Source organism: Thalassophryne amazonica, chromosome 18 (assembly GCF_902500255.1).
Source record: "Thalassophryne amazonica chromosome 18, fThaAma1.1, whole genome shotgun sequence".
Lineage (NCBI taxonomy): Eukaryota > Metazoa > Chordata > Actinopteri > Batrachoidiformes > Batrachoididae > Thalassophryne > Thalassophryne amazonica.
This window is the reverse complement of record NC_047120.1, coordinates 10,440,064-10,569,330: the sequence shown is the minus strand read 5'-3', so window position 1 is coordinate 10,569,330 and position 129,267 is coordinate 10,440,064. Positions and strand designations below refer to the sequence as shown.

General features: G+C 42.6%; 1 protein-coding gene, 1 long non-coding RNA gene and 1 pseudogene across 2 annotated transcripts; 2 read left to right on the top strand and 1 right to left on the bottom strand.

Annotated features, from left to right (window-relative positions):
- Positions 1-11,830: 11,830 nt before the first annotated feature.
- Positions 11,831-99,490, bottom strand: LOC117531127 (NACHT, LRR and PYD domains-containing protein 3-like). Its single transcript, XM_034194165.1, has 16 exons — positions 99,325-99,490; positions 97,324-97,514; positions 64,717-64,762; positions 64,527-64,619; positions 64,299-64,409; positions 61,769-61,847; positions 61,153-61,354; positions 59,201-61,004; positions 56,892-57,065; positions 55,090-55,263; positions 36,587-36,760; positions 35,426-35,599; positions 20,176-20,349; positions 19,818-19,973; positions 18,515-18,561; positions 11,831-12,787 (listed from the first exon to the last, which is right to left on the bottom strand). The coding sequence occupies exons 2-16, from the start codon at positions 97,400-97,402 to the stop codon at positions 12,258-12,260; spliced, it is 4,017 nt and encodes a 1,338-aa protein (XP_034050056.1). The 5' UTR covers positions 97,403-97,514; positions 99,325-99,490; the 3' UTR covers positions 11,831-12,257.
- Positions 24,712-42,977, top strand: LOC117531131. Its single transcript, XR_004566535.1, has 4 exons — positions 24,712-24,743; positions 30,846-30,851; positions 30,919-30,921; positions 42,820-42,977. It is a non-coding gene; the product is annotated as an uncharacterized LOC117531131 (long non-coding RNA).
- LOC117531128 lies at positions 97,941-98,768 on the top strand (annotated as a pseudogene).
- Positions 99,491-129,267: the final 29,777 nt, after the last annotated feature.

The window sequence follows — 129,267 nt, the reverse complement described above, 5'->3', positions numbered from 1 at the left end:
TGTGTGTGTGTGTGTGTGTGTGTGTGTGTGTGTGTGTGTGTGTGTGTGTGCGTGCGCTTGTGTTGGCATCCTCAAATTTCTTTTCCATCACAACATTGTTTTCCAGAGGTAAACACCCAAAGGGTTTCATTTTCTGTGTTCAGAAATGCCTGAACTTTTTTCAGGAGCAGAGCAGAAACGTGTTTTCTCAACAAACACAGTGAGTGAGTGTGTGTGTGTGTGTGTGTGTGTGTGTGTGTGTGTGTGTGTGTGTGTGTGTGTGTGTGTGTGTGTGTGTGTGTGTGTGTGTGTGTGTGTGTGTGTGTGTGTGTGTGTGTGTGTGTGTGTGTATGTTGAAAATTTGGAAATGTTGGACAGGTTGGATCAAGGAGACAGGAGAGATGGAGTCACACGGAAGGAGAAGTAATCACACAACTACTTATCAATCACACAGGTTTAAATCAAACTCTCAACATCATTGGAAACCATGAAACTGGTAGGTGTTTGAGATGCAGCAGAAGAGACAGCTGAGCATGTTTTACTGGAATGACAAGAATATAACAGACGAAGAATTCTATTAGACAACAGGGCCGTATACAGGAATGTGAAAGGGGAGGATTAAATTCTTGAGTTGGGGGTCGAGTGGGCCGCAGGGCCCCTGGTGGGGTCGAGGGGCAACACCCTCGTGGGGGGTTCAGGGGGGCAAAGCCCCCCGAAGCAGAAGCTTTTTGAGGATTTCGAGGGGTAAAAAGCTACATAAATTTCATTTGAAACCCAAAATGTATCATTTTAGGAAATACATTTTTATATAAAAATAGTCCTTGCTTGGGATTGGATCAGTTGCCATAAGAACCACCCAGGAAGAACCAAGATAACATTAATGCAAACTTTATACCTGCCTGTTGGTTGCGAATGACGCAACCGACAGGCGTGAAAAAACTCACGCATGCGCACGAAGGTTCAAGCTTGGCTGATGCAAGCGCACATGATTCAAATCCATATAGTTTTTGCAAAAAATAAAAAGGTCGGATATTTTTCTAACAGACCTCGTATTTACCGGTATTAATATACGCGTTTACATTATGAATATGTACGTATATGTACGTTATGTATTAAAATAGTGGTATTTAATTTGGCGACCTTGTTTAACTCGAGAAATTTGCATAATAAATCCCACATGAATATTTGCACCTTTACAGTATTTGCAACAGGAAGGAGAAGCTCCCTTTATTTCTCAGCTTATACATACAAACATGTTTTTACAAACCAGACAAGTGTAATTGTGTGTCTACATGGGTATTTACAAGCCTACTAATCTGTTTGATATCAGAGGAGGATAGGGACCACAGAGCAAAAATTCTCAAACCCCATGGGAAAAGTTTATCTAGCAGTTTCCCCTTTCATCACTTAAGGGATTACTCTGGTAAAGGAAATTGAAACTTCAGGGTGTGTGATAATAGCTGTGTAACAGTTAGTGCTTGTTGCTTATTATCAATGAAAAGAAAATACATAACGTTGAGATCCAGATAAGAAAAAAAATCAGCAGAATTCTCGGGGTGGGGGGGGTTCGGTTGAACCCCCTGAACCCCCTCTATATACGGGCATTGTCCATGCCCGTATATAGAGGACAGAACACCAGGACAGAACAGTTTAACACTCAAGGGATTACTTTCTTTTTCTCCACCTATACCACCAGCTTGGAGGCATGTATTATCGTATTTAAAGTGAGCATCGGGGTGGGTTCAAGTTGTTGTACCATGGTGAGGATAGGAAGAGAAATGGTGTTGGGGTCATCTTGCTCACAGGGGGTCGTTTTGACCGTTGGGGTTTTTCTGTAATTATTGTATGGGTTTTGCCTTACAATATAAAGTGCCTTGGGGCAACTGTTTGTTGTGATTTGGCGCTATATAAATAAAATTGATTTGATTTGATTTGATCTTAAAGGAAGAGTATGTTAAAAGTGTGTTGGAGGTTAAGCGAGTGTCTGACAGGGTGATGAGTGTGAAATTGGAAATTGAAGGGGTGATGATGAATATCATCAGTACATATGCCCCACAGGTAGGTTGTGAGATGAAGGAGAAAGAAGATTTCTGGAGTGAGTTAGATGAGGTGTTGGAGAGCGTGCCCAAGCATGAAAGAGTGGTAATAGGTGCAGACCTTAATGGGCATGTTGGTGAAGGGAACAGAGGTGATGAGAAGTAATGGGTAGATATGGTATCAAGGATAGGAATGTGGAAGGACAGATGGTCATTGATTTTGCAAAAAGTATGCAAATGGCTGTGGTAAATACCTACTTTAAGAAAAGGGAGGAGCACAGGGCAACATATAAGAGTGTAGGAAGGTACACACAGGTAAACTACATTCTTTATAGGAGATGCCACCTAAAAGAAATCAGGGACTGTAAGGTGGTGGCAGGAGAGAGTGCTGTTAGACAGCATAGGATGGTTGTTTGTAGGATGACTTTAGCAAGCAGGTGAGAGAAGCACTGGATGGAGGGGAAGCAATCTTGGACAACTGGAAAAGTACTGCAGATGTGGTGAGGGAGACAGCTAGGACAGTACTGGGTGTGACATCTGGACAGTGGAAGGAAGACCTGGAGACTTGGTGGTGGAATGAAGATGTCCAGGAAAGCATAAGGAGAAAGAGGCTGTCGAAAAAGTTTTGGGATAGTCAGAGAGATGAAGAAAGTAGACAGGAGTACAAGGAGATGCGGCGTAAGGCAAAAAAGAGAAGTGGTAAAAGCAAAGGAAAAGGCATGTTGCGAGCTGTACTAGAAGCTGAATAGTAAGGAAGGAGAAAATGACTTGTACCGATTGCCCAGACAAAGGGACAGAGCTGGAAAGGATGTGCAGCAGGTTAGGGTGGTTAAAGATGCACATTTTAATGTGCTGACAAGTGAGGAGTGTGTGTTGAGAAGGTGGAGGGAATATTTAGAGGAGCTGATGAATGAAGAAAATGAGCGAGAGAAAAGGCTGGATAATGTGGTGAGAGTAAGTCATTAAGTACAAGAAATTAGTAAGGAAGAAGTGAGGGCTGCTATGAAGAGAATGAAGAGTAGAAAGGCAGTTGGTCCAGATGACATTCCAGTGGAGGCATGGAAATGTCTAGGAAAGATGGCAGTGGCGTTTCTAACCAGATTGTTTAATAAGATCTTGGAAAGTGAAAGGATGCCTGAGGAGTTGAGACGGAGTGTGCTGGTTCCTATTTTCAAGAACAAGGGTGATGTGCAGAGCTGCAGTAACTACAGAGGCATAAAGTTGATCAGCCACAGCAAGAAGTTATGGGAAAGAGTCGTAGAAGCTAGGCTTAGAAAACAGGTGAAGATCTGTGAGCAGCAATATGGTTTCATGCTGAGAAAGAGTACTGCAGATGCAGTGTTTGCTCTGAGAATACTGTTGGAGAAGTACAGAGAAGGCCAGAAAGAGTTACATTGTGTGTTTGTTGACTTAGAAAAGGCTTATGATAGGGTGCCAAGAGAAGAGCTGTGGTATTGTATGAGGAAGTCTGGAGTGGCAGAGAAGTATGTTAGGGTAGTGCAGGACATGTACAAGAATAGTGTGACAGCGGTGAGATGTGCAGTAGGAATGACAGACTCATTCAAGGTGGAGGTGGGATTACACCAAGGATCAGCTATGAGTCCTTTCTTGTTTGCAGTGGTGATGGACAGGTTGACGGATGAGATCAGACAGGAGTCCCCATGGACTATGATCTTTGCAGATGACATTGTGATCTGTAGTGAGAGTAGAGAGCAAGTTGAGTCTAGCCTGGAGAGGTGGCGATACAGTAGTGTTCAGAATAATAGTAGTGCTATGTGACTAAAAAGATTAATCCAGGTTTTGAGTATATTTCTTGTTACATGGGAAACAAGGTACCAGTAGATTCAGTAGATTCTCACAAATCCAACAAGACCAAGCATTCATGATATGCACACTCTTAAGGCTACGAAATTGGGCTATTAGTTAAAAAAAAAAAGTAGAAAAGGGGGTGTTCACAATAATAGTAGTGTGGCATTCAGTCAGTGAGTTTGTCAATTTTGTGGAACAAACAGGTGTGAATCAGGTGTCCCCTATTTAAGGATGAAGCCAGCACCTGTTGAACATGCATTTCTCTTTGAAAGCCTGAGGAAAATGGGACATTCAAGACATTGTTCAGAAGAACAGCGTAGTTTGATTAAAAAGTTGATTGGAGAGGGGAACATTTATACGCAGGTGCAAAACATTATAGGCTGTTCATCTACAATGATCACCAGTGCTTTAAAATGGACAAAAAAACCCAGAGACGCGTGGAAGAAAATGGAAAACAACCATCAAAATGGATAGAGGAATAACCAGAATGGCAAAGGCTCACCCACTGATCAGCTCCAGGATGATCAAAGACAGTCTGGAGTTACCTGTAAGTGCTGTGACAGTTACAAGACACCTGTGTGAAGCTAATTTATTTGCAAGAATCCCCCACAAAGTCCCTCTGTTAAATAAAAGACATGTGCAGAAGAGGTTACAATTTGCCAAAGAACACATCAACTGGCCAAAAGAGAAATGGAGGAATATTTTGTGGACTGATGAGAGTAAAATTGTTCTTTTTGGGTCCAAGGGCCACAGACAGTTTGTGAGACTACCCACAAACTCTGAATTCAACCCACAGTTCACAGTGAAGACAGTGAAGCATGGTGGTGCAAGCATCATGATATGGGCATGTTTCTACTACTATGGTGTTGGGGCTATATATCGCATACCAGGTATCATGGATCAGTTTGGATATGTCAAAATACTTGAAGAGGTCATGTTACCTTATGCTGAAGAGGACATGCCCTTGAAATGGGTGTTTCAACAAGACAATGACCCCAAGCACACTAGTAAACGAGCAAAATCTTGGTTCCAAACCAACAACATTAATGCCTTGCAGATGTGAAGAAATCATGAAAAACTGTGGTTATACAACTAAATACTAGTTTAGTGATTCACAGGATTGCTAAAAAAGCAGTTTGAACATAATAGTTTTGAGTTTGTAGCGTCAACAGCAGATGCTACTATTATTGTGAACACCCCCTTTTCTACTTTTTTTTACTAATAGCCCAATTTCATAGCCTTAAGAGTGCATATCATGAATGCTTGGTCTTGTTGGATTTGTGAGAATCTACTGAATCTACTAGTATCTTGTTTCCCATGTAACAATAAGAAATATACTCAAAACCTGGATTAATCTTTTTAGTCACATAGCACTACTATTATTCTGAACACTACTGTATACTCTGGAGAGCAGGGGAATGAAAGTCAGTAGGAGCAAGACTGAGTACATGTGTGTGAATGGGAGGGAGCCCATTGGAATAGTGCAGTTACAAGGAGTAGAAGCGGTGAAAGTAAATGAGTTTAAAAACTTGGGATCAACTGTTCAAAGTAATGGAGAGTGTGGTTGAGAGGTGAAGAAGAGAGTGCAGGCAGGGTGGAGTGGATGGAGAAAGGTGGCAGGAGTGATTTGTGACCAAAGAATATAAGCAAGAGTGAAGGGCAAAATTTACAAGACAGTAGTGAGACCAGCTATGTTATACGGCTGAGAGACGGTGGTACTAACAAAAAGACAGGAGGCAGAGCTGGAGGTGGCAGAGCTAAGATGTTGACATTCTCTTAGGAGTGATGAGAATGGACAAGATTAGGAATGAACATATCAGAGGGACAGCTCAGGTGGGACGGTTTGTAGACAAAGTCAGAGAGGCGAGATTGAGATGGTTTGGACATGTGCAAAGGAGGGACCCAGGGTATATAGGGAGAAGAATGCTGAGGATGGAGCCACCAGGCAGCAGGAGAAGAGGGAGGCCAAAGAGGAGGTTTATGGATGTGCTGAGGGAGGACATGCAGGTGGTTGGTGTGACAGAGGAAGATACAGAGGACAGGGTGAGATGGAAATGATTGATCTGCTGTGGCGACCCCTAACGGGAACAGCTGAAAGAAAAAGAAGTCTCCTTCATTCACACTCTCTCACTATGTAACCTCCTCCAGTTACTGTGTAACATCTTTAAATTTCTTAAAGATAAATTTAACTAAACTTCAAAAACTTGAAAATGCTTTTTTTTTCTTTCTTTTTTTTTTAGCATTGTGTATATTTCACCAGCTCATGACTGATTTTAGCAGAGTTACGGAACAGTTTTTCTAAAAACTCTGGGTACTTGAGTACTTGAATATCAGTTTTATAAATTATAAATCAGGCACATGTCACGACATCACCATGCGGCTTGTGTGTGATCATCAGGTGGCTTCAAGTTTGGAGCCAAAACAAAACAAAGTCTCTCCTGTCAGAGAGGGGACGACTCTCCGTCTGTCTGCCGCAGAATGTGTGGGTGTGTCTTAAATAGTGCAGACAGCCTCAGTGGACGAGTACCATCTCTCCAACTGTGCTACCTGAGAGAAATGATTCTTTCTGATCTCTGGGGCTTTTTTCTCCCCTGTACCTGTGAAGGTCTTCATATTTTTGTATTTCAATTAACCATATCTCCATCATGTCCACTGAGATTTTATCTCTACACACATTCATCTTCTAAAATTTAACTTCACCATGTGTCTTTCAGCCCTGTGACAGACCGGCATCCTGTCCAGAGTGTCCCCGCCTCACGACCTATGAACACTGGGAAAGGCTCCAGCACTCTGTGACCCTTAATTGGAGTGAGCGGGTATAGAAAATGGGTGGATGTTGCTTTTATTTCCATTGTGAGAAGATTTGATCATTTCAGTTCACATATCTGTCATTTCCTTTGAGATTTCACCTCTTCAGGTCTTCATAATTTTGTATTTCAATTCACCATATCTCAGTCATTCCCATGAACATTTGATCTCTTCATATATTAATTTGTTACAATTTCATTTCACCACATTTCTTTCATTTCCATTGTGGGATTTCATCACTTCAAATGTTCATGTCTTTAAAATTTCAATTCACTGTATCTCTGTTATTTCCATTTTGATTCCATTTCAAAATATTTTGATATGATCTGAATAATATTTAACTTTATTCTACTTTGGCAACACTTAATCTGCAACTGAGTCATTTAATTGTGATTTAAATAGAAACATTTAAATATAAAATATTGATTTAAGTATTAATTTCTGATCTGAGGTTCTGTGAGAAAATCTATTCCTTAAACCTGTTGGACTGCCTTTAATTCTTTGTATTTTCCTTTTTTAAACATTATTCTAGAATGCTGCTCTAACACCAGTGATTTTCTTTTATCTTTTTGGACACAGACAAACACCAAAAATCTTCCCTCTGTCTTCAACACACTCTCCATCCTCACTATTCAAATGACCAAGGGCACTCTATGACATCATAGAAGAAGCCTTTATGAAGTGGGTTGTTATTTCTGACAGTGTTGTATGTGTAGAAGTGGAATATTTTTGTGTGTGGTCATGTTTCTGCCCCCGTGGTCCTGTGATGAGATCACAGTCTTTTAACTAACCTGTACTAGTAACTAATCCAGTTCTACATGTGACAGTGACCCTGGCTGGGGTTGGTGCCATGTGCAGTGTAGTTTCTGCAGCATGATTAACACTCTTCACCAAAAGTCCCTCTGATTTTAAACTAAAAATCTAATGAAATCACCTTTCATCTGATGTCATGAAGAAACAGCACAAAATAATCACCAAATTATTCAGGAATCTCAAAATACAGTTTTAGAAGAATCTAATGTTGATTTCAGTGAGGAAGGTCCAAAGTCTAACCCGTCCCCTCAAGGGATCATTTTGAACAAGAATTTAGGCTCCACTAACTTTCTGACCTTTGCTGGAATTATGTTTGTAAAATAGGTCTGTAAAATATTAAATATATATATTGGAGTTTTTCATTCTACTTATTTACTCATTTAACTGAAAAAAATAATTTATTCTTGTATTGTGGCAAACTAATATGAATATTTTATGAGTTCATTTATTGTTAATTATCTTGTTTTTATTTATAGATTGTTGTATATAATCAATAGCATATTTAGGAAGAACAGTGAGTGCTTTAATTACTGACACTTACATTTGATTGTTTGATTGACATTGGGAAAGGGAATTCTGGCGTCCCCTGCTGGAGCTGTTGCTCCAGTGACCCAATTCTGGATAAGTGGTTGAAGATGAGTGAGTGAGTGACATTGTACAGTCTTTGATAACTTCAAAGGGCTTAAATATTTTTTAAACAACTTCATGAAATTTAATTTGTTGGTGTTTTGCCTAAAATGTTCCCAATATTTATTTTTTTTATTTCAGTTTCATGTTGCTCTGTTACCTGTTTTCTTCACATTATTTACTTCCCTGAAATAACAATAATGATAATAATAATTATAATAACAGTGTAAAAGTGTGTCAGTAAAATAATTCAGCTCTGGATCCTGATTCTGATCCTGGTTGTTCATGTATATTTGTTTTAAATCAAGCCATTTGTGGATTTTGTGTCACACACAAAAAGCTGGCACTGCTACATCAATATTCACACCTCATCCAAAACTCAGGATCGATATCTTGTCGATATTTCAGGGACGAGAAGCGACAGTCCAAATGACCAACACAGCGCCCTCTGCTGGACACCGGAGTAACACATTAGAAAACTAAGAGCCCCGTCACGCAAAGTATGAAAGAGCACAAGCGAAGCTGACTCAGGCAGAATGTCAAAAAAACAAGATTGGTGTCACATCTGGGAGGGAATAAGAACTGCGGAGGACAGCTGCCTGAACACCCAGACTGCACTTTGGCGCCCCCTGACTGATTCGTGCATGTACTGTGCGCATCAGCTTCTCAACGCAGTACAAATGTACATGGAATACAGTAAGAGTACTTGGACAGCTGTGGTGCTGAAGGGCTCCAGCCAGTTCTTCTTGAAGAATTTGTGGTGTTGAAGGGCTCCAGCCGGTTCTTCTGGTCCAAATGATCTACTGTATTTTTGAGTCAATCTGATTTGATAAGTCAGCACCATGGAGCGGCTCTTTGGGAGCTTCGTCTCGTGACTCCAGGCCAGGGCCGGATCTAGATTCAGGTTGGGGGGGTGGTTCTGCAACCCCCTAAACTCCCCTCTAGATCCACCACTGCAGGTGGGTCTGGTGCCAGTCAGGAACAGAATTCTGGATTGTGTCTCTCTCACGTGGCGGAACTGGATCAAAATTCACCACATATTCAGGGCTCAGTCTGATGTGATTATAATTGTGATCAACAGTTTACACTCGTTTGGATTCTGGAAGAACATTTTCTGTTCTAGCAATTTATTTATTTTATTTTGGTGAAATGTTCAAAGGCAGCAGATTTTATAAATGATGTTTGTGTAAAATGAACCACAAATTTTTTTGTTTGTTTGCTTGTTTTAATTGGATTTATACAATTTTAACTGGTCCAGAATGGACCTAATCCCCGATGCTGAAACAAAGTTCATTGTGTCCAGGTGGAAGATCTCAAATTGGGCTTCTTGAGTATTTCAAAGGGTGTCCCTCAGGGCTCACTTTTAGACCTATTCTTGTTACAGTTTGTATAAACAGACTTGCTGTAGGAGCACCACATGTAAATCACACCTTTTATGCAGATAACACTGTAATTTAACACTCACAAAGATTTAACATGATTCAAAGTCATTTAAACATGATTAGTTTTCAAACTCTTAAAATTCCAGGAAGATTTCCGGCTGAGAGCCGAGAGTCTTTTTCATTATTTCCGACAATAAAGCTGCTGTTTGTCTTCTTTGCCACTGGGTGTCACTAGAACTTTGCAGAAGACCAGTTTGTCTTCACTGCTGTCCATCATTAATTTGATCTCAGTTACATGTTTGTGTTGTGTGGGCCGCTGAAGAGGAGGTACTGCTGGCCCACCACCACCAGAGGGAGCCCTGCCTGGAGTGCGGGCTCCAGGCACCAGAGGGCGCCGCCGCCCCACAGGAGCAGCCTCGGTAACAGCTGTCACCCATCACCTGAGACAGCTGACGGCAATCATCAGTGGGGTATATCAGCAGGACGGCATCTCCACCTCATCGCCGAGATATCGTTTCTACCGGAGAGGTAACATATCGAAGCAAACAGCGTACATAGTGTTCTGACTGAGCTAGTTTATTGGATTACTGTACCAACGAGAGGTGGAGGTACCTTTCCTGCCGTTCGGAGTTCTGGGTGCAAACGCGCCCCCATCTAACTGTTCTTTTTTCCTCGCCAGCAGTACCAGGTCCGACACGCGGAGGCAGTGGCCACCTGGGAGTTCGGGACTTGGCGGCTCCAGTATTCCCGGGGACCTGTGGCGGAGGAAGCCGTGTGGTTCCGGTCTTACCTTGGAGAGGCGTCTCCTATCTTCGAGCCTGCCCACACGACACTTTTGTGAATTGACTGTTGTCCATTTCTGTAATTGGTTGTATTCGTTGTGCACATTCACAACAGTAAAGCGTTGTTATTTTGACTTACTCCATTGTCCGTTCATTTGCGCCCCCTGTTGTGGGTCCGTGTTCCTACACTTTCCCAACAGTTTGATTCATTTATTTCCTAAAAACAAAACAAGGCCTGATGTTTCTGCTGTGAGTCAAATGTTGGTGGTATTTAAAATTCATATGAAGAAAAGATCAACAGATATGAACAAATGGAAAACCGATGACATGGAAAAATCACATGACGGTAGTTTGAAGCTGAAAATATGACTTTGTTTTTGGAGGTTTCACTTTCACACTTTCCTTGAAACATCAACAAACCTGTGGACAAAAGACAACGGTCTTCAGAGGCTTGATGTTAGGAAAGACATTGGCTGGCTGTCAGAGGACAGACAAGTGGACTGAGGACACTGTGGACTGAGGCCACTGCAGAGACATGTGTCTCCGTGGAGGGTGACGTCTGCACTCAACTCTGATCTGCAGGACACTATATCCATCCTCAACAATCACCAGCTAGGACAAAGACGGCATCAGGGTGGACAGTCTCATGTCTGCTGAGGACGTCCTGCAGTGTCCCCAGTGCAGTCACGAGATCCAACCACAGACAGCAGACACATGGTGGTGATTTGTCTTGGTAGGTCAAACAGTGAGCACATCAATATCAACAGTTTGATATTAGAACAGCGTTTTTCGACGACCTGAATGTCCAAAACACAGACAGCTCCATGCATGTCCATGCAGACACCTCCTCCTCTGTTTGTCCCTGAAGTGGGCTTGCGGTTGCTGCAGTGCACTGAGTGTGTACAAGTGCAGAGCCGACAGCCACAGTCTTTTCACACAACTTGAATTGTGCTACCAGCCTGTAATAAAACAAAAACATACATTGTGGTTCAGAAAACTACACTGTAAAAGAAGTGACAATTCAAAGAACTCAAAAATAATAATGATTCTCAGTATCAATTCAAATGGAACAATGGGAGTATTTATCGCACATTAATATGTACATCAACTTGTTCAACCTTCACTCACTTCTGAGTTTTCGTAGTTTTGGCAGGAGCTTTCAAATTCTTGGCCACCTTAAAATCCTTACAAATTTGTTAATTCAACATTAATTTCTGATTACTGTACATTTTGAATTTAAAAAAACTTTTCTTACATTAGAAAACTATTTTTAGACAAATAAAATAGCATGAGAAGTAATGTTTAATGTAGTAATGTAAGATTCATTCATTCAGCAAATTATGTTGCTGATGTGGATCAAGAAATATATATATATGGTTTAAAAACTTTAAATATAAAAAAAATCTACGTGATTTAAAGTTGAGACTTTTCTTGTAGTTACGGCATTAACAATAAAAACTGTAAAACAGAAAAATAGGTCAAACACTCAGCTCGACAGTGATTGATTTTGCAGCTAAAAGCTAATTATTTAGCTTTAGCCGAGGAGTGGACATCAGCTGGTAAGAAACTAGGCAGCTCTGGTAGCTCAAGCATTTAGCTCACCTCTCTTCTCTCTCCTCGTCTTCAGACGTTCCGTGAATAGCTCCGTCGCTCACGTGTATCCAGAGCTGCCGTCTCTTGTTGACTGGAATTAACTCAGTTCAGTTGTTTGAAGAAGTCCAAGTCCAGCAAGCTGGGTTTTGGCACCGTGTGGGCTCTGCCGATGTCCAGATGTCGGTCTGGACTGTGCTGTAACACTGCACAGGCTAGTTGTACGTTTTAAAGGCACAATGTCGCTGACACAGAACCAAAAACACACCAGTGTCTGGAATCCAGACTCTGGATCATACGTCACCCAGAAGGGGGCGCCAAAAATCATGTTAGTTTACAACCACTGAGACATCAAAGACAAACCAGCTGGACATTTACTGTCCAAACATTCATGATCGAGTGTTTCTGTCCACAGGAGGAGACTCTCCGTCCTACAGTCCACACAGAGACACTGAGGAACCAGAACCAGACCAGAACCCAGCACACAGAGGTTCAGTTAATGTGCAGCAGAAGGTGTAGATGTGTATCAGAGAGTCAGAGGAGACTTCATAGAAGGACAGAGTGCCAGCAGGACAGTCCACAAACACTGAGACTCTGTGAGAGGATGAAGGGGAGCGAGGAAGAAACGTTACTCTGTTATTGTGAAGGACAGAGTAACGATCATCAGAGCAGATTAGAGTCCAGGACTGAACATTAGCTCCAAACTCACAGTCCACACTGTCTCCTTTCCTTCTGATTCTTCTGTAAGTCACTGATATTTCAACGCGTTGTCTCCACTCGACCTCCCAGTAACAGCGACCAGTCAGACCAGTTGAAGACAGGACCTGAGGCCAAAGGTCAAATCTGTCTGGATGATGAGGATATGATTGAACCTCATCCACATATTCCACCTTTGTGTTGTTTTTGGACAGTTTGAGTTTTCTGTTTGCTGAGTTTGGATCCAGAGAGAGTTCAGAGAAATCTGATGGAATAAAACACAACACGGCTATCAATCAATCAGTTCATCAATCAACACCACAGCACAGTTATCAATCGATCAGTTCATCAATCAACACCACAACACAGTTATCAATCGATCAGTTCACAGAAATCTGACGGAACAAAACACGACAGTTATCAATCCATCAGTTCATGAATCAACACCACAGCACAGTTATCAATCGATCAGTTCATCAATCAACACCACAGCACAGTTATCAATCCATCAGTTCATGAATCAACACCACAGCACAGTTATCAATCGATCAGTTCATCAATCAACACCACAGCACAGTTATCAATCCATCAGTTCATGAATCAACACCACAGCACAGTTATCAATCGATCAGTTCATCAATCAACACCACAGCACAGTTATCAATCCATCAGTTCATCAATCAACACCACAACACAGTTATCAATCGATCAGTTCATCAATCAACACCACAACACAGTTATCAATCGATCAGTTCACAGAAATCTGATGGAACAAAACATGACAGTTATCAATCCATCAGTTCATGAATCAACACGACAGTTATAAATCGATCAGTTCACCAATCAACACCACAACAGAGTTATCAATTGATCAGATCATCAATCAACTCCAGCTATATCCAAAAATTACTAGGCCTTCAAGAATAACTTCACATTCAGCTGCTCTTATTGATAATATATTTAGAAATGATATCAATACCAAAATGCTAAGTGGCTTATTAATTAATGATATTAGTGACCATTTACCATTTTTTATAGTAACTGATTTGAAATTTAATAAAAAATGTACTGTGAAAATACAATATTGCAAGCTCCTGCAATCTGAAGAAGCTATCACTACCTTAAAAATGATTTACTTTTACAGGATTGGAATCCCATTTACAAAAAGCAAGATGCGAATTTAGCATATTCCAAATTTGAAAATATAATTCTCAATATACAACAAAAATTGTGCAATTATACATATAATAAAAATAATAACTATAAAGCTAACCCATGGATAACAACCCTTACCAAAAAGTAGTACATGCAAGTATGTTTCAAGTATACTTCCAGTTTACTTTTTATATACTTATCAGTACTATTTTTTTGGTAAGGGAAAAGGTCTTCAAAAGGCTTGTAAAAAGAAAAATATGCTATACAGAGAATTCATTAAAAGTAAATCAATTGAGGCAGAGGTTAAATATAAGGACTATACAAATAACAACTATTATGCGGAACTGTAAAAAAAAAAAAAAAAAAAATCATACTTTGGAAAAATACTAAATGATAATAAAAACAATATAAAGGAAACATAGAAAATACTGAATAGTATTACAGCAAATGAACCCAAATCAAATAACTATCCAACATACTTTACTTATGACAACAAAGATGAATATACGAGGTCTGTGAGAAAAGTATCCGACCTTTTTATTATATGCAAAAAATATATGGATTTGATTCATATGTTTTTACGTCAGCCAAGCTTGAACCTTCGTGTGCATGCGTGAGTTTTTTCACGCCTGTCAGTTGCGTCATTCACCTGTGGGCAGGCTTTGAGTGAGCACTGGTCCACCCCTCTCGTCGTTTTTTCATTGAGAGGAAATGGCAGAATGATTTGGGCTTTGTTCCATCAGAATTTTTTCAGAAACTGTTAGAGACAGGGAGGTGGAAACCATTCGAAAAATTTATCTGGCTTTCGGTGAAAATTTTATGGGCTTCACAGAGAATAAGGACTGTTACTACAGCTTTAAGGACGGCCCACAATGACGCACGGCGCACCGCGCTCCGAGCCACCATCGAGAGGCAGAAACCACCACATCATTTCTAAACGGATGGCTGTGTGGAGCCGGGACCGTCATGTGCAATTTCTCTGGTTATCACAAGAGCTGGACATCAGCCATTTTCCGGCAGATTTCACTTTTAACAAGAGATTTTGTCATGGAAAGCCGCGTGGAGGCTTCGCGCGTCACAATGGATTCGCTGATGGAGTGAGACAAAGAACACCTCCGTTTTGGAGTGTTAGAGGACAAGTTGGGACATGACTATCTCGGCTTTCAGTGGCTTACCAGTCGAGTGAGTATAAGAGAAATTGTGGAGAGCTGGGCACTCCAAAACGGAGGTGTTCTTTGTTTCGCTCCATCAGCGAATCCATCGTGACGCGCGAAGCCTCCGCGCAACTTTCCATGACAAAATCTCTCTCTCTCGTAAAAACATATGAATCAAATCCATATATTTTTTGCATAAAATAAAAAGGTCGGATACTTTTCTCACAGACCTCGTAACATGAGCCAAGTAGTGAATAGTTTCAATAAATTTTTTGCTAATGTTGGGCCAGATCTGGCAGCTGAAATCCCACACAGTCCATGGGAAAATCAGCAACTGATTGCCAGAAATCCGCACACAATGTTACTCAGCCCAGTAGATGAAAGGGAAATTATTAACATAGTTAGTACATGTAAAAGTAAAAAGTCAACGGATAATAATGAGGTACATATGTCCTTAGTAAAGCGAATAATTGCTGAAATTGCAAAACCATTATCATATCACAATTTTCAAAGATACTAGAAAAACTTTACAACAGCAGACTGGATAAATTTATAGAACGATATAACTTGCTTGATGAATGTCAATATGGTTTCAAAGCGAAAAGGTCCACTACATTGGCATTGCTCAATTCCATAGAAGAGATCAATAAACATGTGGACCAAAGGGTAATAGTAGCAGGTTTATTTACTGACCTAAGAAAGGCTTTTGACACAATTGATCACAATATATTATTTCAAAGTTGTAACGGTATGGGATCAGAGGGGTTGCTCTGAGTTGGACTACTTACAAAACCAGAAGCAGTTTGTTAAACTCCGCAAATAAGGTTCTTCATGTCTGGACATCATTTGTGGGTTTCCACAGGGTTCTGTGTTGGGCCCAAAATTATTTATTTTATACATTAATGATTTATTTAAGTTTCAGATCTGGTTAAAGCTGTTCTCTTTGCAGATGACATAAACCTGTTTTGCTCAGGGGAAAATCTGCAACAATTATTACCTGATTCTAGAATTGAAATGATAAAGTTAAAGAGATGGTTTGATATTAACAAAGTATCATTAAATTTGTCTAAAACTAAATTTATGTTATTTGGAAATTATAAAAAAGACATGCAAATTCAGTTAAATATACATGGGATAAACATAGAACATGTCAAAGAGAATACGTTTTTACGTTTCATTATTGATGAAAGAATTAATTGGAAACCTCACATTCAGCATATTCAAATTAAGGTATCAAAGAGTACTGCAGTATTAAATAAAGCAAAGCATGTTCTTGATAGCAGAGTACTACATACTTTGTGTTGTTCATTGGTTGCACCCTACCTGACTTACTGTGCTGAGGATTGGGGCAACGATTATAAAACTACATTGCAAACGTTATTCATTCTTCAAAAAAGAGCATTAAGGACAATTGATAATGCAGGTTATCGAGACCGCACCAACCCATTGTTCATTAAATCTCAAATATTAAAACTACATAATATGATTTTGTTCAAGACTTCAATTCATGTACAAAGTGAAAAATAAACATGTGCCATTTAAAATTCAAGAATATTTGACTGAGAGGGAAAATATAATTTACGGGGCTTGTATCATTTTAAAATTGCTGGCGCTCGGACAACCAGGAAAGGTTTCTGTGTCTCCATGTGTGGCCCTAGAATATGGAATAACCTGACGGATGAACTCAAACGATGTCCAAATATCAATCAGTTTAAAAATCAATATAAAGAAATGATGTTTTCAAGATATGTATCTGCTGAAGAAGGATGAGTTTTGTGGGTAGCCAGCTGGAACTGTAAATTTGTTTGGTAACACTCGGATTGTGTCCTTTAAGTTGAAGTGAATGAAAAGGTTGAAAATGGAAGTGGGAATAGTTGTTGTTTTTTCTTTTTTTTTCTTTGCACTCCTTTCTGATGACTCGATGTTACTTTTGGTTAAAGGGGTAGGCATTAATAAGCTTTGCTTCTGCCTACACCCTGTCAGGCACACGGATGCATTGTCAATCCATTTTCTTTTCATTGTCAATCCGTTTTCTTTTTCAGTGTCAATCCATCTTCTTTCATTATAAGTTTTGTTTGTTGTTCTCTGTGTGTGTGTGTGTGTGTGTGTGTGTGTGTGTGTGTGTGTGTGTGTGTGTGTGTGTGTGTGTGTGTGTGTGTGTGTGTGTGTGTGTGTGTGTGTGTGTGTGTGTGTGCTGAATAAATTCATTCATTCATTCAACTCCATGACAGGTATTAATCGATCAGTTCATCGATCAACACAACACAGTCATCAATCGATCAGTTCACAGAAATCTGAGGGAACAAAACACGACAATTAGCAATCCATCAGTTCATCAATCAACACAACATAGTTATCAATCGATCAGTTCATCAGTCAACATCACAACACAGTCGTCAATCAATCAGTTCACAGAAATTTGATGGAAAAAACACGACAGTTATCAATTGATCAGTTCATCGATCAACTCCATGACACAGATATCAATCGATCAGTTCATTGATCAACACAACACAGTTATCAATCGATCAGTTCACAGAAATCTGACGGAACAGAACACAACACAGTTTGCAATCAATCAGTTCATCAATCAACACCACACATTTATCAATCGATCAGTTTACAGAAATCTGATGGAACAGGAAAAAAACACAGTTATCAGTCGATCAGTTCATCAAACAACACGACAGTTATCAATCAATCAGTTCATCGATCAACATGACACAGTTATCAATTGATCAGTTCATCAGTCAACACCACAACAGAGTAATTAATCGATCAGTTCACAGAAATCTGACGGAACAGAACACGACACAGTTATCAATCGACCAGTTCATCAATCAACACCACACAGTTATCAATCGATCGTTTCACAGAAATTTGACGGAACAGGACAACAGTTATCAATCAATCAATTCATCAATCAACACAATTCAGTTATCAATCGATCAGTTCACAGAAATCTGACGGAACAGAACACAACACAGTTATCAATATACCAGTTCATCAATCAACACAACACAGTTATCAATTGATCATTTCACAGAAATCTGACAGAACAGAACAGTTATCAATCAATCAGTTCATCAATCAACACAACTCAGTTATCAATCGATCAGTTCATCGATCAACACCACACAGTTATCAATCGATCATTTCACAGAAATCTGATGGAAGAGAACACGACACAGTTATCAATCAATCAGTTCATCAATCAACACAAATCAGTTATCAATCGATTAGTTCATCGATCAGCACAACACAGTTATCAATCGATCAGTTCACAGAAATCTGACGGAACAGAACACCACACAGGTATCAATCGATCAGTTCACTGATCAACACAACATAGTAATTAATTCATCAGTTCACAGAAATCTGATGGAACAAAACACGACAGTTATCAATCGATCCGTTCATTAATCAACACAACACAGTTATCAATTGATCAGTACATCGATCAACAAAGTTATCAATCGATCAGTTCACCGATCGACACCACGACACAATTATCAATTGATCAGTTTATTGATCAACATGACGACACAGCCGGATTCATCAACTGATCATTTGTAGCAGCCTTCATGGTGAACTCTACTTCAGTGTCAGTAGGACTTGAATGAGTGATGTCACAGAGGGTGGTTTCTATGGAAACAGATGGATCAAAGTACAAAGACACTTACACTTCCTCAGACCTGGTCTCAGCCATCGGACTCCACCAAGATCCACCCTGAAAGGAGGAGGGGCGGAGCAACACATGGCCTTTAATCATGGAAACATCAACATGACATTGATCTCATCCACACACTTTAGTTCTCATCAAACACACTCATCCCTCCACATTGATCACTGATTAGTGATCACCTCTAAATTTAAGTTTTATGTTTGAAAAATGTATTTCCTGCAGTTTTTATTTAAAAAAAAATCCTGTTTTAAATTTGGCGCTTTTCCGTTCCAGTTGGTGCAGAATGACATCCACATTAATTTGGACCACTCAGCATACAGTATTAGTGAGTCATCTCTTCGTAAGATGGCGGTGTCCACGAGTCCACAGACGGACCAGATCAGATTTTCTGTCTCTGAAAAATGTTTCACTCTGCACAGTTTCACCAATCACAGCCACAGAAGCCTATAAGTCCTTCAGAGCTGTCTGGGTGTCTTGGTGGCTTCCCTCACTCTCAGTCACTCAGGTTTTGAGAGCTGCCTGCTGCACAAAGATTTACTCCACAGTATCAGACTGTTGGGATTTCTGAAGGATTGAAGGAAAATGAAGTCCAAGAAAGTGTTCACGTGTTCATTTCAAAAGAAAACTGGCTGTGAAACTAATGATTTACTGCAGAACCACTGATTAGATGTTCTAGATGATTTCCTATCATCTAAAACAAGTGAACTTTAATGGTCCAGAAGCTGAAAAACTGCAGGAATTTGGAGACACAAACCTCAAACTTTGCATTCTTCAACCTAAAAACTAAAAGTTTTGTTGGAGCTCAGAGATGTTCCATGAAGAAGCTTTTCTGAAGCGCTTTCATGTGATGCCTGTGAGGAAACACCAGACTGGACTCATCAGCTGTGGCTGCAGCAGGTCCACAAGGAGAACATGCAGGCAGCAGGTGATCTCCAGGAGCAGGTTGGTGACTCCTGCTTCAGAGAAATGAAGCTTTTTATCTCCGTTCCTCTTTGAATGACTCTGAACAGACTGACACTGAAAATAATCGATGACTGTTTTTGTTTGTCTTTGCATCAGAATGTGTGAACGACTAACAAATGATTTCCTAAAACACGTGAGCAGAACATACACACACGTATGTTAGAGGTCAGCTGACCATCAGCTGGATCTCTGTCACGTGTTCATGTCAAACAGGAACAATGAGTCGGCACAGAGAGTTTGCTGAGTTGCTGTTTGTCAGTGTGAGATGTTTGAGGTCAGCTCGGTGTGTCAGGTCCACAGGAACCACACAGAGCTCCTCCACCAGACCCAGTCCATACCTGAGAGAGTCCAGAGTCTGGAGTGGATCCAGCAGCTTGACTGAGTCTCCTGGATGGTTGTAGCTCAGGTCCAGCTCTCTGAGATGGGAGGCGCTGAAGGTCAGAGCTGAGGCCAGAGAAGCACAGCCTTCATGCGTGATCAGACAGCCTGACAGCCTGCAGACACACAAACCAGCAGACACAATGTCAGGACAGTGTCAGGACGTCCCCACTTTGCAGCAGCACGGACACACTGATGTCTGCTGCAGGATGAGCTCGTGGTTCAAACACTGAGATCCATCAACACACACACAACATGACAGGGAGCAAAGCTACAGCTTCACTCTGATTTATGGAGCTGCTGCACATGAGTCCTGACCTGAGAGTCTCCAGGTGACAGTGTGGACTCTCCAGTCCAGCAGACAGCAGCTTCACTCCTGAATCCTGCAGATCATTGTTACTCAGGTCCAGTTCTCTCAGACTGGAGGACTGACAGCTGAGAACTGAGCTCAGAACTTCACAGCTTCTGTCTGTCAGATCACACAAACTCAGCCTGAAGACAAAATCAACAAGAAACAGATTTGTGTCGTCATGCAAAGGTTCAGATTGTTCTGCACCTCAGCCAGGATCCAGAAACCAGCTTTGGACACAAACTGTTTTTATTCAGTCCAACATGATTCTTCATTGGATTTAGATGTTTACAGTCATGTGCTGTGAAATTGATCTTCAAATGCCAATCATCTGTTTTATAAATGCTGGTTGTGGGGTTGGAATTCAGCTGCTGGCCACCGTTAAACTTTTCACCTACCTGATGGAAACCTGTTTCTACTTTTAGAAGACTGTGATAAATGTAACACACCACAGGACATGAAGCACCAAGCAACAAGGTCTGGCTGCATGTGGATAGTCTGGACTTCAGAATCGAAAAACACAAGGGCCCTAAAGCCACTAATTTACTAGCAAAGAAATTACGGAAAACCAAATTTTGTAGTCTATTTATAAAATTGAACACCCTCATACAAAAGAAGTACGTAACAGCTTGGACGAAATAGACGAAGCCTTTCAAATATACTACAAAGACCTATATTCCCAGCCACAGTTAGAAAATAAGAAGAACATAAAAGCCTTTTTAGACTCTCTAGATTTACCTTCAATTGGAGCACATCAACATAAATGTATAAATTCCTCAATTACAAAAGAGGAATTAGAGAACGCACTACAAAAATCGAAAAATAATAAGAGACCTGGAAGTGACGGTCTACCTGCTGAGTGGTACAAAGTTTTCAGAGAAGATTTAACTCCTGTACTTTTAAGGACTTTTAATTTGTCTCTCAAAAAGATGTCCACTCCACCATCATGGAAAGAAGCCATCATTACCGTTATTCCTAAAGAAGGCAAAAACAAAATGCTATGTAGCTCATATAGACCAATTTCAATTTTAAATCAAGACTATAAACTGTATGCGTTTATAATGTCCAAAAGGTTAGACTCTTTTATTCCTGATCTAATTGAATGTGATCAGACTGGTTTTGTTCAGGGTCGTTAAACACACAACAACATAAGACGCTCTCTCCATATAATTCATCATATTAAGAAGACTAATACAAAGGCGGTCCTAGTCAGTCTAGATGCTGAAAAAGCATTTGACTGTGTTAGTTGGGAGTATCTATTTTTTGTTTTGGAACGATTCAGATTTGACGAAAATTTAATTAACTGTATTAAAACATTATATTCGGCCCCTACAGCAAGAATTAAGATAAATGGTTGTTTATCAGACCGTTTTAATTTGGAAAGATCCACTCGTCAAGGATGCCCTCTTTCGTCAACCCTTTTCGCACTATACATAGAACCCTTAGCCCAAGCAGTAAGAGAAAACAATCATATACGGGAGATCTCACTCAAGGACCATGAACATAAAATTGCCTTACATGCCGATGATGTTCTTTTATATATCCAGACGCCTGTCTCCCTGTCCTTTTTCACCTTCTTGATGAATTCGGCTCTTATTCCAGTTACAAACTGAACATACAAAAAACACAAATACTGAGATTTAATTATAGCCCTTGTTCCAAATTGAAAAGAGATTTTCCTATTTACTGGTCTCAGAAAGCAATTAAGTATCTGGGAGTCTGGCTGACGCACAATCTTGATAATTTATACAAGGAAAACTTTGGAACAGTGAATCAAAAAATTAAAGAAGACCTGAACAGTTGGTCAATGTGCCTGATCAGTCTTAGCACAAGGGTGGACACCATTAAAATGTCCATCTTACCTAAACTGCTATACTTATTTTTAGCCCTGCCAATTAAAGTTCCAAGCAGTCAATTTCAGGAATGGGACAAACAAATCTCAAGATTCGTATGCAGAGGAAGAAAACCAAGAGTTAAATATAGCACAATGACTATTAGTAAGGAGGATGGCGGCATGGCTCTTCCAAACATTAAAGATTATTATTACTCTGCCCAAATTAGAACAGTTGTTAATTGGTGTGACAGTAATTACAAAGCAAAATGGAAAGAAATAGAACGAGAATCTAATGGAATCCCGATACAAGCAATGATAGGAGATAATAAATTAATAACAATCGCGGGAGAGCAGTTGCGTTCCATAGTCTCCTTTATATTACACACTTGGTTTGAAGTGATTAGGAAATTTGATTTATGGTCTCAACTGAAGATACTACGATGGGTGGCACATGATACTGACTACAAACCTAACAGGATGGATTCTAGATTTAAGTACTGGGCAAAAAATGGAATCACTGCTTACTGTGTTATTTTAGAGAAGCAAATGTTGGAAAGTTTTCAAACACTAAAACAAAAATACAACTTGGCAAAACAGGATCAGTTCCGATACTCTCAAGTATGAGATTATTATTTAAGGGAAATTGAGAGGAAAAAGGCAAATACAGAACTTAATGAAATTATACAACTACTGATACAAACATACTCTAGAGTTCCCAAATCAATAGTTTCAAAACTTTATAAAGGAATCGCAAAGACTAGGGGGTATACTACTCACTATATTAAGGAGCGATGGGAAAAGGAGCTGGGTGAGACAATAAACATCCAGCAATGGAAGAACATATGTGAAACCGTGTTTACCACTTCATGCTCTATGTACTGGCGTGAATATTCTTGGAAGAACCTGGTCCATTTTTTTTATTGTTCCCAAGATGAAAGTGTATTTATCATTATCACACCAAAGGTGTTGGCGTAACTGTGGGGATGATGAGGCAAACCATTATCATATTTTTGGGACTGCCCTCTGATAAAGCCCTTTTGGGGAAATGTTTGGACAATTTTACAACATATTCTGAGATTCTGGATCCCACCAACGTGTGTATCACTCTATTTGGGAAACATACCAGAGGAATTGTCAGGGAATGACAAATACCTTTTGAAAATCTTGACTGTAGCAGCAAAGAAGGCAATCACCAGGAATTGGTTGAAACCTGACCCGCCTACAATAGACAATTGGTTCAATATTATTAAGGAAATCCATGAGAGGGAAAGACTTACTTTCCTTCTTAGATTTGAAAAGGACCTTTATATGGCAAGGTGGTGGAAATGGATTGTTTTTCTTCAGGAAAGGAGGGATCGACGCGGTGGTAGTTCTCCCCATCTTAATTGAAGGGGGGACCTCCCCCTCCTCCTCGGCTCTTTTATTGCATTCTTTATACCCTGTACATATGTTGGCAGCGATAGAGATACACAAGCTGTGTTATCATTTACATCCCCCTCTTCTAATTTTGGAATCAATCAATCAATCAACTTTTTTCTTATATAGCGCCAAATCACAACAAACAGTTGCCCCAAGGCGCTCAATGCTCTCTGTAGTTCAAGTTCTATTTTGTAGAGAAGTCTTTTATGGATTTGGTACCTATGTTCATGCACTGTGTTGTTGATTGTTAAAATATCAATAAAAATTAAGTATAAAAAAAAGAATTGAAAAAAAAAAAACCACACAGAAGAACTGCTTATATCTTCATAGTACATCAGCACGTTAAAGACTCTGCTAAAAGCAGACTCATTCTGTTGTTTCATAAAAGTGCCAAGAATCATCCACATCAGTGATTGTTGTGGATCATGGCTGATCACCTAAAATCTCACCACTATTTCCATTTGAACGTGCGCTGTGCAGCATTGTGTTGGAGCGTACGAGAGAGAGAAAACTGACCCACCTTTCGTCAAAAAAGTGACAGCTGCCAATCAAAATCGACTACGTCACTAAGCCCCGCCCCCTCTATGACGTCATAGCCAATCAGAATCGATGACGTGACTATGTCCCGCCCCTAAGCCCCTCCCCTAGTCCCGCCTCCGAGCCCCGCCCCTTATGACATCACAGCCAATCATAATCGATGACGTCACTATGCCCCGCCCCTAAGCCCCGCCCCTGATCCCGCCTCCGAGCCCCCGCCCCTTATGACGTCACATCCAATCAGAGTCGATGACGTCAGTATGTCCCGCCCCTAAGCCCCACCCTCGGCTCCTCCCCTAGTTCCGCCCCTGGCTCCTCCCCTAGCCCCACCCCCAAGCTCCTCCCCTAACCCCGGCCAAGCACCGCCTCCAAGCCATACCTCCCCTCCCACCCAGGGTCTAATATTTTAATGTCATTTTATTTCATGAATTAAAGAATGATTAAAAATACCTAGATCTTTTTAATGTATTAAAGAATTAACTAATTCTGAAATAATTAAACATAAATCAGTGTCTATTATTTAATGCCCCTTTAATATTTTTAATTCTTAAATTATTACGTTTCCTTTTCTGTTTTTTAATTCGTAAATTAAAGAAGGGGTACAAATAGCCGTCTCTCGGCTGTAAGTCTTTGCAGCAAGACGGTCAAATACCCACGCATAGAGCCGCTCGCGGAAACATGACCCCACGGCTGTAAAACCTGTTGCAGACGCTGTGTCTGTGTGTGTGCGTGTGTGTGTGTGCGTGCGTGTGTGTGTGTGTGTGCGTGTGTGTGTGTGTGTGCGTGTGTGTGTGTGCGTGCGTGTGTGTGTGTGTGTGTGCGTGTGCGTGTGTGTGTGTGTGTGTGTGTGGCGGGACACCCGCTGAGCGGAGATGCTGCCCCGAGGTGATGAACCCGAAGAACAATAAACAAAGCTCCTTATCACTCACGCCAAATGGTGTTTCTTTTAAGATATTACCCGATCATCATGGTGCGCGGGACACCCGCTGATCGGAGATGCCGCCCAGAGGTGATGAAGGCGGAAAAAAACAAAGTTTCTTCTCCGTCACTCCCGGCAGGGTGGCTGGGTGTCAGGCCAGATGGTATTTTTAGAGCAAAAGGTACCAGTAAGTGTTTTTCACAAAAAACCTCGTTTGAAAAACAATTTACCCTTTTCAACAATATTATAGGAAAGAACACAGGCTGTATAAGGTTTAGAATATGTGCTTTATTACATTCATTAAAGTCACACACAGAGAAAAAAGCAATTGTTCATGTTTATTAAACACAGCATACGTGAAGGAAAACATTAAGAAAAAAGTATTTGGTCCACTTACATGAAGAAAAAAAGTATACGTTCATGTTTATTAAACACAGCATACGTGAAGGAAAACATTAAGAAAAAAGTATTTGGTCCACTTACATGAAGAAAAAAGCATACGTCCATGTTTATTAAAGGGTAACCATCAGGCTGTCGCTGTAAATTAGCTGATAGATGATTATTGTGTCTCCAGCTGCGTATAATAAACTCAAGTCTGCTCAAAGCCACTTTTCTAAGGCAACAAGTTCGCATATTTTTTTTTGTAAAGTCAACTTATTATATTTTACACATTTTGGGATTCAAACATCAAATCCTTATCTCAACACTTCACGGTAACGTTCACATGCCAGCAGCTTGGATGTTAAGTCCTAAATCTAAACATTTTCTTTGCTCACTTGTATCACTGCAAGTTCCTGCTTTACCACCTCATTCTGACCAAGAAACATCTGAAGTGGGTCAAAAAAATAACTGAAACTGTTCTTGAAAGCAGCTTTCTCCTGGTTAGTTTTTAATACACCCTGAAGACATCAAGATTCTCTGATCAGATTTCTTGGGAGACTTTCCAAAAGGGAGACATCTATTGTTTTAATATGAAAATCAGCCGTCAGCATTTTATGTCAAGTGTTCCCTGAAAATCACAGATAACTGAATGACGGAGAACTGAAGCAACAACTTTGAAGTTTCAAATAAAACAGGGTTCATCAGCATTTTTTGGTTTATCAGAATCTGAATCAGAACAGCTTTTAATGGCCAAGTATCCACAGAATACATGGAATTTGACTTTGGTTTGAGCCGCACTCTCTCTGTACACTGTAAATGCATGCAAACATACAAACGAATTAAGTTAACCGGACTCAGTTTTCAAGCTGTAGCTTCAAGAAAATTAAGTTGACCTGAATATGATGAATGAACAAAACTATTTTGAGAATTAAGCCGTCACTTGCTGGATGCTCACAGTAAATACATTACTGTAATTTATTTTTTTCAGTACAGCAAAATAAACAAGTTACTGTAATCTAGATTTGAAGTGTATTTGAGTACTGCACACTCGCAATAATTAAGGTAATCAAATCTGCTTCAAGACAACATAAATTACTTTGTAAGGCAGCAAGTTTGCATTTTTTGATTATTTTCATTTTTAGTAAAGTCAACTTATTATTTTTTACAGTGTATGGCATGTAGAAATACCCTAAACAGCGAATAATCCGCAGTAAAAATTGTACAACGTGTTTTTAAAAAACCGCTTGTAATTATGAACAAACTAGTTTAGCTAACAACTGCTACAGAAAGGTGAACATTTATTAAAATGAATCTGAAATACACGAGTTGACCAACATCAGGAGGGTAAGAGTTCTAATGTTAAAACTCACTGTTGTTACTCCGCTGTTTTATGATTTGTAAAAAGCTGCACCAGGCACTTGAAAGTTGCACATTTCCGACCAATTCTGTCAAAAACATTAACAGTCTGTGAGCCGACACACTGCTGTCAGTGTGACAAGAGGAAAGTGTGTCATGTAGAATCTGTGCATTTGTTCAGAGCGTATAATTATAAATCTCAAGTCGTTTTAACATGGATAAAGATTTAAATGCGGTTGTTTTGCAGAAGTTCCACTGAAAACACACAGAAGCTGTAATTTTTACAATTCACACGCCGTATCTTTGATAGAAACAGTCGGTGGTCATTTATTGAGAAATCTAACTGGCGGAGGGTTTTACGCTTTAAACGCTTATTTGGTTGTGAAAAGCTCCACAAAAACTTCTACTTTTCGAGCTGATGCTGACTGTTTGCATAAATTTTGGCTGAGTGGGGAAACGTCTGACATTATATAGCCAATATGTTTTTTCTTACTTTATGGCCCTTTAAAAACTTTAGTCATATTACTAAATCATTGTTTTTCTTTTTTCTTACCTCATGAAGGCGACTCTCTCTCTCTCCGGCTCCCCGTGTCGTCTAATAACCCTCTGGGCTTCATTTGTCTTCTTCTTCTCGTTAAACCAGAATAAACTTTTTATGCATCGCAATTATTCTCTCTCAAAAACATTCATTAATACCAGTCCAAAATATCCTCGAACCTCCGGGCATCTTGCAGGAGCGACGGTCACGTCTCGCCACAAACTGAAAGAAAAGATGTGACTTATTAAATATTTAGCCTACACTTTAAAAAAAAAAACGTCATGATGTGATTTTTTCTTCTTACCGTGTAACACGAGTCCGTCCCCGCGGCGCCCTGTTGACGGTTCGACAGACCTCCGTCGGTTAGAACACACCAGCTCCGCGTTATTAACCTGTATTTTTAATATAAATGAGATTTCAGAGGGTTTACTATCTCTGCTGCTGTGTCTGGGGAAAAAACTTGATTAAACAGCGTTAAATAAACTCCTAACAGAATATCCACAAACTGTAACACAGACCATACTTATTAATGAAATATTTACACTTTAAAAAGTTATGAGCTGATTTTCTTACGTCATAAAGGAGAGTCTGTCCCTGGCCTGTCGTGTCTCTAAATGATCCTCGGGGGTTAATTTGTCAGGCCGAATTCTTCTGCTCCATCAGAATAAACTTTTCTCACCGTGGGGCTCTATATCTAACAAAAAAACATCATTTAAAAATGTTTTTACCGCCGAGGATCTTTTTTTTTTAAAAAAAAAAAACAGAAGCATTTCTATCAAAAGATTACTTAATTCACTTGCCGTGAAAGACTTTCGCACTCTGAAGAAAAAGAAAACTTCATTCCGAGAGAATGAACGTCTGCTCCGGTCAGCGGCTGGAATGAAGGAAAAACACTGCAGCAGGAGGCGGGACAGAAAACTGGACCAGCCTCCAAAACAAGCTCATTACCCACAGGTATCAGGTTTTATGGTGGACCCAAAAAACACACGTAATCATCGATCAGGGGATTTAGCCTGACACCTCGGACCGAGGGACACAGCAGGACCTCAGAAAAATATTGCTTCAAACGGGATCTGTGACGCTGGCCCGGTTTGTCAAAACAGGTGCGACCTTTTGCGCTAAACACCCCAAATACACACACACAGGCACACACTTTTAAGAGCAAATATCCCCAGACCCGCGCGTGTAGTGGTCCCATACTATGAACAAAAGTGGATGGATAGCAAAGTCATGACGGATAATACAGAAATAGTGAACCTTTTAATAGTTGCACTAAAAGAATAAAACGCTACTCACAGGAGAATTAGTTTTCCCGGCTTCAGCCTGTCTTATTCCAGACATGTCAGAAACCACATGAACAAAACATCTACATATCTTTAACACCAAAGAGATTTAAATATATCCGTACATACATATGTACATACTCATATTTTTCCCGTTTCTATTCCCATGTTTCCTTTTTGTGAATATTTACAAATAAAATAAAGGTCACTGCGTGTATTAAATATATATCAGCGCCACCGGGGCGTCGTACCAAGATGTGCTGTCTTTATACACCGAAAATACTATCGCAAACCATGATCTGGTTTCTGATTTTGTGAAAAGATATCGTAATTGCCTTAAGAAAAGGGGTAATACCTCCTGTATCCAGCTACAAGGACCTTCGCACACTTTTAAATGCTGTGACAGCTTGTGTTAACCTTTGATCCTAATTTTTTTTAATGTTTTTTCACGTGAAAATGTAACCCCTGTCTTGGGACAACCTCCCGATCATACCTTTTAAAGTTTTATCGCGTTTGCACGCTTTAAAACATTGTTATTAAGTACAGAAAGAAGTGTTAATCTTTGATCCTAAATTTTTTAAATGTTTTTTTTCACCTGAAAATGGGTTGGATGTGTGAGAGCGGCCTTCCGATCATACCTTTAAAGTTTTACCGCGTTTGGATAATTTAAAACGTCGTTATTAAGCGCAGAAAGAAGCGTTGACCTTTGACCTTGAATTTTTTATGCGCGTTTTTTTTGTGAAAAAATGCTTCTGGTGTGTTGAGAACGCTCTCCCGATCATACCTTTAAAGTTTTACCGCGTTTGGACGTGTTTAAAAATTGTCACGGCTCGTGTTAATCTTTGATCCTAAAATTTTTTAATGTTTTTTTTGCCTGAAAACGGACCGGATGTGTTGAGAGCGGCCTCCCGATCATACCTTTAAAGTTTTATCGCGTATGCACGCGTTTAAATATTGTCCCTCACATAAAACATGTTCAAGCTAAAATATCTAAAAATATTTCTAGTACCCTCAACAAAGCAAAAATATTTATTGAATTACAAAGCTCTACATATTTTATATCATTCACTTGTTTCGCCATATCTGAATTACTGCGTGGACGTTTGAGGCAACATTTACAAATCCTCACTTCGACCATTACCTTTATGATACCTTGTCAGTATTCATGACAGCCAATTAAGCAGTGTCTTACTATAACCTTGATTAGCAATTTTAATGCGTATTCTTTATTCTATACAACATATAGCCTATTGAAATGATGTAAACTAAGGTGCAGCAATACAATTTATATGGGAAAAAAAGAGACTTACATGATTAATTATAACATTTATTAAAATAAGGGCTTATTTTCATCAATCAGCAACTCCGTCACTAATGCATAAAAAGTTTATTCTGGTTTAACGAGAAGAAGAAGACAAATGAAGCCCAGAGGGTTATTAGACGACACGGGGAGCCGGAGAGAGAGTCGCCTTCATGAGGTAAGAAAAAAAGAAAAACAATGATTTAGTAATATGACTAAAGTTTTTAAAGGGCCATAAAGTAAGAAAAAAACATATTGGCTATATAATGTCAGACGTTTCCCCACTCAGCCAAACATTTATGCAAACAGTCAGCATCAGCTCGAAAAGTAGAAGTTTTTGTGGAGCTTTTCACAACCAAATAAGCGTTTAAAGCGTAAAACCCTCCGCCAGTTAGATTTCTCAATAAATGACCACCGACTGTTTCTATCAAAGATACGGCGTGTGAATTGTAAAAATTACAGCTTCTGTGTGTTTTCAGTGGAACTTCTGCAAAACAACCGCATTTAAATCTTTATCCACGTTAAAACGACTTGAGATTTATAATTATACGCTCTGAACAAATGCACAGATTCTACATGACACACTTTCCTCTTGTCACACTGACAGCAGTGTGTCGGCTCACAGGCTGTTAATGTTTTTGACAGAATTGGTCGGAAATGTGCAACTTCAAGTGCCTGGTGCAGCTTTTTACAAATCATAAAACAGCGGAGTAACAACAGTGAGTTTTAACATTAGAACTCTTACCCTCCTGATGTTGGTCAACTCGTGTATTTCAGATTCATTTTAATAAATGTTCACCTTTCTGTAGCAGTTGTTAGCTAAACTAGTTTGTTCATAATTACAAGCGGTTTTTAAAAACACGTTGTACAATTTTTACTGCGGATTATTCGCTGTTTAGGGTATTTCTACATGCCATACACTGTAAAAAATAATAAGTTGACTTTACTAAAAATGAAAATAATCAAAAAATGCAAACTTGCTGCCTTACAAAGTAATTTATGTTGTCTTGAAGCAGATTTGATTACCTTAATTATTGCGAGTGTGCAGTACTCAAATACACTTAAAATCTAGATTACAGTAACTTGTTTATTTTGCTGTACTGAAAAAAATAAATTACAGTAATGTATTTACTGTGAGCATCCAGCAAGTGACGGCTTAATTCTCAAAATAGTTTTGTTCATTCATCATATTCAGGTCAACTTAATTTTCTTGAAGCTACAGCTTGAAAACTGAGTCTGGTTAACTTAATTCGTTTGTATGTTTGCATGCATTTACAGTGTACAGAGAGAGTGCGGCTCAAACCAAAGTCAAATTCCATGTATTCTGTGGATACTTGGCCATTAAAAGCTGTTCTGATTCAGATTCTGATAAACCAGAAAATGCTGATGAACCCTGTTTTATTTGAAACTTCAAAGTTGTTGCTTCAGTTCTCCGTCATTCAGTTATCTGTGATTTTCAGGGAACACTTGACATAAAATGCTGACGGCTGATTTTCATATTAAAACAATAGATGTCTCCCTTTTGGAAAGTCTCCCAAGAAATCTGATCAGAGAATCTTGATGTCTTCAGGGTGTATTAAAAACTAACCAGGAGAAAGCTGCTTTCAAGAACAGTTTCAGTTATTTTTTGACCCACTTCAGATGTTTCTTGGTCAGAATGAGGTGGTAAAGCAGGAACTTGCAGTGATACAAGTGAGCAAAGAAAATGTTTAGATTTAGGACTTAACATCCAAGCTGCTGGCATGTGAACGTTACCGTGAAGTGTTGAGATAAGGATTTGATGTTTGAATCCCAAAATGTGTAAAATATAATAAGTTGACTTTACAAAAAAAAATATGCGAACTTGTTGCCTTAAAAAAGTGGCTTTGAGCAGACTTGAGTTTATTATACGCAGCTGGAGACACAATAATCATCTATCAGCTAATTTACAGCGACAGCCTGATGGTTACCCTTTAATAAACATGGACGTATGCTTTTTTCTTCATGTAAGTGGACCAAATTTGTGTTTAATAACCATGAAAATATGCTTTTTTCTTCATGTAAGTGGACCAAATACTTTTTTCTTAATGTTTTCCTTCACGTATGCTGTGTTTAATAAACATGAACAATTGCTTTTTTCTCTGTGTGTGACTTTAATGAATGTAATAAAGCACATATTCTAAACCTTATACAGCCTGTGTTCTTTCCTATAATATTGTTGAAAAGGGTAAATTGTTTTTCAAACGAGGTTTTTTGTGAAAAACACTTACTGGTACCTTTTGCTCTAAAAATACCATCTGGCCTGACACCCAGCCACCCTGCCGGGAGTGACGGAGAAGAAACTTTGTTTTTTTTCCGCCTTCATCACCTCTGGGCGGCATCTCCGATCAGCGGGTGTCCCGCGCACCATGATGATCGGGTAATATCTTAAAAGAAACACCATTTGGCGTGAGTGATAAGGAGCTTTGTTTATTGTTCTTCGGGTTCATCACCTCGGGGCAGCATCTCCGCTCAGCGGGTGTCCCGCCACACACACACACACACACACACACACACACACACGCACACGCACACACACGCACACACACACGCACACACACACACGCACACACACAGACACAGCGTCTGCAACAGGTTTTACAGCCGTGGGGTCATGTTTCCGCGAGCGGCTCTATGCGTGGGTATTTGACCGTCTTGCTGCAAAGACTTACAGCCGAGAGACGGCTATTTGTACCCCTTCTTTAATTTACGAATTAAAAAACAGAAAAGGAAACGTAATAATTTAAGAATTAAAAATATTAAAGGGGCATTAAATAATAGACACTGATTTATGTTTAATTATTTCAGAATTAGTTAATTCTTTAATACATTAAAAAGATCTAGGTATTTTTAATCATTCTTTAATTCATGAAATAAAATGACATTAAAATATTAGACCCTGGGTGGGAGGGGAGGTATGGCTTGGAGGCGGTGCTTGGCCGGGGTTAGGGGAGGAGCTTGGGGGTGGGGCTAGGGGAGGAGCCAGGGGCGGAACTAGGGGAGGAGCCGGGGGCGGGGCTTAGGGGCGGGACATACTGACGTCATCGACTCTGATTGGATGTGACGTCACAAGGGGCGGGGGCTCGGGGGCGGGATCAGGGGCGGGGCTTAGGGGCGGGGCATAGTGACGTCATCGATTATGATTGGCTGTGATGTCATAAGGGGCGGGGCTCGGAGGCGGGACTAGGGGAGGGGCTTAGGGGCGGGACATAGTCACGTCATCGATTCTGATTGGCTATGACGTCATAGAGGGGGGCGGGGCTTAGTGACGTAGTCGATTTTGATTGGCAGCTGTCACTTTTTTGACGAAAGGTGGGTCAGTTTTCTCTCGTACGAGCACTAAAAGTGCAGTGAAAAGAAAACAAGAATACAACCCCTGGCAAAAATTATGGAATCACCGGCCTCGGAGGATGTTCATTCAGTTGTTTAATTTTGTGGAAAAAAAAGCAGATCACAGACATGACACAAAACTAAAGTCATTTCAAATGGCAACTTTCTGGCTTTAAGAAACACTATAAGAAATCAGGAAAAAAAAATTGTGGCAGTCAGTAACGGTTACTTTTTTAGACCAAGCAGAGGGAAAAAAATATGGAATCATGAAAAACAAAAGAACGCTCCAACACATCACTAGTATTTTGTTGCACCACCTCTGGCTTTTATAACAGTTTGCAGTCTCTGAGGCATGGATTTAATGAGTGACAAACAGTACTCTTTATCAGTCTGGCTCCAACTTTCTCTGATTGCTGTTGCCAGATCAGCTTTGCAGGTTGAAGCCTTGTCATGGACCATTTTTTTCAACTTCCACCAAAGATTTTCAATTGGATTAAGATCCGGACTATTTGCATTGACCCTATGTGTCTTTTTGCAAGGAATGTTTTCACAGTTGTTGCTCTATGGCAAGATGCATTATCATCTTGAAAAATTATTTCATCATCCCCAAACATCCTTTCAATTGTCCAAAATATCAACATAAACTTGTGCATTTATTGATGATGTAATGACAGCCATCTCCCCAGTGCCTTTACCTGACATGCAGCCCCATATCATCAATGACTGTGGAAATTTACATGTTCTCTTCAGGCAGTCATCTTTATAAATCTCATTGGAAAGGCACCAAACAAAAGTTCCAGCATCATCACCTTGCCCAATGCAGATTTGAGATTCATCACTGAATATGACTTTCATCCAGTCATCCACAGTCCACGATTGCTTTTCCTTAGCCCATTGTAACCTTGTTTTTTTCTGTTTAGGTGTTAATGATGGCTTTCGTTTAGCTTTTCTGTATGTAAATCCCATTTCCTTTAGGCGGTTTCTTACAGTTCGGTCACAGACGTTGACTCCAGTTTCCTCCCATTCGTTCCTCATTTGTTTTGTTGTGCATTTTCGATTTTTGAGACATATTGCTTTAAGTTTTCTGTCTTGACGCTTTGATGTCTTCCTTGGTCTACCAGTATGTTTGCCTTCCCATGTTGTTTGTATTTGGTCCAGAGTTTAGACACAGCTGACTGTGAACAACCAACATCTTTTGCAACATTGCGTGATGATTTACCTTCTTTTAAGAGTTTGATAATCCTCTCCTTTGTTTCAATTGACATCTCTCGTGTTGGAGCCATGATTCATGTTAGTCCACTTGGTGCAACAGCTCTCCAACGTGTGATCACTCCTTTTTAGATGCAGACTAACGAGCAGATGTGATTTGATGCAGGTGTTAGTTTTGGGGATGAAAATTTACAGGGTGATTCCATAATTTATTCCTCAGAATTGAGTGAGTCCATATTTTTTTCCGGTTGTAGAACAGAGACCTGGTGTCACCATTTCTGCAGCAAATCAGCTGTGAAACTAAGGTTGGTTGGTATTATTTTATTCTGAAACAAATCACAAGTGGATGAGCACAGCACAGCCAGCGTGCACGTGCATCACAACAAGGTGCACATACAGACGGAAAGCTGCAGATGTGAGTGTGACCTTTTGTTGCTGGAGTAGCAGTATTCCAAACATGAGTCAGTCTGAAGCCACACAGGCAGTTTTCACAGGGGAACTAAACCCCAGGACCCCCCGGTTTTAGGATTTAGAACTCCTGAATGACAGACACACAGGGGCCAATATTCCTGAGCTGTTACTGGGGATCAATTCACTGTGGAGCCGTACAAAACTCTGCTTGGAAAAGTACCAAGCAGCCAGACAGTAAGAAAAAAGATCAATCAAAATGTATTGATAACTGATTGATATTTGAACCACGGCCCTCTGGATGGTAACTGAATGGAATCATGAGGTACCTGAAGATTCCAACTCCTCATGTGCTGAGAAATAAGATCAGATCATCTTAAATTAGTCCTTAGCAGCTTGGACCACATGGTTTAAATGAAATAAATTATCTCTGAATGACACGGAGACAACATGGAAACTCCACACAGACTGGACCTGGACTTTGGTGGGAATTGAACCTAAGACCTTCTTGCTGTGAGACAAGTGATACCAGCTGCATCACCCTGCCGTGTTTCCAGCAGAGACTGAAATCCTTTAGTTCTGGTTCAGACGACATATCTGAGCGTTGATGTGAAAATGAATATGGTGAAACAGTTTAGAATTCAGTGAGATTCTTTGAAACGTTTGAAGCAGAAACTAAATCCTGACCTGAGAGTCTCCAGGTGATAGTGTGGACTCTCCAGTCCAGCAGACAGCAGCTTCACTCCTGAATCCTGCAGCCAGTTCTGACTCAGGTCCAGTTCTGTCAGACTGGAGGACTGAGAGCTGAGAACTGAAGACAGAACTTCACAGCTTCTCTCTGACAGATTACAGCCAGATAACCTGCAGAGACGATTCAAAACAAGAAAGATTTTCACTTTAAAATCAGAGAAATTAAGTCTCTGTTTAAATTAGTGATGGAACAGATCACGGATGCCCCCCCCCCCCCCCCCCCCCCAGCTCTCATATGAACTGTGATTTAACTCTAAAGTTTCCATCACAGTGTGAAATACAGATTTATTGTCACTGTAAGTTTTTACAGGAATAACTGAGTAAATCTCGATGCAGAGTTTCAGTGAAATCAAAGTGTGAGCAGAAAAAGCTTTTGTGCGTTTACATGCACGGAGTTCAAAGCAGATAGAGTCTGCCCCCTTGTGGTCGGCAGCAGACAGACTTAAGCTCCAAACGTGACAAAAACACTGAAACATCAGGAAGATGAGGATGGAATTGTTGCACACTTTCTGCACTTTCTGTAAATCCTATAAACTTCATTTCACTTCTCAGATATCACTGTTTGTCTGCTATATGATATATTTAACTGAAACTTCTGATTCAGACAACCAACGACTTATAAAGGAAAATCATGAAAATTATCAGGAGTGCTCAAACTTTTGCATACAACTGTAACTCATACCACAATGACAACATATTCAAGACAAGAAGCCAAAAAAGACAGACAAAGAACAAAAAATCCAACACTAATACACATAGAAAAAGTGTATGGTTACAGAGAATAGCAGCTGTAAGGTTCAGCAGTGCAAAAAGTGCAGAGAGAGGTAGACCATGGTTATGAGGTAAACCATAAAGCCGTAAACCAAAAAACTCCACATAGACTGGACCTGGACTTTAGTGGGAATTGAACCTAAGACCTTCATCCTTTGAGATAAGCGATACCCGCTGCACCACCCTGCTGTGTTTCCAGCAGAGACTGAAATCCTTTAGTTCTGGTTCAGACGACATATCTGAATGTTGATGTGAAACTGAATCTGATGAAACAGTTTAGAATTCAGAGACGTTTTGAACCGTTTGAAGCAGAAACTAAATCCTGACCTGAAAGTCTCCAGGTGATAGTGTGGACTCTCCAGTCCAGCAGACAGCAGCTTCTCTCCTGAATCCTGCAGCCGGTTGTGACTCAGGTCCAGTTCTGTCAGACTGGAGGACTGAGAGCTGAGAACTGAAGAAAGAACTTCATAGCTTCTCTCTGACAGATTACAGCCAGATAACCTGCAGAGACAATTCAAAACAAGAAAGATTTTCACTTTAAAATCACAGAAATTAAGTCTCTGTTCAAATTCCAGCCATCATTTTCATCAGTGTGAAATACAGATTTTTGTCCCTGTATGTTGTTTTTAAAGGAATAACTGAGTAAATCTTGATCTCGATGCAGAGTTTCAGTGAAATTAAAGTGTGAGCAGAAAACGTTTTTGTGCGGTCACGTGCACAGAGCGAGTTCAAACCAGACAGAGCCTGCCCCCTTGTGGTCAGCAGCAGACAGACCGAAGCTCCAAATGTGACAAAAACACAGAAACATCAGGAAGATGAGGATGGAATGTGAGCGCTGATCTCACTGAGATGGTTCAGATCAGTGAGTGTGAGCCGTGACGTCATCAGCAAAAAAAAAAAAAAAAAAACTGTTCCCGACTGTTGCTGAGTGGTGTTTATCTTGAAAGAGCAACAGAAATAAAATTATCAGTCTGATTTTTACCTTCTAACCAGATGATGGAGACGTCCTCATATTGAAAAAGAAGAAGTGAGAAACTCTGGTCAGTTTTTTTATAATGTTGTCAAAGGTGATTTTTATTCACCATCACTGTTTATGTTGTAGTTTAACAGTTTCAAATTCTTCTTTACAAACTCTACGAGGTCTGTTAGAAAAGTATCCGACCTTATTATTTTTTTCAAAAACCATATGGATTTGAATCATGTGTGATTGCGTCAGCCAAGCTTGAACCCTTGTGTGCATGTGTGAGTTTTTTCATGCCTGTCGGTTGCTTCATTCGCCTGTGAGCAGGCTTTGAGTGAGATGGACAGGCTGACACCCCGCACAAACAACCAGATCATTTCCAACGTGAAAGCTTTGTTGATCCGGGACCTCGTCTGACTTTCACAAAAAGGCAGAAGATGTGGACATCAGCACTTTTTCCGGCACATTCGACCGTTACAGGAGTTTTTTTTTCATGGAAAAAGAAGCCGAGGGACGCGCCACGGAGCCGTTCATTACGCAGGACAAAACCACCTCGGTGTTGGTCTCACAGGACGGCTGAAAGGTGGATTTCAGATGGATTCCGGTTGCTTTCCAGTTGTGTGAATATCCAATTGTGATTGTGCATGAGCTGGACATGCCAGAACATGTCCTGTGAGGCTTCATCACGGCGTTTCTTTTCGCCATGCAGCTCCGCCGCGACGCGCGGAATTCCTCCGCCTTTGTTCCTCTTTCCATGACAAAAACTCCTGTAACAGTGAAATGTGCCGTTCATTTCTAAACTGGATGCTGTCTTGATCCGGTATGTCCTCTGACTAGCACAGGAATTGTGAAAAGATGTGGACATCAGCACTTTTTCCGGCACATTAAGACAGACGTGCGGAGGAGTTCGGCGCGTCGTGATGCAGCCGCTCGGCGCAAAGAAACGCCGTGATGAAGCCTCACAGGACATGTTGGGGCTTGTCCAGCTCAAGCTCAATTTCTCGGATATTCACACGACAGAAAAGCAAGCCGTCCTGAGAGACCAACACCGAGGTGGTTTTGTGCCGCGTCAAGAGCTGCACGTGGAGCGTCCCTCGGCTTCTTTTTCCATGAAAAAAAAACTCCTGTAACGGTGGAATGTGCCAGAAAAAGTGCTGATGTCCACATCTTCTGCCTTTTTGTGAAAGTCAGACGAGGTCCCGGATCAACAAAGCTTTCACGTTGGAAATGATCTGGTTGTTTGTGCGGGGTGTCAGCCTGTCCATTGGCGCTGGGAGCGTGCTGCGCTCTCAGCAGTTGTGGGCCGTCCTTAAAGGGGCAGCAACACCCCGTAATCTGTTTAATCCCCATAAAATCGTCCCTGAAAGCCATATCAATTTTTCGAACGGTATCCACCTGGAGGTCTCTTACAGTTTCTGGAAAAAAACTGATGCAGCAAAGATCCAAATCATTCAGACATTTATTCGCAATAAAAAATAGACGAGAGGGGTGGACCACACCTCACTCAAAGCCTGCTCACAAGCGAATGAAGCAACCGACAGGCATGAAAAAATTCACGCATGCGCATGAGGGTTCAAGCTTGGCTGACGCAATCACGTGATTCAAATCCATATGGTTTTTGAAAAAAAAAAAATAAGGTTGAATACTTTTCTAACAGACCTCGTACGTCTTGTTTTCATTGTTCTTTCAGTTACAACTCAGTTATTTTTGTCTCCCCATAATTTTTTTTTTTTTTGTGGTATGAAAATGATCGGAACCGTGACTTTAAGTCTTGATCTGATCTGTGAGTTCTGTGATCTGTTACACCCAGAGATCAAATGTCAAAGTGTCTCTGTACTTACAAAACTTTCATAGATTCTTTGATCACTGGCAGCAGAAGAGCCTCATGTGAAGGTTAATATTTTTTCAAGTCAAACATGTCCAGATGTTGATCTGATGACAGGAAGATGAAGGCCAGAGCTGATAAATAAGAACCAGACAGATTGCGTTCAGAGAGACGTCCAGAGTTCAGCAGCTGTTGGATCCGATTCAGTAGAGTTCATTCAGACAGTGGATCAGATTGATGTTTCTCTCTGCAGACAGATTCTCATTGAGCTTCTTCTTGATGTACTCAACTGTTTCCTGATTGGTCTCTGAGATTCTGTCTGTCATCAGGCCTCGTAGGAAAAGAAAACCTGAGAATCAACTCCTGTAGTTACCAGAAGACGACTGAGGGAGAGACACAACCAAACATCCTCAGTTCTTCCAGTCTGTAGGTATGACACTTGTCTTCCAGATAGGGAAAAAAAAGACAGTAATGGAAGGAGAACAGCAACTTCAGCCACCTGGAGACGCTCAGCTCCAGGACCACAGGTACCCAGATCCTCCCCTGCTCTCAGCTGTTTCATGGACTTCGTGAACTCAGCAAGATTGAGTGGTTCACAACTGACTGGACAATCAGCTTTATGAACTCTGGTGCCACAACTGCCTAACATTCCAGGAAGAGGATCAGCCTCAGACAACTACTTAAAGTAGCCGGTCCAACGTTACAGGACAGCAGAGGTATATGGAGGTTGGGGTGGTGGGGGCTGGGGGGTTGTCTTCCCGCTCCTCCTCATAAACTTCCAGGGTCTGGTAACCAGCTGTGTCCATGTCTGCAAGTCCTCCAGCCAAACAGTCTCATCTTCAGATTCTTGTATTGACGAATTAATTATCTAATGAAAACTCCTGTTTATGATCAAATTCAGAGAATAAATAATCATGACATCATAAAGACAGAAACATGTTAGTGTCAGTCAGAGCTCACGTCTGTCCAGCAGAGGGTCGCTGTCCTTTATAGACAGGAGGATTATCCATGGACCAGTCACTGTTCAGGGACACTCAGCTGGGTCCAGGTCCAGACGAATCTGGACTCTGACGGATCCTGACAGAAAAACAGCACAAACACAATTACAGATCAGAAAACATTCTCAATAATGTTTGAAAGCAGTGGTAGGCTGGTCAATAGAGGGCGCTATGGCTCCACCCCCTCAAAATACTGAGTTAAAGAAAATCTGCAACATAATGAATGAATTAGAAATAAGTCTGGTTTGTTCAGAATCAGAGTCTGTCAGTGTGAATTTAAATGTGTTCCAACAACATTTCAGTCTTTTTAATTTCAGTGAGCGTAAAGTCCACTTCCTTTTTGTGTCGCCACTCATTAAAAGTAAAAAATATTTCCGCCCATCCATAATCATGGGACTTAAGGCTCAGTTTTAATTTGATCTTCAGCCTGTCTCTCAGGGATGCAGCTCTGATGGAAAGATTTTCAGGTTTGTTTGATTAATCTAAATTTTATTGGACAAATCACTCACATGTCGTACAGGAGGTTCACTCACCTGATGTCACTCTGGACGGAAACAAATTGGTACACCAAAGATCATCACAGCCTTTGTGTTCTAAGTCAAACTTCAAGCTGCTATTGAATTTACTTTGTATATGTGCTTTTGTGATCGTCACACAACATCATTCAAAGTAAAGATTAGCACAAAGCACTCTTTGGAATCCTGTAAGTACAAATTGAAGCTTTGAATTGAAGCTTTTCATAGCGAGAATTGAAACCAAGAAGCAGACTACAGACTAACTAAGCTACGATACCAAATTATCCATTGATAAAGTGAGATATCAAGTAACGTCACTTGAAAACACAATTTAAAGCAGTGATTGTAGTGCAATGCACTCTGGAATATTTGAAACTTTTAATCAAAGCTTTGAATCAAAGCCTCGCAGGGTAAATTTAAAATAAGCAGTTGGTTAGCAGTACAGATGGACAACTTCAAACTTCAACAAAAAGTGATTTTTAAAAGATTTCAATGTTTCAGCACCATCAAAGATGAAAGTAACAGAGTAATAATAACACACTCTGAAGGGCCTCCTGAACAGTTTACTCTGTGTGTGTGAGAGAGAGAGAGAGAGAGAGAGAGAGAGAGAGAGAGAGAGAGAGAGAGAGAGAGAGAGAGAGAGAGAGAGAGAGCGCGCACTGGGTGCAGTTAATAATGGTGCACCGATGCAAGCACTGAGGGCAGATACTAATGGTGCAGTGATGAGAGCAGTTTTCCCATAAATACAGTTCTCTGTTCTTCTACTACAAACTCTACAGTAATATCAACAACACTAATACTACCACCAATAATAAGAATAAAAACAACTAAATCTTTTACTCAGAATGACTCTGTGCCTTAGATTTACGACAATTCTGCACTAAGTGGAACTGATGAGTAACAAAAATATGTTTACTTAATTGAACTTTTCTGCAGAACTCAAGTCAGATTAATTCATTCATTTTCTGCCAGTGATCCAGGTCCAAGTCACTGTGACAGTTGACCAAGCAGCTCAAACCACACTTCCCTATATCCTCAGCCAAATCCTCCAACTCTTCCTGTGGGAACCCAAGGTGTTCCAAAGCCAGCTGGGAAATATAACCCCTGCAGGTGTCCTGGTCTTCCTGGGATCTCTTCCCAGTTGGACATGCCTGGAAGACCTCTTGACGGACATGACCGGGGTCTCCTCACCAGATGCCTGAACCACCTCTGTAGGCTCAATTTCGATGCGAAGAAGCACCGGCTCTCCTCAAAGCCCCTCCCAGATCGTTGAGCTACTCACACTGTCCCGGAACGTAGGCCCAGATACCCGAGAGAGGAACATTCATGAGTGTCGGTGAGGATAGGAGTGTAAACCAAGAGTCTGGCCTTCTGGCTCACCACTTTCTGCACCACTGTGGTCCGGTACAGAGTTGGTAAAACATCAGATGCAGCCCCAAACAGTCTACTAATTTCACACTCCAACATACAGTACCCCCACTCGTGAACAAGATCCCAAGAGATGTAAACTCCTCCACTTGGGGCAGTAACTCTCCCCTCACCCAGCTTGGACAATCCACTTACAGAGGACCATGGTGTCAGATTTGGACATGTTGATTCTCATGGCAGTTGCTTCACACTCTGCCTCAAACCTGCCCAGTGTGAATCTGAGGTCAGAGTCTGATGAAGCCAGCAGAAACACATCATCTGCAAAATAGCAGAGATGCAAATGTGAGGTCACAGAGATGGAAACCCTCCAGTCCCTTCCTGTGTCTTGAAATCCTGTACATGAACATCATGAACAGGACTGGGGACAAGGGACAGCCCTGGCAGAGTCCAACACCCACTGGAAACAGGTATGATGTGATGCAAAGAATGTGTACACAGCTCCCTTTTTGGTCATATTGAGACCGGATCATGTGGTGCAGAGGTTCTGGTACCCAATGCTCCTGCAGCACCATCCACAGAACACAGAGGGATCTGCTTTTCAATTGTTTTTTTCTTCTAAACATTGTTGGAGCTTGGGCATAACATAGAAACATTTACAAGTTATAGATATAAGTGTGGTTGTTGACAAGAATTATAAGTGTATCTAATGTGTCATATTTGCAGGGGTGTGAGGTTTTCCCATTTTTGTCCACATTTCTGGCTCAATGTTGCTTTCAACAGAGTTGGAGAATAGAGACATCTCAATATTATCGCCAATAACATCTTCTACCCACATAAAGAAAACATTTCACTAACAACATCATCTACCATGAGCGCGTGCGCGCATCTCACAGCAATTAAGCTCCTATTTATGCTAAAATTCAGAGCATGAATAACCAAGAAAACAGACTTTCAGAGCTCACTTCTTTCCAGCAGACGGTTGTTGTCCTTTGACATTAATGGAACGTCCCATCGACCTGTCACTCCTGAGGGACACCAAACTGGGTTCAGGCTCAGGGCCGGCAGAGGGTGAACTCATGAGCCTGTGCTTGTACTCTTATGCAAAAGATAGCTCAAAAGTGAGTTACATTTAGCTTCTTGTGCATAAAAGCTCATCTAAATATGATACAGGAAATTGTTTTTGAGGAACAAAATTTAAAAATTGTATCCCTTGTGCACATTCAATTGGGATTAATCTTGTGTGCACTGTGCATGTGTTTTGTTTTTTTCCGCTGCTGTGCTCCTGACAGAATCTGCATGAAAACAATTCCTGTGGAACATTTTAATATATAAAGAGGCACATTAAGTTTATATGGACTCACTGTAAAATCTGTCTTTTCCCAGAGTGTAATCCAGAGTTTTTGTCACAGAGCTCCGTGTGGTGTCAAAAGAGGACAAAATGAGTTTTAAGTCCCTGCAATAGTTTGTAAAAATCTGTTTCATGGCTGTTGGTTGTTTTCCAGCTTTAGAAAGTCCAGTGAAAGGTCCTAATTATCCAACACACACACACACACACACACACACACACACACACACACACACACACATACATACAGAGTGTAAATAATGACGGTGTGGCGATGTGAGCTCTGACCTCTGACATGGTCAACAGTCAGTTTTCAGATCCTGTGTCCAATCTGTTTCCGTGTGTGTGTGTGTGTGTGTGTGTGTGTGGTTTTCCTTCAGGATGCTGTCAGACTCTGAGGTCTGTGTCCCTCTCTGCACACAGTGAAGACTCACTCTGTCCTCCTCCTGCTGCACTTACAGACCTTTAATGCACCAAAAACACTAAACACACATTCATGATTCTGGTGTGTGCTCGTGCCCACGGCATCATGGGTAACTGATGCACCTGTGAAAGACTCACAAATCATACAGTTACAGTAATGCAGGGTTGTCATGACAACCAAGTATCCTTGCAATAATTCTGCCAACTCATTAAGTACACGTGCTCAACGTGAAGGTGTGATCAGAGTGCAAGTGATTGACTGACCACAGATTTTGTGAAAACACACTAAAGTATTTTTTAAAATTTTTTTTTACTGATTTGATCTCAGGGGCGGCTCCAGAGTTTTTTTTTTTGTTTTGTTTTTTTTGCAGGTGCTATGGGCGGGGGGTTATTATTATGAAGGTGCTATGAAATAAGGGCTTGTGTGTCACAACGGCTTTCTGCTCCACCTCTGCCGCGTTCCCAGCTCGGGGCTCTATGTTAAAATGTAATATTCACCTATAAGTCCATGAACAATCTTACCTCAATACAAAACTCAATCAAAAATAAGTGACAACTGAGCCTTTGACAGCACAGTGAAATTGCGGCAACTTACGCACACATGCTACAACCTCAGTTATGTACAAAAACAACCACAATCTACTGCCAATTAACAAAACTGAAGCTTTAAATTCAACCAAAGGCTCATTTATATTATATCTATAATATAAATGAGCCTAAAGAGACAATAATAAGAATTCAAAATATATGCCATAATCCCCAAATGCGTTTAATTAACACACTGCAGTTGAATGATCTCGCTCTTACCTTTTGATGTCTTCATAATAAAACAATCCTCCGGTTGTTATGGTTAAGGGAAAAGGCATCGATGAGTTTTTCTTGGTCCAGGGCTTGGGTTCTGTCTGAGTTGCTGGTTTGAGAGTCTCCACTGCTGTTCATTAAATAGTTATTTAAACGACGCAGACATGAGAAACTGCACTCACAGCTCACTGATGTGACAGGATGGGTCAGAGATGTGGACAGGAGTTTAAGTCTATAAAGACATCCTTGTATGGTCTTATCAGGGCTAAAAACTCCTGTGTGGTACTGATCCTGTGGCCTTGTTCTTCTGTCCTCTGAAGTAGCCGGCGAGCTTGATAGAGTTCTGCACACAGGATTTCCTCCCCGACTCCATAGTGACAGGCCATGGGCACGATGTGCTCCTTGTCCAAAAATGACGAGTGTTTGGGGCTCAAAGCTGGTACCCCTCTCAAAACAATATTTGTCTCCATTGAAAAGCGAAGTTTCCTGTCTATGACAGTAAAGAAATCTTTAGGTCTTCCAAAGTGTCTATATGTGCCCTTTCTAAAGGGGCCTCCACCATAAACCCCTCAAGGAGTCGAGCTGTTTGAACCAACCTTCTCTCACGAGGAATCTGAGGAGAAAGTCCTATTTTGAGCACAGATCCTCAGTGTGCTCCCGTATTTCTTTCCATTTTTCCTCTGTGCGCTTGTCTGATAAGGCAGTGATGATAGACTGTGCAAGGTCATCTGCTGCTCCAAGGTCAAAATTAGGGGACTGTAGCTGATCAGACATGAACTTAGTGGTTTGAAATACATCTTCAAAAAGTATGAGATGCAGAACAAACTTGTCATCCGTCACTGCACTAAATGCTCTCACCTCCATCCTCCGATGTGCGTTTGTCTGATGATGTCATGCAGGGCAGCATGGATTGCTGGGAGTTTTTTTGACAGCCCAGATGGCATTATACTGGCATGCACACCTCATGTCAGACAACTTCTTAAGTTCTATGCACTTTGCTGTTGGCTCCATCTCTTTGTTTTTCATAAAGAGATCATGTACCACAGACCCAGAAAAAAAAAAAAATCTGTACAGCATCTGTAGTGTTTCAAGAAACTCTGCAGCAGCAGTGATGTTATGTACACAGTCCACTAACACTAAATTCAGCCTATGTGCATGACAGTGCATGTAGATTGCATGTGGTACCTCTTTTCTGAACTTTTCCTGCACTCCATTGTTACATCCAGACATAACTGATGCTCCATCTTATCACTGGCCAACGCAAAACTGTAGATTAAAATTACACTGACTGAGAGTGCGCTTGATGCTGGCAAGTAAGATGTCAGCATCCAGTCCATCTGCAGCAGTAAAATACAAAAACTCCTCCTGCACTTTCTCCCTTCCCCGGCTTCAAATACCAAACGATCACTGATATGTTCTTTTTTGATCACATCTTTACTTTTATCTACCAAAATGACAAAGCACTCAGCATCCCTCACCTCATCACTTATGCTGCTCCGAATCATTGCAGCCATCACAGAAAAAATTTCATTCTGGATGTCGTGGTGAATATATTTGGCATTCGATGGGTTGTTGTCCAACTTTTTCTTCACCACTGGGTCAAATAATCCAATTACATCCAGAAGCTCGTGAAAATTCCCTGTTTGCTGATTCCTCACCCTCACTGTGGCCTCTCTGTTCGATCCCTCAGCAAGCTGTGTACTGTAAACTTTCCATCATCGCCTTCATATAACGTCAGTTCTCCATAACCAAAGCTGAATGTCCCTTGTCCAATATGTTTGCTGTCTTTGAGCCACTTGTCTCAGCTTGCTTAAATTCACTCCATGTCTCCAAGGCAAATTTATGTCCCATACTTTCATGATGGCTCTTCAGACATGCAGAAGCCCTTTGCCAATTTATTAAATCCACTGCTGGTAAAAGCTGGATCCATGTGAAATCTGTGGCTCTGTTTCAAGAAATGTTGACACGCAAAGCAGAACACTGCGTCTCTGGACACGCTGTATTCCAGTCATATGTACTGATCCATCCAGCTTCTGTTAAAACTCCTCTGTTGGTTACCGAACGGCCTTGGGGGATATTTTTGCAGTACAGGGCACCTTGGACCCTCACATGGCTGAGAGCTAATGTCACCTGCACGGCCAGAGCTGTCCATGGAGCGCGGTTGCCCTTCAACATCCTCATCATCGTCTTGGTCCTGCTTGGTTTCTGGCGCCTCAAAATTTTCATCAGGTAAGGCAGAAGAGCAAGCCTGACTTGTGCTTCCCCACCGTCTGAAGCCATTTTATCCAACCGTGCATGTTTATGATGAACAAAACAATCCATCTCTGCACTGTACACCTCAATGAACTGAGCAAAAACTTTGCACACTGAAGAGCAGCGGGGTTAAATGTGAAGTGGGGTCAAATGTTACATGAGTGACATTGGTTGATTTTAATCATGTGCATTTTTCAGCTTTTGATTTTTTAAAATTCATTAAGTGCTTTTTTTCTTTTTTACCTGAATGTGTATAACTAACCTAATAACATTAAGTTAAAAAATAATTGAAACAATTTTTGGGGGGGTGCTTTGACAATCCCAGGGGTAGCTGAAGCACCCCCTCGCGCCCTTGGCACCACCTATGTTTGATCTGCATCCAAGTTCTCCTGGATTTTTCTGTTTTCCTGCAAACATAGAAAAGAGTATAAAGCAATGATTTTATCAAAGCTCATAGAAACTTAAAGTAGAGATTAAAAAATAAAATCTTGGCTCGCCTCCTCTATATGTCTTGTGAAAGTTTTGCTAATTTGTCCTTGTTTTAACAAATTCTTTGTGTTCTACTCGACCTTAAAGCTGTGGCTGTTGAAGCAGCAGACAAAAGTTGTAGACTGTCCAGTCACACTCACTGAAACTCGGAAGTCCCTCAGTGGTGTCTTGGTGGATTCCCTCATTTATCAATCCTTCAGTTGTTATGTCTTGGTGGATTCCCTCATTTATCCATCCTTCCGTTGTTATGAGTGTCTTGTTGGGTTCCCTCAACAGCCTCCCTCATGCACACTCATTCAGCTTTTGAGCACGACCTCTTCCAGACACACTGATCACATTGTCATAAAACAGATTTTTGTTCATAGTTGATTTAACTGAATACCAAGAATCTTCAGGAACTTGAGAACGTTCTTGTATTTTTTAGTATCGTGCATTTTGTTTTCACCAGGTTGTGACTGATTTCAGCAGGTTGAATGTAAAAGTTTGTTTGAAGCTTTTTGGTAATTTACTGTTTTAGCTGCAAACACATTCAGAATATTGATATTGTCCAAATATTAGTTTTATAAATGATAAACCTGGTGCAGCCGTTCGTCTGATCATCACCTCAAAACTCCTCCCTTTAAGGCGGAGCTTCCAGAACACCAGGAAACTGTCAGTCTGATGTTCTGTTCCATGTTCTAATGTGCACCTGTTAGTTTTCTCCCCACAGCCTCATTATTGAATTTAAAGGTCATTTTAAAAGGTGATTTCTGTGTTTGACTTTGTTGCTAAGAGACAAAGACACAGTGTTGTTTTTGTGGATATTTTTAACACTCAGGAGTCAAACATTTTGCATCACCGACTGACATTCGAGTCGCGGTTCTGACTGAAATGTCACCCTGGACGGACAGCCTCACTGGCACCCCCTACCCCCAAACTCAAACATTTAGCTTTTTTGGTTTTTCTGATCCATACTTATCAATAACATCATCATTTGAAACTTTTTAACCAGGAATATGGTTGATAATTACAACTGCAAGTCCAGAAAGGTGCTCTTGAGACATTGATGCACTGTTTTGAGTTTGAGTTTGGAGAAGCTTCTTTCTGCCTCAGCTACAGTTCCTGGTAAAGTTCATGCTGTTCTCAGAGCCGTCCACAAATTGAGGTTCAGCTTCATGAATGACAGACAGCAGCTGGTTTTGTTGGCAGGTTCTTTAGCTCTTTGTCAGACTGACCATTAAAGTCCAAAGCAGCACTTAGAGCCTGACACTGTTTGGTCGTTTCAGCATCAGAGAAACTTTGAAAACTAGTCAGAACACCAAACTTGTCTCCTACATTTTGCACAGTGACAAACCTCTCTAAGTGCTGATGTTACAGAATCAACAACGCTGAAGAATTGAACTTCAGGTTTCTTAACTGCATCACCAAAAGATTCATAAGAGAAGAGTCATTTTGTGGCCTTTTCTTTTATAAAACAGCCTCTGTGTTCATGTCCTTGGTGGACATCTGTGCAGAAACGAAGCCCTTTTCTCTGTAATCACAGAGACGCTCTCTGTCTTTTTGAGAAGACCAACTGCAGCGTCCACGTGCATGCTGGGAGCCTTCTTTACTTTGCTTTCCCACCTTGTTTCAGAGCACATCTTCAAAGTAATGTTCACGATTTTCTCAAAATGCTACCGTCTCTGTGTGGAGGCAGAAAACAAGGTGTAGAGCTTCTGCAAAATGCCAAAGTCATGTGGAGTCAACAGCAGTGATTTTCTTTTATCTTTTTGGACACAGACAAACACCAAAAATCTTCCCTCTGTCTTCAACATACTCTCCATCTTCACTATTCAAAGGACCACAAGGCTAAAAAGCAGCTCTTTCCTAGAGCCAAACTGAACAGACACAACCAAGACCCAGTCAGAACAACTGCACTGCTCCAAACAATGTAGGACAAGTGCAGGATGGGACTAAGATAATGTGGGACCAGTGAAATTCAAGATTATGTCTGTCTCCATCATGGTGCGTTCAGGCACATTTGGGAAAGCTAGTGTGGAAGCATGCCAAACGTCCCCCGAACACAATCAGCAGGGTTGCCAACTATGAGACTTTGGCTGGACTGACAGTCTGCGTGCACATAGCATGCACCCAAACTTTTTGGTAACCCTAATTAAAAAAAAAAGTTCATATTCACAAATAAAAATAATAACGGGCTTGATTCTTCTCCTGTCCATCCTACTTCCCTTTTCTGAAATATTTCTCGACATCTGTCGTGACAAGGGACCCAATTTTATTAGATAATAGATGATTCAGTTTGTTCGGCTTTTTATCGGCTCACCTTCTCATCCAAACAGTGACCGACTCAGAAACAAGCTTTGAAGCTTTGCTTGAATTTTCCCTGAACTCTTGAAACGATGTGCTGTGGTCTGGTCTGGTCACTAACAGAAAATTAACGGGAGATATTTTTATTTTGGCCTGACATTTCTTGCTTGTGTGTGAGATTTGATGATGAAAGCGTGACTGTCACGCCAGATATGTGAGAGTTGGCAACACTCAGGATGTCACCAATGATTCAGGATGTCACCAATGATGTTCTCACGCCGCCCGACTTATTAGACTGCAGTCAGACGACACTTTGTCGTTCGATAGTTGTTCCACCTCCACTAGGCCACCAGGGTTTTGAACATGTGCAAAACATTCAAGGCGGCCACACAAATGGGCCTGACTGTGTCGACTGCTTTGAGCCTGCTGTCCGACGTTTTCCAAATGCACCTTGGCACCTCCCGAATGTAGGTCGATTTTTCATTTGGCCTCATTCATACTATGTGTGATGGGGGTTTAACTGAAAGGTTTTTGTTGTCCATGATCATGTCCACAGTTGTTGAGGAGGACCGGGACATTGTCCTGTGTCCCGGTGACAGGGTTCAGTCTGGAGGAAGAGCCACTGCAGCTGGTTCTTCTTGAAGACTTGGTGGTGTTGAAGGGCTCCAGCCGGTTCTGATTGAAGACTTTGTGGTGTTGAAGGGTTCCAGCCAATTCTTCTGTTGGTCCAGATGATCCATTCTATTTCTGAGTCAATCTGATTTGATAAATCAGCACCATGAAGTGGCTATTTGGGAGCTTCGTCAAGTGACTCCAGGCCAGGGTGGGATCTCGATTCAGGTTGGCGCGGGGGGGGGAGTGAGGTGGTGGTTCTGCAACCCCCTAAACCCCCTCTAGATCCACCACTGCAGGTGTCTGGTCCCAGTCTGGAATAGAATTCTGGATTGTGTCTCTCTCATTTGGAGGAACTGAATCAAACTTAAAACACATATTCAGGGGTCAATCTGATGTGATAACTGTCCCCGATGTTGAAACAAAGTTCAGTGTGTCCAGGTGGAAGATATCAAATTAGGCTTGAGTATTTAAAAGGGTGTCCCTCAGGGCTCAGTTTAATACCCATAATTTGTTACAGTTTGTAAAGAGACTTGCTGTAGGAGCACCACATGTAAATCACACCTTTTATGCAGATGACACTGTAATTTAACACTCAAAAAGATTTAACGTGATTCAAAGTCATTTATTTAAACATTAGTTTTCAAACGATTAAAATTCCAGGAAGTTTTCCGACTGAGATCCGAGTTTTGTTTTTTTTTCTCTCATTATTTCCCACAATAAAGCTACTGTTTGTCTTCTTTGTCACTGGGTGTCACTTGAACTTTGCAGAACAGTTTGTCTTCACTGCTCTCCATCATTATTTTGGTCTCAGTTACATGATGTTTGATTAATTTATTTCTTAAAAACAAAACAAGGCCTGAAGTTGTTTCTGCTGTGAGTCAAATGTTGATGGTATTTAAAACTCATATGAAGAAAAGAAAGAATGAAGAAAATTTTTGGCAAGAGCCAAAGGGGGTCTATGGGTTCTCCACCAGAAAAATTTGAGATGTCAGATGTATTCTGGTGCATTTTCAGGTCTATTTACCCAACAAAAAAAAATCTCCAATAAATTAAATTTTTTTGTTAGGTCAGGTCAATTTTTCCACCAGTCTTTTCACACAACTTGTATTGTGCTACCAGCCTGTAATAAAAAAAAAAAAAAAAAAACATACATTGCGGTTCAGAAAACTACACTGTAAAAGAAGTGACAATTCAAAGAACCTAAAAATAATGATTCTCAGTATCAATTCAAATGGAACAACAGGAGTATTTATCGCTCATTAATGCATCGACTTGTTAAACCTTCACTCACTTCTGAGTTTTACGAGTTTTGGCAGGAACTTTGGCACTACTGATGATTTTCAAATTCTTGCACACCTTAAAATCAGAACAAATATGTTTTTAATTCAACATTAATTTCTGATTACTGTACATTTTGAAGTTAAAAAACTTTTCTTACATTAGAAAACTATTTTTAGACAAATAAAAGCTAATTATTTACCTTTAGTCTCAGAGTGGACATCAGCTGGTAACAGACTAGGCAGCTAAATGGTAAATGGACTGCATTTACGTAGGGCTTTCCCATCTGCATCAGACGCTCAAAGCGCTTTACACATCAATGCCTCATATTTACCTTGATGTGAGGCTGCTGCCATGCAAAGTGCCCATGACACCCCCAGGAGCAACTAGGGCAGGGGTGGGCAACTTGTTCCAGATTTCACTGATTAACTGATTCCATCTGCTCAAAGTGATATTAATCAGTGAAATCACCTGTTGGAGTCAGAGGCTCCAAAGAAAACCTGCACCCTCTTGGCCCTTTCTGGAACAAGTTGCCCACCCCTGAACTAGGGGATTAAGGACGCTGCCCAAGGGCCCTGAGTGATTTTCTGGTCAGGCTGAGATTTGAACCAAGGATCCTCTGGTCTCAAGCCCAAGGCTTAACCACTAGACCATCACCTCCCCCACAACAGACGAGACAGCTGTGATCTGGTAGCTTTAGGCTTTAGCCTAGGATCAGACTCTAGCTAGTAACAGACTAGGCAGCAGAGGTCTGGCAGCTCTAGCCTTTAGCCCGCCTCTCTTCCCTCGCTTCCTCTTGGGACGTTTCCTGAATAGCTCCGCTGGCTTCGTCGCTCACATGTATCCGGAGCTGCCGTCTCTTGTCGGCTGGAATTAACTCGGTTCAGTTTTTTGAAGCAGTCCAAGTCCAGCAAGCTGGGTTTTGGCAGAGTGTGGGCTCTGCAGATGTCCAGATGTTGGTCTGGACTGTGTGGTAACACTGCACAGGCTAGTTGTACATACGTCAGCCAGAAGGGGGCGCCACCAATCATGTTAGTTTACAACCACAGACATCAAAGACAAACCAGCTGGACATTTACTGTCCAAACACTCATGATCAAGTGTTTGTGTCCACAGGAGGAGACTCTCCATCCTACAGTCCACACAGAGACACAGAGGAACCAGAATCAAACCAGAACCCAGCACACAGAGGTTCAGTGAATGTGCAGCAGAAGGTGTAGATGTGGATCAGAGAGTCAGAGGAGACTTCATAGAAGGACAGAGTGCCAGCAGGACAATCCACAAACACTGACACCCTGTTAGAGGACGAAGAGTGGCGACGAAGGAGTGTTCCTCTGTTTTTGTGACCGACAGAGTAACAAGAACCATCAGAGCAGAACAGACTCCAGGACTGATCATTAGCTCCAAACTCACAGTCCTCTCTGTCTCCTTTCCTTCTGATTCTTCTGTAAGTCACTGACATATAAACGTCTCCTCTCCACTCAACCTCCCAGTAACAGCGACCAGTCAGACCAGTTGAAGACAGAACCTGAGGGCAAAGGTCAAATCTGTCTGGATGATCAGGATATGATTGATCCTCATCCACTTGTTCCACCTTTGTGTTGTTTTTGGACAGTTTGAGTTTTCTGTTCGCTGAGTTTGGATCCAGAGAGAGTTCAGAGAAATCTGATGGAACAAAACACCACACAGTTATCAATCGATCAGTTCAATCAATCATTCAACACCACGACAGTTATCAATCGATCAGTTCAATCATTCATTCAACACCACGACACAGTTATCAATCGATCAGTTCACCGATCGAAACAGTTATCAATTGACAGAGGGTGGTTTCTATGGAAACAGATGGATCAAAGTGCAAAGACACTTACACTTCCTCAGACCTGGTCTCAGCCATCGGACTCCACCAGGATCCACCCTGAAAGGAGGAGGGGGCGGAGCAACACATGGTCTTTAATCATGGAAACATCAACATGACATTGATCTCATCCACACACTTTAGTTCTTCTCTTCAAACACACTCATCGCTCCAAATGGATCATTGATTATTGATCACCTCTAACTGTGCTGATCAGCAGCAAACAACTTTTGGCTTTTTCTGGTTTGAAGATTCTGGTGAAAATCTGTTGAAGTAGATTTAACCAATCAGGACTCACCAACCCTACTGCTGGAGGTCACCTGACTCTCCAGGCTCCACCCACTGCTCATTACATCAGGTGTGTTCAGCCAATCAGCTGCAAGCATTACATGTCCCCTCATATTGTAGCAGATCTCCAGAACTAAAACTACATTTCAAAGATCATCAAGAACAAAATTTGTTTTATGTTTGAAAAACTTATTTCCTGCAGTTTTTATTTCAAAAATCCTGTTTTAAATTTGGTGCTTTTCTGTTCCAGTTGGTGCAGAATGACATCCACACTGATTTGGACCAATTAGCATGCAGTATTAGTGAGTGATCCCTTCATAAGATGGCGGTGTCCAGACTCTCAGTCTGGTCTGTCGATTCTCAGACTCTCAGTCACTCAGTTTTTGAGAGCTGCCTGCTTGCTGCACAGATTTACTCCACAGTATCAGACTGGAGTTCTGAAGGATTGATGGAAATGAAGTCCGAGAAAATGTTCGTGTGTTCATCTCCAAAGAAAACTGGCTGTGAAACTAATGATTTACTGCAGAATCACTGATGGTACTTTAAGATTTTCTATCATCCAGAACAAGTGAACCTTGAATGGTCCAGAATATGAAAAACTGCTGGAATTTGGAGACCAAACCTCAAACTTTGAATTCTTCACCCTAAAAACTCAAAGTTTTGTTGGAGCTCAGAGATGTTCCATGAAGAAGCTTTTCTGAAGCTCTTTCATGTGATGCCTGTGAGGAAACACCAGAATGGACTCATCAGCTGTGGCTGTAGCAGGTCCACAAGGAGAACATGCAGGCAGCAGGTGATCTCCAGGAGCAGGTTGGTGACTCCTGCTTCAGAGAAATGAAGCTTTTGGTCTCCATTCCTCTCTGAAACATGTGACTATGAACAGACTGACACCGAAAATGATCAATGACTGTTTTGTTTGTCTTTGCATCAGAATGTGTGAACGACTAACAAATGATTTCCTAAAACACGTGAGCAGAACATACACACACGTATGTTAGAGGTCAGCTGACCATCAGCTGGATCTCTGTCACGTGTTCATGTCAAACAGGAACAATGAGTCGGCACAGTGAGTTTGTTGAGTCGCTGTTTGTCAGTATGAGGTGTCTGAGGTCAGCTCGGTGTGTCAGGTCCACAAGGAGCTCCTCCACCAGACCCAGTCCATACCTGAGAGAGTCCAGAGTCCGGAGTGGATCCAGCAGCTTGACTGAGTCTCCTGGATGGTTGTAGCTCAGGTCCAGCTCTCTCAGATGGGAGGGGTTGGAGATCAGAGCTGAGGCCAGAGAAGCACAGCCTTCATGTGTGATCAGACAGCCTGACAGCCTGCAGACACACAAACCAGCAGACACAATGTCAGGACAGTGTCAGGACGTCCCCACTTTGCAGCAGCATGGACACACTGATGTCTGCTGCAGGATGAGCTCATGACTGTGGTTCAAACACTGAGATCCATCAACACACACACAACATGACAGGGAGCAAAGCTGCAGCTTCACTCTGATTAATGGAGCTGCTGCACACACGAGCCCTGACCTGAGAGTCTCCAGGTGACAGTGTGGACTCTCCAGTCCAGGAGACAGCAGCTTCACTCCTGAATCCTGCAGATCGTTGTTACTCAGGTCCAGTTCTCTCAGACTGGAGGACTGAGAGCTGAGAACTGAACTCAGAACTTCACAGCTTCTCTCTGACAGATCACACAAACTCAGCCTGAAGACAAAATCAACAAGAAACAGATTTGTGTCGTCATGCAGGTTCAGATCGTTCTGCACCTCAGACAGGATCCAGAAACCAGCTTTGGACACAAAGTGTTTTTATTCAGTCCAACATGATTCTTCATTGGATTTAGATGTTTACAGTCATGTGCTGTGAAATTGATTCTCAAATGTCAATCATCTATTTTATAAATGTTGGTTGTGGGGTTGGAATTCGGCTGCTGGCCACCAATAAACGTTTCACCTTCCTGATGGAAACCTGTTTCTGCTTTTCCTCAGGTCCTTCTTTAAAGCCGTAATATACTTTTGATTTCAGAACATTTACCATCAGCCTTCACTTCACCCGGTCTGCTCCAAAACCTGGGAGAAGACGGCGTGCAGCTTGATGACCAAACAAGACTGATAAATGTGACACACCACAGGACAAGAAGCACCGAGCAACAAGTTCTGGCTCCATGTGGACAGTCTGGACTTCAGAATCTAAAAAGACACATTGAAATCTCTGCTTTTACCTTCATAGTGCGTCAGCACGTTAAAGGCTCCACTGAAAGCAGGCTCATTCTGTTGTTTCATTCAGTGCCAAGAATGATCTACATCAATGATTCTTGAGGATCGTGGCTGATCAACTAAAATAACACCACGATTTCCATTTGAACATGCGCTGTGAAGGAGTGCACAAGCAGTCAGTTCACCCTGATGAACCCAAAGTACAATGAAAAGGAAACAAGATGAGAACAGAGGCCTCATGTCACTATTTCTGCAGCAAATCCGCCATGCAAAAGTTTGGCCGTTATTTTTTTCTGACACAAGTCAAAGTGCATGAGCGCAGCACAGCTAGCATGCACATGCATCACAAGGTGAACATGAAGACGGGAAGAAGCTCCAGATGTGAGTGTGACCTTTTGTTGCTGGAGTAGCAATATTCCAAACAGGAGTCAGTCTGAAGCCACACAGTTTTCACAGGGGGACTAAACCCCAGGACCCCCTGGGTTTTAAGATTGTGACCTCCTGAATGACACACAGGGGCCAATATTCCTGAGCTGTTACTGGAGATAAATTCACTGTGGATTCATACAAAACTCTGCTGGGAAACAATCACACAGCGAAAAAAAGATCAATCAAAATGTGTCGATAACTGACTGATAATTGAACCACGGCCCTCTGGATGGTAAATGAATGGAATCGTGAGGTGCCTGAAGATTCCAACTCTTCATATGCTGAGAAATAACATTAGATCAACTTAAAATAGTCCCACACATTTGATGTGTTCTAAGCAACTATTCAACACAATGTGACCACCGGGGAGCAGCGTGCAGCGCAATACCCAAGAACCAAGCCTCAACCTCCTACTGTCTGAAATGAAGAAAACCCTGAAGTGGTCTTGCAGTTCCTTGAATTGCCCCATAGGTCAGGCTCCAAAAAGGAGTTACTTTCCGTAGAAGTACATGTTAAAATTTTCAACATATACACATTTACAGCCTGGTGCTGAAACGGTTTTGGTTTCCTCTTCCATGTATGGGGACGATTTTTCTTCAGTTTGACTTATTTTACACCATAACATTCTGAATAATTAGAACTCAGAGAGACATTTTGAACCGTTTGAAGCAGAAACTAAATCCTGACCCGAGAGTCTCCAGGTGACAGTGTGGACTCTCCAGTCCAGCAGATAGCAGCTTCACTCCTGAATCCTGCAGCTGGTTCTGACTCAGGTCCAGTTCTGTCAGACTGGAGAACTGAGAGCTGAGAACTGAAGACACAACTTCACAGCTTCTGTCTGACAGATCACAGACAGATAACCTGCAGACAATTCAAAACAAGAAAGTTTCACTTTAAAATCAGAGAAATTAAGTCTCTGTTCAAATTAGTGATGGAACAGATCACAGATGACTCCCCCCACCGTGAAATACAGATTTATTGCCCCTGTAGGTTGTTTTTAAAGGAATAACTGAGTAAATCTCGATGCAGAGTTTCAGTGAAATCAAAGTGTGAGCAGAAAAAGATTTTGTGCGTTCACGTGCACGGAGCGAGTTCAAAGCAGCCAGCCTGCCCCCTTGTGATCGGCAGCAGACAGACTGAAGCTCCAAACGTGACAAAAACACTGAACCATCAGGAAGATGAGGTAGCAGGAGGTGGTAAAATCACAAGACAGAATTTCAACACATCCTCTTGGGAAATGATTCACAATATTAATACCAGCATTTTGGCATCAAAATTAATCATATATCTTGAAAATAAGCCCCCACCCCTTGAGTGTAACAAAGTATGGTCTATTTTCAATTAACTGGCTATTCCGCTATGTGTCAAGTTTGTCCATGCGCTTCAAAAACTTTATAAACACAATTCATTCAAAAAGGTTTTATTTCAGTCACACTGTGTGAATAACAGAACTTAGGAGGAGGCCATGCTCTTCAAAAACTTTAAAAACATAAACCATTGTCAAAGGTTTTATTTCAGTCGCACTGTGTGAATATCAGAACTTAGGAGGCTATGCTCTTCAAAAACAAACCATTGTCAAAGGTTTTATTTCAGTCACACTGTGTGAATAACAGAACTTAGGAGGAGGCCATGCCCTTCAAAAACATAAACCATTGTCAAAGGTTTTATTTCAGTCACACTGTGTGAATAACAGAACTTAGGAGGAGGCCATGCCCTTCAAAAACATAAACCATTGTCAAAGGTTTTATTTCAGTCACACTGTGTGAATAACAGAACTTAGGAGGAGGCCATGCCCTTCAAAAACATAAACCATTGTCAAAGGTTTTATTTCAGTCACACTGTGTGAATAACAGAACTTAGGAGGAGGCCATGCCCTTTAAAAACAAACCATTGTCAAAGGTTTTATTTCAGTCATACTGTGTGAATAACAGAACTTAGGAGGAGGCCATGCCCTTCAAAAACAAACCATTGTCAAAGGTTTTATTTCAGTCATACTGTGTGAATAACAGAACTTAGGAGGAGGCCATGCCCTTTAAAAACATAAACCATTGTCAAAGTTTTTATTTCAGTCATACTGTGTGAATAACAGAACTTAGGAAGAGGCCATGCTCTTCAAAAACTTTAAAAACAAACCATTGCCAAAGGTTTTATTTCAGTCACACTGTGTGAATAACAGAACTTAGGAGGATGCCATGCTCTTCATAAACTTTAAAAACAAACCATTGTCAAAGGTTTTATTTCAGTCACATTGTTAGCCTGAGATCCTGTTTTTGGCTTGGCCATGACACTTGATTTACTACAACTTGCCATGCTGTGACTTGAAATTACATGTGTAATTGCACGATCACTGTAATAATATCAGTACTTATGTAGCTTTTGTGACTTCTCTAAAACAAGTACTACCAAGTCAGGAATATTATATATCACAAACTTGAATGTTGTGTTCAATGCAGGGTCATCAAAACTAATCATAAAGTCAAAACAATTACATTCTAGTATTTCGAAAGATGTTACAATTACAGTATATATTACAGTTTTCTTTTGTGCATGGGGTGGGGTTTTTTTGTCATGGTAGACACCCACTTCCTATATGAAATACCTCCCAAATTACACAATGCACAATCTCTGAAGTGGATGTAAGCATATTTGAGAGAAAAAAAAATTCTACCATTACCACCTCCTGCTAATGAGGATGGAATATGAGCACTGATCTCACTGAGATGGTTCAGATCAGTGAATGTGAGCCGTGTCGTCATCAGCAAAAAAAAAAAACCTGTTCCCGACTGAAAGAGCAACAGAAATGAAGTTATTATTCTGATTTTTACCTTCTAACCAGATGATGGTTTTTTGTTTGGTTTTTTTTTTTTGTGATATGAAAATGATCCGAACCGCGACTTGAAATCTCGATCAGAATCGTGACTAAGTCTTGATCTGATCTGTGAGTTCTGTGATCTGTTACACCCACAGTTCAAATGTCAAAGAGTCTCTGTACTTACAAAACTTTTTTAGATTCTTTGATCACTGGCAGCAGCAGCAGAAGAGCCTCATGTGAAGGTTCATATTTTTTCAGGTCAAACACGTCCAGATGTTGATCTGAGGACAATAAGATGAAGGCCAGAGCTGATAAATCAGAACCAGACAGAACACCTCCAGAGAGACTTCCAGAGTTCAGGAGCTGTTGGATCTGATCTAGTAGAGAACGATCCTTCAGTTCATTCAGACAGTGGATCAGATTGATGTTTCTCTCTGCAGACAGTTTCTCATCAAGCTTCTCCTTGATGTACTTGACTGTTTTCTGATTGGTCTCTGAGATTCTGTCTGTCTGTGTCATCAGGCCTCGTAGGAGAGTCTGATTGGTCTGCAGGGAAAGACCCAGAAGGAAGCGCAGGAATAAGTCCAGGTGTCCATTTGGACTCTGTAAGGCCTCATCCACAGCACTCTGATGGAGACATGTTAGTTTAGGTTTATCTTCAGATCTCTCAGACCTTCTGGATGTTGTTTGTTCTTTGTACAACTGACTGACTCCAGACTGGATGAAGGTCAGATGGACATAAAGAGCAGCCAGAAACTCCTGAACACTCAGATGGATGAAGCAGAAGACCTTTTTCTGGTAGAGTCCTCTCTCCTCTTTAAAGATCTGTGTGAAGACTCCTGAGTACACTGAGGCTGCTCTGATATCGATGCCACATTCTGTCAGGTCCTCTTCATAGAAGATCAGGTTCCCTTTCTGCAGCTGCTCAAAAGCCAGTTTTCCCAGAGACACAATCACCTCCCTGTTCTCTGGATTCCACAGTGGATCTGTCTCAGCTCCTCCATCATACTTGACCTTCTTCACTTTGCACTGAACCACCAGAAAGTAGATGTACATCTCAGTCAGGGTCTCTGGCAGCTCTGGTGTGTCTCTGGTGTCCAAGTTGCCTTCCAGAACTGTAGCAGTGATCCAGCAGAAGACTGGGATGTGACACATGATGTGGAGGCTTCGTGATGTCTTCACGTGGGAGATGATTCTTCTGGACTGCTTCTCATCTCTGAATCTCTTCCTGAAGTACTCCTCCTTCTGAGGGTCAGTGAAGCCTCTGACCTCTGTCACCATGTCTACACACTCAGGAGGGATCTGATTGGCTGCTGCAGGTCGTGTGGTGATCCAGAGGCGAACAGAGGGAAACAGGTTCCTCCTGATGAGGTTTGTCAGCAGCACATCCACTGAGCTCGACTCTGTGATATCAGTCAGGATGTCACTGCTGTGGAAGTCCAGAGGGAGGCGACACTCATCCAGACCATCCAAGATGATCAAGACCTGGAAGTGCTGGAAGCTGCAGATTCCTGCTTCTTTGGTTTCAGGAAAGAAGTAATGAACAAGTTCCACCATGCTGAATTTCTTCTCTTTCAGCACATTCAGCTCTCTGAAAGTGAACGGAAATATGAAGTGGAAGTCCTGGTTGGTTCGTCCTTCAGCCCAGTCCAGAGTCCACTTCTGTGTTAAGACTGTTTTCCCGATGCCGGCCACGCCCTTTGTCAGCACTGTTCTGATTGGTGGCTGAGTGTCAGCTGAGGCTTTAAAGATGTCTTCACATGTAATGATTCTTTGTGGTGTGTTTGTTTTCCTGGATGCTGCTTCAATCTGCCTGACCTCATGTTCCTGGTTGACTTCTGAAGCCCCACCCTCTGTGATGTAGAGCTCTGTGTAGATCTCCTTCAGAAGAGTCATCTTTCCTGCTTTAGAGATCCCCTCAAACACACACTCAAATTTCTGCTTCATCTTAGATTTGAATTTATGGTGACAAACTTCAGCACGAGTTCCTGAAAGAACAAACAGCACAGATCAGATACTGAATGATGACATCATTTCCTGTTTCCCTGACAGAATTCACACATGAATATATTTCAAATGGACAAACATCACGTGTCATTTAGCATCTGTGTTAAATGTGGACAGAAGTCCTCTTACTGCTCTGCAGACAGTCAGCCAGCTCATTATAATTCATTCTCCTCATGAAGGCGACTGTGAGGTCCAGGAAAACCAGTCGGATGCTCCTCTGCTCCTCATCCTCACTCTGACTCTCCAAGTATTCTGCATCATTTGTCAGGAGAAACTTCTGAATCATCTTCAGCTCATCTTTCATAAACATCCCCATGTTCTCCTCAATGTTCTGCAGCAGAACATCAACATGGATGTAGAAACTCATCACTTTGTTACAAGTGTGGATTTTGTCTCCACATTATATTTTTCACTGTGTGAGATTCTCTGGATTTTGTTCAGAAAATCCAGTTCAATTAAAAACAGACTGAAAAGTTAAATCCTTTAAATCATCATTATTCTGAAAGGTCAACATCAGAATTTAGATAAAAATCATGAAAAAAAAAAAATCTCATTTTCAACAACAATAATAATAATAATAATAATAATAGTAACAGTAGTCAGTGTGTCAGTATTGATGAATCCATAAATGATGCACTGATGAACATAAATGAGTGAATAAACATCATCAAAGTGTTTGTTGCTGCAGTATGGAGACATTATGAACAAACTGTCCAATGAGGACATCAGATGGACGTCAACTGACCGTAAACATGTGGTTCAGGCATCTTTGATGCTGCTGAGCAGATGGAACCCTGAGAACCTCTGAGCTCTGCTGCTTCACTCTGTGGACCAATCAGAAACAGTTTACTCACATGATGTCTGAACACAAACAGCTTCAAGTTCACATCAACCTGCATCGTTGGTCTGAACACTCAAACTGGTTTTCATGGTCTTCTTGTTGGTCCCCCTGAGAGTCCCACAGTGGGCTTGACTGTCCGTCCACAGAGGACCTCACACTGACCTTGTTGGTTGTGTTTCCCTTCCACAGTCTTGGCAGGACGGCCCGCCGTGCCAGAAACAGTGACGGCTCCTCCATCAGCACCACTAAATGAAGAGCTTTGATCCTGACTGAAGATGAAAAAAGTTGACTTCCTGTCTGTGTTTCTGGTGTCTGCAGTGAGGATCAAACTGAATGATCAGGAACTCAGGATCTGTTCATGCAGCTATTGTTATCTGACAGATGTCCACGTCCTGTTCTGTCTCCTCACAGCTCGCTGGTACCAACAGCCTCCTCCCTCTATGGGATTTTAAGTCGCTCTCACTGAGTCCGTTCTCCAGCAGGTCGGGAAATCTCTGCATGTCATAAACGTAAACACGATTTCCTCAAAGTCGTCTCTTTCTGTCCAGATCAGATGGTCCTGAAAGCAGTAAACCGGCTGTGGACTTTGACCACCACCGGGTCCAAGAATCCAACAAGGTTCAAGACCCTGAAGTCTAAACTGTGGCTTTTCCACACTGAAGCTGGAAAGTTTCCTCACAGCTTCCAGATGTAAATTCTGCCCTTTCTGTAGAAACTGATATATTCTGTCCAACTGGAAGCTTTTCTCAAAATGTCAATAAGTCAAATTGTTTGTCTTCTGCCCGTTTAAACAAGTTAAATTATAAAGTATCCTGAGTAGACACGTGAGGGTCACAAGGTTTAACAAGTTCTGTCCCTAACTCACCATATGATGTCAAACAAAACCTGAGAATCTGCTCCTGTAGTTACAAGAAGACGACTGAGTGAGAGACGCGACGAAACGTCCTCAGTCTGGTTCAACCCTGGTTTTTGTCTTCTGAATATCTTCTACTTTTATGGATCAGAACACAAAATAACAGACTGCAATCATGAATCAGCGTGGGTCCATTGGACATCACCAGGTCGAGTCCTTTAAATGCTGTGGACATGAAGACAGTTCATCTCAGTCGCCTCTTGAATATGCAGGTCCAAAGACAATGTTGGACCAAAAAAAAAAAAAAAACAAAAACAAAAAAAAAAAATGACACCAAGAATTTTCACTCTTTCATGATGATGAATTCCACAATCACCCAGGGATGATGAGAACTGGTCATTAGAGATGACTTTGTCTGGCAGGATCAGGAACAACTGTCTCAGTCCTCAAGGTTCAGGGGACAACTGGGTTCAGTCCTATTTCAGTGCCTGATCTGGATTCGAGTCCATAGTGTTTACACGACATTTTAGGGATCAGGGTTGAAGCGGACAACAGGAAGGAATGCGTCGCTTATGGACGCATAGGGACACAGACAAACGGGCCAGAAGGTTCACAGACTTCCAGAGGATTGTGGGAGGAGAAAACAGTGGTTCAGAGGAACAACAGGAGACACTCAAGTCACGGGAAAACACTGGGAAGCAACAAGTAAAATAACGCCAGCATCCAAAAATCAAAGCAGGATGTTTAGAAACACTGCTTTGAAACTTCTTTGCTCTGTTCAAACGGCACATGTGGATTTTGGGGGCGGATCATTTTGGCCTCATGTGTAAATGCTCCTGAATGAAGTGAAGACTGTCGGGTCCAAGGAGAACAAATATTTGTTGGAACTGTTCGTTGAAGTCATGTCAGATGACTGAGGACTGTCCTTGTTCACAGGCAGTCGTCACACTACATGTGTCCAGCAGCCGAGTCCAACGGAACCGATCCCTGGAGGTCCTCTGTAAGTGGACCAGGTTCAGCACAGAACCCTCAAGGCGAGTCAAACCAACTGGTGTTTGGGGTCAAAGGTGCTTGGTCACAGTGAGGATCACACAGTGTGACTATGTCCTCGACTGTGTCTAACGTCTTGTGGAGACTTGCGATGATTTGGTGATGAACAAAGTGCTTCAAGTCCTCTGTAAGCAGACCAACAATCCCCAGAGTACAGGACCCGGATTAAAAAATAAAAAGTCTCCGTGTGTCCCCTCAGGTCCTGAATTTAAATCAGGCCGTCCACTACGACTCCTCTGGAAGATGATCAGAGCGTCCTCAGACGTCAAATACCTCCTCCTGTGGACTCTGGTCACTCCAGGTCAACCCACAAAAACTTCCAGGGTGTGGTAAGATGGGAAGTCCCATACTGCCAGGACACCAACTGTGTCCATGTCTGCAAGTCCTCCAGTCTGACAGTCTCATCTTCAAGCCAGATTCAGTTTACTCAATTAATTAATTAAAGAAAACTCCTGTTTATGATCAAATTCAGAGGATGAATAATCATGACATCATAAAGACAGAAACATGTTAGTGTCAGTCAGCGCTCACGAGGGAGAGGGACGCTGTCCTTTAAAAGGAGGAGGTCTCTTCACGGACCAGTCACTGTTCAGGGACACACAGCTGGATCCAGGTCCAGACGGGTCTGGACTCTGATGGACGCTGAAAGACAAACAGCACCAATTATTTATTAAAGATCAGAACACATGATCACAAATAATGTTTGAAGGACAAATATCTTTACAGCAGGTCACACTTTAATGTCCATCATATAAATACCTCCATTTAAACTCAGTCCAAACGTCTTTTGAACTGTCACTCTTCATGGACACGTAGCTAGGTTCAGGTCCACGTGCTCGGCCCCACTGTGACCTGGAACACACACAGAGCACAGAGCGTGAATAATGATCGTGCGGCGATGTGAGCGCTGAGCTCTGACGCGGTCCACAGTCACAGATCCTGGTCTCACCTCTGAGTTCTGGTCTGGATCGAGGGTCCCTCCTCTGTGTCTTCACCTTCACACAAACACAACAACATGCTGTCACACAGGAGTTCCCAGCATTTCTCTGGGTCACATGACAAACTACACCCACAGTTTGATGTGTCGCCATTTTTACCCGAGACTAAAATATGGTCATCAGGTATTGTGAAGACTTTGCATCTGTTCATACTCAGCATAAGTCCAATCTTATTACTGCCAGGGTCTTCAAATTGACAGGGAACATTTTTGGGACACAGACCTTGGACATGTTCAAAGATGGCTGACCTTGACTCATTTTAACCATGTAAGACCCACTGTTGCAGAAATACAGTGATTTTTGTTATGCCCCAAAAAACTTCTTTATTTTTTATTTTTTGAGTTCAACCACATGAACAAACTGATTGGGTCGAATTGTTCACTCTCAGTGCTGTTGCGCCGTACATTTGGACATAAGGCCTGCCCTCAGGTCAAGAAGTCACACGATTTCAAGATTTTTTGAGTAATGTGCAAGGGAGTGGTGGAAGCCAAAAAGGCTTATAGAATCCACTCCCAAACAAAGCAAGCATAACAGAATACAACAGAATTACACCATTTTATCCAGATTATAACAAGTCATTGTAAATATTCCTGCAAGGTCTTTGCTTTTAGTCCACTTTTATATGTATATAAGGTGATAGATGGATTTACAAGATGTATCGTATCGTTCCAAGATTTAACGCCATGATATCCAATGTGATGATGATAACGAGTCGCTCTATGCAAAGGTAAATGCAAATGTGTAGCCTGTCTGGTCGGATATTATCAATTTGATGGTTATGCACAAAATAATATTTAATGAAAGAAGGGAACATATCATAGAGAGCTCTGAAAACAAATGCACAGGTCAAGAAGATATTTAAGAGCTGCAATTAAAAAAAAACAAAAAACAAAGGTGCACTTGGAGCACAAGGTTTCAAGCAAGTAGCTAGTCGAACAAATTTTTTCTTTAGAAGAAATATTTTGTTTATTTAAGTTGCAAAGGTACTTCACCATACAATATTACAATAACTTAAATACCAGACTCTTGCGTTGTGAAATTTACAGATAATAGAATTATTCCATCAAATCAAAAACAAAACACTTTTTATGCGTGGAGACTAACATTAATATAGAAAGCTCCAGTTGCCAAAGAACAAGTGATTTTGTGAATTCAATGTATAGTTTGGGTTTATTCCCCTTGATAGACAGAGCTTTAATTCATTTGAAAGCTTGTCTCTTAGTCTTGTCCATCCAAATTGGAAGTCCCAAAAACCAGTTTTATTTGTTATTATCTATCGTCCACCTGGTCGTTACTGTGAGTTTCTCTGTGAATTTTCAGACCTTTTGTCTGACTTAGTGCTTAGCTCAGATAAGATAATTATAGTGGGCGATTTTATCCACACAGATGCTGAGAATGACAGCCTCAACACTGCATTTAATCTATTATTAGACTCTATCGGCTTTGCTCAAAAAGTAAATGAGTCCACCCACCACTTTAATCATAAAAAAAACTGAAAACTCCCTTCTGTCTGATCATTTTTTAATAACATTTACATTTACCCTGATGGACTACCCTGCAGTGGGGAATAAGTTTCATTACACTAGAAGTCTTTCAGAAAGCGCTGTAACTAGGTTTAAGGATATGATTCCTTCTTTATGTTCTCTAATGTCATATACCAACACAGAGCAGAGTAGCTACCTAAACTCTGTAAGGGAGTTAGAGTATCTCGTCAATAGTTTTACATCCTCATTGAAGACAACTTTGGATGCTGTAGCTCCTCTGAAAAAGAGAGCTTTAAATCAGAAGTGTCTGACTCCGTGGTATAACTCACAAACTCGTAGCTTAAAGCAGATAACCCGTAAGTTGGAGAGGAAATGGCGTCTCACTAATTTAGAAGATCTTCACTTAGCCTGGAAAAAGAGTTTGTTGCTCTATAAAAAAGCCCTCCGTAAAGCTAGGACATCTTTCTACTCATCACTAATTGAAGAAAATAAGAACAACCCCAGGTTTCTTTTCAGCACTGTAGCCAGGCTGACAAAGAGTCAGAGCTCTACTGAGCTGAGTATTCCATTAACTTTAACTAGTAATGACTTCATGACTTTCTTTGCTAACAAAATTTTGACTATTAGAGAAAAAATTACTCATAACCATCCCAAAGATGTATCGTTATCTTTGGCTGCTTTCAGTGATGCCGGTATTTGGTTAGACTCTTTCTCTCCGATTGTTCTGTCTGAGTTATTTTCATTAGTTACTTCATCCAAACCATCAACATGTTTATTAGACCCCATTCCTGCCAGGCTGCTCAAGGAAGTCCTACCATTATTTAATGCTTCAATCTTAAATATGATCAATCTATCTTTGTTAGTTGGTTATGTACCACAGGCCTTTAAGGTGGCAGTAATTAAACCATTACTTAAAAAGCCATCACTTGACCCAGTTATCTTAGCTAATTATAGGCCAATCTCCAACCTTCCTTTTCTCTCAAAGATTCTTGAGAGGGTAGTTGTAAAACAGCTAACTGATCACCTGCAGAGGAATGGTCTATTTGAAGAGTTTCAGTCAGGTTTTAGAATTCATCATAGTACAGAAACAGCATTAGTGAAGGTTACAAATGATCTTCTTATGGCTTCGGACAGTGGACTTATCTCTGTGCTTGTTCTGTTGGACCTCAGTGCTGCTTTTGATACTGTTGACCATAAAATTTTATTACAGAGATTAGAGCATGTCATAGGTATTAAAGGCACTGCGCTGCGGTGGTTTGAATCATATTTGTCTAATAGATTACAGTTTGTTCATGTAAATGGGGAATCTTCTTCACAGACTAAAGTTGGTTGTGGAGTTCCACAAGGTTCTGTGCTAGGACCAATTTTATTCACTTTATACATGCTTCCTTTAGGCAGTATTATTAGACGGTATTGCTTAAATTTTCATTGTTACGCAGATGATACCCAGCTTTATCTATCCATGAAGCCAGAGGATACACACCAATTCGCTAAACTGCAGGATTGTCTTACAGACATAAAGACATGGATGACCTCTAATTTCCTGCTTTTAAACTCAGATAAAACTGAAGTTATTGTACTTGGCCCCACAAATCTTAGAAGCATGGTGTCTAACCAGATCGTTACTCTGGATGGCATTGCCCTGATCTCTAGTAATACTGTGAGAAATCTTGGAGTCATTTTTGATCAGGATATGTCATTCAAAGCGCATATTAAACAAATATGTAGGACTGCCTTTTTGCATTTACGCAATATCTCTAAAATCAGAAAGGTCTTGTCTCAGAGTGATGCTGAAAAACTAATTCATGCATTTATTTCCTCTAGGCTGGACTATTGTAATTCATTATTATCAGGTTGTCCTAAAAGTTCCCTAAAAAGCCTTCAGTTGGTTCAGAATGCTGCAGCTAGAGTACTGACGGGGACTAGCAGGAGAGAGCATATCTCACCCGTGTTGGCCTCTCTTCATTGGCTTCCTGTTAATTCTAGAATAGAATTTAAAATTCTTCTTCTTACTTATAAGGTTTTGAATAATCAGGTCCCATCTTATCTTAAGGACCTCGTAGTACCATATTACCCCATTAGAGCGCTTCGCTCTCAGACTGCGGGCTTACTTGTAGTTCCTAGGGTTTGTAAGAGTAGAATGGGAGGCAGAGCCTTCAGCTTTCAGGCTCCTCTCCTGTGGAACCAGCTCCCAATTCAGATCAGGGAGACAGATACCCTCTCTACTTTTAAGATTAGGCTTAAAACTTTCCTTTTCGCTAAGGCTTATAGTTAGGGCTGGATCGGGTGACCCTGGACCATCCCTTGGTTATGTTGCTTTAGACGTAGACTGTGGGGGGGTTCCCATGATGCACTGTTTCTTTCTCTTTTTGCTCCGTATGCATCACTCTGCATTTAATCATTAGTGATCGATCTCTGCCCCCCTTCTCGGCATGTCTTTTTCCTGGTTCTTTCCCTCAGCCCCAACCAGTCTCAGCAGAAGACTGCCCCTCCCTGAGCCTGGTTCTGCTGGAGGTTTCTTCCTGTTAAAAGGGAGTTTTTCCTTCCCACTGTGGCCAAGTGCTTGCTCATAGGGGGTCGTTTTGACCGTTGGGGTTTTTCATAATTATTGTATGGCCTTGCCTTACAATATGGAGCGCCTTGGGGCAACTGTTTGTTGTGATTTGGCACTATATAAGAAAAAAGTTGATTGATGATTGATTGATAACAAAACCAAGAATTACATCGCAAAGTGCAACTGTAATTGACAATATATTCACAAATAGAACAGATGAAATTATTAAGAATGGGATGACAGATCTTAGTGATCATTTACCAGTTTTTTCAATATTTAAATACAAAAATTGGTACAAGAAAAAAAACTGTTGTAAATTTTAAAAGAGATAAGTCAGTAAAAGCCTTAGAGGCATTAAATTATGACCTTAAAAATCAAAATTGGGAAGAGGTTTATGTCGGCGACGTTAATGTAGCATATAATTCATTTATGAAAATACTGATGAAATCATATAATTAAAAACTGTAAATTAATAAAAATTAGTAAGAAAAGAGTAAATAAACCATGGCTGACCAAGGGAATAAAAAATGCTTGTGTAAAGAAAAACTATTTATATAGGTGCTTTTTAAAAATGCAAACAAAGGAAACAGAACACAGATACAAAAAAATATAAAAATAAACTACTGACAATAATTAGGAAACAAAAAAATATTATTATAGTGAACAATTAAATAAGAGTAAAGATAATATAAAGGCAACATGGGGAATTATAAATAGTGTGATTAAAAGTGATGGAGCGAAATCAACTTTTCCAAATTACTTTGTCAAGGAAAATTGCAAATGAGTTTAATGATTATTTTTCAAATGTGGGATCAAGTCTGGTGGGAAATAAACTAATAGAAGATAAATTAAATACACTTGTAAATACAGTCAATAGTATTTTCCTTGACAATGTGGAAAAAGATGAAATAAGAAATATTGTAAAAAAAACTGTGTAAGCAAAAGATCAACTGACTATGAAGATTTAGACATGATGACTGTAAAAAGTATAATAGAAACTGTTATTGAACCATTCACTTACATTTGTAATCTATCTCTGTCAACAGGAATTTTCCCAGAAGAAATGAAAATTGCCAAGGTAGTCCCATTATATAAAAATGGAGATAAACATAAGTTTTTCAAATTACAGACCAGTGTCATTGCTTCCACAGTTTTCTAAAATTATGGAAAACGTTTTGGTGACAAGGTTGGACAAATTGAGAAACATCATATTTTAAATAATACTCAGTATGGATTCAGAACAAAACATTTGACAGCTATGGCAATTATGGAATTAACAGAGAAAATATCAACAACAATAGATAAGGATTATTTTGTATGTATTTTTATCGACCTGAAAAAAGCTTTTGATGTTATCGACCACTCAAGATTGCTTCACAAGTTACAACAATATGGAAATAGAGGTATTGCACATCAGTGGGTAAAAAGCTACTTAGAAAATAGAAAACAATTTGTTCAGATAAATAATACTAAATCAGAATTGTGTAACATTATTTATGGAGTACCACAAGGGTCGGTACTTGGACCCAAACTGTTTATTTTGTATATCAATGACTTTGTGAATGTATCTAAAGTACTTGGCAGCATATTATTTGCTGATGATACAACATTATTTTTCTCTGGATCAGATATACAGGAAGTAGTAAAGTAAGTTCCTTCGGCTGCTCCCTTGTTTGCACTCGGGGTCGCCACAGCAAATCCAGTAGTACATGTGATAAATACAGAGTGGGAAAAAGTTAAACATTGGTTTGATATAAACAGATTGTCACTAAATCTTAATAAGACAAATTTCATATTGTTTAATGACAGAGTGGAAAAAAATGATGTGTCATTAAAAATAGATGGAATGGACATACAAAGGGTAAAAGAAACAAAATTTCTAGGAGTAATGATTGATGATGATCTTACATGGAAGTCACACACATAAATTACACAAAAGGAAAAATAGCGAAAGCCATTGCTGTTTTGCATAAAGTAAAATTTTTGTTAAATAGTTATGGTTTATTAACATTGTACAATTCACTGACTGTCCCATATTTAACTTATTGTGTAGAAATCTGGGGATCAACATGTAAAACTTATACACAACCATTATTTATTCTGCAGAAAAGAGCTTTAAAAATGATTAGCAATAGTCGTTTTAGAGAGCCATCTAATCCATTATTCATTAAGTATAGGGTACTTAAACTTCATGATTTAGTTGATTTGAAAACATTACAAACAATGCACCAAGCTAATAAAAATACCTTACCAATAAACATTCAAAATATGTTTGAAAAAAGAGTAAGTAGTTATAATTTGAAAGGAATAGAAGTCTTTAAAAAAAACAAGATTCAGAACCAAAGTAAAGGAACGGAGTATTGCAGTGAATGGTGTAAAATTATGGAACAACCTCAAAGAAATCAAAGAATTAAGGTCGCTTAAATTATTTAAAAAAACATATTAAACTAGATGTATTAAGTAAGTATGAAACTATGAAATAAGTCAGTGGGTTGTGACAAAGTCTAAAATGTAATCTGTTAATAATGCCTAAAATGTTTTAAGTCTAAAATGTAACCTGTTAAAATGTAATCTTTTAAATAATGGCTAAAATTATGAAATAAGTCAGTGGTATGTGACAAAGTCAAAAAATGTAATCTGTTAAATAATGTTGAATAATGATGCTTAAAATTGAAAGATTGTATTGTAAAAAGGGGCAGAAAAGACTTGTTCTTCCCTCTGCTCCTTTTCATTCAATGTCTTGTAATATATTCATTTCTGCTTTTCTGTTTTCTTTTAAATGAATGAAATAAATATTGAAGAAGAAAAAAATATGGATAAACTAAACTATAATATAATGTTAAAAGACATTTGTGATGTACTAAATATCTTATTTTGCTTGATTCCTATTGACTTGGTTATTTATTTATTTAACAAACATGATCAATATGTTCTCTCCAAGACAGTTTCTCATCTATCCACACACCCAAAAAACATGTAGATGAGACCCTTGATATTATTTAATTATCAATGCAAATTTTAATTAAACCATGATTACATTTTTTATTGCCAGCAAATAACATAAAATTTGATTTTTTTTTTTTTAATATTTAACAATAATCTATTGGTTTTGAACCAGGTTGAATAATTCAAAAGGTCGTCATTTAAAGTACTAACCAAACTATCAATATCTTTGCTGGAAATAAAAAGATTAGTATCATCAGCAAACAACAAAGGGAATGTAGTAGTAGAAACAGATGCAAAACCATTAATATATATTGTAAACAATAAGTCCCAAAATTGAACCTTGAGGTACTCCACTCTATATAATTGATATCTGAGTCCAGGTTAGAGAAACATACATAAATAATTACTAAGTCATGTATGTACAGTTGCCTTAAATCCATATTTCTTTAACTCTGAAAGCAAAATTTCATGATTTACTGTATCAAATGCTTTTGAAAGATCTAAAAACACACCAATACCAAACTCATTATTTTCCAAAGCTAAATGAATTCTATCCAATAATTCGATCAAAGCCATATAAGTTGAATGATTTTTCCAAAATCCATATTGATAATTATATAAAATTGAGTTCTTAAGCAAATGATTTTTTAATCTTTTATAAACAAGTTTCTCCAAGCTCTTTGAAAAACATGGCAAGACTGAAATAGGACGATAATTTGAAAAAGATGCAGAATCACCTTTTTTAAACAGAGGTATGATTTTAGCAATCTTTAAATCGGAACGTACTATGTCCGTTTTCAAAGACAAAGAAAAAATGTGTGTAAGTGGTTCAGAAATTTCATGTATAACAGATGTACTTATTCCATCATGGCCAGCTGCAGATGGACGCAGACTAGCAATGATTTCACAAACCTCATTGGAATTTGAGGGTTCACCCACACAAGGAAATGAACCTTTAATGTAATCAACAGGATTTATATTTGTGGAGTCAATTTTCTTTGCAAGAGAAGCACCAACATTTGAAAAATTATTAAACTTGCAAGCAATATCAAAAGGATCAGAGAAATGTCTAGATCCATCTGAAAAAGTTGACAGATATTTTGATAAACATGTTTTCTTTTTAAGTAGTTCACTGATTATTTTCCAGGTCGCTTTAATATTGTTTATTGATTTTTTGAAAATTGTCACTGAAGTATTTCTTCTTTGCAGTCATAAGAAGAGTAGTGTATTTATTTTTATAGAATTTATAGGTTGATAAATTTAAAGGTGAAGGAGATGATAAATATTTTTTATACAACTTGTTTTTTCTGAATAAGAATTTCTGTAGTCCCCTAGAAAATCATGCGTTTTGCTTTTTGGACGTGTCACCAGATAATTTAATGATTGGAAATGATTTTTCATAAGCTTCATTGAACATTTGAATAAACACCTGATAGGCTAAATTGAGATCTATTTATATATTTTTATATATATTTTTTCAAAGGATATGTTCTCAATTAGTCTCTTAAATTTCATTTTATTAGTAATATTGAAATTTCTATAGTAAGTAGTTGACTTCTTATTTGGCATATAACAGTTTTCCAATTCCACAATTTGAAATAGTGGAAAATGATCTGAAATCTCTGTAAACAATATTCCAGATTTCATTGCATAATTTAAATTATTAAATAAAATATTAGCTATTAATGTAGAATGGTCTGTAACTCTTGTCGGTTTGGTAATTGAGGGAAACAAGTAATTTGCATGAAGATTATTAAAAAAAAAAAAAAAAAAACATTCATTGCACAATGAGTTTCCCTATTGAACAAATTTATATTAAAGTAGCCAAGAATTTGACAGATTTTAATCCTCGCTGTTAATGAGTTCCAGAATATTCGAAAAACAGTGGTTGAAGTTCACAACATCTGTATTTGGTGGCCTATAAATACAACCAATGATAAAATTTTTTGTTCTACTATCAGACAATATTTCAATGAAAATTGATTCTAAATCAGATTCACTTGAACTCATAAGATCAAATCGGACATTAAAATCTAGATTTTTATGTACAAATATTGAAACTCCTCCTCCAGACCTTGATTGTCTGACAAAGTGAGTTATAAAGTGGCAATTCATACAAGCCAGTGTCTTTCCACTGCTCAGCCATGATTCTGTAAGGGCAATTACAGAAAATTCATGATTCAAAGAGGATATAAAATTTGTCAATTTATCATAATTTTTTGGAAGACAGCAAATATTTAAATGTAATACTGAAATGTTTTATATGGATTAAGATAAGATTGTAGAAGATGTTTGAATTCGAGTTCGTCCTAATAATCACATGAATTAGGGTTATTTACATAAGAGAAAAAGTTCATATCAGGATCAGTTTGTAATCTATGAGTTACACCATCTTGGTCATGTTAAAAAAGGTTGAATAACAAGGTCTCGTTTACAGTGAAGCCATTGTAGTTATCAAGAAGATGTCTTTCAAACTCTTCATCATTCATGAAGAGAAAGGGAACATTAAGCGACAACTTTCACAGATCCATGTACAATCTATTTTCTTAGTTCTGTTAGAAAAATATGCACATTTAAGATAAAATACGTTTTTACAAAGAGAACTAATAAACTGTAAACCTAATTGCTTCTGACATTTTATTTATTTGCTATCACTATTCATGAAGTTGATGGACAATGAGTCAAAAAATCACGTAGGGACACTAAGAGAAAAAAAAATGCATGTCAAACCTTTGTTGGCTTTGTTGGTCGGTGGGTGATAAGTTTTGTCAAATCTTAAATATGCAATGTCACCTCGTTGTCTTACCTCTTTCATTGCTGGAAGAGAGAAAACTGACCCACCTTTCGTCAAAAAAGTGACAGCTGCCAATCAAAATCGGCCACGTCACTAAGCCCCGCCCCCTCTATGACGTCATAGCCAATCAGAATCGATGACGTCACTATGTCCCGCCCCTAAGCCCCTCCCCTAGTCCCGCCTCCAAGCCCCGCCCCTTATGACGTCACAGCCAATCATAATCGATGACGTCATTATGCCCCGCCCCTAAGCCCCGCCCCTGATCCCGCCTCCGAGCCCCCGCCCCTTATGACGTCACATCCAATCAGAGTCGATGACGTCAGTATGCCCCGCCCCTAAGCCCCGCCCCCAGCTCCTCCCCTAGTTCCGCCCCTGGCTCCTCCCCTAGCCCCACCCCCAAGCTCCTCCCCTAACCCCGGCCAAGCACCGCCTCCAAGCCATACCTCCCCTCCCACCCAGGGTCTAATATTTTAATGTCATTTTATTTCATGAATTAAAGAACGATTAAAAATACCTAGATCTTTTTAATGTATTAAAGAATTAACTAATTCTGAAATAATTAAACATAAATCACTGTCTATTATTTAATGACCCTTTAATATCTTTAATTCTTAAATTATTACGTTTCCTTTTCTGTTTTTTAATTCGTAAATTAAAGAAGGGGAACAAATACCCGTCTCTCTCGGCTGTAAGTCTTTGCAGCAAGACGGTCAAATACCCACGCATAGAGCCGCTCGCGGAAACATGACCCTGTGTGTGTGTGTGTGTGTGTGTGTGTGTGTGTGTGTGTGTGTGTGTGTGTGTGTGTGTGTGTGTGTGTGTGTGTGTGTGTGTGTGTGTGTGTGTGTGTGTGTGTGTGGCGGGACACCCGCTGAGCGGAGATGCTGCCCCGAGGTGATGAACCCGAAGAACAATAAACAATGCTCCTTATCACTCACGCCAGATGATGTTTTCTTTTAAGATATTAGCCGATCGATCATGGGGCGCGGGACACCCGCTGAGCGGAGATGCTGCCCCGAGCCCGAACAATAAACAATGCTCCTTATCACTTACGTCCCTGGGAACGAGTCAGCGAGCATTTCCACTACGACCGGTGAAGAGTGAAGATGCCTGGACCCCCAGCTATGGGTATAAAATAGAATAAATTTGCGGAAAAAATCCTGGAAAACCATGTTGTTTAATTAAGTTTTCTTGTCTTCGAGCAGAGTGCGAAAACCGCATCAGCTTTCAGGGTAAGTGATTTAAGTAATCTGTTTTGATAGAAATGAGTGTTTTTAAATGATGCACGCCGTCTGAAACTGTTTTTTTTTTTTTTTTTTTTAGACAAAACCACGCAGACGGTCCAGAGCGCGTTCGGACCCGTCCTCGGTAATATATTTGAAATAGTACAGAATATCCGCTTGCGAGGGTGATGCTTTGTATTCATTTATTTATGTTAATTCTAGAAATCAAGTCAGAGCCCCCTGAAGAAGTTCGAAGGCTGGAAGCCCCGACTTCACCACGCAGATGTAAGTACAGCGATCGAGATTAAATCACGATTAAAACTCTGGAATAACCCGATTTTTTCTGTCACAGCCCATGGAGAAGCGGGTCAGTGGGAGAGACCCGTAAAACGATCCGCGGATGTACACGGTAAGGAGTCGGAGTTTATGTATTTATTTATTTTAAATATTTAATAACTAACGATTTTCTCTTTTTTCAGCACGCGGTGGAGGGAGACCGTCTATTTTCCACAGAGACGCAAGGCTCGAAGATATTCTGAGCTGGGATTAACCTCATCACGCAACTTTCTTGAAAATGTGTAGTCTGTTTTTATTTTTTTATTTTTTCTCTTATTCCGATGGAACGGGAGAATTCATTTTGAAGAGGTATATTAACTGAATTTCTTGAGGTAGATTCTTCCTGCTACAGATTTTAAAAGATGGAAGGAGAGAATTCACATCGGGAAAATAACTTCGGACGTGTATTGGATTTAAACGCTTCAATAATCGACTCAGCGGGGAGCGCTCCTGGAGCAGATGGTCCATTACCCGAGGCGTTAAATTCGCCGCCTCAAAATAACATCGAGTCCGGAGAGAGACTTTTAAGCCGTGTTCGTTTAACACCGTTAAATGAGGCTCTTAACAATTTAGCGGCTGAACGAGAATCGGAAGAAATTAACCCCTACATCATTTCTGCGATTAACGCTATAAATTCGACGGTCCAGTCTGATACTGAAGAGCCCCCTGACCCCCCGCACACCTCACCTCCAGACGAGTCCGGTCCCGCGGCGTTGAACCAGGTACGTCTGACTCCGTTAAATAACGCCGTAAACCTCCTCGCGTGTGAAGTTAATCCTCACGTCCAATCCGCGGTGGATGAATTAAATCAAACGCCTAACGACGCTCGCGCTTTTTCACCTTTAAGAAGTCCCTCCCCGCGCAATGCGCGCGGAGAAGAGATTTTAAACAGAGCTCGTTTAACCCCGATAAACGCGGCGATCTCTGTTTTGATGGAAGACGGAGATGATGCACGACCGGGACCCAGCCGACACTCTCCCATGACGGGTGGTGGGGCTGCTAACGTCATCAGGAGACCTGCTTTTAACAATATCGAAATCAGGCAGCCTCTAAATTTCCAGCGCGCCGACGAAATTCCCGACTACGCGGAATTTTACCGTAACGTCGTTGGGGCTCTTCATAACTCGGTCGAAAAGGCTTTAACACACGCCAGGGCCGGGGACTTTATCCAAATGGAGATTCGTGGGGACTCAGTCTACAACGAGGCCGCTTTGATCAGCTCATATAACGACGCTGGCGATGTGACGGGCTTCCAAAATCTGTTAGAACGATTGATACAATCAAATTCCAACGTTTTAGCCGACGAGTCTCTGGAATTAGTGGTTCAAGTCATCCGCAACCAGAACGGCGCGGGGAAGCGCAGAATAGATGACCTCCTCCATCACGAGGTTCTGAGGAAAAAATCCAAATGCCTTAATATCGTGTATAATCCTGACAACAGTTTATGTTTCGCGATAAACCTCGTTCAGTTATTGAATCCTCATCTGAGTACGCACGAGGCGGAGCAGCGCGGACTGGCGTTACAAAATAGCGTCGGATTAACGGAAGCTACGCCGGTATCTTTAGAGCAGGTGGGAAAATTTGAAAACGCTCTGGGTTGTAAAATTGTGGTGTTTTTCAGAGCCGAAGGGGAGAGAAAGCTGACAAAATTCCAGACAGGAATACCGGCGCAGCAGAAAACTCTTTTCGTTTTTCTGTTTAATAATCATTTTTACGGAATCATCGATTTAAAGAGATTTTTGGGAGTGAAATATGTATGTAAGTTTTGCTTTGAGGGGTACAATAACCACGCCTCCCATAATTGTCCGTCATATTGTAAAATTTGTGAATCCACGCAGTGTTATGAGAAAAATAACCCTGTATTCTGCAGCGAATGTAACAAGGAGTGTCGCTCTCCCACCTGTTACAGCCTGCATAAACAGCCGAAGTATCGTCCTTCCGCCGGTAAGTTCGTTAATGTGTGTGATAACAGAAAAAAATGCTCTCGATGTAAACGTGAGTATTACATAGCGTTTTCTAAAAACAGCGCTCCGCACGTGTGTAAGCAGAAGAGGTGTCATATATGCGGCGAGGCTCTCCAGGAGCCGAGCGAGGGTCACCTCTGCTATATGACCCCGCTCAAAGCTGAAGAGACGCATTCAGAGAAATATGTTTTTTATGATTTGAAACGTATGTCGATAATAACGGGGAACACGTACCGTTTTACGTCAGCGCTGTAACAAAGACGGGTGATTTTTGGAGCGCATGGGGGACAGACTGCGTAGCCCGCTTCTTTAAACATTTTAGAACGAGAAAATTCAAAGAATACGTGTTCATCGCTCACAACTCAAAAGGTTTTGACGGCTATTTGCTTCTAAAGTATTTAGTCCAGCAGGGCGTAACCCCCGCTGTGATTATGACCGGGAGTAAACTATTACTCATGACAGACGCCGCCTTTAAACAGAAATATATAGATTCGTTATCTTTCCTTACAATGCGCTTATCTCAGATGCCTAAAGCCCTGGGGATCCGGCTGAAAGACGAAATCATCCGCAAAGGTTACTTTCCGCACCTGTTCAGTTCAGAAAAAAATCTGAACTATGTCGGTCCGTACCCTGACTCAGCGGCTTACGGGGTCGCAAATATGTCAGAGGGAGAAAGAGAGGAATTTAACGCGTGGTACGTGCGGAAAAAAAACGCAATTTTCGATTTTAAAGCCGAGGCCGTTATGTATTGTGATAACGACACAAAAATCTTGGCTGCAGCCTGCTCCAAATTTATGTCTGAATTCATCGCTGAAACACTCGTGGATCCTTTTACCTGCGTTACAATCGCCTCGGCGTGTATGAAAGTCTTCCAAACTAACTTTCTTGCTCCAAAAACGCTGGCGATCCCCTCCGCCGACAATTATAGAACGAGGCATAAAAAATATTCGGACGTGGCCGTGCAATGGTTAGAATGGGTTGCTGAGACGCAAAACATTATCATCGATCATGCTCTAAACAGGGGCGAGAAAAAAATAGGAGGTTATTATGTTGATGGGTATGCTCAGATTGACGGCCGGATAAAAGTGTGGGAGTTTCTCGGATGTTTTTACCACGGGTGTGCAAGGTGTTTTACACAGCATGAAATAAACCCTCTCACAAACACCTCATTTGGAGAGCTCCACGCAGCGTGTCAGAAAAAAATAGCCTTTCTGCGGGCTATGCCGGGCGTCACCCTCAACGTAATTTGGGAGCATCAATGGCTTGAAATGAGGCTGAGGGATGAGAGCGTTCGGTGTTTCCTCGCCCACAGGGGGTTACCGCCGCCCCTCGAACCTCGCGACGCTTTATACGGCGGTCGGACTTGCGCGGCCCGTCTGAGGTACACGGCTGAGCAAGATGAGACGGTCTATTACGTCGACGTGACCTCGCTGTATCCTTACGTTAACGTAAATTTCACATATCCCACGGGGCATCCGGAAATTATAGAGAGAAATTTCAGAGACCCCAGGACTTATTTCGGGCTCATCAAAGCCATCGTGTACCCGCCCCAGGGGCTAAAATTCCCCGTCCTCCCACACAGAACTCCTCACGGTAAACTGGTGTTTACTCTGTGTCGCACCTGCGCTGATGAAAATAATCAAGCTGCAGCGTGCACACACAGTCAGCAGCAGAGAGCTCTGTCTGGGACTTGGACGACCCCGGAATTCCACAAAGCTCTGGATACAGGCTATGCTGTAGCTAAGATTTTTGAAGTCTGGCATTTTGAGGAAAAAAGTGATAAAATCTTTGAGGGGTACATAAACACCTTCTTAAAACACAAGCAGGAAGCCTCTGGTTTCCCTCCCGAATTTGATAAAGACTCCGAGAGCAGAGAAAAATACATCACGGACTACTGGCTGAATCAGAAGATTCGTTTAGACCCAGAAAAAATCAGTCACAATCCGGCAAAACGTCAGATGGCTAAGATCTGCCTCAACTCCTTCTGGGGGAAATTCGCCCAGAGGGCAAATCTGACGCAGACCGCGCTCGTTAAAAATGCTGACGATCTGTTCAGGTATCTGTTTTCTGAAGAGTACGAGGTCACATATCTAACATTCCTCAGCAGTCAGGCGGCTATGGTTCAATGGAGGTACGGCCCGCGGCACGTCAGCCGACCGGGTAAAACCGTCAATATTTTCATCGCGGCGTTTACAACGGCGTACGCGCGTTTGACCTTGTACGGTTTTATGGAGGCTGTGGCAAATCCTGACAGGATTCTGTATTATGATACCGATAGCCTGATTTACGTTTGTAGGCGGGGTGAAACCCCGCTGCCTACCGGTAATTATCTGGGGCAGCTCACCGACGAGTTGAACGGCGACGTCATCACAGAGTTTGCAGCGGCGGGACCTAAAAGTTACACATATAAAACCGCACGAGGTAAAACGGTCATGCGTGTGAAGGGGATCACTCAAACCCACGAAAGCTGTCAGAAAATAAACTTTGACAGCGTCAAAGATCTGGTCGAGGGTTATATAAAAGATCCCGCCCTCGCTGCATCTATCATAACGCCGCAGCAGGGAATTAAACGTCATAAAAGCAGTTTCAGTTTGACAAACGTGTCATTTCAAAAATCCTTCAGGGTGGTGTATGACAAGCGGCGTCTTTTAAAGGACGGGGAAACCGAACCGTTCGGATTTTGAAACATGTCTCACTCTGGAAATACGGTGGAGATTGACCCCAGACTTCAGCTCCCATTCTCCTGTCTCATCGTTGGACCGAGTGGTTCGGGAAAGACTGTGTTTGTGAAAACATTGCTGGAAAATTGTAGCCACGCTATGAGACATGTGCCTGACAACATTGTATGGCTGTATACGTCTGAACAACCTCTGTATTCTGAACTGAAGAATAAAAATATTAAATTTGTAAGAGGACTCCCTGACTCATTTCTGGACGACAGCCTTTTCCCTGAAGGTCAGAGCCATCTGGTTATTTTGGACGATCTCATCTTTCAAGCAACGGATCATCCTGAAGTTGTAAGAATTTTCACCCAGTACAGACATCACCGGAATATGAGCGTCATCATGATCACACAGAACGTGTTTCATAAAGGGAAATACAGTCGAACCATCAGTTTGAATTGTAATTATATGGTGCTGTTTAAAAATCCCAGAGACAAGTTACAGATGAACATTCTGGCTCAGCAAATGTTTCCCGGCAGAAAACAATTTTTTTTGGAGGCACTTGATGATGCTACGAGCGTACCTTACGGGTATTTATTACTGGATTGCACGCAGGAGTGTCCAGATCAGTTCAGACTGAGATCGGGATTACTCCCGCACGAGTGGCCCACAGTTTATTTACAGAAAGATAAACGGATATGAGCTCTCTTTTAAAAAGGAACGCCCCCGCTCTTAAAGCGCTAATCAGAGCCGGGGCGAGGGAGCGTCACCACAGCCTGAAGACCTGCAGGGCGGAGCTTCTGAAAACTTTATCCGAGATCGCTTTGAATATATTAAAGGGGAATATCGCCTTGAGCGACTCTCAATTCCGGGCCTTGAAAAAACGAAAAAGAGTTTTACGTCTTCTGGCCGACAGAAAAACCAGTTATAAAAAGAAGCGGGGAGCGCTGATTCAGACGGGCGGCTTTCTCCTGCCTCTGCTCGCCGCGGCCCTGCCCGTTATAACGAGTCTAATAGTACCCAGAGGATAATGGCGTTCAAAGCGGCGCAAAAGATGTTTTTACTCACTCCACAGCAGATGCTTCAACTCAGTCATTCCGTTCCGCCGAGCGGAAATAACATCAGACAAACGGCGGAAAATGATTTAGACTCGCGAATGCGTGGTATACTGGAAGAACGTACTCACTCTCCTTATGAAAAAATTAAAAAGTATGAGGCTCTGCTGCAGCGCTATTTAACCCTGATCAAGCAGGGGGAACTCGAATCACGCGTTTCACCCCCGCAAGAGACTCGCGTCGCTAAGCAACCTGAGGAGGAGGGGGTGGAGGAGGAGGAGGAGGAGGATGAGACTGTCACAGAGGTCCTGAAGAATATCCCCTCCAGAGAGCGTAGAAACGCTGAATATATTATGAGGAAATTATCGAAGGGTGATACGCGCTGGAGTCCGTCGGGGGAATTTATTTACAAGGGGAAAGTCGTGAGGGGGTCTCACGCCATAGATCTTATGAAACATCTCGGATCCTCGTTCAAGAAATCAAGCCCTCCTACAGGCTGGGTGAAGTTCCTCAATATTTTACAGGAGCGGAACATCCCGGTGGCGTGCGTATCAAACCCGCAAGCCCGCGAGCAGCTTCAGAAGCTTAAAAAAGGCCGGAGCAGCTCGCCGGATGAATCCCTTCTTTTAACCGATTCGCCGGCCAGGAAGAAACTTAAGAAAAAAAAAGACTTCCAACGCTGGGAAGGTTTCTCACCATAAAAGGAGGGTATCGAATTAAAAACTGACTGGATATTATGATCAAGATTCTTTAAAATACATCGCAGTCAGTCACGTTTTTGTATATTGTTACTAATAAAACACAGACTGAAACTCATCTCCGGCCTTCATCACTTTTATTCGGTATACGGTTTAAAAAACAACTTTCAACACTTCTCTACTTAATAACAACGATGCAAAAACATTAAAGGTATGATCGGGTGTGCATTTTCTACACATTCGGAACATTTTTCACAAAAAACACATAAAAAAAAATCAAAGGTCAAAGGTCAAAGCTTCTTTCTACGTTTAAAAACGGGGGTTTACATCATGCAAACGCGATAAAACTTTAAAGGTATGATCGGAAGGCCGCTCTCACACATCCACCCCGTTTTCAGGCAAAAAAAAACACATACAAAAAATTTAGGATCAAAGATTAACACTTCTTTCTGTACTTAATAACAATGTTTTAAAGCGTGCAAACGCGATAAAACTTTAAAGGTATGTTCGGAAGGCCGCTCTCACACATCCACCCCGTTTTCAGGCGAAAAAAAACACATAAAAAAAATCAAAGGTCAAAGGTCAAAGCTTCTTTCTACGTTTAAAAACGGGGGTTTACATTATGCAAACGCGTTAAAACTTTAAAGGTATGTTCGGAAGGCCGCTCTCACACATCCACCCCGTTTTCAGGCGAAAAAAAACACATACAAAAAATCAAAGGTCAAGGTCAAAGCTTCTTTCTACGTTTTAAACGGAGGCTTACATTATGCAAACGCGTTAAAACTTTAAAGGTATGATCGGAAGGCCGCTCTCACACATCCACCCCGTTTTCAGGCAAAAAAAAAACACATACAAAAAATCAAAGGTCAAAGGTCAAAGCTTCTTTCTACGTTTAAAACGGAGGTTTACATTATGCAAACGCGTTAAAACTTTAAAGGTATGATCGGAAGGCCGCTCTCACACATCCACCCCGTTTTCAGGCAAAAAAAACACATACAAAAAATCAAAGGTCAAAGGTCAAAGCTTCTTTCTACGTTTAAAAACGGGGGTTTACATTATGCAAACGCGTTAAAACTTTAAAGGTATGATCGGAAGGCCGCTCTCACACATCCACCCCGTTTTCAGGCGAAAAAAACACATACAAAAATCAAAGGTCAAAGGTCAAGGCTTCTTTCTACATTTAAAAAACGGGGGTTTAAATTTTCCAAACGCAATAAAACTTTAAAGGTATGATCGGGAGAGCGTTCTAAGACGGGGGTTACATTTTCACACGGAAAAACATAAAAAAATAGGAACGCCGGTTAACACAAGCCGTGACAATATTTAAACTCATGCAGAGGCCCTGCTAGCTGGTTACAGGAGGTATTGCAGCTTTTCTTAAGGCAATAACGATATCTTTTCACAAAATCAGAAACCAAATCATCGTTCGCGATAGTATTTTCGGAGTATAAAGACACCACGTCCCGGTACGACTTCCCACTGGCTCTGTTATACAGATAATACACGCAGTGTTGTCCGCATACGTCGGATAACTCGTGCTGAAGCTGCTTGTTGTGATACAGAATGTTTTTAACATCTGGGAGATTCTCCAGATATTGCAGGATGCTTTTAGGGTAGTAATCAAAGTCAGGGCTGAGGCCGAACGAGTCAAAAAATGTGGCTCGACCATTTTTTTCAACGGTGAGCGCTAACCAGTGTTCTCCCGGTAAATGTCTAGGGTGGGTGTTTACAATGAAATATACGGGAGGGCCCGGCTTGATCCGGAATAACTCGTCAGACGCAAAAACACCGGCAAACAGGTCTCCTATTAAGCCCCTCATAACTGCGTCCAATTCCAGGGTGTTCATCAGTAAAAATCCACAAGGACCTGTCGCTTGGAATTAATCTCCAGGAGAGAATCATAACACGCGTACACTATCAGCGTGGTGGTATGCGGAGTCGCGACTCTGAATCTCATTTCAAGTCGCAGGGTGCCTGTGGAGACGGGGCTCAGAGCGCCGCTGTCCTCCTCCGGGTTTAAATTGAAGACGTACAGCGCGTAGCCGCGCGCAAAATCCTCCCGGTCTATACAGAGAGGCTGGTCTTTGAGGTGTCGTCCGGTCGCGGTGTAGAGATTGTAAAACTCCCTGACAGAGAGTTCGTTGTTAAATTCAGGCTGGAAAGCTTTAGCCGGCAGCTGTCTCCCGTTTTGACTGAGTGCGAGGTACTCCAGGTCATAGTGTGCAAATTCAAACGGGGACAGATCTCTTCTCCCACTGAATGCATTGTGATTCACCATACCCAGAACCACATATTTGGGCATGGTTCCTAAAAACAGGTTCTCCTGGTTGCATATCCTGGAATGGCTGGGGATCACGTAAGTCTTAACGTTGATTCGTGATAACGGGTACACGGCGTTCCCTTTCATGAGAGCCGCGGAGTGGCCCAATCTCACTGCAGGGGATACGGTGACTTTCTTAACGAATAGGGATGCGCCCAGAATTTTCAGCTTGAAAGTGGAGGCCGCCAGCCCCATCAGGCAGAAAGCATCGCTGGCTCGAATTAATTTAACTCTTAGATCAATGTTATTCAGAAGAAGCCTCTCGCAGAAAAATATGTCCGCGTGCAGCGGACCCTGAACTTGAAATTCACGCGATTCGGCGCTAAAGCGCGCTCTGCTCACGAGGCCTTTATTCGGGCCCGCGTCATCCACAGCGGTCGAATTGTGCTGACCCGGGGTGTCCTTGTAAAACAAACCGCCCGTGAACTGCGATTTCAATGAAGCGGGGGAAAAGTTCAGCAGCGTCTCAATCATTGCCCTGTACGGGTGCGTCGCGCTGGACTGGGAAATCAGCCGGTCACCCAGAGTCACGTCGACTTGTGAGAAAATCGTATTGAGAGGATAATTTATGACGCCCACGCGGGCGTCATTAGCCAGGTCAGTCCCGTCGGCGTTTGTAATTTTCATTCGCAGATAAAGCAGCGTATTATTGAGGTCTAAATACCTCTCACCGTCTCCGGGGATAAAAAACTCGATAGGGCCCATGTCCGTCAGGGCTGATAACGGGCTGACTTCAACGTATTGGCTTTGCTCGATGGACAGCTGGGTCCCGGGGACGGCGAATAAATCCAATTCGCTCATGGTGCATTCGGGGGAATTATTTCGCAAAAGAGACATTGTTTAAGAGAAAATATCCCCGGACAACCTCCTCTTCTTATGCTTCCTTCGAACTGTTCTGCTTTTTCCGGGGGTCTTTCGCTTTTTAACTGTTTTGACCCGTTTCCCCGGGGGGCGTTTCCGGGGCCTTCTTGAGAGCACCATGATCCCGGACCCCCGCTGCTGCTCGGGCTCCTGACTCCGTCCGGCCCTCTCAACAACGCGGCTCACTACGTCGGAAGCGATGCTTCGGGCTGCGTTTTTCAGGTGAGGTTTGGCGATCGTGTATCCTTGTTTAATCAGCGGCGACACAAATTTGAACAGTTTCGAAAATATGTTCCCGAGCCCGCGCCCGTACATAACAGGAGCGCCGTGGAAGCCGTGAAGGCCATTCCCGACTTGATTTTCATAGTAAGGCACAAATCTATAAATGTCGGCTTTGTGCGCTGCCCCAGCCATTTTTTTTTTATCCCGCCGGTTTAAAATGTAATGTCACAACCACTTTACCGTATCTGAAATCCACCGTTTGATCTTGATCGCTTTTGATTTCGATGCGTATTGTCTCAATATGTCTTTTGGAGACCGGGATGTAATAAGCGGGGTTGAATTTCTTTGTAATTATTTCCCCGAAACGACCTCCAATTTCGAACGCTCGGAGGAGAGGAGCAAAAGCGTCACCCACCGCCTGAGGCTGTACAACGTCTGTATAACAGAACAGGTGATACATCCCTGCTTTATATCGGGGTAGCGGGGACAGCTCGTGACCCCGGGTCCGCATCTCAGCCATTGATTAGGGTGCATCCCCAGCATGTACGCCGTCGGGGCTTCAAAATATACCTGGCTGGTACCGTCTCCTTCCCACAGAAACTTTTTCTGGATATCGTCATATTTTAAAGTCAGATTCGGATCTATAGTCTTCAAACGAGGGTTTATCAGCCCTGCAATAACCTCAAAGTTATCATAATATCCCGTGTCAAAATATCGCGAGTGAACGGCGAGTTTGTTCTTGCCCGTAATTTTCATCACCTGGAACGTACAGGAAGGCTTTTCCGGGATATTTAACCAGGTGTGACGGATAACAAATTTCCGTCAGCGCCACATCCCAGTCACCCTCTAGATCCAGGTGTCGAGCCAAGTCCACCTGGTAGCATGAAATTGTGTTGTCCGGGAATACTTTTAGGCTGGCGTTTGAAGGCAGAGTCATATAAAATCCGTGTTTCAGATCCCGATCCATTTCTCATATGTCGGTTGAAGATGGAAGTTCTCATATTTATACGGCCATCAGCTGGTCCGCGGGAACCCAGGAGTTAAATTTCTCGGGCCAATTTTCCATCTGACAAATACAAATTTCTTTCCCTTGGTAAAACGTTCACGAATAATTTCTTGAACCTGATACGGTCTGTCTTTTGCTATTTTAACCTTCTGCAATTCCGGTTCATAGAATGAGCCTTCAATGATCTCACCGTCATAATCTTTCAATTTATAAACGGGCGGCGTACGTTGTATACATTCTGACACCGTGAACATTTCATCCGTAAAACTTTGTTCATATTTTTTATCAAAAACTCCCCTGAGCTTGGAGACCCTGACTATATCTCCGACCTTATATTTACACTTCACAGGCCTCCTGCGTAGGGTGGATGCCCCATACAAATTTTGAAACACTTGATCGACATTTCGATCATTAACCTCATTCGGCCTCATCTTAATGCTTTTATGATAACTCTCGTTATAAGCCGTGAGTAAAGACGGTAGGACGTCGATGTATCTTCTCGTGTTTTTAGCAGTAAAATATCTCCACATTCTCGTCTTTAGCGTGCGATTAAACCTCTCGACAACCGAGGCTTTCAGATCACTTGCGGTGGCAAAATGTAGAATCCGGTGTTTTTTCATTAAATCCTTGAACGATTTGTTAAAAAACTCTTTCCCGGCATCAGTCTGCATCTTCAGAGGCACCCCGCTCTGCTTTAAGAGTGAGGCAAAGGCCTGTGAGACTTCGCGCCCTTGCTTTGACTTCAGAGGTCTGGCATACGCTTTTTTTGAGAAGATATCGATAACGGTCAGCAGGTACTTGTACCCGTCGTTAAAATCTGATAACCCCTGCATGTCGCATAAATCCGCCTGAAATTGGTTAAGCGGGTTTGTGACAAATACTCTATTTCTTGGAAAATGCGTCCTGGCAGGTTTGTGTAATGTGTATGCATCTTCCCCCGACAGGAAATCTCTGATATGCTTCATACGAATTTTAGAGCTGTGTTGATCATGCAGAGCCCTGCGTAAACGCTCCGGCCCTCCAAAACTCCCCGGATTTACCGGACTATAATATACATCCTTCATTAAACCCTCATCACCCATCTTTTAAGACGGATCTCTTTAGAATGATGAACCGGATAGTCCTTTTGCATTTTTATATGTTTTAGCGACCATAAATATTAGTCTTTTGTTTTAAATTGAACTCTGATTCAGCACCGCGGAGAGCGCTCACAGAGCAGCCTCAAGCTTTTAATAAGACCGTGTTAAAACCCCTCATTAATTCATACGAGCACCTTTTTTCCACCAAAACCTCGTTTGTATGACTCTGTCTTGCAATATGAAGCGCCTTGAGGCAACTGTTTTGTTGTGGTTTTGGCACTATATAAATTTGATTTGTAAAACATTTCACCCTTTTTCAACAATATTATAGGAAAGAACACAGGCCGTATAAGGTTTAGAATATATGCTTTATTACATTCATTAAAGTCACGCACAGAGAAAAAAGCAATTGTTCATGTTTATTAAACACAACATGTGTGAAGGAAAAAAGTATACGTTTTAATAGGAGCTCTTGGAAACGTTAAATTGAACTCTGATTCAGCACCGCGGAGAGCGCTCACAGAGCAGCCTCGAGCTTTTAATGAGACCGTGTTAAAACCCCTCATTAATTCATACGAGCACCTTTTTTTCCACCAAAACCTCGTTTGTATGACTCTGTCTTGCAATATGAAAAACATTTCACCCTTTTTCAACAATATTATAGGAAAGAACACAGGCCGTATAAGGTTTAGAATATGTGCTTTATTACATTCATTAAAGTCACACACAGAGAAAAAAGCAATTGTTCATGTTTATTAAACACAGCATACGTGAAGGAAAAAAGCATACGTTCACGTACAAAACTGGAAAACTCTCAGTAATACATCTCCCCCGCATTTACGGTTTATTTCAGTATTCAGCTGTAAAAGTGTAGGAACAATCTCCCCTCTGGACACCCCCATCTGTTTCACCCGGCACGCTATCACATCCACAAACAGAGTGTATAATGTAAGCAGATGCATCGTATTACACCGTGTAAAATCGTCAGTGGTCAAAACAGAGATTTTCAGTAATACGTTGTACAGAGATTTTTCAGATGAATGGAGAGCCGCGCTGTAGATATGATCTGTCCAGACTCCGGGCCCGGGGCGACGTCTGATAACGTCGAAAACCCTCTCCATAGCGCATAAAGGCGGGGCGTCTGGGATCTCCAGCCTGCGAATGACTACCCGCTCCAGCTTATACGAGAGTCCACGTATAATATAAACTTCCCGCAAGCTTTGAAAGAGAATCATCACACAATTACCCATGACTGTAAAACAATATAATGATATTTAAAAAAAAAAAAAAAAAAAAAAAAAAAAAAAAAAAAAAAAACAGGTTTTTCTTCAGTCGTCTGGGTTATAGACGGCTACCATCCCCTCCAGGTCGAGATCTGCGTCTTCACCGAAACATGTGTACAGTTCGTTGATCTTTGCTTCAAAAGTATCAGTGTATTTCAGCTCAGTGAGGATGTTTTCTACCACCCCCTGAACCCTCGCAGCCGATGGGTTGAGGAAGCGCTGGGCTAGGAGCTTTACCACAGCCGGGATGAAGGTCGGTCTCCAGAGTCTCACCATTAATCTCTCAAAATGTCCGGTAAAGAAATATTCATTTAACGGGTCCAGGCACTCGTGCTGGCGCTGGCTGGGGTGATCGATCTCACACCCGTAACAGAGTTTTTGTCTGTAACTTTTGATCACAGCCAAAAGTAAGTGTGCCACGCCGACTTTCACCGTTTTCAGGAATTCCTCTGACAGGAACCCGTCAGGCCGGTCAGATGCGAAAGATGTGGCGTATTTCTCAGCCGGCTCGAGGTCTTGTACCTCCCGCGGACTCGCGGCCTCCGTGACAGCGGGAAGAGACCCCACGCCTCCCGGGCTGGAAAGCGCGTGAGAAGGATGGATCTCGCCCCAGACCGCCTCGAGCTGAACTCCCCACGGGCTCTCGTACCCACCGCGGGTCCGTGAAGCCTGGCTCAGGGAGGGCCGGTCTCTTCCACAGTCGAGCGCGCAGTCACAAGCGATGTCGTCGGCCGCTGCAATGGGAGAGGTTGAGGAGCTCATGCTGGTTCGTCGTCCGATGCTTGAATGAGATGTGGTCCCCTGGTTTTATAGAAATCCCCGTGCATGCGGGGAGGAGCTACGTCAGAGTTTTTTTTATTTTTTTATTTTTTTTTATTTTATTTTTTATTTTATTTTTTATTTATTTTTTTTAAGTAAAAAGAGGGGCCAAGTTTTTTCGGACTTCGATAACGTCCCTCCAGGCCAGGCACCTTGTAAAGAGGCCCGTAATCCTGTCGTTGCAGGTGTTGAACATCTCATGCCAGCTCTCAGCCGCAGCTGTGACGCTTCTGACGTGGCCGCTGGCACTAACCCGCTCCAACTTAATTTCACCCTCAGAGACAGTGTCAGGAGGTCCACGCTGGAATATCACCCTATAGCGAGGCCCCTGGGCGCTGAGCCAGGTGAGTTGGAAGCGTGTTTTCTTCTTTTCCGGCGTCCGATCTCCTGGAGGTTCAGGGTTGACCGTGTCGCGAATCATCGAGCCCGCCGCCGCGGAGAAGACACCCCAATCGGCGGAAGTAAGCGCCACCCGTGGGGTTCCTCGAGTGGCAGTCTCACCCTCGGCCAGAGTGAAGAAACTTACTTGGGCATAATACGGGTCGAACGTGTAAGTTAAACGTTCGTGCCCCTCCAGGCTGTACGTCAGATCTTCCTCCGGTATCGGCTGGCTCAGACGGCTGACGTACATTCTCGCTTTTTTTGGGGCAAGCGAGCCTTCTGTTGTCATGGTGATGTTAACCGGGGTCTCGCAGATGTAGCGGAGGATCGGAGTTCGTCTCGCCATGGTGAATGCTGTATGTCACTCTATCGTCGAAAGGGGATTTTTAAACCCTTCTTCGTCCGCGGGGCGTAATTCCTTACCTTTTGCTCTAAAAACACCGTTTGGCGTAAGTGATAAGGAGCATTGTTTATTGTTCGGGCTCGGGGCAGCATCTCCGCTCAGCGGGTGTCCCGCGCCCCATGATCGATCGGCTAATATCTTAAAAGAAAACATCATCTGGCGTGAGTGATAAGGAGCATTGTTTATTGTTCTTCGGGTTCATCACCTCGGGGCAGCATCTCCGCTCAGCGGGTGTCCCGCCACACACACACACACACACACACACACACACACACACACACACACACACACACACACACACACACACACACACACACACACACACACACACACAGGGTCATGTTTCCGCGAGCGGCTCTATGCGTGGGTATTTGACCGTCTTGCTGCAAAGACTTACAGCCGAGAGAGACGGGTATTTGTTCCCCTTCTTTAATTTACGAATTAAAAAACAGAAAAGGAAACGTAATAATTTAAGAATTAAAGATATTAAAGGGTCATTAAATAATAGACAGTGATTTATGTTTAATTATTTCAGAATTAGTTAATTCTTTAATACATTAAAAAGATCTAGGTATTTTTAATCGTTCTTTAATTCATGAAATAAAATGACATTAAAATATTAGACCCTGGGTGGGAGGGGAGGTATGGCTTGGAGGCGGTGCTTGGCCGGGGTTAGGGGAGGAGCTTGGGGGTGGGGCTAGGGGAGGAGCCAGGGGCGGAACTAGGGGAGGAGCTGGGGGCGGGGCTTAGGGGCGGGGCATACTGACGTCATCGACTCTGATTGGATGTGACGTCATAAGGGGCGGGGGCTCGGAGGCGGGATCAGGGGCGGGGCTTAGGGGCGGGGCATAATGACGTCATCGATTATGATTGGCTGTGACGTCATAAGGGGCGGGGCTTGGAGGCGGGACTAGGGGAGGGGCTTAGGGGCGGGACATAGTGACGTCATCGATTCTGATTGGCTATGACGTCATAGAGGGGGCGGGGCTTAGTGACGTGGCCGATTTTGATTGGCAGCTGTCACTTTTTTGACGAAAGGTGGGTCAGTTTTCTCTCTGCTGGAATCAGCTCTTTGCGTTTTTGTCTCACATCTTCAGAAAAGTCTTCATTAATGTAAATGCTTGATCCCTTTAAAGACTTTGCCTTTTCAACACAGGCATATGGTCCTTATGCCTCAAGAACTTTACCAAAATTGGTCTGGGTTTATCACCTTGTCCTGGTTTGTTACCACTGTGATGTACACGCTCCATTTCAATATGTCTTGGATCTAGCTTAAGTTTTTCAGAGATGATCTCCCTAATCTTGTCCTCAGAATCAGACCATTTCTCATGCTAAGACTCCTGAATTCCATCAAACACCAAATTATTCCGTTGAGATTGATTCTCCAGGTAATCAAATTTGACAACCGCATTGTTGTATGTGGAATCAACAGTGGTGGACACAGATAACCAAAAAATTAACTTTGATAACAGATAATCAGATAACTGAAAAGTTATCTTTGATAAAGATAAAATGATAAACCACCCAAAAATGTATCGGAAGTTACAGATATCTGATGAATTCCAGTATCGTCTCTGGTACATTTGCAACTGCTAATAAACTGAATTTGAGCTTTAACACCACGATCGCTTCCAGTAGCATCAAAAACGACAGACCCAAACAATGGGCTCACACTTCTGTCTTTGAACATCCTGCCCCCTGCTGGAAGCTCTTGTTTACTACACAGCTTCCAGCACAGAACCACCCTGAGAGCAGCCACAAAGCCAGCTCTCTACCAATCACAACACTCCGGTCAGGCGGAGGTCTTGGAAAATAAAGTTATGCTGACTTATGGTTTGGTGTGAATACTGATAGAATAACTCCATTAATGTCAATTCTGTCATTTGTACAAAGTTAAAATATAACATATCTTTTAATGTTGAATAATGCACTAATTCTGAGGTTTTGTAACAAACACAGACAGATCACAAAGAATTCTGGGTAAAAGTGCTTCTGCTAAACACTGATTGGTTCAGTCATTCATTATGTAAACCAACACGTTAATGTGATGTGCGTCGTGTGTTGGTGTTTACAGATAAATGTGCTTTTGTAAAATATTCCATTTTTTTATTTGTAAAAACAGGCATTTTTACGGAGCCCTGGAAGTGTCATCGCAAAATGTTTTGCATGTGGAGAAAATGTGCGCACGTTTTATGATGTGCACACGTTTACGTTTACACGTCTACAAGCATCCAACCGCTCGCACTGTGCATGTGCAAACACCGCACAGCAGACCTTTTGTTTTTAAACTTTGATGTCTCCCATCGAGAGTTTTTGTAAATTAAGTTTGAAAAAAAAAAGCTTACGTTTTGCTTCTGGAAACACGAGTTCGACGTGTGGTGTTTGAACGTACAATGGGCCTCATGTATCAACGTTGCGTACGGCGATATTTGAGCGCATATGGGGTGTACGCCAAAATGGCTGTGCTACTTGGCATTTATCAATGTGGTCGTTGGCGTACGGTGCGCTGAAAATATACACCAGGTCGAGAGGTGGTGTAAATTATACACCAAAATGAACCAGCACTGGAATCCACATAAAAATGAAAATGATCAACATGATAAACAGTGCCATCATACAAATCAATGCATATGTTAAATAAATAACACTTTCTTGATTATACCACATAATAATTAATACAAATCCCGCTTTTGCGGGATTGTTGGTCTCGAGCACAATCCGTGGCCACAGCGCTGACCGCAAAGAAAGCGCTGCTCGCCTTTTTCTCCAGACTTCGAGCCTGGAGCCAGAGCAGCGCTGAGCTTAACTTTATGTGGTGTGATTGTTTTAGACAATGGAATTGATAATTACAACTGTAGTGTTGTCATTCCCTTCGCCTGTGCTGCAATCAGGTTTTGTCTTTTCCATTCGTTTGTTACAATAAAAATAAATAAAGAAATACATTTTCAAAATAAAGAAATCTGAAAAATTAGGCGTATCTTATTAATTGAGCTAGCAAATATCCACGTCAAGAATTATTGACGTGAAAAGAGAATACAGTGGTCCCTCGCTATAACGCGGTTTACCTTTCGCGGCCTCGCAGTTTCGCAGATTTTTTTAGTCCAATTTTGCATGCTTTTTTTTTTTTTTTTTTTTTACAGTGCATTGTGTTCTGCGTGTCTGTTTATAAGAATCTTCTCGCCCAGAAGAAAAAAGAGCGCCAATAACTACCCATAACTGTGTTCTTCACTCGGAAACAGACACCTGCAGCCAGGTGTGACTCAGTGGAAAAAAAAGCGCGGCGTCAGGACGAAGAGGCGCGATCAGAGGAACTGTGAAATACTGGTCGGTCACTATTAATTTCTTATGTGTCCAACATCGTAGGTTGATGGTTAAAATTAAATTCATTTGTTCTAAAAGCCATCATAATTATTTATAGGAAAACGTTCTATTTTTATGGTCAACATTATCCGTCTATTACTCTTTTCACATCAATGGCTAAACTTGTAGATTAGCCGTCTTACATTACATGAATTTCACGGGCATAGCAGCCTCGCGAGTGCCATTGCTAAGGAATGCCTGAGATGCACAAGAGTTTTGTTTACTTCCAGGTTGGTCGTTGTCATGCCTTTGTTTCCTTAACTGGCTTTATTAACATTTACGGACACATACGAACTGCAGAATGACGTGCTTCACGGCTGTGAAATGAAAATTGTGAAATCAGAGGAAAAGTTGCAGGGGGTCTGGTCTAGAGCCCCGTTAATTTTGTATCTAATGATACATTTTCAGCACCTCCTGGAAGAAAAACTCAAAGAAGTGCATATTTAAATGATCCTAGATTCAACTTTTCATTTGAACTGTCAGATAATGTTGAAATAACAGAATATGACATGGAAGTAAGTAAGTAAACTTTATTTATGTACCACTTGTATTATAGACAAAGGTAACAAAGCGCACTTTACACGATAAACTATCACAATACAAAAATAAAAACGTTGTGGTGCCAACCGTCTAAAAGCATTGGAAAGCCTGTTTAAAAAAAAGAGTCTTGAGTTGCTTTTTGAAAGTCTACACAATCTAGAGCGCACAAGGACAAGGACAGTTCATTCCAGAGACGAGGCGCTGCGGCTTTAAAAGATCGACCTGGAATGATTTTCCTTTTAATTGTAAATCAAATTAAGCATTAACTCAGAACAATTAAACTACATGAAATTCATGAAGACTGAAAAGACTGTTAAAGCATTTCAAAAACCACAGCTAAAGCTTGGAGAATATTTTGAAAATCAAGATAAAATATCAATAACATACCTTATAGTTAAAGTCACATTCTTGTGTAAATTCCTGTATATCCATTCAAAGCCACAATGTCTTTTTTCCAATGAAACAAAGTGTACATGAATAAAAAAAAGTCACATAATCTTGTCTGAAATCCTGTTTGAACAGTACAATGTTTATTTTCCAGAGACAAAAAAAAAAAATAATAATAATAATAATTCTTACCCGTTTCTTGAGGGCACAAGATGCAGTGAGCTTTTCCCGTTTCTTTTATCTGTGTTCATGACGACGAACTTTAAATTCAGCCCAGCGCCAATTCCCTTATTCTTGTCTAAATAAAAACTTTTTCATCCATGTTTCTCGCCATCTTCCCTCTCTCCAACATCGCTCCGTGACACAGACATGCCGCAAAATTCTTTGAAAAACCAGATGCCTCTTAAAGAATGCGATGTCCACATGCAACGTTTAGCTTAAAGAACAGCGTCTTGGAGCATTGCCGCAGCAACCAACCAGTCCTGCTTTAGGACAACTGTCGAAACAGCCATGCTTTGAGAGAGGTATTTTTTTCCGCTGACTTCCTCGGATCCGAGGGCACAGATTTGTATCTGTAACACACAGATCAGTGTCCGCGCTTCCGCAGACTTATAAAACTTGCAAATGTCGTAAAAAAAGAATGCTTTGCAATACGCATTTTAAAAACTCAGTGGCGATCAGGATTACAGAGTACAACACTAACAACACCCCCCATGATGAAATCTGCAGAATTCCTCGAAGTTTTCACAGTCCTGGTGCTTAGCTCTTAACCTTACAGTTCTTCTTTGACATACTCAGCGCTTCTGTCAAACCATTTGTGCACACAATGCTGCTCAGCCTAACAGCGACACCCGGTGGCTAATGTGAGAACTGTCACAAACACGTCACATGACAGTCGTCTGCTAAACTGTAGCCAAAAGTGGAGGAAGCTCCTCCTTTTGTAGGATTACGAGCGACGTAGGGGAGCTCTTGACTGTTCCATCAAGTGGTGGTACATGATAGCTGCCGTTTTTGAGGTAAGACACTGAAGTTTTGTCTACAAAAATAAACTTAGCCTCCTCTGTACCAGGATAAAAACTGGGTAATGTGAAACTTTAGCGACTAAGCGCTTTGTGCAACAACTAACGACAAAAAATTAGTCAACTAGGTGAGTTTATTTGATGAAAAGAGACTAGACTGCTTTATGAAACCGGGAGCAGGAAGTGCTCCTGTGCAAATATTTTAAGGAATTAAAGTATTTCCAGACTCCGTCTTCCAAAACAAGGCCGTTTCATGTGGACAACAGTTTTACGCTGAAAGGATTCAACAGGTGACAATAACACTTTTTATTTCCTCTGTGCGCTGCTTCGTAAAGCTGTTACATCGATTAGCTCCTCACACCGGTTATGTATTTATGTGGAAGCGTTACAGCGCCACATACAGACCTGGAATATGTACTACAGCATTTTCAGTGCAGTTTCGCTGTTTCGTGTGGACGGAGATATTTCCTGAAACGGTGCTGTGTTTACGAACACTTTTTGAAAACAACAAAGAAAAAGACTGTATAGGGAAGGTTTCATTTCTGTGTGGACAACAACTCAAAATGGTTGAAACATTTAAGCAATGAGTCTAGAATATATAATAATTACAATTACTGACAAAAACTACTGAACCTTTTCACCAGTACACAATGCTAATCCTGACCTTAAATCTATATAATTATCTTCATGACTAAATCAAAGGTTATCAACTTAAAAACACAGAGACGTTAACAGCTGAGTGACCTAAATTAAATAATTTGAATTATGAGCTAAATATACAGTTACAGCAAATAATTTGACAACAAAATTTATTTATTATGTCCAAAATAAAACCGGAACGATGCAATTTTCACAGGAAGTGAAATAATTTTGTGATTATTTTTGACACTTTAGGGGCGGTGATGGTCTAGTGGTTAAGCGTTGGGCCTGAGACCAGAGGATCCTCGGTTCAAATCCCAGCCTTACCAGAAACTCACTAAGGGCCCTTGGGCAAGGTCCTTAATCCCCTACTTGCTCCTGGTGTGTAGTGAGCATCTTGTATGGCAGCAGCCTGACATTGGGGTGAATGTGAGGCATTATTGTAAAGCGCTTTGAGCGCCTGATGCAGATGGAAAAGCGCTATATAAATACAGTCCATTTATTTATTTATTTGACACTTACCACGACCCTTCGTCACCTTCTTGGTGTCTTCATGTCCTTCAGACTCTGAGGGAGACTCCCTCCTCCTCCTCCTCTTCATGGTTTTTGTTTTCCCTCTCAGAACTCTGCGGTGGGTCTTCTGAGGTTGGATTCTTGTGGTCCAGGAAATGTTTTATGCTGTCTGTCAGTAATTGTGGATATCAGCCTGCAGACTGAAGAACAGGAGAAGCTCAGACAGATCACTGCTCCTCAACATTCACTCATATTGTGAAGAACAGTTTAATTTAAGGTCCACACTTTTTTTTTTTAGATGAAGCGTTGAGTGAGACATGATTTCCATCTTTTACTTCACACAGCTCCAGACTGAATGTTGGACTTTTTCTGATCTAGCTGTAGAATTTGTCCACATTGTGATGAACTTAACAGTTGTCCACGTCACGTCGCGCTGCGTCAGACAGGCAGTGTAAAACTTGTGCCAAATCAACACGCAGATCTGGATCAGACCAGCTATGGCCACACCCGCTAAAAAGAACCAAATCTAAATTAGTCACTCATGCAGACGTTCATATTGTTTGGTTATTTTTCGTTCGTTTGTTTCGTCCGTTACGTTCATATTATTTGGTTGGTATTTTTCAAACATGCTGTCAGGTTGAGCCTTGTGAAGTGTTCTGAAGTCGTCAGTAGGTGTTTTGTTTCCCTCGTCCTGTTCTCCTACATGCAGCTCTGCATTAATATGGAGACTCAGCTGTGGGTCTAGATGTTTTGCTGTCCATCCACCAGTGAGACACTATGCTCAACCACCAAAATAACAGACGGTGCTGGAAAGCCAACTGAGCGACATTCCTCCCACTATGCTGAAGAAGGAATATTCTGTTCCCCTAGCTGCAACGACTGATGATATTGTCAAGTGACTTCTTTCTTTGGAGTTGGCAAGTAAGAGGGATAAAACCGAGGTTGAAAAAGAACAGCTCATAATGAAAGTCCAGAGGGATCCTACTGATGGTGACTCAGTGGAAGTCAGGGTGGCAAAGCTGACAGCAATGATCCGAAACTGCCGTGAACACCTTCAAAAGCATCACAAGGACAAAGCTAGTAAGAGGAAGATGCTGTTGGCTGTGGACCACAGGAAGAAGCTTTTGAAAAAACTGAGATTGGTTCACTATGAAGCCTTTGAGAAAGTTTGTGAGCAGCTTGGCATCACCTACACCTTCCCTCCAGAGTACTACAGACAGGCCACTCATCCCTGGCTGGACAAGAAGGCCTTTTGTATTCAGGTTTTTAAAGAAGTACAGAAACAGAGAGCTGAGCAGAAGCTGAAGATGAAGCAAAGCTTGGCCTCTAAAGTTACAGCTGTGACCAAAAGTGAAGGGACGCAGTAAAAATGCAATCTATGTTGATTCTTGGTTCCAAATCTACTGAGAACATCTAGTTTGAGTTTTGTGATGACTAATGTGGCTTCTAGATAAATTTATTTCAATTTATTTTTCAATTTGTCAGTTCACAGAATTTGTCTGGATATGTTAGAATTTAATGTACATAAAAGTTCCGAAAATGGAAAAGGAAAAAAAAACACTTGGAAAAACTACACTTGATGTTTATGTTCTATTTTGTATCAATTGTCTGCATTTACGTGTTCATTTCTGTATCTCGAAATGCCAAATACAAATGTTGGAATAAAAATAAAAATAAAAAATCTACAGCCTGCACGCCTCCTGGCGCCTGTCGGTCACGTAATTTCTGGGAAACATCAGCAGCTTCGACTCGCTGCAGGACTCGACACGAGCTTCAGGATTCCGACACAAAGTTTAGTCTGCGCACACGGCCGACAAGTTATTAAGATGAGTTCAAACAAGAAGGCGACAAAGAGTTTTAACTCAGAGTCTTCATCAGGGCGTTTTCTTCACTCAAATCTAAAGTTTGTCGGCGTCATATCTCTGAGCGAATCTGAAGCCCGACGGCGAACAGACAGGGGGAACATTTAACACTTCATTACGTCACTGACAAGTTAAAAACAACCATTACCTGATGACCAGCGGCCGACAGCAGAGACAAACGGACGAAGATGGCAGTCCAAAAGACAAGAGAAAGAATTCCGTCGAACTCTGAGATCCGTCTCCGACTCTCCAACCCGGAAATGAGACAAACGGTGCAGTGCTGCCCCCTGGTGTTCAGAGTCAGAGTCACACCGTGGACAGAGTCAGTTTTTTTTTAATTAACAGAGAACAATGTACAAACTCTCGTTGAGGATGTCATAACTACAAATTATAAGATAAGGGGGCGCAAAATAATAAATAAATACAGAACAAAGAAGCAAAGTCATACAATGTAAAACTTAAAACAAGTTTTTTGAGAACTGATGTGAGATGATTCCAGTTTTTCAATCTACTTAATGAAGAATAGTATAATTTAAATTCACTCATGAAACAGGGGAAAGAGGGCTCAATACCTCTCCACTTACTACAATGAATGTGATATTTTGATAACAGTACAATTACATTTATGGCACCAGAAAAGGCAGATTCCAAGTATTCCACGTACATAAAATAAAATGGCATCAGTATCAAAAGAAGGAATATTGAGTTTGAGATTAATCCAGTTCCTAATGTCCGTCCAGAAACGCTATGTATGTTGACATGAAGAAAAAAAAAAAATGCTCCAAGGATTCATCATCAGATTTACAAAAGATACACAGGTCAACATCAAATTTAAATATTTTTTAAACAAACATAGATACAGGATATATCTTATTTATTATTCTGAAATGAGTCTCCAAAAGGAGACTCCAAAAGGAGACTCATACGCTGGAACATACCATTTAACTCGGCTTCGCCTTGTTGAATGGTATGTTCCAGTTTTCACCTCATGAAATTTTCGTACCTTAACACCAGTTGCGTGTGATGTTCCGTAGCTGACAAAAATGTAATCACCCCACTGTAATTTCCCAAAATTAACATCATCTTCAACAGAATGCATTTCTTGTAGAAAACACAACTAGCTTTTTGCTCCTTACAAAAAAATAAAAAATAAATAAAACAGCTTTCCGCTTCACATTGTTTTTAAGCCCCTGAGCATTTAAGGACATATGAGGTCTGCTAGCAAAGTAACGGACCTTTTTATTTTTTGCAATAACCTTATGGATTTGAATCACGTGTGATTGCATCAGCCAAGCTTGAACCTTCGTGCGCATGCGTGAGTTTTTTCATGTCTGTCGGTTGCATCATTTGCCTGTGAGCACTGGTTCTCCCCCTCGTCGGATTTTCATTGTGAGGGAAATGTCTGAAAGGCTGGAGCAGCGGTGCATCAAATTTTTCCAGAAACTGTGAGAGACAGCCAGGTGGACACCATTTGGAAAATTCAGATGGCTTTTGGTGAAGATCTTATGGGGATCACACAGATTAAGGAGCATTTACTGTTGTGTGGGCCGCTGAAGAGGAGGTACTGCTGGCCCACCACCACCAGAGGGCGCCCTGCCTGGAGTGCGGGCTCCAGGCACCAGAGGGCGCCGCCGCCCCACAGGAGCAGCCTCGGTAACAGCTGTCACCCATCACCTGAGACAGCTGACGGCAATTATCACTGGGGTATATCAGCGGGACGGCATCTCCACCTCATCGCCGAGATATCGTTTCTACCGGAGAGGTAACATATCGAAGCATACAGAGTACATATTTTTGACTGAGCTAGTTTATTGGATTACTGTTCCAACGAGAGGTGGAGGTACCTTTCCTGCCGTTCGGAGTTCTGGGTGCAAACGCGCCCCCATCTAACTGTTCTTTTTCCCTCACCAGCAGTACCAGGTCCGACACGCGGAGGCAGTGGCCACCTGGGAGTTCGGGACTTGGCGGCTCCAGTATTCCCGGGGTCCTGTGGCGGAGGAAGCCGTGTGGTTCCGGTCTTACCTTGGAGAGGCGTCTCCTATCTTCGAGCCTGCCCACACGACACTTTTGTGTATTGACTGTTGTCCATTTCTGTAATTGGTTGTATTCGTTGTGCACCTTCACAACAGTAAAGCGTTGTTATTTTGACTTACTCCATTGTCTGTTCATTTGCGCCCCCTGTTGTGGGTCCGTGCTCCTACACTTTCCCAACAATTTACAACCGGATTAAAGACGGCACACAATGGCGGATGGCGCACCGCGCTCCAAGCGGCGATCGACAGGCTGAAACAACCAGATCATTTCCAAACTGAATGCTGTGTTGATCCAGGACGTCGTCTGACTAGCAGAGAAATGGCAAGAGAGGTGCACATAGCACTTTTCCTGCACCACCTGGCTGTCTCTCACAGTTTCTGAAAAAACTTTGATTTAGCAAAGCGGCAGTCGCTCCGCCATTTTCCTGACAATGAAAATCCCCTGAGGGGGCTGGACCACTCCTCCAACAAGGCGTGCTCACAGGCGAATGACGCAACCAACAGGCATGAAAAAACTCACGCAATTCGCACGAAGGTTGAAGCTTGGCTGATGCAAGCGCACGTGATTCAAATCCATAAGGTTATTACAAAAAATAAAAAGGTCCGTTACTTTTCTAACAGACCTCGTAAAAGATAATATACCTGAAAAGTTTTTAAGTTGAACACTGAATCGTAAGATGCGTAGGAATGAGAGTTCTTGTCCTTAACTACAGTCAAATAAGGTGCATCGTACTGTTCAAATTGAATAGGTGAATTAGAACAATAAACTTTCCAGACGATGAGTTCTGTCTATTTGGAGTCGATTCTTCTGTTGTTGATCAGCGCATATCCTTCCCTCAGAAAAGCTCTTTGCCCTCTCTATCTCTCTGGCATCCCGCACCAGCGCCCACAGCTTCTTGCGAGCTTTCCTGTCTTCTTTGGAGAAATCTTCTTTAAAGTGGATATGCATTTCTTGACAGACCCTGGCATTCTTGGACCTCCTCCAGATGTCATCACAAAGTGTCCTCATCAAGAACTGGATAATTACTGATCTCGGAGTGTTGTTTGATGCGTTGCGTTGTTGTTCGCCCTTTTTGCCCAGGCGATGCACAGAGTCGACCATGTCACGAAGCTGCTCTACTGAAACAGGCGCCACTCTTGTCAAAATGCCAATGACCACCTCTCTGTTGTCCTCCCTATCCTTTTCTGCTTTAAGCCATTTATCCTCAGATTCCACCTCCTTTTGTATCGAGCTTGTTCTGCCACAGATTCCTTCAGCCGTTTGTTTTCTTGCTGAAGCTCATTGACCTTTTTCTGCAATCCATCAATGCTTTCCTTGTTCAAAATGATAGTAGCGGTGTTGTCTTCAATCCTTTTCTCAAACTTGAGCAAAAGTTCAGTCTGTGTATCCATTTCCTTCGTGAGTGAATTCACCACCAACAGAATGATCTGGCCGATACATTCACCGTGAGGATCTTTGTTACCTTTCTTATTCTTTTTAGTCAGTGGATATTTCGACGGATACGGCAAACATGCACCTAACGCTATTTGACCGGATCTCCTCGCTGATTGGCTGGTTCAAATGACATCATTATCATCCCTGCCTGACACAGAAAATTACCAAGACTGCAAAAATTATTTCCGCCACCATGTGGCAAAAAGCACCGGTGGAAATAATTTCGGGCACGGCTATGCGATTTTTTTGAGCTGCTTTTAGCGTCCGAGAATCCCTCTGCCAGTAGGTGATTTTCTATTCCGATTCAAACAACTTTATGGCACCCAAAACGGCATTAAAAGATGAAAAAGTAGTACCAACACTCAACGTCGCAGGTGCCGCTACCATGTTGAAATACCCTCTACGATGACGTCATTTAGACTAGCCAATCAGCGAGGAGATCCAGTCAAATAGCGCTAGGCGCGTGTTTGCCATATCAGGCAAAATATCCACTACCTTCTTTTTAGGGTGGGGAGATTTGATCGGAGTGTGTGCCTGGTTGATTTTATCAGCCTTAGATGTCTTTTCATCGATTTCAACGCTTTCAGCTTCATTGTCTCCATCGTCACTCACACTGGAAAGAGCGTCCAGGTGATAGTCAAGGTCATCTCTTGCAGCTGGCTCAGTTAAACTTGACAAAAACCTGTTAGAAATCTTGTTGACTTTGTATTCCGTACACACAGTTTTCAAAGGTTTCCAGATGAGCCGCTAAAAGTTGGAAAATGCACACGAGTTGGCACTCAAGGACTGATAGAAAAACTTCCTCCAGGAAATAAGAAAGAGGCGGGAACCAGCCTGACTTACGTCTGTATGAGCCAATCAGATGCGCTCAGCCAATGAAATGGAGGAACGTCTGCTTTTCCACGTGCACGAAGAGGAGGGAAAAACAGCAGCACCTGCCGCGAGACACACAGATGCCACAGGAAGTGCTGAGACAACAAGCTGCTGCCACAAAATGCACCTGCCCTTGCTAACAAAAGGAGAGGCAAGCAAGAAGAACACCATTTAGTTGCTGATCAGAGTAAAAGACAGAAACAAAAGGGCACTCTGAAAAAACACATTAGAATTCAGACAGGACGAAAAACATTTGACTGTTCTGAGTGTGGTCAAAGGTTTGGACAAAAGGGCCACTTGAAAAGACACAAAAAAAAGGAACCATTCACTGCCTCCCGAAAAAACTAACCATTCACTGCCCCCCGAAAAAACGAACAACTCACTGCCCCACGAAAAAACGAACAACTCACTGCCCCCCGAAAAAACGAACAACTCACTGCCCCACGAAAAAACGAGCAACTCACTGCTCTCTGAAAAAATGAGCCATTCACCAGCTCATCTACAAAACAATATACAGGTGCACACAGACCCAAAACAGCAGGAACTAGAAGAGGAATTGGCAAATAAGATTGAAGAAACAAGAAAAATGGACATGAAAGAGCGCCCAAAGCTGACTAAACTAAAGGAGAATACAAAATTCAAAAATATTCCTGCAAAAAGTTAACATAGGACTGACCAAACTGGTCCCAAAAGGAGCCACATTGACAGAGTTAAACTTAGTAAATTATGGAGCGGCATGGTACATACAAAGTAAATTAGCCCCACAAGATTTGGAGAGAAACGGAACCACAAATAAGAAAAAGAATACCATGCCACGATGGAAAAAGAAATTACAACAAGAAATCAGCCGCCTAAGAGCAGAGATCTCCCAAATGGCCACATTTTTGGGAAACAAAAACCACAAAAAGAATCTTCTTAAAAAAGTAAATCGCATTAAAAGAAAATACAATGTTGAAGACAAACAGCTAGGTGGAAGGCTGGCTGAACATCAAACCTTAGTAAAAGCTTTCGCAGCACAAATTAGGAACAAAGACAAGAAAATACAAGCAAAACAGATAAACAAACTATTTGCAAAAAAATCCCAGACTAGTGTACAGAAAGCTGGCAAACGACACAATAGAAGTACAACAGCCACCTGAGAGAGAGGAAATTGAAACATTCTGGAGACCACTCTTTGAAGACCCAAAACAACACCAAGAGGCCGAGTGGATTGAAAAAATAAATCAGAAAAACAAAGACAAATAACAAATGCCAGCAACTGTAATCACTGAAGAGGAAATCACAAAGAAAATGAGTGAATACAGTAACTTCAAGGCACCTGGCATCGACAAAATCCCAAATTTTTGGCTAAAAAGATTGACAGCACTACACCAACATTATGCTGTGACTTTCACAAAAATACTGAACGGAGAAGAGGACACACCAGACTGGATAATGACAGGGAACACAAGCCTAATTCAAAAGACCAAGGAAACACAGCTTCCCAACAAGTACAGACCCATTTGCTGCCTAACAACAACGTACAAATGGCTGACAGGAATCATAGCTGATGCCATTTATGAACATCTTGACACTGGTAGTTACCTGGAAAATGAACAGAAAGGATGTTCCAAAAGAAGATTAGGAGCTAAAGACCAGTTACTGGCAGACAAAGTTATCCTGGAGGACTGCAAAACAAGGCAGAGGAACCTCAGCATGGCTTGGATTGACTACAAAAAAGCCTTTGACAGTGTACCACACTCCTGGAGGAAATAAGATCTTTCCTGAGAGCACAAATGAACAAGTGGAACACCACCATCACCCTCAGTCACACAGAGGGACAAATAACAATACCAGACGTACAAGTTCAGAGAGGGATACTTCAGGGAGACAGCCTTTCGCCTCTCTTATTCTGCTTAATCATGGACCCGCTCAGCAAGATCCTGAAGGAGCATGACATCAGATATGACTTAAGTAAAGACAAAGGAAAGGAAAACCAAAAACTTGTGAACCATCTGTTGTTCATGGACGATTTGAAAATCTATGCCAACACAAAAAACGGACTCAGTCAGCTCGTGAAAACTGTCCATAAGTTCTCAAAAGACATTGGCATGGAATTTGGACTGGATAAATGCTCAAAATGCACAATGATAAAACGTAAAAAGACAAAAACCGAAAACATACAATTGGATGAAGGGAACTACATTGAAGAGCTGGCTGCAGACTCCACATACAAATACTTGGGAATCGAACAACATAATACAATTGAGCACAAGAAAATGAGAACAAAAACAACAAAAGAATACCTAAACTGCTTAAAAAAGATCTGCAAAACACAGTTGACACCAAAAAACAAGATCACAGCCATAAACCAGTTTGCAATACCAGTGGTGACCTATGGGTTTGGCATAGTGAACTGGCCACAATGTGAGCTTAATAAGTTGGACACAAAAACCAGGAAGATGCTCACTCTCCACAAAGTCACATACAGAAATCAGTGCATGGACAGAATATACATCTCCCTCGCAGAGAAGGCGGTCTGGGTCTCACTGAAATCAACCAGGCCTACAGAGCATCGATAGATAATAAGTATTGGACAAAAGAGCTCTGAAGAAGAAATCGTAAAAACAGTCACACAACACCACGAGGCCTTAACCGAACGGACCTCGATCACTAAACTGGCAAAAAACTTTGGCGGAGAACTGCTATAAGAGGGAAAAAGCAACAGTCTCATGCCTGCAACAAAACTTGCAAGACAGACCAGAGAACAATACAGCAAAAGAGAAGGAAAACATTGAGTGGAAAGATGGAAACAGCACAAAAGAGCCGGACGTTTCCAAAAAGAGCTCGAAAAGGAATACATCGACAAAGTTGGATCAATGCAGTGGCTAAAATATGGAAAACTTGGTTTTGATGGAGAAAGAATTCTGATTGGAGCACAAGATCAGGGACTTCTAACAAATGGCAGGGATCTCACAGAATGATAAATGCCGATTCTGTCATACAGCTGTTGAGAGTGTAAACCATCTAACTTCAGCATGCCAGATCCTCATGGCAGATGGGCATTATACATCCAGACACAACAAGATCTGTCAATATCTCCACTGGAAGGTCTGCAAGGAACTGGAGATGGAAGTCAAAGAACATGTCTGGGAGCACGAGCCAGCACCAGTCTCATCCAACGGAAAAGTAAGGATCTTCTATGACAAAGAGATTCCAGCAGGAAGACACATTGAAGGAGGTGCAATCAAACCTGATATTGTCATCTGGAACAAGCAAGAGAAAACAGCCAAAATCATCGATGTGACAGTCCCCAATGACTACGGCCTGAATCGAGCGGAAAGGGGAAAGATCTCGAAATACCAAGACCTGAAAAATGACCTACGAACAACATGGTCATTGAAAGACATTGATATCATCCCAGTTGTGATGGGAGCAACAGGCCTGATGAAGAAGAACCTGAAGAAATACCTTGAGGCAATCCCCGGTCACCCAAGTGCACATGAGGTGCAGTTGTCTGCTATTAAGGGAACAATCACCATCTTGAAGAGAGCCCTCGGATACAATGCCAGATCTGGTTAGTGTTGTGTGGGCCGCCCAAAGAGGAGGTACTGCTGGCCTACGCCAGAGGGTGCCCTGCCTGTATTCTCTCAGCCATTTTTCTGTGCCGAACGCACGTACCTTGTCTGTTCTGAACCTTTTGCAGGAGTACCTGGAACTCTACTCACAGCTGGAGCTGGGTTTGTGGACGGTGGAGGAGTGACGACCTTCACTCCTCGCTCCACTTACGATAAGTAGTAGTTCAGGCTCTGCCATTGAATTGTTCCTGAGTTGGAGGTGTCCCCTCCAAGTGGATAAGAACTGTGAGTTAGCTGACTGCTTACTGGGTGTCCACACACCCACCATTGACCTGTTTTGTTCCTGCCAGCAGGACCGGATCTGACAGCTGAAGCAGAGGCCACCTGGGGACTCGGGACTTGGTGGCTTCAGTATACTGCAGGTCTTCGTTGGCGGCGGAACCTGGTGGGCCCCGGCTCTTCTCTGGATAGGCGTCTCCTACCCTCGGGCCTGCCCACACGTCACCAATTGTATTTTGTGATTAACTGTCTAAAAGCAGTATTTGACCTGTTGTGCACATTTGCCACAATAAATTGTATTTATTGGATTATCTATTGACCGTTCATTTGCGCCCTCTGTTGTGGGTCCGTGCATTACACTTTCCCCAACAGGATATCTCGGCCAATGTCATGGATCCCGAGAGGCACAACCCACCCGTTGAACAGTCAATGGAGACGCAAGGTGCACAGGCTTCTGCAGGAGGACTTATGGGTGAGTTGCAGCAATTTTTGGCTGCCTTCACTGCTCGGTTGGATTTGGTAACCGAGCAGAATGTACTACTCAATCGTAGGATGGAGGCTCTCACCGCACAGGTGGAAGCGGGTGCACAGGGCACGGCTGCCGCTCCTCCTCCTGCCGAGCTGTTGCAGAAAAGGGACCCTCCAGTGGTCGTTCAACGGACCCCCCCCCCCCCCCCGCCATCCCCTGAAGCATACATAAGTCCCCCGGAGCCGTACGGAGGCTGTGTTGAGACGTGCACAGACATCTTAATGCAGTGCTCGCTCGTCTTCGCTCAGCGTCCAGTAATGTACGCGTCAGATTCCAGCAAGGTGGCTTATGTTGTCAATTTGCTTCGAGGTGAGGCACGCGCCTGGGCTATGACGCTTTGGGAGCAGAATTCGCGGCTCCTAACGACTTACACTGGGTTCGTACGGGAATTCAGACAAGTTTTTGATCACCCTAATCGAGGCGAATCTGCTTCCACGCTGCTGCTGTCCATTCGACAGGGAGAGGAGTATGCAGTCGACTTCCGTGTCGCAGCCGCGAGGGCCAGCTGGAATACGGTAGCTCTCCGCGCCGCCTTCGTAAATGGACTGTCTTTGGTCCTGAAGGAGCACCTGGTGGGTAGAGATGAGCTGCGGGATTTAGACGGACTTTTTGATTTAGTTATACGTTTAGACAACCGATTGGAAGAACATTGATGGGAGCGAGACGAAGGGCGTGGCCGGGCACGCGCCATCCCTCTCCCTTCCCGGTCCGAAGCAGTCCCGCCTTCCCCACGCTCCAGAGCCAGAGTGCTCCGTGTGATGACAGCTCCCCCTGCTGACGAAGCTATGGACACGAGCAGGGCCAAAATAAAATTAGAAAACAGACAGAGGAGGCTGGCCCGCGGAGAGTGCTTTTTCTGCGGCTCTAACGAGCATTTGCAGAAACAATGCCCCAAGCGGTTAAACACCAACGCTCGCCCTTAGAGACTGGGCTTAGGGTGGGCCATAACACACACGCGGGTAATGCACGTAAATCCACACAAATCCCAGTTGTGATCCTCTGTGGGGATTTAACCCTTCAAGCCCCAGCACTAATCGACACGGGATCAGAAGGGAATCTGCTAGATAGCAGATGGGCTAAAGAAGTAGGGCTCCCTCTAGTGGCTCTTCCTTCACCAGTGAGGGTACGGGCACTAGATGGCATCCTTCTTCCACTAATCACACACCAGACACAGCCCGTAACACTGGTTGTGTCTGGGAATCACAGGGAGGAGATTGTGTTTTTTGTAACACCTTCTACCTCCAGAGTTATTTTGGGCTATCCATGGATTAGTAAGCACAATCCCCGGATCGATTGGCCATCTGGTGTTGTGGGTCAATGGAGCGAAACCTGCCACCGGGAGTGTTTACGATCCTTGGTTCCACCCGGTGTGATTGCTAAAGAGGAGGTTTGAGTCCCTCCCAATCTCACGGCGGTGCCAGTTGAGTACCACGATCTTGCTGACGTTTTCAGCAAAGATCTGGCACTCACGCTTCCCCTGCATCGACCGTATGATTGTGCCATTGATTTAATCCCGGGCGCTGAGTATCCGTCCAGCAAACTGTACAACCTCTCACGCCCCGAGCGAGAATCGATGGAGACCTACATCCGGGACTCTTTAGCTGCCGGGTTGATCCGGAACTCGTCCTCCCCGTTAGGTGCTGGTTTCTTTTTTGTGGACAAGAAGGATGGCGGACTCCGTCCATGCATTGATTTTAGAGGGCTGAACGAGATCACTGTTCGCAACCGATACCATTGCCCCTGTTGGATTCAGTGTTCACGCCCCTGCATGGAGCCAAAATATTTACTAAATTGGATCTTAGGAATGCGTATCACCTGGTTCGGATCCGGAAGGGAGACGAATGGAAGACGGCATTTAACACCCCGTTAGGGCACTTTGAGTACCTGGTCATGCCGTTCGGCCTCACTAACGCCCCCGCGACGTTCCAAGCATTAGTAAATGACGTCTTGCGGGACCTCCTGCATCGGTTCGTCTTCGTATACCTAGACGATATCCTCATCTTCTCCCCGGATCCTGAGACCCATGTTAAGCATGTATGTCAGGTCCTGCAGCTGTTGTTGGAGAACCGGCTGTTTGTGAAGGGCGAGAAGTGCGAGTTCCACCGTACTTCTTTGTCCTTCCTGGGGTTCATAATCTCCTCCAACTCCGTTGCCCCTGATCCGGCCAAGGTAGCGGCGGTGAGAGATTAGCCCCAACCGGCAAGCCGTAGGAAGCTGCAACAGTTCCTCGGCTTCGCTAATTTCTATCGGAGGTTTATCAAGTGCTATAGTCAGGTTGTTGGTCCCCTTACAGCCCTGACCTCCCCAAAAGTTCCCTTCACCTGGTCGGATCGGTGCGAAGCTGCGTTTAGGGAGTTGAAACGCCGGTTCTCTACTGCGCCAGTTCTGGTGCAGCCTGATCCTAGCCGCCAGTTTGTTGTGGAAGTAGATGCCTCTGACTCAGGGATAGGAGCCGTGCTGTCCCAGAGCGGGGAGTCCGATAAGGTTCTCCACCCCTGTGCCTATTTCTCCCGCAGGTTGACCCCAGCAGAGCGGAATTATGACATCGGCAATCGGGAGCTCCTGGCGGTGAAGGAGGCCCTGGAGGAGTGGAGACACTTGTTGGAGGGAGCTATGGTTCCATTCACGGTTTTCACCGACCATCGGAACCTGGAGTATATCCGGACCGCTAAGCGTCTGAACCCCAGGCAAGCCCGTTGGTCTCTTTTTTTTGGACGTTTTGACTTCAGGATCACCTATCACCCCGGGACTAAGAACCAGCGGTCAGACGCACTGTCCCGGGTGCATGAAGAAGAAGTCAAAGCGGAGCTGTCGGCTCCACCAGAAAACATCATCCCGGAGTCCACTATCATCACCACACTGACGTGGGACGTGGAGAACATCGTCAGGGAGGACCCCGGCGGTGGACCACCTAACCGTTTGTACGTCCCACCAGACGCTAGGACTGCAGTTTTGGACTTCTGTCACGGTTCTAAGCTCACCTGCCATCCAGGGGTGCGAAGGACCGTGGCAGTTGTTCGGCAGCGGTTGTGGTGGGCGTCTTTGGAAGCCGACGTCCGGGAGTATGTCCGGGCCTGTACCACCTGTGCCAGGGGCAAGGCAGTCCACCAACTGGAGAAGGGACTCCTCCAGCCGTTGCCAGTGCCTCATCGCCCCTGGTCCCACATCAGCCTGGACTTTGTCACGGGTCTCCCTGCGTCCCAGGGAATGACAACCATCCTGACGATAGTAGACCGGTTCTCCAAGGCGGCCCACTTCGTGGCCCTCCCGAAGCTCCCGACGGCCCAGGAGACTGCAGACCTCCTGGTCCACCACGTCATACGTCAGCATGGTATCCCTGCGAGCATCGTCTCGGATCGTGGTCCCCAGTTCTCCTCGCAAGTCTGGAGGAGTTTCTGTAGGGAACTGGGGGCCACCGTGAGGCTTTCGTCCGGGTACCACCCCCAGACCAACGGACAAGCAGAGCGGGCTAATCAAGAGCTACCACCATTATGCTGTGGCTTTCACAAAAATATTGAACGGAGAAGAGGACACACCAGACTGGCTAACGACTGGGAACACAAGCCTTCTTCCAAAGACCAAGGAAACAAGCTTCCCAACAAATACAGACCCATCTGCTGCCTAACAACAATGTACAAATGGCTGACAGGAATCATAACTGATGCCATTTATGAACATCTTGACACTGGTGGCTACCTGGAAAATGAACAGAATGGTTGTTCCAGAAGAAGATTAGGAGCTAAAGACCAGTTACTGATAGACAAAGCTATCCTGGAGGACTGGGGAAAAAAGGAGAAGGAACCTCAGCATGGCTTGGATTGATTACAAAAAGGCATTTGACAGTGTACCACACTCCTGGATCATGAGGTGCTTAGAACTCTACAACATCAGTGAGGAAATAAGATCTTTCCTGAGAGCACAAATGAACAAGTGGAACACCACCATCACCCTCAACCACACAGAGGGACAAATAACAATCCCAGACGTATGAGTTCAGAGAGGGATATTTCAGGGAGACAGACCCCCACACTTTTATTCTGCTTAATCATAGACCTGCTCAGCAAGATCCTGAAGGAGCATGACATCGGGTATGTCTTAAGTAGAGGCAGAGGAAGGAAAAATCAAAAACCTGTGAACCATCTGCTGTTCATGGATGATTTGAAAATCTATGCCAACACAAAAAAAGGGACTCAGCTTGTGGAAACTGTACATAAATTCTCCAGAGACATTGGTATGGAATTTGGATTGGATAAATGCTCAAAATACTTTCTGTTTTTGGCATGTCATCTTTGCGCACATATGAAATGTGAAATAATATACACCTGAACGCATTTTTTTTTTTAAACGAGTGGTTTTGGCACCGATCTGACGCCATATCTGTTTCTCTGAGTGTAATGTCTTAATGTTGGACCTGTAAGTTTTTAGGAAAATATGGACTTTTTAGAGTGAAAACTGAAATTCACCCAGAGTTTTTCCTTCAGTTCTTGATGGATTTTGATGATTGTTTTTGTTTGTTTCATCTAAACACAGATTTACAATCCTTCCTCACACAATATTGAACTTTTGAATTGTTTTGGAAATTGGAGAATTTTTTTATGGTGAAAATAGTGAAATTCACCAAAACACTTTTTTCTATTTCAGTTTCTGATCTATTTTTATTCTGTTGGTTTTGTTTGATTCTTCTAAACACTGTTCATAATTCATCCTTGTGGATATATGAAATAATAAATTTTAGTAAAAAATGGATTTCATTTAGGTGAAATTCATGCAAAAGTTTTCATTTGGATTCATATTAGGTTGATTTATGTAAACACTGTTCTCAGTTCATCTTCACAAATTTATGATGTTTGTTGAAAATAAATATTGTGTGTTTGGAAAACAATAAAATTCACCAAACTGGTGAATTTGGTTTTGTTTGAAGTTCTGTTCTTGCCTGTTGAATTTTGAATGTCAACTTTTGGTCATGAAAAACCATGAAATTCACCAGCAGTTGTACAAGTTCCCAAATTGCATGAGAGAGAGAGAGAAAAAATCACCACAAGATGGTATTCAAAGAATTTTAAACAGTCATTGAATTTTTGGAGGAGAATCTCAACTTCCAGCAAAAATATTTCCAGTAAATTTCTGTCTTCTGATCCAGTCGACACACTGCTGTCAACATTTCAGCTGCTACTTCAGGTTTCATTCAAAAGTCCATTTACACAATAGTGTAAACACTAAAATGACTCTTACAGAATTTACAGCTGTTGGTAAAGAATTTTATTTGGGGTATGTCATCATTTTCCTCACCTGCATAGTGCGGGGAAATAATAAGAATAAACCCGGGTGAGCTCTGGTTATTAACTAGAACCGGTTCATGACGTCTGCTGCTGTACCTGTAAGGTCAGAGGTCAAACCATCAGCGGGGACAGAAGTCGATGGTGGAGGTGGAACGAGGAGTGTCTTAAAGATGAACAACATTTTTCCTGAATCAGCGGCATTTCTGATTCTGTCATGAAGGCAATTTGGCAGCAGAAATGCTGGAAGATCAAAATGACAGAAGAGACAGACATGAACTGAGGACAACAGGGTGTCCAGAATTACAACGCTGCCGTTCAGCTGCTCTGATCCAGGTTTCTGACAGCTTCAGTCAGATGGTTGTTGGATGTAAGAGGGCGGATTATCAAGACTGGAGGTCAACCAGGACAAAGTGCTGTGAGGAGAAGTCACAGCTGAGAAAAGTGAGGGTTAGGGTTACTTAGTGTTACAGTGTTAAGGTGATTCTAATGACATCTAGTGGTCAGGTTTTGTATTGCAAGAACACTTATATCTTACCTTCATAGTGGAGTCGAGCAGAAAAGGATTTTCTTTTACCAAAATAGATCAAATGTCTGTTTGCATCTCAGATGTACCTTCTGACAGTTTGTAGGTAAACTTTCAGTTCTTCTTTTTTAAGGAATCCTCCTCTGTACCACTTCATCATGAAGTTGTATAACTGCTGATACAAAATACAAAACATGCACTGTGCACAATTCCTCCAATCACAGCCTCAGAAGCCTGTAACTTCTTCAGGGTTGTCTGGGTGTTTTGGTGGCTTTCCTCACTTGTCTCCTTCCTGCACAGTCACTCAGTTTTTGAGAACTACCTATTGAACACAGAATTACCACACTGTTTGTATTTCTTTATGACTGAGGGAAATGAAGTTCAATACACACTCAATGACTTGGAAAGGTTCTTGGATCCATTCCCACTTGCCTGAAGAAAACTGGCTGTCAGAGTGAAGATTTACTTTTTACAATAAAGTGTCTGATTACTTATACAATCCATCATTTTAGATTTGAGATTTTTATTTCATTTATGTCATGTTGTAGAGATGAGTTTTCACTGAGTTTAAAGGTCATTCTTTAAGATTTTTTTTTAAACTGATGTCATTCCAACATTCCAGACATGTAACCTGGAATTCTGTTAGATTGTAGACGTCTGTGGGTGTCAGGATGGCACCTGGCACAAAGCTGACCAAACTCCACACACTGTGTTTGTGACAGTTTACTGGTCAGCGTCTGTTGAAGCCTAAATCTATGTTCTTTAAGCCCTGGTCAAAGGTCACTGTGGCATTTAGTTTAAGAAAATCCACTTACCTGCAGAATGTATTTGAATCAGATGGAAAAAAACAAACAAACACATTTTAGTTATTTCTTAAAATTTATTTGAAAACAACAGTGAAACACACATCATAATAAAGTTATAAAAGTGGTTTTCTTTTATGTACATTTTATTTAGATAAAAACAATCATAAAATATATAGATTTTTTGATGGTTCATGTTGGCAGGGAGGTGTGGCGTTTGAAATATCCCGCGCCGCTGACTAACTGTCCACGAGCTGTGGGGAGCCAGAAGGACAACAAAGTGTCAGTGCATTTCTGTAACGAAGCTGAAATACTGATCAGACACATGAAGCTTCACATGAACAATCAGGTGCAGTAAAAAGCGCTGACAGGCGCTGGTTCCACCACATCTGTCACATCTGATCTGCTCAGGCTGCATGAAGTGACTCAGTGTGCACACTGACAAACTGGAATCACTGTCAGTGTGACTGAGCAGTTTGCTTCAGCAAACTCCTGCATCTTATTAATGATCATTTATTCAAGAAAAATTACGATCATTAATGCTGCATTTACACATAATGACGACAAGTCATGAACGCCACGAAGTATACATTCTTGGCCGCTGATCACGAATGTGATGATTTGAGGCAGAGGCGTCAGGTGTCCTTAGGAACTACTGCAACTTGTTACCATGCGTTATGATTAATAGCACATGTTGCTGGCGAATTATCAGGAACCGTTACACACAGTCAAGAATAATGTTCCGCGCTAAATGGTAAATGGACTGCATTATATAGTGCTTTTCCATCTGTATCAGATGCTCAACGCACTTTACAATTATGCGTCACATTCACCCCGATGTCAGGGTGCTGCCATACAAGGCGCTCACTACACACCGGGAGCAATAGGGGATTAAAGGCCTTGCCCAAGGGCCCTTAGTGATTTTCCAGTCAGGCGGGGATTTGAACCCATGATCTTCTCGACTCAAGCCCAACACCTTAACCACTAGACCATCACCTCCGCTGTTCCCGCGCTATTGCGCAGAACAGCGCATCATTACGTTCTGTGAATGAGGCGAATTGTCTCCACGCACACCCCAATATTCATCCTACCATCAGCTGCTGAACAATTCAGATCGCTCCAGTTTGGTCCTCAAAATCCACAGCAGAAGAACTTTGTGACTGCATGCTTAGTTGGGCTCTGTGCCATTGAGTGGCGCAGAGAGGAGGAGGAGACGGAGAGAGCCAGATATGTGGCTCCACGCAGCTCTCGTTTCATACGTTTTCCCAAACATCAGGCACAGCAATGAGACTTTTTGCCGACTTTTTTTTTTTCAATTCAATTTATTTTCATTTATATAGCGCCAAATCACAACACAGTTGCCTCAAAGTGCTTCACACAGGTAAGGTCTAACCTTACCAACCCCCAGAGCAACAGTGGTAAGGAAAAACTCCCTCTGAGGAAGAAACCTCAAGCAGACCAGACTCAAAGGGGTGACCCTCTACTTGGGCCATGCTACAAACATAAATTACAGAACAATTCACGGACAAATATACAAGAAATGCTATTGGCGCACAGCACAGGAGGATCTCCAACACGAATATAACTCCCATCTCTGGATGGAGCTGCACCTTAAACAGAGAGAAAAAACAATCACGCATCAGAAAGACAAAAAATACTGTATAATTTGCCAGCATTAAACAACAAGAAAAACAGAGAAATACTAAGGTGATCGCCAGCCACTAGCCCTAAACTTCACTAAAAGACCCAGAATTTAGGTAAAGTTGAGGCCGCAGCCCGCTCCAATTACTAATAAATGAATTAAAAGAGTAAAAAGCGTAAAACAAAACTGTACCAGGACAGTGACTTGATGTTACTGTCCTGCTTCAGCATACTGCAGCAATGAAACTGAATGCGGTGCAGCAGGGTGTAATTGTGCACACGTCAGAGAAGAATGCTGTCACGCTCTATTAAGGATCACCACTAATCAAGACCTCCTGATGGTGACTCTAAGGGTGAAATTAAATTGGAGAGAGTTCATGCCAGCGGCCGCGTCAGATCCATCACAGCCGCGGCTGAGAGCTGGGACGAGTTGTTCAACACCTGCAACGAAAGGATTATGGGTCTTTTTACAAGGAGTCTGGCCTGGAGGGACATGATCAAAGTCCGAAAAAACTTAGCGCCTCTTTTTACTTAAAAAAAAAAAAAAAAAACTCTGCCGTAGCTCCTCCCCCGCATGCATGGGGATTTCTATAAAAACCAGCGGACCACATCTCATTTAAGCATCGGACGGTGGACCAGCATGAGGTCCTCAACCTCCCCCATCACACCGGCCGATGACATCACTTGCGACTGCGCACTCGCCTGTGGAAGAGACCCGCCATCCCCGGGGCAGGCTTGGACAAGATCTGCCGAGCCGGTTGTGAACCAGGGCCAGTGCCAGAAGGCTTCACGGACCCATGGCGGGTACGAGACCCCGTGGGGAGTTCAGCTCGAACCGATCTGGGGCGAGATCCATCCTTCTCAAGCGCTTTCTAGCCCGGGAGGCGTGGGCTCTCTTCCCGCTGTCATGGAGGCCGCGAGTCCGGGGGAGGTACAAGACCTCGAGCGGACTGAGAAATACGCCACAGCTTGCGCATCAGACCGGCCAGACGGGTTCCTGTCAGAGGAATTCCTGAAAACAGTGAAAGTCGGTGTGGCCCACTTACTTTTGGCTGTGATCAAAAGTTACAGACAAAAACTCTGTTACGGGTGTGAGATCGATCACCCCAGCCAGCTCCAGCATGAGTGCCTGGAGCCATTAAATGAATATTTCTTTACCGGACATTTTGAGAGATTAATGCAGAGATTCTGGAGACCGACATTCATCCCGGCTGTGTTAAAACTCCTAGCCCAGCGCTTCCTCAACCCATCGGTGGCGAGGGTCCAGGGGGCGGTAGAAAACATCCTCACTGAGCTGAAATACGGTGATAATTTTGAAGCAAAGATCAACGAATTGTACACGTTTCGGTGATGACGCCGATCTCGACCTGGAGGGGATGATAGCCGTCTATAACCCCGACGACTGAAAAAAAACCTGCATTTTTTTTTTTTAATATCATCATTATATTGTTTACAGTCATGGGTAATTGTGTGATGAGTCTCTTTCAAAGCCTGCAGGAAGTTTATATTATACGCGGACTTTCGTATAAGCTGGAGCGGACTGTCATTCGCAGGCTGGAGAGCCCAGACACCCCGCCTTCATGCGTTATGGAGAGGGTCTTCGACGTTATCAGATGTCGTCCCGGGCCCGAAGTCTGGACAGAACATATCTACAACGCAGCTCTCCATTCATCTGAAAAATCTCTGTACAACGTATTACTGAAAATCTCTGTTTTGACCACCGACGATTTTACACGGTGTAATCCGCTGCACCTGCTTACATTATACACTCTGTTTGTGGATGTGATGGCGTGCCGGGTGAAACAGCCGGAACTGCCCAGAGGGGAGATTTTTCCTACACTTTTACAGCTGAATACTGAAATAAACCGGAAATGCGGGGGAGATGTATTACTCAGAGTTTTCCAGTTTTGTACGTGAACGTATACTTTTTTTTCCTTCATGTATGTCGTGTTTAATAAACATGAACGTATACTTTTTTCCTCCACGTATGTTGTGTTTAATAAACATGAACATCCAGCTCTCCACAATTTCACTGATACTTACTGGACTGGTAAGCATTGAAAGCCGAGATAGACATGTCCAAACTTGTCCTCTGACACGCTGAAACTGAGGTGTTCCTTTGTCTCGCTTCCAAAGCAAATCGGTCTTTACGAGCGAAGCCTCCGCGCGGCTTTCCATGACAAAATCTCTTGTTAAAAGTGAAATCTGCCGGAAAATGGCTGATGTCCAGCTCTTGTGATAACCAGAGAAAGAGCACACGACGGTCTCATATCCACAGAGCCATCCGTTTAGAAATGGTCCGGTGGCTTGTGCCGCGTCGTCGCAGCTCAGAGCGCGGGGCGCCGAGCGTCCTTAAAGGGGTCCTTAAAGCTGTAGTAACAGACATTATTCTCTGTGAAGCCCGTAAAATTTCCACCGAAAGCCAGATACATTTTTCGAATGGTTTCCAGGTGCCAGTCTCTAACAGTTTCTGAAAAAATTCTGATGGGAAAAAAAGTCCTTTTCATTCCGCCATTTCCAGACAATAAAAATCCGACGAGGGGGCGGGACCACTCCTTTCCAAGGCGTGCTCACAGGCGAATGACGTCACCGACAGGCGTAGAAAAACTCACGCATGCGCACGAGGGTTCAAGCATGTCTGACGTAAAAACATATGAATGAAATCCATATAGTTTTTGAAAAAAATAAAAAGGACCGTTACTTTATTGACAGACCTCGTATACTTTTTTCCTCCACGTATGTTGTGTTTAATAAATATGAACAATTGCTTTTTTCTCTGTGTGTGACTTTAATGAATGTAATAAAGCATATATTCTAAAACTTAGACGGTCTGTGTTCTTTCCAATAATATTGTTGAAAAAAGAGTGAAATGTTTTCAAATCAAATTTATTTATATAGCACCAAATCACAACAAACACTTGCCCCAAGGCGCTTCATATTGCAAGACAGAGTCATACAAACGAGGTTTTGGTGGAAAAAAAAAGGTTCTCGTATGAATTTCTGTGGGGTTTTAACACGATCTTATTAAAAGGTCGAGGCTGATCTGTGAGCGCTCTCCGCGGTGCTGAATCAGAGTTCAATTTAACGTCTCCAAGAGCGGCTAAATTAAAGGCCCGCGCTCATCTGTGAGCGCTCTCCGCGGTGCTGAATCAGAGTTCAATTCAACGTTTCCAAGAACGCCTATTTAAAACAAAAGATTAATATTTATGTTCACTAAAACATATAAAAATGAAAAAGGACTATCCGCTTCATCATTCTGAAGAGATCCGCCTTAAAAGATGGGTGATGAGAATTTAATGAGGGTTATGTATTATAGTCCGGCAAATCCGGGGAGTTTTGGAGGACCGGAGCGTTTACGCAGGGCTCTGCGCGATCAACTCGGATCTAAAATTCGTATGAAGCATATCAGAGATTTCCTGTCGGGGGAAGATGCATACACATTACACAAACCTGCCAGGACGCATTTTCCAAGAAATAGAGTATTTGTCACAAACCCACTTAACCAATTTCAGGCAGATTTATGCGACATGCAGGGGTTACCAGATTTTAACGACGGGTACAAGTACCTGCTGAACGTTATCGATATCTTCTCAAAAAAAGCGTATGCCAGAGCCCTGAAGTCGAAGCAAGGGCGCGAAGTCTCACAGGCCTTTGCCTCACACAGCGGGGTGTCTCTGAAGCTGCAGACTGATGCTGAGAAAGAGTTTTTTAACAAACCGTTCAAAGATTTAATGAAAAAACACCGGATTCTACATTTTGCCACGGCCAGTGATCTGAAAGCCTCGGTTGTCGAGAAGTTTAATCGCACGCTAAATACGAGAATGTGGAGATATTTTACTGCTAAAAACACACGAAGATACATCGACGTCCTGCCGTCTTTACTCACGGCTTATAACGAGAGTTATCATAAAAGCATTAAGATGAGGCCGAATGAGGTTAACGCTATGATAAAAAAATATGAACAAAGTTTTACGGATGAAATGTTCACGGTGTCAGAATGTATACAACGCGCGCCGCCCGTTTATAAATTGAAAGATTATGACGGCGAGATCATTGAAGGTTCATTCTATGAACCAGAATTGCAGAAGGTTAAAATATCAAAAGGCAGACTTTGAATACTACCCTAAAAGCATCCTACGATATCTGGAGAATCTCCCAGATGTTAAAAACATTCTGTATCACAACAGACAGCTTCAGCATGAGTTATCGGATGTATGTGGACAACACTGCGTGTATTATCTGTATAACAGAGCCGCCGGGAAGTCGTACCAGGACGTGCTGTCTTTATACACCGAAAATACTATCTCGAACAATGATTTGGTTTCTGATTTTGTGAAAAGATATCGTTATTGCCTTAAGAAAAGCTGCAATACCTCCTGTAACCAGCTAGCAGGGCCTTTGCATGAGTTTAAATATTGTCACGGCTTGTGTTAACCGGCGTTCCTATTATTTTATGTTTTTCCGTGTGAAAATGTAACCCCCGTCTTAGAATGCTCCCCCGATCATACCTTTAAAGTTTTATCGCGTTTGCATAATTTAAAACCCCGTTATTAAGCGTAGAAAGAAGCGTTGACCTTTGACCTTTGATTTTTTTTATGTGTGATTTTTGTGAAAAAATGCTTCGGATGTGTAGAAAACGCTCTCCCGATCATACCTTTAAAGTTTTATCGCATTTGCATAATTTAATATGTTGTTATTAAGCGTAGAAAGAAGCGTTGACCTTTGATTTTTTTTAATGTGTTTTTTTGTGAAAAAATGCTTCAGGTGTGTTGAGAACGCTCTCCCGATCATACCTTTAAAGTTTTACCACGTTTGCACGCGTTTAAAAATTACCGCGGCACGTGTTAATCTTTGATCCTAAATTTTTTTATGTTTTTTTTTCACCTGAAAACGGGTTGGATGTGTGAGAGCGGCCTCCCGATCATACCTTTAAAGTTTTACCGCGTTTGCACGCGTTTAAAAGTTACCGCGGCACGTGTTAATCTTTGATCCTAAATTTTTTTTATGCTTTTTTTCGCCTGAAAACGGGTTGGATGTGTGAGAGCAGCCTCCCGATCATACCTTTAAAGTTTTATCGCGTTTGCATAATTTAAAACGTCGTTATTAAGTGCAGAAAGAAGCGTTGACCTTTGACCTTGAATTTTTTATGTGTGTTTTTTTTGTGAAAAAAATGCTTCGGGTGTGTTGAGAATGCTCTCCCGATCATACCTTTAAAGTTTTACCGCATTTGCATGCTTTAAAACCCCGTTATTAAGCGTAGAAAGCAGCGTTGAACTTTGACCTTTGATTTTTTTATGTGTTTTTTGTGAAAAAATACTTTGGATGTGTAGAAAACGCTCTCCCGATCATACCTTTAAAGTTTTATCGCGTTTGCACGCTTTAAAACCCCGTTATTAATCGTATAAAGAAGTGTTGACCTTTGATTTTTTTATGTGTGGTTTTTTTGTGAAAAATGTGTGTAGAAAACGCACCCCCGATCATACCTTTAATGTTTTTCATTTTTGCATCGTTGTTATTAAGTAGAGAAGTGCTGAAAGTTGTGAAAGTTGTTTTTATATGCCAAATAAAAGTGATGAAGACTAGAGATGAGTTTCAGTCGGTGTTTTATTAGTAACAAGATACAAAAACGTGTCTGACTGCAATGTATTTTAAAAATCTTGATCATAATATCCAGTCAGTTTTTAATTCAACACCCTCCTTTTATGGTGAGAATCCTTCCCAGCGTTGGAAGTCTTTTTTTTTCTTAAGTTTCTTCCTGGCCGGCGACTCGGTAAAAAGAAGGGTTTCATCCGGCGAGCTGCTCCGTCCTTTTTTAAGCTTCTGAAACTGCTCGCGGGCTTGTGGGTTTGATACGCACGACACTGGAATGTTCCGCTCCTGTAAAATATTGAGGAACTTCACCCAACCTGTAGGGGGGCTCGATTTCTTGAAAGAGGATCCGAGATGTTTCATAAGATCTATGGCGTGAGACCCCCTCACGACTTTCCCCTTGTAAATAAATTCCCCCAACGGACTCCAGCGCGTATCACCCATCGACAATTTCCTCATAATATATTCTGCGTTTCTACGCTCTCTGGAGGGGATATTCTTCAGGACCTCTGTGACAGTCTCATCCAGCTCCTCCTCCACCCCCTCCTCCTCAGGTTGCTTAGCGACGCGAGTCTCTTGCGGGGTGAAACGTGCGATTCGAGTTCCCCCTGTTTGATCAGGCTTAAATAGCGCTGCAGCAGAGGCTCATACTTTTTAATTTTTTCATAAGGGGAGTGAGTACGTTCCTCCAGCACGGCCCGCATTCGCGAGTCTAAATCATTTTCCGCCGTTTGTCTGATGTTATTTCCGCTCGGCGGAACGGAATGCCCGCGTTGAAGCATCTGTTGAGGAGTCAGTAAAAACATCTTTTGCGCCGCTTTGAACGTCATTATCCTCTGGGCAGATCAGACTCGTTATAACGGGCAGGGCCACGGCGAGCAGAGGCAGGAGAAAGCCACCCGTCTGAATCAGCGCTCCCCGCTTGTTTTTGTAACTGGTTTTTCTGTCAGCCAGAAGACGTAAAACTCTTTCGTTTTTTCAAGGTACAGAACTGAGATTCGCTCAAGGTGATATTCCCCTTTAATATATTCAAAGCGATCTCGGATAAAGTTTTCAGAAGCTCCGGCCTGCAGGTCTTCAGGCTGTGGTGACGCTCCATCTCCCCGGCTCTGATTAGCGCTTTAAGACTGGGGGCGTTCCTTTTTAAAAGAGAGCTCATATCCGTTTATCTTTCTGTAAATAAACCGCAGGCCACTCGTGCGGGAGTAATCCCGATCTCAGTCTGAACTGATCTGGACACTCCTGCGCAATCCAGTAATAAATACCCGTAAGGTACGCTCGTAGCATCGTCAAGAGCCTCCAAAAAAATTGTTTTCTGCTGGGAAATATTTGCTGAGCCAGAATGTTCATCTGTAACTGGGGTTTTTAAACAGCACCATATAATTACAATTCAAACTGATGGTTCGACTGTATTTCCCTTTATGAAACACGTTCTGTGTGATCATGATGACGCTCATATTCCGGTGTACTGGGTGAAAATTCTTACAACTTCAGGATGATCCGTTGCTTGAAAAATGAGATCGTCCAAAATGACCAGATGGCTCTGACCTTCAGGGAAAAGGCTTTCGTCCAGAAACGAGTCAGGGAGTCCTCTTACAAATTTAATATTTTTATTCTTCAGTTCAGAATACAGAGGTTGTTCAGACGTATACAGCCATAGAATGTTGTCAGGCACATATCTCATAGCGTGGCTACAATTTTCCAGCAATGTTTTCACAAACACAGTCTTTCCCGAACCACTCGGTCCAACGATGAGACAGGAGAATGGGGGCTGAAGTCTGGGGTCAAACTCCACCGTATTTCCCGAGTGAGACATGTTTCAAAATCCGAATGGTTCGGTTTCCCCGTCCTTTAAAAGACGCCGCTTGTCATACACCACCCTGAAGGATTTTTGAAATGACACATTTGTCAAACTGAAACTGCTTTTATGACGTTTAATTCCCTGCTGCAGTGTTTTGATAGATGCAGCGAGGGCGGGGTCTTTTATATAACCCTCGACCAGATCAACAAGCGCGGTCTGCGTCAGATTTGACCTCTGGGCGAATTTCCCCAGAAGGAGTTGAGGCAGATCTTAGCCATCTGTTGTTTTGTTGGATTGTGACTGATTTTTTCTGGGTCTAAACGAATCTTCTGATTCAGCCAGTAGTCCGTGATATATTTTTCTCTGCTCTCGGGGTCTTTATCAAATTCGTGAGGGAAACCGGAGGCTTCCTGCTTGCTTTGTGTTTATGTACCCCTCAAAGATTTGATCACTTTTTTCCTCAAAATGCCAGACTTCAAAAATCTTAGCTACAATGTAGCCTGTATCCAGATCTTTGTGGAATTCCGGGGTCGTCCAAGTCCCAGACAGAGCTCTCTGCTGCTGACTGTGTGTGCACGCTCCCGCTTGATTATTTTCATCGGCGCAGGGGCGACACAGAGTAAACATCAGTTTACCGTGAGGAGTTCTGTGTGGGAGGACGGGGAATTTTAGCCCCCGGGGCGGATACACAACAGGTTTGATGAGGCCAAAATAAATCCTGGGGTCTCGGAAATTTCTCTCGATAATTTCCGGATGCCCCGTGGGATATGTGAAATTTACATTAACGTAAGGATACAGCGAGGTCACATCGACGTAATAGACCCTCTCATCTTGCTTAGCCGTGTACCTCAGACGGGAAGCGCAAGTCCGACCGCCGTATAAAGCGTCACGAGGCTCGAGGGGCGGCGGTAACCCCCTGCGGCTGAGGAAATGGCGAACGCTCTCATCCCTCAGCCTCATTTCAAGCCACTGATGCTCCCAAATCACGGTGAGGGTGACGCCCGGCATAGCCCGCAGAAAGGCTATTTTTTTTCTGACACGCTGCGTGGAGCTCTCCAAATCAGATGTTTGTGAGAGGGTTTATTTCGTGCTGTGTAAAACACGTCGCACACCCGTGGTAAAAAACCCGAGAAACTCCCACACTTTTATCCGCCCGTCAATCTGAGCATACCCATCAACATAATAACCTATTTTTTTCTCGCCCCTGTTTACAGCGTGATCGATGGCAATGTTTTGCATCTCAGCAACCCATTCTAACCACTGCACGGCCACGTCCAAATATTTTTTATGCTTCGTTCTATAATTGTCTGCAGAGGGGATTGCCAGCGTTTTTGGAGAGAGAAAGTTAGTTTGGAAGACTTTCATACACACCGAGGCGATTGTGACGCAGCTAAAAGGATCCACGCATGTTTCAGCGATGAATTCAGCCATAAATATGGAGCAGGCTGCAGCCAGGATTTTTGTATCGTTATCACAATACATAACGGCCTCGGCTTTAAAATCGAAAATTGCGTTTTTTTTTGCTCACGTACCACGCGTTAAATTCCTCTCTTTCTCCCTCTGACATATTTGCGACCCCGTAAGCCGCAGAGTCAGGGTATGGCCCGACATAGTTCAGATTTTTTTCTGAACTGAACAGGTGCGGAAAGTAACCTTTGTGGACGATTTCGTCTTTCAGCCGGATTCCCAGGGCTTTAGGCATCTGAGATAAGCGCATTGTAAGGAAAGATAACGAATCTGTTGGGAAGGTGTCGTAGCACGGACCCACAACAGGGGGCGCAAATGAACGGACAATGAGTAAGCCAAAAGGTAACAATTTAATGTTGTGATAATACACAACGAAACGTGCAGGAATCTTCACAGTCAATAAACACCAGGTGATGTGTGGGCAGGCTCGAAGATAGAAGACCCCCGACGAGAGAGAAGCCGCGTCCCACACGGCCTCCACCACCAACGGCCTGAAGAACACCGGAGCCGCCAAGTCCCGAGTCCCCAGGTGGCCTCTGTCTTCGGCTGTCGACCCTGGTACTGCTGGCAGAAAGCAGAGATATGATGTGTGAGTGTGAGTCCGCACACTCAGTAATTCACAGTCCAAACACAGTTGGGAGGGAGCACCTCCACCTCCAATTCACACACACTCGTGCAGCTCCTGGTCAACCACTTATCTGAGATGGGGTGTGAGGCGAAGCCGTCGCTGTCACACCAAACGCCAATCCTCCAGATAAGGCAACACTCCAGGAAAACGGCTGCAATAGAAGTTCAAGTTATTACACACACAGTGTTAGTCAGCAGAGAAATTACCTTGGTACTGGTAGTCGATTTCTCGGCGAGGAGGTGGAGTTGCAGTCCGGCTTTTATGGTGGTGATGATGATGAACGAGTGACAGCTGGTGCAGGGGATGAATGACAGCTGTCACTTCTTCTAGGTCTGGCGCCCTCTCGTGCTTGGAGCCCGCACTCCAAGCAGGGCGCCCTCTGGTGGTGGTGGGCCAGCAGTACCTCCTCTTCAGCGGCCCACACAACAGGACCCCCCCCCTCAACGGGCGCCTCCTGGCGTCCGACCAGGCTTGTCCGGATGTCTTGCGTAGAAATCGGCCAGGAGGGCCGGGTCCAGGATGAAGCTCCTCTTCACCCAGGAGCGTTCTTCAGGTCCATACCCCTCCCAGTCCACCAGATATTGGAAACCCCGGCCCATACGACGGACGTCCAGGAGCCTGCGGACTGTCCAGGCAGGCTCCCCGTCAATGAGCCGGGCAGGAGGCGGCGTAGGTCCCGGAGTACAGAGGGGCGAGGTGTGGTGAGGCTTGAGACGGGAAACATGAAAGACAGGGTGAATCCGCAGTGAAGCCGGGAGTTGAAGCTTCACTGCGGCCGGGTTGACGATCTTGAGGATCTTAAAGGGTCCGATGAATCTGTCTTTCAATTTTGGGGAGTCGACACACAAAGGGAGGTCCTTGGTCGAGAGCCACACCTCCTGCCCGGGCTGGTACGTGGGGGCCGGGGAACGCCGGCGGTCCACATGGGCCTTGGCCCTCGTCCGGGCCTTTAACAGGGCAGAGCGGGCGGTCCGCCACACCCGGCGGCACCTCCTGAGGTGGGCCTGGACCGAGGGCACACCGACCTCTCCCTCCACCAGCGGGAACAATGGGGGCTGGTACCCCAGACAAGCCTCAAAAGGGGAGAGGCCGGTAGCAGACGAAACTTGGCTGTTATGGGCATACTCGATCCAGGCCAGATGGTGACTCCAGGCCACCGGATGCGCGGAGGTGACACATCGGAGGGCCTGCTCCAACTCCTGGTTGGCCCGCTCTGCCTGGCCATTTCTCTGGGGGTGGTACCCGGACGAGAGACTCACGGTGGCCCCCAGCTCCTTGCAGAAACTCTTCCACACCTGTGAAGAGAACTGGGGACCACGATCTGAAACGATGTCCGATGGTATCCCATGCAGCCGCATGACGTGGTGGACCAGGAGGTCTGCCGTCTCCTGGGCCGTCGGGAGCTTCGGGAGGGCCACGAAGTGGGCCGCCTTGGAGAACCGGTCCACTATCGTGAGAATCACGGTGTTGCCCTGGGACGGCAGGAGGCCCGTGATGAAATCCAGGCCGATGTGCGACCAGGGGCGATGAGGCACTGGCAGGGGTTGGAGGAGTCCCGTCGTCCTCCGATGGTCTGCCTTGCCCCTGGCGCAGATGGTACAGGCCTGGACGTAGTCCCGGACGTCGGTTTCCAGGGACGCCCACCAGAAGCGCTGCTGGACTACTGCCACGGTCCTACGCACTCCGGGATGACAAGAGAGCTTGGACCCGTGACAGAAGTCCAATACGGCAGCTCTTGCCTCTGGTGGGACATACAGTCTGTTCTTGGGGCCAGTCCCCGGGTCCGGGCTTCTTGTCAGGGCCTCCCGGACGGTCTTCTCCACGTCCCAGGTGAGGGTGGCCACGACAGTGGACTCGGGGATGATGGTCTCGGTGGGGTTCGACAGCCCCACTTTGGCTTCTTCTTCATGCACCCGGGACAATGCATCTGATTTTTGGTTCTTGGTCCCGGGGCGATACGTGATCTGGAAGTCAAAGCGCCCGAAGAACAGAGACCAGTGGGCTTGCCTGGGGTTCAGCTGCTTGGCGGTCCGGATGTACTCCAGGTTCCGATGGTCCGTGAAAACCATGAAGGGCAACGATGCCCCCTCCAGCAGGTGTCTCCACTCTTCAAGAGCCTCCTTCACCACAAGAAGTTCCCGATTGCCGACGTCATAGTTCCGTTCAGCTGGGGTCAACCTGCGGGAATAAAAGGCACAAGGATGGAGAACTTTATCAGCCTCCACGCTCTGGGACAGCACGGCTCCTATCCCTGAGTCAGAGGCGTCCACTTCTACTATGTACTGGCGATCAGGATCAGGCTGCACCAGAACTGGTGCAGTCGAGAACCGGCGTTTCAACTCCTGGAACGCGGCTTCGCACCAATCCGACCAGGCGAAGGGGACCTTGGTGGAGGTCAGGGCAGTCAGGGGGCTAACTACCTGACTGTAACCTTTAATGAACCTCCTGTAGAAATTTGCAAAGCCGAGGAACTGCTGTAGTTTCCTGCGGCTTGTTGGTTGGGGCCAATCTCTCACTGCCGCAACCTTAGCCGGATCAGGGGCGACGGAGTTGGAGGAGATGATGAACCCCAGGAAGGACAAAGAAGTGCGGTGGAACTCGCACTTCTCGCCCTTCACAAACAGCCGGTTCTCCAACAACCGCTGTAGGACCTGACGTACATGCTGGACATGGGTCTCAGGGTCCGGGGAAAAGATGAGTATATCGTCCAGATATACGAAGACGAACCGATGCAGGAAGTCCCGCAAGACGTCATTTACCAAAGCTTGGAACGTCGCGGGGGCGTTAGTGAGGCCGAACGGCATGACCAGGTACTCAAAATGACCTAACGGGGTGTTGAATGCCGCCTTCCATTCGTCTCCCTTCCGGATCCGAACCAGGTGGTACGCGTTTCTAAGATCCAATTTCGTAAAGATTTGGGCTCCATGCAGGGGCGTGAACACTGAATCCAACAGAGGTAACGGGTATCGGTTGCGAACCGTGATCTCGTTCAGCCCTCTGTAATCAATGCATGGACAGAGTCCGCCGTCCTTTTTACCCACAAAAAAGAAACCAGCACCCATCGGGGAGGTGGAGTTCCGGATCAGCCCGGCAGCTAAGGAGTCCCGGATGTAGGTCTCCATTGATTCGCGTTCCGGACGTGAGAGGTTGTACAACCTACTGGACGGGTACTCAGCGCCCGGGACCAAATCGATGGCGCAATCATACGGTCGGTGCGGGGGAAGAGTGAGCGCCAGATCTTTGCTGAAAACGTCAGCAAGATCATGGTACTCCTTTGGCACCGCCGATAGATTGGGGGGAACTTTGACCTCCTCATTAGCCGTAATGCCGGGAGGAACCGAGGATCCTAAACACTCCCGGTGGCAGGTTTCGCTCCACTGCGTGACAACCCCGGACGGCCAATCTATCCGGGGATTGTGCTTCACCATCCATGGAAAGCCCAAAATCACTCGGGAGGTAGATGGTGTTACATGGAACACCATCTCCTCCCTGTGATTCCCAGACACAACCAAAGTCACTGGTTGTGTCTGATGTGTGATTAATGGAAGCAGGGTGCCATCTAGTGCTCGCACCTGCAAGGGTGCCGGCAGAGCCACCAGGGGGAGCCCTACTTCCATTGCCCATCTGCTGTCCAGCAGATTCCCTTCCGACCCC

Coding starts and splice junctions, on each gene's coding strand:
- LOC117531127 (XM_034194165.1), bottom strand. CDS start 97,402: ATGAAGAGGAGGAGGAGGAGGGAGTCTCCCTCAGAGTCTGAAGGACAT. Junction 55,264..56,891: donor TGTCACCTGGAGACTCTCGG/GTCAGGATTTAG, acceptor TTTTGTCTTCAG/GCTGAGTTTGTGTGATCTGT. Junction 36,761..55,089: donor TGTCACCTGGAGACTCTCAG/GTCAGGGCTCGT, acceptor TTGTCTCTGCAG/GTTATCTGGCTGTAATCTGT.